Below are 139,125 nucleotides of genomic sequence, written 5' to 3'. Positions count from 1 at the left end.
TCATTTCAAAAGCTTTCACTGTACAAGGTACAAACACTAATAGAGAGAGAGAGAGAGAGAGATTCAGAGGAGGGAGAGCTCCTGGAATTGTAAGGAAAACCAAGGCTTTGAGAGGTAATTTGCTTTACTATCTCACTTCCTCTTCCAATTCTGCTTTCTGGGTCTTTCAAGCTCCTCTTTTTAGTGTTTCTCTTATCTTAAAGCACTGGACTTTATCCATTTGCAGAGACATAATAGATTAACAGTGAGCTAAAGCTTAGTTTCATTTCAAGCTTTAAAAAGAGCATGAAGGGCCATGAACCAAAGGTGATTTTGACTACACCTTTGATTTTTATGTATTTGTTTTCACTCCAGTTCTCATTTGTTGATTTGTATTTTGTTTATTCAATGAAAATAGTGTACTTAAGTCCATGCACGTGTAATCTTAATCCTTCATTATACTGCTTATGTAATCTGATAATGATTCTTGCTTTTTTAGTGGGTTTAGGTCCTTCTTGTTGCTTTTGATCAATAAAATAACTTCTTTTATAGAAAAAAGAAGAAAAATAAATATTTTTCATTGCAAAGTGTTTGTGAGAATGTGAAAGAAAAGGGCTGTACAGTGTGTATTGATCCTTGAATTGGATTTACTGCAACGTAATGTGTTTTATTTTTTTAAATTTTTTTGGGGGTCTTAAATTGACAGATGCCAAGAATGGAGGACATTCTTAGTCTTCCAGTACAAGATCCTCCTTGTGCAGAGTTTTCTGCTGCTCATATAAAGTGGGTGAAAGTAGAAGGTGGTCGACAAGGTGGCGATGATATTGCCCTAATCCCTTTTGCTAGAGTGGATGATTTTGTAAAAGGAGAATCTTCAAATGCAGAATGTCCTGCTAGCTTTCGAATTGAGTCTAGAAGGAAGAGATCTGAAGGGAGCATCAGCAAACCAAGGGTCGATGGCTATCTTGAATATACACTGTATGTTCATAAATTCGTGCAGTGCTATACAAGGCACCTTCTTCTTTTTTGGGTTTTATGACGAATGAATTAAGAACGCCAGTGTGTAAATGATTGTTCTTGATTTTTGTTCTCTGAAATGTGCTCTCTGCCAAGAGCTCCTTAAAGGATGGCTCTTTTTGTCTGTTTTAAAGGTGAATGTTTTGCAAAATGAATGTTTATTTACCACTAAATGGACAAACATTCAAAGAGAATATTTTAAATGATAAAAGTTAATTATGTCACCGGGAATTGATGCATGTCTTGAAGATCCCTTGTAGTTCAATCCAAGTAATGCATTATGAAAGTTATCTTTCAGATATTGGTGTTCATATGGTCCTGAAGATTATCGAGATAGTGAGTCCACTATGGGGGATGGTTCTCACACCAAACCTGCGACTGGGAAGGGAAGCAGACCCGGGAGGCGTCACATGATGAGAGGTTGCCTTTGCCATTTCACTGTAAAACGCTTATACACTCGCCCCTTCCTTGCTCTTATCATATATAATCAGAGAAAACATGTAGATAAAACAGGGGCCCCGTGTCATGGGATACTTGATGTGGATGCTGCGGGGACAAGAGCTATGTATGCTCCAAGGATTTCAGAAGAATTGCGCCAGAAAGTGATGTCTTTGCTATATATTGGAATATCTTTGGACAATATAATCCAGCATCATGCAGAGGTGGTGCAGGGGCATGGTGGCCCCCTCAACCGAGATGATTTGCTCACTCGGAATGATGTTCGCAACATGGAGAGGATTGCTCGTAATTCATCTTACAAATTGCATGCAGATGATGAATTCAGTGTAAAGATGTGGGTGCAGCGCCACCAGAAGCATGTTTTTTTCTTCCAAGATATGTCAAGCACAGAACCTTTTATTCTGGGGATACAGACAGATTGGCAGCTGCAGCAGATGATCCGTTATGGACATAGTGGTTCGGTAGCTTCTCATTCTACATTTGGCTTGAAGAAACTTAAGGTAATTTGTTCATTTAAGAACTCTTTGATTCTTCATGGTCATGTGTGAAGCCACTGGCATGCAAAAATTTCAAGGATTCAGAAATTTTCTTCGTAAATATTGGTGGTTGACACATTTTAGTATCAAATATCTTATGATTGCAAAAATTTGAATCATTCTAGGCTTGGGCTTGCAACCAAAATCCAGTCTTGAGAGCAGCAATTTTATGTAAAAATCCTAAAGCTCCAAGTCTCCAAATTCTTCCTTCCTAGACCACAATTCAAGGAACACAATTGTTCAAGGGCCTTTATTTTATACTTTTGACCTTCAAATTCATCAATATAGTGTGCATTAGATCATTTAAATGGACCAAACATCATGATTAGAAATTATTTGGGCTAAACATTGAGGAAGAATTGAATTGCTATACTGTGGAATATGAAAAGGTGTTATAGGTATTAATTCAATAGCAATTCAATGGTAATTTTCTCCATTGCAGTATCCCCTGTGTACTTTACTGGTTTTTGACTCATCTCAAAATGCAATTCCGGTTGCTTGGATCGTTGCCTCCTCATTTGTTACTCAAGATATCCACAAATGGATTGGCTCTTTGGCTGAAAGAATCCGAAGCAAGGACCCGAGATGGAGGCCTAATGCCTTTTTAGTGGATGATCCTTCTTTTGATATTTCTTTCATAAGGTAATTTTTTTTGGCAGGGACTGTCAATTTCTTCTACTTGACCCTAACTTTCAATGGGGAATCTAAATTCCTTCGTGGTTTTTAATTGCAGAGAGGCTTTCCAATGCCGGTTCCTATTATGTGCCTGGCATGTTCGCCGTGCTTGGATGAGAAGTCTTTTAAAGAAATGCTGCAACATTGATGTCCAGCGAGAGATGTTTAAGCACTTGGGTTGGATTTTGTATTCTACAAGAAGTGGGCCAAATGCTGATAATGCAGTTGAAGAGTTCATGCAAGTATATGTTGACCAATGTATCTTTATGGATTATTTCAAGAGGAGATGGTTGCCATATATAGGTATATGTTTCTCTTATGCATTATTCTACTTGTCTGAGAATAAAAGCCTTCTCCTTGTTTCTTGGAGGAATCTTTATAACGTAATTTTTTTTGTCATATTATATTTCAACCATCTAATTTCACATATAAACATGCATTGTTGAAATAGGATATTATTTATTCCCAGCTTTGATCCCATAATAATTTCTGTAATGAAATAGGGATTTTCTTTATTTATTCATTTGGTGCTAAAAAATGGTAGGCAGTTACATGTAGAAAAAAGGAATATTGGAAAGAAAGATTTTTAACCATGATTGAAATAACAGCTGCATATTGAAGAACAACACAGAACATTGTTCTTATGTAAGTCTTCCAAATGTAACACATTATTCATATGACATCTTATGATGTAGTTATTAATAAATTCTAACTTGGTTCACAAATGATAGCTAGTTTGACTAAATTATTAATTATGTATAAGTGGGGATATAATAGAAGAAAAAAGTGGAAGATTTAGAAATAACATGTATTAGCAAACAGCTAGTATACAATGACCTTGATGTAAAACATCAGCTATTAAAATATGCAAATAACGGAGAAGTGATAACTTCTGCAGTGATATCAGCGTCATGTTCATTGTCATTCAGCCCCTCCATATAGCTACTGAAGATCAAATTAAAAGCCTGTATTATCCATTCAAAATAATTCGTAGCTGTAACTTTTAATATTAGATGCTTGTTTTAACCTGCCTTCTTGTGTTACAGAGTTGTGGATTAATAGCATAAGGTCTCTCCCTGTAGCCAGTACAGAGCCCCTGGCTGCAATTGAATCCTACCACTTAAGGTTGAAATCCAAGCTTTTCGATCAGCAATATGCTAATTCCTATACAAGAATTGACTGGTTGATCCACACTTTGACAACTGAATTCCACTCCTTATATTGGTTAGATCAATACAGTGCAGAGACTGGGTATTTCACAAATGTAAGGGACAAGGCTTTCTTAACTAATGCTTGGTATCAGGCCCTGCACATCCCTGATGTCGATGTGATATTGGATGAACAAAATCTACAGCTTGTGAAAGTGATCTCCCAGACCGATAGAAGTCTGGCATATACAATTTGGAACCCTGGTTCTGAGTTTGCCCTCTGTGACTGTCCCTGGTCAAGACAGGGAAATCTCTGTAAGCATGTCATCAAGGTGGCAATTTTATGTAAAAATCGACAGGTTGCAAGGCCATTATTGGCATCTCAAGTTTATCGCCAGGCCTTGCTTACCCTTCTGCAGAACCCCCCCGATGATCCTCTGGTTCTTGAGCATGCGATTTTGCGTGTTAGCCGCTTGCAACAGGATATCAAAGGTTTGGAAGACTTGTCTAATAATGGGTTACTCCAGCCATCACCACCTGAAATGAACTCTCAAGTAGGAGATAGTCTTCTGCTTTTCCCACACCTTCATTGATTGAGCTACTGGAAAGGTGATAGAGCACCTTTTTTTTTCTTTTTTTCCAGCTTGAAGGCTTTTCCATTTGGCCAAGGTTTTGAAAGAGAACATGAAGTTATGTCCTTTGATCTGCTGGCAAGCTAACTTCAGAACACGTCAGAACTTGCACCAGCTTGCTTTGACAAGTTCAAAACTTGCATTCATGAAACACAGGGTTTTTGCCTGTGAAGGTACATTTTATTTCCTTAAATACTAATCATTGAACATTCTTAGTATACTACTTTGATAGCCAGGGAAGAAAAAAAGAAACCGAAACCAATAGGAAAAGAGAAATAGTTATGTTAATTCAGATTTTGTTGAGTTCAGCTGTTGAACCTGTTCATTGTTCTGTCTTGATAAGTTTGGCCCCTGAATAATTCTTTGTTTATGAACTTGTTTGTTTTTCCGTCAAGCTAACATTTTTTGTCTCTCTGATTTAGGGAATGTATTACGTGGGATCTATGGTTGCCTGGTTTTAGTGTTGGATATTTACCTGTGAGTTGGCAGAAGGTAATAGCTCTACAGGCATGTTCATATGATGCATGATTTCTTAGTTTTCTGTCTTGATAACATTTTTTTGTCTCCCGTCGTTTCTAACTGCATTTGTCTCACAGATGGCCTATGTTGACGCCCTGTTTCATGGTTTGATATAAGCAAATCTTGCCAGAAAACAAGCAAAATAAAGTGGAGTCATCTTTAGCTAGTAAGTTCTATGTGTGTGCGATTGTAGAGTAATTTTTCCTTTTTATTCTGCATAATCGATAGGTTCCAGAAGAAGGAAAATCAAGGGAGATACAAATTCTTCAATAATTAATAGATTGGGTGTTTCTCCCCCTTTTCATTTTCATACAAAAAAAAAATGAACAGGAAAAGCTGAACCCCAAGAGACAAATATGGACAAAAGTTTTTAATGTGGATGCCGTTACCAAAGATGTTTAGAAAAAAATTATGATATCTGGTAGAAATTGCTTTTCAAAATATTTTTTGTTTTAAAATATATTAAAATAATTTTTTTTAAAAAACTATTTTTAATATCAGCATGTTAAAATAATACAAAAAATAATAATAATTTGAAACTGAAAAAAAAAATCAAAATTTTTCAAAAGCACGGTCCAATTACGATCCTAATCACCCTTTTAATCTTGAAAACAAATCTAAGGGCTTTCTTAAAGTGAGAAGGTGCAGGATTTTAGTTGGTCCTCTATCATCTGGCTTGCACTATGTTTTGGGTCTAATTAATTTTTTTTTGAATATAAAAAAAAAATGTAGACATTGCTAATGTTTTTTCTAGTTGAAAACAAAAAAAAACTAAATAGTGTGAGAATTGATTCAATGTGACTTGATCACTTTGATGAGTCTAAAGACAACCCAAATGATAGATAAAAACGTAGTTTGATTCAAAATAAATATTTAAGATGATATTTTTTAATAAACAATGAGATGACAACTTATTGGATTTATTCGGATTAATTCGGGTCACCTTGTCAAATTTCATATCAAATTATGAAATCATGATAATCCTATAAAAAAAAATTAAAACAAATTACAAAGCTTAATTTTTAATAAACTCAATGTTAAATGATGAAATTGAAAAAAAAAAATTTAAAAAATTCCAAAAAAATATTCCAAGTCAACCTGAGTTATCCTGTCAAATTTGTGATCTAAGTAATGAGATTGGGATAACTCAATAGAAAGTAAATTAAAACAAATTATGAATCTCAATTCTTAATCAACCCATTTGAAAAAAAAAATCGATTAGAAAAACATACAAAAGATAACTCGAGTCAACCAAGATTAACCTGAGTTATGAGATAGAGATAACCTCATAGAAAAAAACTGAAATAGATCGCGAAGTTTAATTTTCAATTAATTTAATGTTTGAAGAATGAAATTGAGAACAAAAAAAAAATCAATTAGAAAAAAGAAAAAAATATTCGAGTCAACCGAATTAACCTGTCAAACCTATAGTTCAAGCTATAAATTTAAGATAATCTTATAAAAGTAGATTGAAAAAAGTACAAAGCCCTATCCCCAATAAATTTATTGTTGAAGAATGGAATTGAAATTTTAAAAAGAAAACATATATTAAAAATAAAAGTTATAAAAAAACTATTCCGGTTAATAATGTGATGTGAGGAGGAGCATGGTAAAACACCCTCCTCCTTTAGTTTTTTGTCAATGGGATTAATTTTGGGAGAAGCACATTCTACTCGTCAAAAAAAGGGGTAAGAGTCATGGTATTGTTTTCATGACTGGGCAACTAGGGAACAAGATTTTCTGTTGGTGTAATGCATTAAAATCTTAAATGGTTCTTCAAGTGTAATAAGATGGACACAGATGAAGTTGCCAGTCATAAGGATCTTATTTCAATATTTCTTAGTATGGATCATTTATTCTTTCAGTCTTTCCTGCTTCAGATTCAGACCCAGATATGAAAAGACATAATTTTGTTTCTCCAGGAGGTGTTACCCCCAGGATCATGTGCTGATGTGGATAAGAAGTCTAATCTTAGGTAATATCCTTAATTAACTGTTAGTTCAACTGTATATTTTCTCGTGACATGTTGCTTTTTAGGAAGACCACATGTACTACAAATCTAGTGTACACTTTATTCTCTCTTCAAATTGATCCTTGTAATTTCTAGATTCCTTGAAACAACAAGGTACTTGCAAAAAAGTAACGACAGAATGCAAGTCAGGTTTTTGCAAGGACTTCCTTTGTAATTTCTCTTTTTCACTGCACAAATTATCGTTGGAGCAGAACTGTTATCTTATCTGGCAACCGTGTCATTATTTGAAAAACTGCTTCATGTTGGTGCCATGGAGATTTAAAGGTGGTCTAAGATGTTGTGGCTGTAAAGTAAGTCAGGTTAATTCTAGGACCATCAATTTAGTTTCTCTGTTTCACAGCACAAATTATCGTTGTAGCATAAGTGGTACCTTGTCTGGCAACCATGTCATTACTTGAAAAACTGCTTCATGTTGATGTCATGGAAATTTAAGCTGGTCTAAAATGTTGTGGCTAAAGCTTGCTCAACCTTTCAAAGACCCCACTTTAGATCATGATTTGTAAATGCGAACAGCAACAACTCTGGACAGTTATTAGATTAGGGCCATTGCTTCTTGTGTTTATTACCCGGGCAGGTGTTTCATTAATTGTCTTGCTATAACATGGTAAGCATGGAAGACCAGTAGGCAGATTAGAGAGTGAGTTTTTAAAGTTCCCGTGATGAATGTGTTGGCCACGAACGATAGAGACCTTTCTCATCTTTCCAGATTTTCATATGAAGGGTCTCACATGTATATCTTGTGATAATTAGATGAAAGGATCTTATCGTGGGTAGCTCGATGAGTTATTGGCATGATGTCCACACCGTTAAGCGTTTTAAGCCACGAGCCACCAAAAACCAAAGGCAACGGCAACTTTTGGGAAAGGTGGGATAGAAGATACAATTGTAAAACAGAGAATGCCATGCGCATCATCGAAGGGGAACATCTCCTAGGTTGATGGAGAAGATATGACTGGAGCTATTGAGAAATGTATATACAGTAGGACCAAATCTGAGAAGATTTTAGTCTACCCACAGAAATCTTCCTTGGTGTCATTCTTGTCGTGTTATGGTAGCTTATCATGGTTTTGCTCTCATCTTAGCTAACACAACTCATGTATTATATCTAAATTTTATGTGAAAATGTGCTACTATAGCTAGAAACCCAAACCGCAACTTGCAAGTGATATAGCGGTGAAAATGGAAGACTCTGAGGAAGCTTTGATTATCATTGGATTAGTTTTTACGTTTCAAAGAGTGAACCTGAAATCTATTGCACTCATTTGACTAGCCAAATTAGCATGAAAAGATATTTTTATGTATTATTTGACTGGAACTGAACCTGAAACTAAAAGGTGGCGACTGGCAAGGTTTTTCTTGCTCCCTTCACCATATGGTGAATCATGAAGGAGTTCAGAAGTAGAGGGAAGCAGAAACCCCGGGGAGATGAGGCTGCTGTGTACTGAAAACGTAGGTGACCAGAAGCTGGAAATATAAGAACAGAATAAACAATGACATTGAAGTAGACATCAGATCTTTCCATTGGAAAGTACATATATATAGCTAAGATGAATCTCATACATGTAATTACAATCCCTGCAAACCTACTGTTTCTCTCTACATTCATCTTATTAACCACTCAAAAACAAGCATGGCAATTCAATTATAAAAATATAAGGAAACTTAATCTTCTTGCACACTTCTTTTCATTCTGTTCTTTTCTATCTCCAAATGTCTTTTAAACTTGAATTCTGCTACATGCCATTATGTGAAACAATTCTTGGATGATTGCTATAAAATGGGTCCGGTCCCATCCCCTTGTTACCAAGAATACAAGGCAAGCAATTGTGATCTTTCAGGGCTGGTTAAAGGAGAAATCTCTAAAAAGAATCATCAATTTAGTAGAGCGGTGGAGGTGGTGGAGATGCGTAAGGTATGCCACTAATCGGTGGCAATGGACCATTATACACTGGAGCTGGTGGAGGCGGTGAATTATAAACTGGAGGTGGAGGCGGCAAGTATTGAACTGGAGGTGATGGTGGAGGCAGTTGCTCATGGCATGGCGGAGGTGATGGAGGTGGAGGGTGTTCTGCACATGAGGGAGGTGGTGGTGGAGGGGGTGATTGATAAATAGGAGGTGGCGGGGGTGGTGGAGATGGGTTTGGCGGGGGTGGTGGGAAGTAGACGGGGGGAGGTGGATTTATTGGGGGTGGCGGCGGCATTGATGATGGAGGGGGTGTTGAGGGTAATGCTGATGGAGGAGCTGGTGAAGGTGGGGGTGGGGGTGGTGGTGATTGTGGCGGGGGTGGTGGGGGTGAAGTAACCGGTGGGGGCCGTGGAGAAGGATCGAACTTGTGACATTTAAAAGCCTCACACTTAACTGGCCTAGACAAGAACACTTTACATTGCAATGTTGATCTCTGTTTGGGCCTGTTCCTCAAACAATTCCTGCCATCATCAAAATTTTCCAAATCCAAACACGCTGGTGGTTCACCAGTGAAGAAGTTATAAGCATAACTAAAGTTCTTCAGATGTGGAAGCATACACACGCTACCAGGGATATTTCCTGACAGCATATTATGTGCCACATTTAGCAGTTCTAGACTCTCCATTTCTCCGATGTTGTCAGGCAAAGAACCGAAGAGTTTGTTATTACTCACATCAAAAACTGTCACCTTCTTAAGCAATCCTATCTCCCTAGGTAAACACGAGCGCAAGCCATTGTTCATGAGAATCACTTCATTTAGGGTCTTAGACATGTTAACCAAACTTGTCGGAAAACACCCGTGGAATTTATTATTCGCAAGAACAATAACAGAAACCGGTGAGTTACCAAAATTATCAGGTAATTCAAGAGCAAACCTGTTGTGGTTTATGAATATTGCGTCGAGATCCTTGTCAAACAGTTCTTTCGGCAAATCACCTTCAAACTCATTAAATCGAAGATCAAGATACTTGAGCTTTGGAAGATCAAGAACAACGTAAGGAAACCTGCCCGCAAAACGATTGTTGCTTAGATCCAGCTCGTAGAGTAGTTTTAGTTTCTTGAAAGATTTTGGTACTTTCCCGCAGAATCTGTTGGAGTTAACGTGAAACAAGGCAATGTCCGTCAGGAGTCCGAGCTCTTCAACCAAGTGCCCTGCCATGTCGCCATGATTTAGATCAATCCCAGCAACGGTTTGAATCGACGAATTGTCGAGAGATGTGGCACAGAAGACACCAGTGTAGTTGCAGACGTCGGATCCATCCCAGTTGGATGTGAGGTTCAATGGGTCCGAGATGATGGCTAGTTTCCATGCTTGGAGTGCAATGTAGGCACTTCTGAGTCTAGGGTTGTCGAATTTGAGGCAAGCTGGTAACATCAGATACTCATCTTCTATATCAAGTTCCTCTCTGTAGTGTAAAAGCTGTCTATGGCTTTGCTTAATATGTATTGTTTGCGAGTCTCTAGGGCCAGCATTGCTAGAAAAAGAGTGGTGTTGGGCAGTGGTCAGGCAAATGAGAGTGAGAGTGGCAAAGAATGGAAGAATGTGAGTCTTTGCCTTCATCAGACACCAGTGAACATGTATGGATCTTTTTCTTTAATATAAAACGGGATCCTCTCTCTGTCTCTGCTAGGTTTTTCTTTGATTTCTTCAAGATTTAGAGAGACAAAGGGCAAGAGAGGTGGCAATGGAGGAAGAGGTTTTGAAGGGGGAGGTTTTGCATAGATTTGAGAGTGCTTTTGAAGGCAACGGGAACAATAAATAGTAAAGACTACTAGCTAGTCACAAGAGAAAGGCCAGTGTGAGGTATGAATGAATGAACAAGCTTCCTTCCTAGTTTTAATAACAAATTTCTTGGTGCTTCTTTCTCACGATGACTTGGCTCTATTTTCTGGCCATGACTAAAAACCCCACGAAAACTAACAGCCTAACAGGTTGGTGCTCTTACAGGTAATGGATGGCTCTGAGGAGGTTCTTTTCTTGAAATTTGCGAGTATGATATTTAGCTGTCGGTTGTCAAATATTAAGGATTCGAGGCCCACCGTAGTAAATGTCTCGCCTTGAAACAGTCGTCCCAAATTAAACACTGTTTTTGGGAATTAATTTTAATATTTGTAGATTAATTTTGTCTTCGATCCACTTATTAAAAGGATGGATGATTTTACTGTATTTCTTCACCTAAACAATATTTTAGTTCTGTTTCTGCGGTTTAACTTGTGTTTTAAAGTTTTTTTAATTGAAACAAATATTAAATTTACTTTTTTATATGGTTTTCCAAAGTTTTAATAATGTTAACAATAAAATAATATATAAAAAATTTATTATTTTAATATATTTTTTATTACAAAATATTTTTATAAAAATACATTACACCGTATTACCAAGCACACAACACACACTTAATAGTGTTGCTAATAATATTGTCCGGCCTGCTTTTCAAGATGTTTTACATCTCAAAGGATATAAAAATAATATTTTTTAGGTATTTTTAATAATTATGATATATCAACATTACAAATTAAAAAAAATATATTATTTTAATATATTTTTAAATAAAAATATATTTTTCATTTAATATAATACATTAACAAACACACATTAATCACTAACCCCACAATAGAACTTCAAAAAAGCATCACATTTTTCCTTCACCTAAACATTATCCTATCCACATATGAACTTAGTTTCGAGCCCTAAAATTGGATTTCAAACAATCATCACATTTGTGAACAAATTTTAATTTTTACCTTATATATATATATATATATATATATATATATATAAAATGTTTCCTTTCAAGAGGGGCCAAATTTAGGAGTGGGGCTGTAGGCCCTACTATGTGTAGGCTCTTGAATTAGAGGAGTAGGTATATGAATTGATAGAAGCAAGCAAGTCTTCTAGTATTTGTAAGGCTACAATTTCTCGGTCAGACGAGTCAGTTAGTACAGCAGCATTTGCCGGACACCTTCTTTTATGGGCAGTTGCCGCTTCTTCCTCCCCTCAGCTACCAGTTCAACCCCTTGTTTAACCCTCTCTTTCTGTGTTAAGCTGTTGATTAGATATAGGAGTGCCGTTTTGACGAGAAAAATGTGTCAGAATTTGTAGCTCATTTCATTTATTTTATTTATTTATTGGGTTTTGAATCTTTTGATACGCACCCGAAACTCAAAATCAATCTCTTTTTATTATATTTATTTCTGAATTTATCGGCATGCGAGTAAAATAACATAATATAAGATAAATTTTGGGTAACAGAATTTTTATTAATCAAAACTAGATATAGTTGGATTTAAACAAAAAAAAAAAAATTTCATTTAATATTTCATCAGATAAAATAGATATTTAGAGCATTGAATTTTGATAGCCTGAATTGGATTGTTACACCATTAATAATATAAAATAAAGAGTCTTTCACATGAAAAGGAAATTGTTTAAAATTAAAATAAATCAAGAGTTAATCTGAAAAGTTGAAGAAAACAGAAGAGAATTAAAAAATAACTACTATTCAATTTTATTCCAACATTACATTATGAATAATAACTTTTAATATTATAAATATATGTATAATAATATTAAGAAGTTTAACAGTGAAGCTCATTTATTATAATTTCACATAATTTATTATATAATAAAAACTCATATTTATAGATAATTAGAAAAATAAAAAAACGCTTCTTTCAAAATGGAACAAAAACCTTATACTTCTTTATACAAGTGTTTGATAATATGATTGTGGTTGCTTTTTAAAATACTTTTTGTGTTAAAATGCATCAAAATAATATGTTTTTTATTTTTAAAATTAGCGTATCAAAACGATATAAAATATACAATAAAAAATTATTTTTTAACAAAGAATAGTTTTTTTTTAAAACACAAGTACAACCATGTTTTTAAACATTACACTAACATTAAATTGGATTTATGATAGCAAAACATGAAAAGAAAAGGAAAAAACTTATATCCATGAGTGAACCTGTTTCAATCAAAATTCAAACCATTCTATAAAGTCTTGTGTAAGAATTTTAGTTGGATCATACCTCTTAAATCATAAAGCCAATCCCTAAGTGACATTTTTAAAGGTCAAAACATTATTTCCTGGTAACAAATCATTGCAACAATTTTTTTTTTTTTAAAAAAGGATGTTAACCGTAATAACGAATCGTGAGCTCATCAGGCTCCTGTACAACGCAAGGGGCACCGGCTAACTTGCAGGCCTGAGCCATACCCCACCTGAGAAAAATATCGGTGACGTAACATTTGAAGGGATAGCAGTGGTGGGGTTCCAAGAAAATGACAAAGTATGCGAGCGACATAGACATGTGAGGTGTGGACCCAAAAGCTTTGACGTCTCTCATGGCTGAACCGTCGGCGCCTGTCCTATGTATAGGCAGAGCGGCACAGGGGGGGCAGCCCGGCAAGGGACACCCCCCATTCTGCTCCTGGTTCACCGCATCGCTCGTGACCATCCAATCAATTTTCTTCCTCTCGGTCGTGGGCTCAGTGAATCCGTTATAGTTTTGGGCTTTGGGATATCGCATATTTGTGTGAGTAAGGCCATGAGCCTAGCGAATTGTGTTCGTGGCCCAATAAGTGGCTACAATACGTCGTCGACTTGGACTTGTCTTCACCATAATTTGGGCTGGGCCTGTATGCTATTAAGTATAAGATGAGGAGCCCATTTGTCTTCATTAGATTCAGATTTTGGTTGAGTTTATGATTAAGGATGGAATAATTGGTATATGCAATAGAAGAATTGAGGTGGAGGTTTAAGTCAGTCTTTAAAAATGACGAGTCTTTAAAAATAGCTTTGTATCGCTATTTAATATATCATTTTAATTTCATTTTATTTCAATTTTAAATTTATACAAATTCATTATCACTTTGTACTTAATTTTATTAGATAAAAAAAAAAATTCAAGTTCCAACTACTAATAACTTTATCATTATAACTCATAATTACAAGACTTAGCTCGTTTCATGACCTAACCTAAAACCCAAATTGATAGATGGGTATATCAACTCACAAATTAATGAGTGGACTCAAGCATGTTAATGTTTTTTAAGGAAACGATATTATTTTAATTTTTTTTCATATTAAAAATAATATTGTTTTAATAAAAAAAATAACTAGACAATTTTCATTTTAAACATCTTCTTGAGAGGTTTAGGAGCAAACTCAGCTTCGGCCATACTTCAGACTAACAGGGTATAAAGTTTACTTGATAAGCTAGACTAGATTTAAAAACTATATTAAAGCTATAAAATATCATCCAATATCAAAATTTTAAATTATTGGAATGAATTGCAAGATATTTTGACATTAAAACAAATAAAGGCTTAAATTAAATACTTTAGTTAACATGTTTGTTTTTAAGCTAATTCGAATTTAAAAACATGGAAGCCAATATATGAATATTTTTAGACACAAAAATATTTTTTAAAGTTAAAAAAAATGAAATTTTTATATAAATTGTGATCACAACTAAAATTGATCTAAAAATACATTGCAAAGGGTTAAATTAGTGTCCGGGAGACAGTTATGGGTCGTAATTATCGATGCAGAGGACAAAGTCTTACACAAGTGATCGAGTTAAAGACATTGGTTCACGGGCAACACATGGGGTGGCCACTCCTCCGCCGGCCGGTCTCCTCTCTGTCAAATTGACAGGTGAACTGCTATAACTCTTCGTCTTCAAATTGAATGCTCATCCTGCACGAGATTAATATTTATTACTTGCCTCGTGCCTCTGAAGAAGAAGAAACTTTTGAGATGAATAAAAAAATGGGAAAGCTCGAGTGAAAATTAAAAGGAAGTTCAAAACAAAACAAAAACTTCTGCAGGAGCAATAACAAGTGATAATTGGTTTAGAGACAATTCGGAAGCGTGATTAGACTGATTTTTCTAAATTTTTTAAAGTTTTAAATTTATATTTTTAGTATTATTTATTCATTTTAATATCTTAAATAAAAAAATATTTTAATAATTTTTAAATAAAAAATACTTTAAAAAAAATTATGCATCACAATCTCAAACAATACTTTAACTGGTATTTTTTAACTTAAATTTCCAACAGCCACGTGTTCAATTATTAGAGGTTTTAGTATTATATAACCCGTATTAATGTTGGTGACTTTTTTAATATCATTGAAATTGTTCTATCAAAATTATTTTTATTTGTACTGATGATACTGTAATCGGGTCCTGGTATGCTTTCGATGTTTTTTTTTTTCCTCAACCCCCTCCTCGCATATTACAAGGATGATATATTCTTGGATTGCAAAAATATCTTTTGAGCTCTCAATCGATATATGATGAAAAATTTTATAGTGGTAAAACTATAACTAATAGGTACTTGTAATATAAGAGAAAAAATATATATATTTAGTTTCATAAAAAAATAAAATAATTCTCTTTTTATTGACTTTTTTTAATTTTTTATCATTTTATTGCTATAAATATTCAATAATTACATCTTTATCCCCGTAAATTTTTTTTGCACAAAACAACATTGTAGCATGCACCCGAAACTAATTCGTGCATTGAACGTGATCAATTAATTGCTCGTGATTAAGGTTAACGTTTTCTCGACAACAGGCATGGTGCCACGTACCATTGCATAATTACGGGTCAAGGCTAGTGTTGAAGGTTTCGATGATGACATCTAATGCCACGTATCATTTACTCCCGTGTTCAAAAACTTGAATGGTCGAGGAGAGTGATTAGCTTAATAATTAACACTGATTTTTGTGCAATAATTGAGACTGATGTATCAAGCTTTCCGTCACACATTTGCCACGTACACAAATTTAAAAGAAAACAATGTCATTATCTCCGGGCGCGCTGGTTTTCGAGACGGTAAACACTTGAATGCCCTTCAAAAACATTATATTAGTTGTAATACCAGGCTAACACGATAGATTGACTTGTAATCAGCTGATTGGATACCTGATTGATTAACATGGTTGATCTGATTTGACTATACTTTTAATTTATTTTTTTTAAAAAAAAATATTATCATTTTATTTTTTTAAAAAAATCTTATATTAGTTAGTTTGTTTTTATATATACAATCACCGTATTAAATACCGTTTTGTTTCTTTCTATAAAATTTTCAATTCATTGACCACATGTAACCAGCATATATTGCAGTTTGAAAAGTCTTAAACCTTTATCTAATCTAATTACATGGTTTAAATTAATAGCTATTATAATAATAAAAACTATAGCCTATCTATCTAAGAACTACATAGTATATTTTTTCACTGGTTTATATGCATCAGGAAGAAGTCTCTCTTTTCACGGGCGAACAAATTTATATAAAAAAACCTAAAAAATCACAAACTTTAATTTTTAAAAAACAACAACGACATGAATGAGCCGTTGATTCAAATAATTTAGTCTTAATAATTTTCTTTTTTCAAATTATGGATTGAACAGAATCAAAATGAAATAATATTTGATTAATTGATTTAGTTTTATATTTGTTAAAATTAAATAAGTCAAGAAGATTTTTTTTTACCTTTATCATTAAAGTTTTGATTATTTTTTAGATAAAAAATGAGTTATTTGATTCAATTTGATTATAAATAGTCTCTGTTTTTAATTTGTTTTCTCAACTTAATTTGTTGGTTTTAAATACTATTTTTTAAAATATAATTGATTTTTAAAAATTCATTTTAAATCAGTTTTAACGAATATCTTAGATATTTTAGTTATTTTTCTCACCAGCCATGAAAATACTATACAATGTACTTAAATATTACTACAAAATACGTTGAGTATCCTGCCATTATCACGTGACTGACATTTCCACGTATGTTCAATCCTCTTTGGCTTGGATTTACTAGATCTTACCCTCCACATCATGTACTCATAGTCTGTATAAATTTTTCAGGCACGAAAATCTATCCTTTAATATTCAAGGATCCCTATCAAATTCATTTTATTTTATATTTTTTAGGGATAAGCATGAAGCCATTCTCTCCAATTTTGCAATTTACGTGACTGATTGCAAAGATATTTTTTTAATACCAGTCTAATCTACCACGTCATCCTAGCCTAAATCCTGATCCAGTCTGCCCGCCGACCGCACACGTGTCAAGCATAAAAGGTTTAAGACAAACTCGGTGACAGGAGATGGGCTTTGACTCCCAATGAGAGAGAGCTATGATCACATCACGCTAAAGGTCTATCGTTGTCTCACACGCCGACCGTTGATTTAACTTTAACGAGATGATCATACCTTTCTCTTCTCCGAAAAGGACCTATTTTCCATGTGACCGCCTTATCTGTTCGGAGAAAACTTCCATGGAGCATGCTCACTGTAAGTACCGTAGCCTTCTTCATTTAGAGCTGGTTTAATATCGCTGTTGATTTTTAAAATATTTTTAATTTGAAAATATATTAAAATAATTTATTTTTTATTTTAAAAAATTTATTTTTAATATTAATATATTAAAATAATTTAAAATCACAAAAAACCAGGCTTTTAATAATCGTGTAACAATGACTGGCATGTTTTTGAAAATAGTATGAGGGTTCGTTATTGAAATCCAGTCTTATATTTACTAATACATGAACTAACAACTCACAAACCATTAATTTGTTGCCATCTCACAGAATCCACAATCATTATTAGCAATGAATGACATTTAAACGAAGGTCTTTTTCCTAATAATTCAAATAAACTATTAAAAAGATTCATCATAATTACGTAATTGTAAGTTATAACCACAAAATAAACTCAATATCCTTTTGTTCTTTTAAAATAATGACTCAACAATTTTATTTATCTATATATCTGTACTCTTAAAAAATATTTTTCATTTTAAAATATATTAAAATATTTTATTTTATTTATGACATTGATATATTAAAACCTTAAAAAAAATAATATAAAAAATATATTTTTAAAATGCACCAAGATAAAAAGCTAACGCCCTCCCAGCAAAATAATGCTATTAAAGAAATCCCTTGATGATGATTTACTCATTTATTAAGTTCTTTTGTTATCACAATATAATTGTGTTTTTGAATTTACTCTGTTTTAAATTAAATTTTTAATATGTTTTGATTGTTTTGATATTAAAATTAAAATAAAATTTTTTAAAATTAAAAAAATATTATTTTAATATTTTTTTTTATGATTTTCCATACAGCCCTAAATATCAAATCCAAATGTCCATAAACATATTTTTTTTCTTAATTTTTTATCAGCACAGGTCAATAATGATTACTGATGATCCCATAGATAAAGTCAGTAATGATCAAGGCGAGCAAGGAGCAAGCAGTATATTTCCGTAGATGCAGTTGTACCATAACCCAGCCGCTTTATCAGATCAAAAAATGCAAGATATTTTTGCTTATGAAGGGTTGTTTACGTAATTTTGTGCCCTTACCTGTCAACAGACAATAAAAGAAGAACCAGAGGGACACAGCTTTCACTTTCAAAAAATTTCGAACTCTCTCGAATCTCTCGTCTCTCATAACCCGAATTTCTCGCCCAATAAAAACCAGACTCCGATTCAAATCTTTCTCATATTTTCTCCCCATCGCGCACACTCTCTAAGAAATAACACGAGATTTAAGGAGTTTTTTGAACGGAGCTCCGAGAACAACAATCGGATCTTACCTTTAAAACCACCGAAACTTCGGATCGGCGGTGAAAGTTCGTTTTCTGATTAAAAATTTCACTCAATTTGATAATATTCTCTTTTAATTCTGTTTGTTTATATCGTAGCTTAATTTTTGTGAGGTACGTGCTGAAATAATCATATAGACGTAATTTAAGTTCTGTCTGGTTTCTAAGAAAATTGAGTGCATGAAACGGAAAATGTGATTACGTTTAATGTTTGAGGTTACCGGGAAACGTGAGGTTTTAATGTTAGAATTTGTTTTTCATTTTTTTTTGTCTGTGTATTGTGACGTGTCCTTATGTGATCTTAATCGCGTAATCACGTAGAAATTTTTTGTGATTTTATTGCTTGTCTATTATTTTGCTTAATTGATGCATAGTGATTTTTGTTGTTTGTCTTTTTTATGTGAAATGTATTTTTTGCTTGAGGATGTTGGTGCTTAGATAGGCGTAGTTGTCTATTGAATTTTGAGAAAGGAAGTGCTTGTGGAATTTTATGTTATTTTCGTTAGGGAGACCTTGAATCCACAGAAGTGGATGTTAAAAATCGGCGGAAATTTATTGTTTTTCCGTGGATTATTCGTCAACTGTTCTGCGGATTTCAGAGCTCCCTTTGAATTAACGTGAAATGAACTTTCCGATGAGCTGTTTGTGATTACTAATGTTACACGTACAAAACTAAAGATTCTTAAGGTGGAAGTCCCGGGGAGAGTTTCTAACTTAGAGAGGTTCTGTATGGGGTATGTGGCATTCTTATTTAACTGTTTTTAAGGTAGTTTAGGTCTATAGTTTGGTGGTAGATTGAGGTTCCCGTGAACTGATTCAAATTTTGATGGAAAAGAAAAGAAATGGATTTTTCATATCATGTTCTCCCTTTTTTGGAAGATATCTAACTAAACATAGGACTAACTTTCCAAGATTTTGTTGGAGGGATGTAGCTTAGAACAGTATTGGCTCTTTTGTAATTTCTGCTATTTTTTAGCATTTTGTTCCTCGGGAGTTTTACAGGAATGATGTGAGTGGAGTTCAGAAATCTTGTGAGTGGAGAAGTCGGTGTAGTTAGGTCCGTTCTGTAATCCTGAAGTTGTGCAGGGAAAGGTTGGGGTAGCATTATATTTAGGGATTTTCTGCAGGATATGCCCTAAATTGCAGGTGTTCATGTGCTCAAGTTTGGTAGGTGCCTGCATAAAGTTAGGTCTTTTTATACTCTGTTCTTCGAGGACAATGCCATCTTGACCAGCGTTGGGGGTGTAAGCTAAGCACAAAGAGCTACTTGTTTGTTTCTCGTGTTTCTAAACATAAACATGCAATGAAGCAGGGGGTTGAAACACCTAATAACTGAAATAATGATTATGGCTTCACCAGTGAATCTTCCTTCCACAGTTAGAGCTAGGTCTGTCATATCATCCTTTCACCAGCCACCATGCTCAGAACTTCCACATCTACTCTCTTTTCATCCAACAGAATTCGAGATTGTTTACAGAAGAAGTTAGTGATTGTTTCCCTGTGTCATTTATCATCGATGGAAACATGGGCAATAGGAATTGATAGTTTGTTTCTCCTTTTTTTCAACCTTGTTTATACCTTGAACCTGGGAGTGTCAGTGTCCTTAATCTGGAGAAAGTGTGCTATTTTGTCTGGGGAAATTGGTAATTAGAGGAGCAAGTTTCCTTCATGGTTTGTCCCATAAAGTTATAATTCTCCTGGTCATGATTTAGATAGAGAGGGAGCAGCTGAGATTCAAATGGGCTTTCTTTGACAAGAGGGAAACCTCTGATGTGCTGATGATAGAATTTCTTTTTAAGTTTTGGTAAGTTCAATTCTCAGAGGAGACTGGGTTTCAGAGTTGCTATTTGAGGTAGGCCTGTCCTTGATGGACAATCAAAATAACCCATTTCTTCACTCTCTCACTGTTTCCCCATCTTTTTTTTCTTTTCAGAACACGTTTGATTGTGTGATGTATTGCTTTTACCATAGGTTGCCATGTCCAGAGTAACTGGACTTTGGTTCTGGGACTTCTTCAAGGAATCGAGTGACCATGCAATGCTATTCTTACTAATGGCTGAAGGCTCTGGAGTTCCTGAATGCTGCATTGTAGTTGTACTTATATATCTTCTTGTTTTGATGATTCTTCTCTTGGAGTATTGGTGATCGGACTTTGGAGCTGTTCAGCGTTAGTTGGATTATGTTGTTGCTGATTTCAATTGATCTGCAGACGTGTACAAGAAAGCTCATGGGGTGTTTGGTGGCTTGATCGGGTGCTAAATATGCCTTCTGAAGTTTTAGAATCTTTTCTAAATTTGTTTCAATGCGCAGGTGTTCCAGGTTTATTTGCCAACTTCTCAATAGTTGTTATTATTGCCTGAAGATATTGCCATGGCAGAAGTAGATATGAAGAGTTTTGATCCTCAAGAATTCAGACTATTTCAACAAATAGGCTCATGCTCACAGCATTTTAATGAAGATTTCATCTTCTCAGAAGAATCAATGAATGTGGAAACTCCTCAAATACTAGATAAAGGATTAATGGAATATGGGTATGGGTCTGTTCCTGTTTGCCTAGCAAAGTTCAATAGTTTTTTGCCATTATACTTGCTTAATATGACATGCTCTGTCATCAGATGCCTGCACTATCGGAGAAGGTGCCACATCAGAGCACCTTGCTGTAACGAAGTATTTGATTGCCGTCATTGTCATAACGAGGTGAAGGTGAGTTTTTTTATTTAAAATTGCTAATGTATTTGATCATGTTGCTCGAGCTGATAATTTGCTCAATATGTTTTGGTGATTTTGAATACGTGCTGATCTGTTATATTTGGTGGGCAGAACAATATCAATGTTGATCAGAAGCATAGACATGACATGCCACGCCATGAAGTCAAACAGGTAGCCATGTTTCTTTCTCTTCGATCATGCCTTTGTGACTTCTTGCAGTAAATCTTCGTTGTTATATTACCATTTAATCTGCTAAAGCGCTCCTTTTGTGTTTTTTCAGGTGATATGCTCGCTTTGTGGCACTGAACAAGAGGTGAGTTGAGCTTTTGTATTATTGTTGTTGCATCAAGTTTTTCTCATTAGCAGACCAATTCTGACCTCTGATCCCAAGCTTGCAACTTGTAAATGTCACTGTTAAATTGAGAACATCTAGGAATAGGAACAAAGGCTGATGATAGGAAACCTTAGAAGTCAAAATTGGATATTCATGCTTCATGTTATTGCTATATTAGTTAAGAGAAATTTTTTTTCCCTAAACCTGAAGTTAAGGCAGTTCTTTTTATTCTATTTTTTCATCATGTGCTATTAATTAGCATTTGGCTGCTCAACTCATGTTTCACTTGTTTTCTGTGATGGCTAGGTTCAACAAGTTTGCATCAACTGTGGTGTGTGCATGGGAAAGTACTTCTGTGAGACTTGCAAGCTGTTTGATGATGATGTAAGTGGTTAACGTCACATCCTTAGTAGCTTGGTTAACCCTGAAATGAAGGGATTAATTTGGCAGTATCCAGCTTTCAGTATAGTGTGCTATAATGAGATTGTGCTTGTTATAGGATTCTGCATATCTTTTCTGTCTCGTAAGTTGTTGAGATGAACTTCCTAACTCAAATCAAATTTGTTTACTTCTGTTGCAGACATCTAAGAAACAGTATCATTGTGATGGCTGTGGGATTTGCAGGTATACTTGTTTATGCTGTTTGGTTTTCCTTTTGAACATATTGATGAGATAATAATGCTGGGAGCTTCTGACCAAGTTATTTCACTAAACTATTGATTAAATTATTGAACTTCATTGAGGACTTCCCTTGATAATAAAAGGAAAAGGTCCATGTCACCTGAAAGCTCACAGTAATTTTCAGATAGTCATATCCTTCACTCATCTTTTCACTCTTTCACTAACCTCACTTATGTAACTATGCTTCTCTGCTTGTGCATTTTTGCCTCTCTCTCTAGCTCATGTAATTAACTAATTATGTTTATCTGACTGGCATGTACTGTGTGCTTTGGCAGAATTGGAGGACCTGAGAATTTCTTCCATTGTTACAAATGTGGTAAGCTACAATTCTCCTGTCATTACTAGTTCTAGTTTTAGTTTGGAATTGTATGGGTGCTTACAACTTAACTAACTTGATGACGTTTTCCTGTATCCTTGTTGTACTATCAACCATGAAGGCTGCTGCTACTCGAATCTTCTGAAGAATAGCCACCCCTGTGTAGAGGGCGCGATGCATCATGACTGCCCTGTCTGCTTTGAGGTTTGGATATAGATTATAACTTTTATTCTGTGTTATGGTTTGTTCCTTACGATTGAGAATAATTTTTTTTTGGTCTATAGTGACTGGGGCCTAACTGATGTTGTATTTCAAATGGTTTGCAGTTTTTATTTGAGTCGAGATCTGATGTGACTGTCTTGCCATGTGGACACACCATTCACGAGAGCTGCTTAAAGGAAATGAGGGATCATTATCAGTGAGTTTCCTTCCAGCAGCCTTTTCCAGTGGTTTGTTTCTTTAACCGTTTGGAAATTCACAGTTTTTTTACTTGTTATTGTTACAGATATGCTTGCCCTCTTTGCTCGAAGTCAGTTTGTGATATGTCTAAGGTATGGGAGAAAATCGACATGGAAATTGCAGCTACACCAATGCCAGAACCTTACCTTAATAAAATGGTTAGTAGAACCCATTAAAATCACGTGCTGAGATCTGAGGCTTTGATTGTCAGATTTTCCTAAGGTGACTCCCCGGCTTGCTGTTTGCTAACTAATACTGGTGATATTACTGTTCTGCAGGTTTGGATCCTTTGCAATGATTGTGGAAAGTCCTCAGAAGTTCAATTCCATGTAGTAGCTCAGAAATGCTTGAACTGCAAGTCCTATAATACTCGTCAAACAAGAAGCTGAGAAGTGGCTGCAAGGACAACGCAGCTAGAAAAACAAACGACGGTGGTGGTGGTGATGAAGACTTCTGTGCTGAAAGCAATAAAATTGCATCTCGATCCACATATATACACACACACACACACACATATATATACATCCATGGATGTGGAAGGATCTGAGATCCTGTGGAGGGCGTGTGTTTTCGCTTTTCTTTCCCCGTTTTGTGGAGGGCTTGTGTTTTCGCTTTTCTTTCCCCGTTCGCTTTCCTGATCATTTTGTCTTCCTTGTACCCCCCCCCCCCAATTGAATGACGTACTCAAGAAACCACCAGTCGAGGTGGTGGTCATGCGAATAAAGTGTCCTCTTCCTTGTATTTTGTTAGCAGACGTTTGTTGGGAAAATGCAAGGGTCGCAGGCAGTTATGTCGTGTCGGAAGGTGCTGTAGATCATCATGGTTCGGCGTGTACGTACAGCTGAAATAGGTTCCAGTGATCATCTTCTGCTGCCAGCTTGCATGAAAATGGAAAGCGGTTTGCCTGTGATTTTCATTGCCATTTTCACTGAGATATTTTATGTGGTATCCTGTAAAGTACTGTTTTGTTTCATTAACTAACATGCCACGTCATCGCGCTATATCATCGCCTCATAGCGCATGTTCGGAAGTATTTTCTTAAAAAATTGGGAGATTCCATGAATCAAAGAGAGACAAAATAAAATTAGTGATTTCTTCTTATAGTTGTTTAAATGGAGGGTAGAATGATGGTATAATTGGCATGATATATTAATTAATAAAATCTAGCTATAATTTACAGGATGTCACGGGTTATCTCTTGAATATAATAAGATTTTTTCCATTTATTTATTCATGCAGTCTTGGAAATTAAAAATAATAGATCCTGTCTCAAAATCACATAATGTTAAAGATACCACTTTATAAAATAATAATAATAATAACAACAACAAATTAAACGTTATATCCCAGCGTAATTATGAGAGAGCCCGGACCTAATGTTATGGCCTTGGTGCTCTTCGCTTCACACTTAAATGGGCCGTAACTGTAAATTCAATAGCACAATCCAATCTCATCAATATCGTTAAGAAAAAGGAGGGAAGCAACGGCTATCATCCAACCATGGCCACACTAACTTTTCCAAATACCTTCTTCTCATCTCCCTCTCCCTCTAAACACAAGCCACCAACGCAAAATCCGAAAACATCCCACTCAGTTTTAAGACCACATTGGATCATAAATTTGTTAAAATCTTGTTCAAATATTAGAGAATTTTCACCAATTCATGCCCATTTGATCACCGCAAATCTCATACATGACCCTGAAATAACAAGTCAAGTTCTTGCCTTTTTACTCTCTGTCAATAATATTGATTGTGCCCATCAGATTTTAAGCTATTCCCATGAACCAGAATCCATAATTTGGAATACCCTTTTAGAAAACAAGCTTAAAGAAGGTTCTCCACAAGAAGTTTTGGTGGGTTATTATCGCATGGTAACTCAAGGTGTGTTGTTAGATATTTCCACTTTTCACTTCTTGATTCATGCTTGTTGTAAGAATTTCGATGTTAAATTGGGAAGTGAAGTTCATGGGAGAATTTTGAAATGTGGGTTTGGAAGAAATAAGTCTTTGAACAACAATTTGATGGGTTTGTACTCAAAGTGTGGGAAATTGAAGGAAGTATGCCAGCTGTTTGAGAAAATGATCCACAGAGATGTTATTAGTTGGAATACCTTGATTTCTTGTTGTGTTTTGAAGGGAATGTATAGGGAAGCGTTGGATTTATTTGATGAAATGTTGGTTAGTGGGGTTTTACCAGATGAGATAACAATGGTTAGCTTGGTTTCAACATGTGCTAAATTGAAGGATTTGGAAATGGGAAAAAGATTGCATCTTTACATTGTTGATAATAAGCTAAGGACTAGAGGGAGTTTGTTGAATTGTTTAGTAGACATGTATTCTAAGTGTGGGAAAATGGACAAAGCGAATGGTCTTTTGAGTAGATGTGATGAATCCGAGGTTGATGTTGTTCTGTGGACTACTTTGGTTAGTGGTTATGTGAAGTCTAATAAGATAGATAAGGCTAGGCAACTGTTTGACAAGATGAATGAGAGAAGCTTGGTATCGTGGACCACGATGATGTCTGGTTATGTTCAAGGTGGGTATTATTGTGAAAGTTTACAATTGTTTCAACAAATGAGGTTTGAAAATGTGATCCCGGATGAGGTTGCTCTTGTGACATTACTTTCAGCATGTGTTCATTTAGAAGACTTTGACTTGGGAAGATCTATCCATGCCTTTATCGTGACATATGGAATGATTGTGGATGGGTTTCTTGGGAATGCCCTGTTGGACTTGTATGCAAAATGTGGGAAACTTGATGAAGCTCTCAGAACATTTGAGCAGTTGCCTTGTAAAAGTGCAGCATCATGGAATTCAATGTTGGATGGCTTTTGCCGAAGTGGAGGTGTTGATAAGGCAAGAGACTTCTTCAATAAGATTCCAGAGAAGGATATAGTTTCTTGGAACACTATGGTCAATTCTTATGTAAAACATGATCTGTTTAATGAATCATTTGAGATTTTCTGCAAGATGCAGAGTTCAAATGTAAAACCTGACAAGACAACTTTGATCATTTTGCTTTCATCTTGTGCTAAAGTTGGAGCCCTGAATCATGGCATCTGGGTTAATGTGTACATAGAGAAGAATGAAATTGGTATAGATGCTATGTTGGGAACTGCCTTGATTGACATGTATGGGAAATGTGGGTGTGTTGAAATGGCCTATGAGATCTTTACTCGAATAATTGAGAAGAACGTATTTGTGTGGACTGCAATGATGGCAGCATATGCCATGGAGGGGCAAGCCCTGGAAGCAATAGATCTATACTTGGAAATGGAGGAAAGAGGAGTAAAACCAGATCATGTCACTTTCATAGCTCTTCTAGCTGCTTGTAGCCATGGAGGTTTAGTTGATGAAGGCTACAGATATTTCAACAAATTGAGAAGTTTCTATAATATCACCCCAACGATTCATCATTATGGCTGTATGGTTGATCTCCTGGGTCGAGTTGGACACTTGGAAGAGACAGTCAAGTTCATTGAAAGAATGCCAATAGAACCAGATGTCTCTATATGGAGTTCCTTAATGAGAGCATGCAGAAGTCACCACAATGTGGAATTAGCAGAGCATGCATTTAAACAGCTCATAGAGATAGACCCTACAAATGATGGTGCTCATGTACTTCTTTCGAATATATATGCAGATGCAGGCAGATGGGATGATGTGAGCAAGGTGAGAACAAAGCTACATGAGACGGGAGTACCGAAGCAACCAGGTTTCGCTATCATAGAACAAAATGGAGTTGTTCATGAATTTGTCGCCTCAAACCTTGTATCTGCAGACGTTCGCTGCATGTTACAAGACATAGAGAGAAGATTACTCTTGAAACAGGAACTATCAGATACCACATCTCAACATAGCGAAAGATTGGCCGTCGCATTTGGTCTTATAAACAACCAAGAAAACTCTCCAATCCGGGTTGTGAATAGTGTTCGAATGTGTAGAGATTGTCACTCAGTTATGAAACTCATATCCCAGGCCTATGATAGAGAAATAGTTATTAGGGATAATTATAGATTTCATAGATTCACGGATGGACATTGCTCCTGTAAAGATTACTGGTGACAGGAAATCTGTGATCTATTGTAAATTGTAAACACAAATTGCACACTTGTAATTTCAGAAAGATCTAGAATTGAATTATACTTTGTTACCAAAAAAAGAGTGGATTGAAGCATGCTCGGTAGTTAAAAATGACAGGTTTGAGGTAGAGAGAGACTCTGTTTGCTCGCAATTCAACTGAATCAAAATTGACAAGAGACGGGGGAATTTAAGAGAAGTTGCTTTTCTAAAGCTCAAAAAAGTAGAGACCGCCTGGGTAGGAGCCGTGCCATTATCGAGTTCAGACGCTTTATTGTACTTTCTGATACCATAATACATCGGAGGCATTAGAGAAAAGACATGTCTTTTTATCTCTGATAAGGTGGTAAGGTTCATGCAAAATAATTCTAACTCTACTAAATGTCTACATCATGGAGTTCATGAGTTTGCCAAAGAATTCCTAAAACCTTGAACTCGGAGAAGACAAGGCATTGCCCGATGAAGCAGAGGACTTGATCATACATGGTAAAGATTACTTATCGTTTGTAGGGAATTTGCTAGTTTCAGTGATCGTGCAGCATTTGCAGAAAGCTCTATATCAGAATGTAGCTCCCTTCTTCCCCAAGTATAACAAGACCCGCAGCCACGTGACTGCGTTCAAAGTTACATAGAAGTAGGAAAAAATAATAAATGAAGCGTTGGGAGCTGCCCGACTCGACATTGTATGGAAAGTGAGGAATCGCCGAAAGGAAATCCTGTAGATTGTCTTCTGTAGTTGTCTTGGTGGGCCACAGTAATAGCAGCACATGGAAGTTAGGGCTTCCTCATAGAACATTTAATCTTTTTACTATGTCACTGTCAGCTCTATTCTCCCCTCTTTTGCAGCAATGAAGGGTTAGGTGATGGAGCTTACACTGTCCACAATTCCAGCACCATTGCATTTGGATGCCTGGAATTGTTTTTTTGTTTGTTAGAAAGTTTTTTTACTATTTTATCAATATTTTGCATTTGGATACCATAGAAAAAAAAATTATTATCAATATTCAATAAAAATCAAAAACTGTTGACAAAAATAAAAATTTTACTATTTTAAAAAAGTAAATAACTTAATATTATTATTTTTCAACTTATTTTTTTATATATATCCAAAAACTAGAAAATGATTTCAAACTCATTTTTCATTAAACATTGAAAAACAATCTATTTTCACAAAAAATTATTTTCCATAAAACTATCAAATATTGAAAAAAAAAAAAAACCATTTTTTATGGAAACTATTTTCCAAAAAATATATTTATATTTTCCAATAAATAATCAAAGCAAGTCAAGGTCACCAAAAGCAACACGCTCAACTGGATTTCTCACGTCAGGATGCGAGCGAGAAATGAAAAGATTGTAATCTTAAACATGGAGAGTAGACAGCAACCAGCTTACAGTAGTAATACATGAATTTAGAGTAAGTTCCAAAGGGTGTTTAATTAAATTTTAATTTTTTTATTTTAAAATTAATTTTTTTATTTTATGTATATTAATATTAAAAATATTTTTTCAAAACATATATTATTATAATATATTTTATAAAAATCTCTTTAAAAGACAAACACTACTACCCATAACCCACTCAAACCTCTCGATCGTCTCCAACCTTCAATTTCAAGATAAAATTCCAAGCTAAATAAAACCATGGGAGCCCAACAGGAATCACGAGAAACACCTCGTAACAGTGAGAGGTCCCCCCATTGCTTTTGGACATAACTAGTAGCCAAGCAAGAACTATTCAAAAAATGATCTTCAGATTTGTGGAGAACGTCAAATCACGGAGCCATGAGAGCTTACATCAGAAGCCTGGGAAACTTTTGTAATATGGGATCACAACAGATCTAGTACCCATCTTTTCCAAGGTGGGCACTCCTCTTGTGAAGAGTACTGGCGAATCTTGATGCGCACTTCCACGGTGCAATTGGCATTAGTGTCCTCCCATCAAAAGATCTGAGATGAAGCCTCCTTCATAACCAAAGAGCAGTAATGCTAAATAGTCTCTGCAATCGACTATGGAAATAATATGCATTATATAACACGTAGAATCTTATATATTCAATCAAAAACTTGTTGAGCTTGCAGGCTTAGACGATAACTTGTGCTGCGATGGAGGTTAAAGAACGAAGAATCAAATCGAGCAGCTATAATAATCAGCTGCAAAAGTTTTACATGGATTTGTAAGGCAATACAAGCCTGGATTATGGAAAGCAACAACTAGCCACATGCGAGCCATTGGTTATGGCCATGAATGGTGAAACACAAACATCGAAGGGAACAATGTACAAAACGATCATCCATGGCTGCTAAGAGATGCACATAAACAGCTCTTTGAAAACAGATGATCAGGGGCGTCTACCTCCGCATTAGTTTCACTGATCATGGGCATCATGGAGCATCAATGATGCCAGTTTCGAAAAGTCCCTCCCCTTCGCCTGACATGGGAACACACTCGGAAGATTTATGGGTGGTATTCTCCAACTCTTCATCAATCATGATCTCCTCTGAACGGCAACTCAAACTGCAGAATGCTTTCTCACCTCTGCATCAAATTAATTCGACCCAGTCAACATCCTTCAGTGATTAGAAATGACAGAATAAAAAAGGCTTACAGATAACTGGCACAAACCTGTATATGTAAATATCTTTTCCCTCATCCAATTTCTTGTTGCAATAGTAACAGAAGCTCAAGAAAACTTTAGAGGGAAATGAACCTGGGATTTTTGAGCAAGTAACAGCCTGGGGCAATCCAATCTCCTTTGCTTCGTTCTTGCCAAAATTACTCAAGTCGTTAGATTGACACTCCAAAATGCAGTCACCGTAAATATGAGTTGTTTTGGGGTTGGGGCCATGTGAAATCACACATGTATAATCCTCAGAAAGCTCAATCTCACTTGCAGAGAGAGAACCGATAAATCCGTTGCCAGAGGTAGCCGACATTGGGGTAAAAGTCAAATTTGTGTTTGAAAAGTTGTTTGAACTTGGGCTTCCTCCTAATAATTGAGGACATTCGCCTCGGGTAGTTATGTTATCCAAGCAAAAATTCCCAGAACTTGCTTTCGAGTTCTGGCCAGCCAACCGAGACAGGGATGAAAATGACCTGCAAGAGTCCAATGAACATGACCGGATCTTTCCAAAGGGCTCTGAATCTGATGGATCTTCTCCAATTTCAAAAAGAACATCAGAGCTGCCCTTTAGAAGGGGAGATTTGGTAAGGGTACGAGGGAAAATTGCAAAATTTCTTGGCAAAGACTTCGGTGCTTGAAAAGAATCAGTACGGGATTGAAAGTTAGGGGTTTTACTTCGTACTCGGGGTCCAAAAAGAATGTTCTTACTCTCCGATGATCGGAGGATCTTGCCGGATCCTTTCCCATCATCATCAAGTGAATCTACAATGCTTAAACCTACTTTATTACAATCCCAGCTCTTCCGTTGCCCGCCATGAGATGACTTGGGGGACTTGCTGGGATTTCCTATATTCGAAAACATCCTAAAATCTAGAGGAGATGTTGGACTCCTGACAGAATCACAATCTGATAAACCCTTAAGACTTGACCCAACAAACAGGCCAGGGACAGTGAAAAGGGAGTTGGCTTTGTGATTGTTCCCCATGTTATCAGACTGGAAATGTGACTCGGAACCAGAATCAGACATTGTCAACTGACCCATTTGTTGATCTTTCTGGAGCGACCTGGTTCTCTTCCTCAACATCACCACAAAACCCTTCTTGGAAACACCGAAATCCCCACTTTATCTGCACCAAGAAAAACAGATTTCAAGCAATTACGACTATATTCACAACCAAATTACAATCAACATGAAATTTATTAAGTAATTGAATCATCAAGAAATCATTTAATAAGCTGCATTGAGGGTGGAAAGGAAAAAAAAAAAAAAAAAAACTTCCATTGACATCAAAAGGAAAGATCTTTCTAGTAAATGAAACCTCAAAAATCCCAAAATAACCACATCAACAGTTGCCAAAACAGAAGACTAAGAATAACAAAATCCCACATTGAAGATTATACAGCATATTCTAAGCAAAACTCTGCTCCCACGATCAAAATCACTCAAAAAATGGGAACCCAGATGGAAAAAAACCTCTTTAACGCGTTAAAAAACTCCCAGCAGTGCATAAGGACATGATCAAGAAATCAACTTTGTCCAAATGAACATTAAAACCTAAGCAAGAAAAAGAAAACACAACGCGTCATCATCATGTTCAAAGCCCTGAAGAGAAAGCACACCTAAGCTCTCGTTTTCTTCCTCTATAAACCACAGACAGGTGATGTTTTAAAGAAAAGAAACAGAGCGGTGAACAGAAAAATATGGGTTTTTGTCAATTTCTAGGGCTGTTCATTTGTATACTATTGAAACTTGCACAACACTCCTTTATCTCTCTCTCTCCCTCTCCCTCTCCCTCTCTCTCTCTCTCTCTCAGGCCTCAAAATCAGCAAAGCTGAGTGAGCTTCTAAAAGACTCCATTCCACTTATTTATGCAGTGTTTTTTCCGTTACAACCGTGTTTTTTTAGAAAAAAAATATTTTAAATTAATTTTTTATATTTTAATACATTGATATTAAAAAAATAAAAAATAATTTAAAAAAACAATCTCTATCCTCCAATCAAATACTTTCATACACAATTACATTCCCTCTAAAAAAACAAATATATATATATATATATATATATATATATATATATTATTTTCTCTCTCTTTCAAATGTATGCAAATACTGCATTAGCCCCCAGATTTCTTTCTCTCTGCCTTCCTCTGGCTCTCCTACCCTACCAACTGCTTTTGCAGTTCGTAGTTACACACTTTTTTTTGTTTTTTTACCTGTCATATTTTGCCACTTCTAGACCATTTTGACCCCATTTTGTTTCCTTCTTTCGTGTCCCTATGAATGCCTCGTTGAATAAATTCATACCTTTTTCTCATTGTAATGATGCCATGAATTGATTTCTGATTAAGCTTTTGACAGTCTTTGACTTTAAAAAAGTAGGAGTAATTAGTGTAGCGAACGGGCATTCGTATCGGTTCTGGTAAATGATTCAAAAACTTTCATGTAAGGTTCCTAAAACCCAGATTGATACGCTAATCTCTTGTTCAGAACTTAATTATACAAGTTTTTAATAAGTTTAAGTTGAAAAGAATAGGTTTATTGAGTTAAAAATAAATCTAGGTTAATATGTTAACTTGAATAATAGCATATTTTATAGATATAGTTATAGTTATTTTTTAAAGTATTTTTTATTATAAAAATATATTAAAATAATATTTTTTATTTTAAAATAATTATTTTTAATATCAGCATATTAAATAACCTAAAAACACAAAAAATATATTAATTTAAAACAAATAAAAAATAAAAAAAAATTAATTTTTTTTTAAGTTTAAAACATACAAATAAAGATGTTCCAATTAGAGTCATCTAGCTCTTGATTCATTGTTTTCTTTATTATTAAAATAATAATTTTATAATATTTTTTTATAAAAAAAAAAAAAATTAAGTTCACGACATAGTCATGTTTTACAACCATTAACTATTCTTGCCTTTATGTAAAGATGGATCACACACTTCTAGTTCCTTGATTTAAATTTGGGATTGAATCCAATACGTATATATATTAATTCACATCTTACCTTTTCTTTTCAAGGAAAGAAAGCACGCAAGCATATGACAACGTGAAAAAATAATTCGATGAAATATATTTTAGATAATTATATTTTTTTATAAATATAATATATTCATGTTTGATTAACTTGTTTATAAAAAGTATTTTAAATTTTGTTGTCGCTGATTCTATAAATATATACAGGATAAAATATATAATATTTTATATTAAGTATATATAAATTATATTATGTATTTAAAAAAAAAACACATGTAAGCTTTTAGAAAAAGAAATTGATTGAAGTGAGGCAGGAAATATAAATAAGGAAAGGTGATGGTTAAATGTTTTTTTTACTGTGGTGATCAGGTGTGGGTAGATCATGAGGGTGCCCCGAGTATCGTTGGAAGTAAGCTATTGGAGGGAATATATGCTGAAGTCAGAACAAGAAGGAGACAGTGTAAAGGAAAATAGTTCAGTTACATGTTTACCCTTCCTGGGCACCTCGTCACTAGACGACAAGGCTGACTTGTTATCTTTATGAAAACTGACAGACGGTAACGGCAATTAACTGCGGTTAGTGGGCTGAGTTAACTAGGCTGTATAGGTTTGGAAATGGTACAATAGTTGAAATCTCGTGACTGATCTACCCTGGAGTGTTGTTGCCATGGAAGAAATAAAGGATTATTTATTTTAAAATATATTAAAATAATATTTTTTAATTTTTAAAAAATCATTTTAATATTAGCATATCAAAATGATAAAAAAAAAATTAATTTGAAACAAAGAAAAATATTTTTAAAAAAAATTAATTTTTTAAAAAAATATTTTTTAAAACACAGAAATAAAGAGTGAACTATGTATATTTTGAATAATGAAATGATAATAATTAAGTTTTGGTCACATCAACTCAAAATTGGCACCTTTGTTGCTTAATTTAAATTGTCTTTTCTCTTCCTGGGATTTTTATCGAAATTATTGTATTTATTTTATTAAGATATGTTTGTGACAAGATTTATGAACTGCAAACTTATACTTTTTTCAATGAAAAATGTGATTTTACATTGGAAATTAAGAGGTGTTGTTCCTTGTGCAACAACCTAGCATTTTGAGAATAATAGAATTTATTTATTCCTCAATTTATGTATAGTGTGAATAAATTATATCACATTAATTCATGTTGTTGTAAAATCTTGACTAATTTTACATAATTTATTATCACGTCGTGTCAAGTATGATACATGTTTTAAAACTCTAATCATAGCTTGTCTAATTTAAACCGTTGTTATATATTGTTTTCACATATTAAAAGAAAAAAGGTAAAACATGTGAAAAAAACATTGAATATATGCTTTGATTAACCGTGAATTGTAATAATGAATTGACGATTTTGCTTCAAAAAATCATAATAAATTGTTTTTTAAAAGAGTAAAATGATATTTTCACTTGGTTTATTTGTTATTATATAATTGTTTATGATCATATCAGTCTTTTCATTATTATTTTGCATGGTGAAATCACTTTATTACCCTTGAAAACAAAAAAAAAAAACAATTATGGTCTAGGAGTTTTTTGATATTTCATGTTTTTTAATTCATTATAATGACTCTCTTACCGATATAATTATTTTTTAAAAGCTTGATCAAAGGGGCACATTTGTCATTCTACAATGGTTTTTTCATCATAATCTTTTGATTATGGGGGCAATGTGGTATTTTTACAAATAAAAAATAAAAAATCTTTCAAACAATACATGCAACTAACCTCAATGGTCAAAACTATCATTCCACTATGTCATTTATTTATTTTTTGTCCTCCTCTTCCTCCCGCGTGGCGCATGTGATTGACAGATGTGTGGTGTTGATGGCCTTTTATTCCCTCTCCCTTATTTTTTTCCCTTTTGTCCTGGAAATTCATGTATGAGCCTCCGAATTTAAAGATCATTCATTTAAGTTATTTTTCTTTTTATTTCATCCCGCTTTTTTTAACTTGTTAGTTTTTGTTTTAGTCAATTTCTCGTGTTTAATTTTATTATCTTTTAATTTTTCAATGTATCGGATTTAATCTCTATTATTTTAATTTTAATTTTTTATTTAAGATAGTTTTTAAATTTGTTTTATTTTTCAATTCAACCCCTTCATTTTTTTTATATTTCATGTTTTATGCTAGTCTTTTTATTGCTGTATTTTTTTTCTTGGTAAATTTTTTTAACTTGGGATTTTTTTTCTTTTAATTTTATCATTTGACATTAAATTAGTTGAGAATTAAACTCTTTAATTTAACCAGGGTCCGCAATTTCATAAGTTAAAATTTTGAAATTTTAACTGAAATTCAGAAAATTCACTCATATCAATTATCATGGATTGAAATAGTAAATTTATTATTTTATTTTCTACAAAAACTTTTATACATGCCATCATTCAATTGATGTGGATTAACTATTTTTTAATTGATGGAGGCTATTGCTATCTTTTTATGTATTTTTAAAAGTTAATTACTATAATGCCCTTAAAAGTAAAACAACACTTAATTTGGATATGTGTTTTTTTTTTTATTCAACTCTTAAAGCTTGACTTTAAGTATAATATCCCACATTGGCGGCTGAAGACTTGGGGGAGGGTCTTACATGAGCATACTCATTTTGACTAGTATGATGCGTTTTTGAGTCATGCATGGCTGCTAAGAACAAATTCGCGAGGGCCGTGGGTCAAAACAAACAATATTTTACTAGTGGGGTGGTGTGTTACATTTAGTACCAGAGCCCAGATTATTGGTTGTCTGATGATGTCGACGGGGTTGTCGGACTCCTTAAGGGGGGTGAATTATAATATATCATATCGACGAGTGATGGCTTGGGAGAGCGCTTTATACAAGCATGCTCACCTTAAATAGTAAGACGCGTTTTGGGGCCATGCGTGGCTGCCAGGAACAAATCCGTAAGCCCTGTGGGCTAAAGCGGACAATATCTTGCTTGTGTAGTGGGATGTTACATTAAGGGCTCGATTGTTATCCCGCATTAATTTTTTTTTAATTAATATTGATAATAATTTAAGAAATTATTTTATTTTAATTTGTTTAATTTAACTATTTAATATTAGATTGATTAAGAGATAAACTTCATAAGTTATTTTTATGCTTCATAAGTTAATTTGTTTTATACATGCCATCATTCAATTGATGTGGATTAACTATTTTTTAATTGATAGAGGCTATTGCTATCTTTTTATGTATTTTTAAAAATTAATTACTATAATGCCCTTGAAAGTAAAACAAGTAAACAACACTTAATTTGGATATGTGTTTTTTTTTATTCAACTCTTAAAGCTTGACTTTAAGTATAATATCCCACATTGGCGGCTGAAGACTTGGGGGAGGGTCTTATATGAGCATACTCACCTTGACTAGTAAGATGCGTTTTGGAGTCATGCATGGCTGCCAAGAACAAATCCGCGAGGGCTGTGAGTCAAAGCGGACAATATTTTGCTAGTGGGGTGGTGTGTTATATTTGGTACCAGAGCCCAGCTTATTGGTTGTCTGATGATGTCGACAGGGTCGTCGGGCTCCTTAAGGGGGGTGGATTATAATATATCATATCGACGAGTGGTGACTTGGGAGAGCGCTTTATATAAGCAAACTCACCTTAACTAGCAAGACGCGTTTTGGGGCCATGCGTGGCTGCCAAGAACAAATCCGTGAGTCCTGTGGGCTAAAGCGGACAATATCTTGCTTGTGGGGTGGGGTGTTACATTAAGGGCTCGATTGTTATCCCGTATTAATTTTTTTTAATTAATATTGATAATAATTTAAGAAATTATTTTATTTTAATTTGTTTAATTTAACTATTTAATATTAGATTGATTAAGAGATAAACTTCATAAGTTATTTTTTATGCTTTGTATAAGGTAATCACAATTTTGAATAAACATTTATTTATGCTCAAAATCGTGAGCATTATTTTTTTTTTTTATCATGTTGTTAAATAGAAATTGTTTTTTAAAAAAGGTTAATCAACCCAATTGATTTCACGAACCGAGTCACAGGATAACAAAGGCTATCCAACATGTCTTTGTCTCAATAGCTAAAAAAAAAATATCCATCTTGGTGTTTTTTTTATAAGCCAAGTCATGCTCTTATTAGCCGTCCAAGTTGTTTTTAAATTCGTGAAGTTAACTGATTCATATTGATTAGCTATAACATGATCTAATTAGAAACTCGATCAAAGCAAGTGGTTGAGCCAAATGATTTTAAAATGTACATACTTTTCGGTGTTTAATTAAACTATTAAATAATTATAACATTTTTAATATTATTTTTTTATATCTAGAAAAATTGGATTAAATCCACGACGTAGCGTAAACCAATTAACTAGTTCATTAACTATTTAAATTCTTGTATAAAACAGGTAGATATGAACTGTTTGTTTGCACCAAATGATATTTTTTTCTTATTCTGTAAATAATCTTGATTTCTTATCAAGTCTTTTCGAGATAGTATGCTTTGTTCACCAACCATCACAAACTATTATATATTGAAATTAAAAAACGATTACCAAGCTATAGAATTTACGTTTCTAACATTCAAAATCAAATTATTAATAAATCGTTTTACAGGATCCAATATTTTAAAAAAAAAAATCACCGAAGAGTCAACGATGCTAGAACTCTATCAAGAAAAGATCTAATTGGTGATATGTGTTAAATGATTGGTACGTGTTTTCGTTGACCTGTACAAATACTGAATTTCTGTCAATTAAGTCTTGTTCATTAATCACTATTAAATTGAGAAACTACATTTCATACTCCACAACACATCCATAAATTAATAATCTATAAAAAACAATGCGACAAGAATTAGATGCAACCAATTTAGTTCGTTTTCCATCACTCTCCTCTAATTTTTTTATCCAACAAAAGTCCATGACTTGTCTATCAATAATTAGCATTTATAGCACCGAAAGGTAGACATCAATGCAGGGCAATATAGTCAACTGGGTTTAACAGACGGACAAGAAGCGTTCCGCTCGCCGAGCAAAACAATCCGCTAGACCTCGTAACATTTCAAACCAGAACGCTGGACAGTTAACGCCGTCAACTAGCTGCAACAACATAATTGGCTGGTCCCTTTCGAGTGCCACGTCATCAAACTTGACTAACTTAACCAGAGTTAAAACATATATAAGTAGTCACTGTTTAGGAAAGTGCTGCAAATCATATTTCCTAAAAATTTTATTTTTTTACTAAAAAATATTATTTTTATGGTTGTTTTAGATTTGATTTTAAAATTAATTTAAAAAAATAAAAAAAATATATTATTTTAATATATTTCAATATAAAAAAATATTTTAAAATACAATTATAACCAAACTTTCCAATAAACTTGTAGCGTAAGTCATCAAACCCGCCGTCCAGCAAGCAAATTCTAATTTCATCGAAAATGATTGCTTGATTATTCAGCTAGAGAACAATACCAAAATTATTCCTTGAAATATCTGGTACATGTGATATGTGTTGACGACTCAGCCCGATTTATTACCTGATTCAAGTCATATGATATGATATTATTTACAAAATCATATATAATTATAATTTAAACTGGTATTCATTTAAATTGGACCGATCTTTAGAGTCTATTGGATTTAATTAGATTAATTTTCAATTTAGTTTGGTATAAAACTTGATATGGACTCATGAATCACTAAACATAGATTAATTAAACTTATTTATAAAACTTTTTATTTAGACGATAATCAAGTATTCAAAATAATGGTGAATTAGTTATGTTGTCCAAAAATGGTGCGTGCAAATATTTTACCATTTATCAATATTAAAAATCAGGGAGAGCTATTTTTTAATAAAACTAGAATTACTCATTTCTCGTTTCTTATTTTTAAAAACAAAGGTTACTGTCAATTCCATCAAGTAGAGATTGGTAATTTTACTTTCTGTTTTTTTTTTTACTGTTAGTCATGGGTGATGGTCGCCGAGTCCATTTTGGACCGTGAGCATGAGCGCAGAGGAGCCTGGTATGGTATCTTCCCTGCCACACCATCAAGATTAGTTAACCTAACCAGAGTTAAAATCTAACTAGAAGTTATCATTTGATGCATTTCCCTTAACCCTTTTAAACTTTTAGGCACTGTCCTTTTTTGTCGTATTCCGTGACTCAGCTTTTCATGATTCTGGGGGTGCGCGGAGATTAACTGGCACGTGTGTGTCTCGCTCTCGCATCCCGGTAAAATCCAACGGGTGTTAGCTGAAGATTCCCTTGAAATGGACCGGTCATCGACGGTATGCTTTACCTTTCTCCGTGCTAGGAAATTGCTCCTCTCTCTTTTTTCGTGGTGATGCCACCAAATGTCTTTGGACCTACGTGGCTTACACTGGCTGGTCAGGGGGTAAGAAAATGGTGTTGCAACTTGCATTCTAGTTCAATTCCTGAGGGTTTGTTCGAGGCTGCGATACGGTGTTGTTCGAACTGTTTTTAGACTGGTTATTACTTTAAATAATTTTTTATTGTTTAAATTTATTTTTAAAATTTAGATTTGATAAATAACTATAACTTATATTTAAAAAAAAAAATTTAACCATGTAACCATAAAAAATACCATAATACTTGTATATATAATTATATAAAACACTAATATAAGCATAATAAATAATTTAGATTATGTGTTTTTAGTGATATAATAATTTAGTCTATCTACCTCGTATATGTTACTAATTTTTTAAAAAAAACTATGTTCTTTTTTTAAAAAAATGAATCTAAAGCATTGATTAAATTCAGACCGATCCTTGATTTTCTATTTTGATTTCTCAAATCATCAAATTAAAGTGACGCACCACTTTTGTTATTTATTTTTTATTTTTTTAAAAGTAATAAATAAAAACACGTGAAAGCATATTATTTGCAGATAAAATATATGTTTTTCTTCAAATTTTCAACACAAACAACGTGTTATTTTGACCGGGATGGAAATTACCTTCTAAAAAGTAAAAACAATTAATTCACATGCTGTCAACACAATCCAATTGACGATACGTCATCGCATTTACTACTCTGTGTGAAATGACTAGTACATGAACAAGAATTATGAGCCCGTGGGTGAAAAGAGACAGGTGGGATATGGTAGCTTAGCTAGCCCTCAAATTTGTATTGAAAACACTGTTCAGTCCGAACTGTTACACATCTACCCGACACTGTATAAATGATAGCATCAATTCAATTATTACGTGAGAGATACTCTTTTTTTAAATAAATAAATAAATTCAATAAAAAGAAAGAAAAAATGCTTCCACTTTTAAAAAAACCACACGTGCTAGTAGGTACCTCCACAGCCACAGTTACCAAAAAATTCTCTCAGCATAGAGAATCAAGAGGCATGATTTGTTTACTATTTTTTATTTTTTTTATATTTTTAATTCTTGTCCGCGGTTGTCTCCTCGATAACATGTTGATGCTTAGGCTAAACGATGCTTAATTGTTGGATTAAGAACAAGATTTGCCATCCAATTCTTATATATAAGGATATTGGGCATTAACCATGTAGGTGTAGCTAATAATAAAAAATTTAAATTAAAAGATTTGTTTTTTTATGTGGTTTTTTGTTCGAGTTTTATGATTGTTAATATAATGGTCATTAAAAATTTATATAGTTATTAATTTTAAAATTTATGAAATTATTTGAAATACATACAAATTAATTTGGATATTCATATTAATAATTTTTTTTTAAAAATAAAAAACATTGGCATTGGTCTTTTAAAGTCTCGGGAGGGGATAAAAAGAGAGAGGCAGGACTCGGTGGTTAATTTGTACTATTGGGCTGGCATGGGGTGCTACTACTGGTATATTGGATTCTAGGCTGTACATGGGCCTGGGCTATTTCATTCTCTCGTGCTTTAATTAGCCCCGAAGAATAAAATATTGCTTATGACAAAAAGTAAAAGTTGCGGGTGAGCCACCTGCCGTGTTTGAGAAAGCACGTGTGGCGGTCATTATTAGTGATGTTTTCTATGCTGTTAGATTCGTTTTATTAAGATTTGTATTTACGGTACGGAGGTGTTGTCATTGGATTTTTTTTGTGTGGTTCATGATCATGATCATATTCATTTCTTCTCTCTCTCTCTTTGTTTTTTTTGTTATTCTCTTCATTGGAATTTATGCCAACCAATTTTCACTGTTTTTTTTTTTTAAATGCAGCACTTTTTACCGTGATTTTTATCAAACCATGTTATGTTTTTTTTTTTCCCGAAGCTAGTTTTCCGAGCAACGTTGGAAAGGAAAAACACCCCTTGGTTTAGGCTCCGTTTGTTTGCAGGAAAGTGGTTTCCTTTTGGAAAGTGAATTCCGGGGAAAATGAATTCCTGGAAAGTGAATTCCGGGAAAGTATTTTCCGATGTTTGGTAGTGTTATGGAAAATGAACTGGAAAAACACTTTCCAGTGTTTGGTTGTGTTATGGAAAATGAGCTGGAAAATAATTTATTAATGAATTAAATTTTTTTTCAAATTTATCTAATATATATATAATATTTAATATAAAATATTTAATCACTTACAATTGTCATAACCCAATTTTGATCTTTTTATTTTTATTATTTAAAAAAAAAAGATGATGAAAAATAAAAATAAAAATAAATGAAGGATGAATTAAAATTTGGGTTAAGGGCAACATGATTGGAAGTTTAAAAGTTTAATTAAACTCTTGACTAGTTTAATTAATTAAATCAAGGGTTTAATTGGAGAATTGATTTAATTAAAATTTAGATTATTTTAATTAATAAAATCAAAAAGTTTAATTGAAAAGTTAATTAAACTTTGATTTAATAAAAAAACTCATTACTTAAATAAAATAAACCAACTCTTTGCATTTTAATTCGCTGCTACTGTAGCAGTGAATTAAAATGCGATGATACTGTAGTTGTGAATTAAAATTCACTAACAGGCGTGCGGAAAGTGTTTTCCTTTCTTTAACCGAAGGAAAACACTTTCCTTTCTCAAGTAACGATTTTACGTTGACCGGAATTAAGTTTCCGTTGACTTACTGTTTAACATTTGTTCCCAAACATGGGAAAGTCAGGAAAACGAATTCCAGGAATTCGTTTTCCTTGAAACAAACAGAGCATTAGTCACTAGTTTTTTCCCCCACACCGTGAAGGGGTTAAATAACTTTTTTCCAAACTTACAAAAAAAATATAGATGTTATGAAGTCCAAAACTTGGTGTGTATTGGACAATTTTTTTAAAAAAATATTGAAATGTTTAAAAGACATGTTATTCTTTTTTAAAAATATTTTAGACGATGATATATTATACAAACCGGGATTAATCATAGTTAAATAGCGAGATTTGTGATACAGAACACAAGAACATGATAACCCCATGGAACCTATACCAGAACAAACCAAGAAGGTCCATCGTTATGAACCAAATATCGATGGTCAAAAATAGAAAAAAAATATCAAATCTGAAAAAATAATCCAAAAAAAGCAACTCAACTAAATCTAGATTGCCGGCAGACATTAAGAAAAAAATTAATCCCACATTAAAAATTAGTCAAGTTTATGTAAGTGTTTCTAGAAATTGTTTAATTTAATAATATGATAAAAAACAATATTTATTTAATAATCTAAAAAACCAAGTAAACCAAGACAAATCTTCCAATCATGAATCAATCTCCCAAATTCAAAGCCCATTAAATTTTAGACATGGGTTCAATAAAAAAGCCTAACTCTCAATAACATTGAATGATGAAATCGTAAAAAATTATAAACTCAAGTAATTGAGTTAACAAGTTAAATAAACTTGGTTATTTTAATGAATGAAAAAAAAGTAACTCTAATTTAATAATATGCAAAATCAGACAAACCTTTTACACATAATTAATCTTCTAAATTTGTAATTGTGAAACATATACCAAGTTCAATAAAAAAACCTAATTCCTAATAAATTGAATATTAAACAATAAAGTTGTAAAAATAATATATATTTCATAAATCTTGTCAAAGCAAAGAAAATAATAATAAAAATGAGGATTAAACTTGACAGGGGAATACATTATGGAGAATGAAACTGCAACAAAAAAAAATCAACTTGGTATATTTTAAAATTATTTTTTTTATATTTTTTGATTATTTTGATACGATGATGTAAAAAATAAATTTAATAAATAAAAAATATATTTTTAAATAAAAATATACTTTAAAAATTATCACTATCATGCACTCAAACAACTTAATAAATTGAAATCATAATTCAATAATTTTAAAAAAATGTATAACAATAATATTCCCTTTGATTTCTACGCCCTTGTCAAAATTCAGTGGAGGGTGTTTTTTGACATTTCAGCTCCTGCAGAAATTTTAAAAATCCCGCTCTATACGATCCTTCCATTTCACGCTCCCTCTGATTCCATAACAAACAATCTATCTCTCAAAAAGAAGCTATATCTTCAATGGCGACTACCGCACCAAGCGAGCTCGATCCAAACCTTCTTCTTCCCGCTGAACCATCAGAATCCGAATCCGAATCTCTGCTCTCTTCTCTCGTTTACGGTTCGTCCCTCTCTCTGCCTCGAGTTCATTTCTCTCCGTTATTGTTTTTTAAATTTCGTATTTCACATCTTCAATTTTGTATATTATGCACTCATTACGCTTCGAATAATATCAATTTAGGTTAGTTTTTGTTTTGGTGTTGCTGTTATTATTATTATATGATTTTGTTATTATAATCAAATCTTAAACTATCATTTTCAAGCGTTTTATTTATTAATTGAATTTTGCTAAAGCATTCAGTTATCTGTTCTAATTAGATTTAGATATCAAATGATTTTACGCTGTTGATTTTCTTTTTAATTCAGATCGTACAAATTTTGTTAGTGTCTTCTAGAATTTCCGTGGTTGATTTAGGTTAAGCTAAATAGTTTGAGGGAAAAAAAATAATTTCATAATAATTAGATAAGGCTGTTTGTTAATGATAATGTTTTACATATTGATCTCTGTTTGGTTGCGATTACTATGCATATTTTGCTTTTTTGGTTAAAAAAGGGTCTTCTCAGGACTCTTGAAACGTGGAATTTTGAATAATTGTGGAAAATTTTAACTAATATTAGCGACATATAATCCTTATTAGATTATCTGTTATGATTCTTACTCAAGAAACTGAAATGAAGCTCTTGATTTTATTAACGATGGTAACAAAAACGATGTTTTATGTTGATTTTTAGTCATTTTATTCTTATTTTTGTGTACAGATACGTCACAGCAGTTTCAGATGGCAAAGGGCAACATGCTTAAGATGATAACGTGAGTTAATTATCAGCTTTAAGATAAGAAATTTCTTTAAAATTTCTATTACTGTTTTAAATTTTTGAAAAAAGAAGGTATATTTTCTCTCTCTTTTTTCTTGAAGTTTTTTAACTTATATTCTGTGAATTTGTTTGATGCTTGATGAACTCTGTGCAGTGAAATTGATCAAACCACGGGTGGGATAATGGAAGAGATAGGGAAATGCAAAGATACAGCTTTTGAGAGGAAGAAAGACTTGGAGGAAGAGAAGGAAAGGTTTCAGAAAGCTGCTTATGCTGTGCTAGGCATGCTCAATGACACATAATAGGAACGGTAAGCTCAAAGGTCTCGTGTTATTATCTTCTATGTTTTTATCAGAGGCTTGGCATTCAGATTGCAGTTATCGTTTTCTTTTCACGTTAGGATTAGGGTATGCCTGTGGCTACTGGATTATAACATAGTATGCCTACATAAATGCAAGTGTATAAAGACATAGACCCATGAACACTCACAATTGCGCATATGTACACCCGCAAAAATCAGCATATATTACGTATCTTGAACTTTTACCATGTTTTTTACAAAATTGAAACTCAAAAGGCGCTGAACATGTAGGCTGATGATGGGGTATTGGTTTTATTCTCTTAACATTAAAAAATAAACAAGTGATCATTCTCCCTTAAAGCATCCAATTCCTCTACTTCTGAGCCATCCTCCATAAGAATTTTGTTTTCATGCTTGCCAAACTTCTTTTCTGCATCCATCAAATTTAGCAGCTTTGAAGTTCAATTGGTATGCAAACAATGAATGGATTCATGGAATAATTCACATGGGACAGTGTATGTGAACGTGTTAGGCTCTTCATGGAACTCATGGACTGTCTAAGAATGATTTTTTTTGCTCCTTGATAACTCAAATTTATTCCAATTAGTGTTTGGAGAACTGTATTTGTGTTTCTTATTTAGTTTTGGCTCCTTGTGTCTTGTTATTGATTGTTAAAACTGATACCAGTATCCGAGGAAAGATATGCATTTCCATACACTATATACCTGCTATGTCGAATAGATTTCTGTTGAGTCAGGCAAATGTATGAGTTTCCCCATTGTATCTATGTTTCGTTTGGATGATGCCCATGGATTATCACTCTTTTGGGAAATGTGCTTGGCGATGGAGTAGAATTTTCTTGTATTCCTGAAAAAATTATGGGATGGATCTTTCAAATAACTAAAATAAATCTTAACTGTTTCATCAATTAAAGTGAACAAACCCCACCTCACCATCCACCAAAAAACAAAACACTAATGAGATGTAGGTACACCAATCTTTATTTTCTGCCCATTTCCCAGTCTGGGCACCCTATTGAGTATGAGCACTACTAGTTTTTTACCTTCTACACTTGTTTCTCTTTGAGAATTTAGTGCCTCAGAACTTTGTAACCCCACATTTGACGTTGCTTTCTGCAAGGATTAGATAATGACCATTATGTAGAGTATACACAGATAGTCATCAGAATTATTGTCAGAGACATTTTATATTGAACAATACAAGCTTGTATGCACTGTTTTGGGGAGATATACACAGCCCCGTCAACAAACTGCTGTAGCCTCTAGGTATGGGTTGATGCTGGCCTGTGCCAGCCATTCTTCTGACTGGTAACAGGCTTGCTCATTTTACCAGAAATACTGTAACATTCACTACAAATCCAATACTCCTTTTGGTGCGAGTTTGATGATGAATGTATGAGAGCCATTATTTGATAAATCACAAATCTGAATAGTGAACTAGAAAGGTCCCCTACGGTACCCACAATTTTAAAGAAATCTGAAATATAGATTCAAATGGTTATGGTAACTTGAATTACAACTGAAATGGACTGTACTCTTATATCATTGTTCTCTTATTCATAATTACAGCTTAATGATATTGGAAAATGCACTGTTCTCTTCCATCATTTAAAAGTTATTTTAAAATTCCAAGGTCAATTAATTTGTGCATACTTTAATACAAGCCTTGTGTTTACTGCCAGATAGGTTTATTAAGGTATTGCTATTAGTTGAGTATTGATTTACACTAGCTAAATTGGCTGAAGATAGAAATATACCTCCACAGCTGTGTCTTCCAGCAATTCCCTGAGAAAGGGTATTTCTTCTTGCATCTCTCGTTTCAAATCCTTTAGTTACTGAAATCAAAGAGTCAGCATAAATAGTTACCTCAGCTTCAGAGTAAGTTGTAATTCTAATACACGTGCTAGTCCGTGCACAACTGATTATAGTTGGTCATGCAATGAGACAAACAAGTGTTTCAACCTGGATGAAGTTGGAGATAATTTTTTTTCCATCTTCGCTATGGGGCTGCACCATTTGTTTGAGAGTATGATGACGGAGCCGGATGACCTGGGAAAGTCTCCTGGTCCTCACTGTAAAAGGCTGTGGGATGTTGAATACAACCCCAATTTCCCCTGCCATGTCTGAAGATACTAGTTTTGACAAAACCTGAAGAAACTCTCATGAACATAGATTTTTGGGACATTGAAGAGCTGGTTATATGTTATTATTAGCATGGATTTCATTTGGGTTTCATTATCATTTCCCTAGAGATTGCTTACACTAGTTTGCCTATGTTATCCTATTTCTTTAAATTCAAGAAACCTGTAATACTAGAATAGATGAGGTGCAGAGATAACTGAAGAAGCAGTATCTTTCTTTTCTTGTGGCCATAAACATCATTATGCTTTTATTATATTTGCTTCGCCATGTTTTTTTGTCTTTCTCGTATTATTTCCCAGCTCAAGTAGGACTGAATTTTTTTTTTCTGATATTGAGTCTTGGACTTTATTTATAGGGATTTCTTGAACGTTTTTGTTGATTTGCTGCCACAGGATACGAGACACGATTGAGGCATTATCTTTCAGGGATTTGCATCCTTGGCTGCTGCTCACCGGAAAAAGTGAAGTTTTACATTAAACCATACGCGTGATTCTATGTCATGAGTTCTTTGTTAAATACATCTGTGTCAGAAAAGTTCCTGAATCTTATCCAACTAATTTTTCAAATACAAAGAATAGAACCTAACTGACTATGATAATTAGTGTGACGTAGATGCATAATAAAAGCGTACTTGCTGATTCTTTGGCTACGTATGTGCATGATGAATCCTCTTTATAATCATCTGTAATAACTTTCCTCTTTCATCTCTATCACCAGAATGGCCTAACTAGTTGTCCTTGTATGCACTAATTCCTTTATAGAGAAAAACCTTTTATGTAGAATATGCATCATGCTTGGGATGTCCTTGCTGTACTGGTCATTCAATCAATTACATATCTTAGCTATATAATTATCAGCAAATTTATTTCTTGAGTATTTGGTATTAGAAAATCAAATTTATTTCAGGATTGATGTTTTGATGCATGTATTTGGAAGTACCCGCTTTGTTCCATTCCTGTACACCAGCACGTCCTGCAGTTTGAGACATAATTAAGGTTTTACATCTTACACTGAGAGAGAGATGGGAGGGGTAGCATACCACTGCTCCAGTTACTAAGACGTAAAACTCTGTCGGAATCTCGTTCTGTAAAATAATTTCAACCTTAGGAGGAAAATATTCTGCTTTCATTTCTGATACCTGGAAGAAGTAAGCACAAGTGGGTTCAGAGTTAGCATTTTGGTTGTCGGTGTCAATCATAATTACCATTCTGATCATAATCTCCCTTTTGTCTTAATACCACAATAATGATATCCTGCCGAAATAGTGTAACCTGTCATGGATTCACTCGAGTCAAGTAATGGTGTGGTGCAGGGCATAAGAACTAGGAAGCATGGTTATAAGACTTGACCCATGAGTTGATCCAGCACAAGGTCTAGATCCTGGGTAAGATAATAAACCAAATTAAATTTGCCAGCTCAAATCTCGAGCTAGCTACAGCTAGTCTCGTGCTGCTGCTGCTTGGCAGTACTTGAAATCCATAGGGAATTCTGGATTTCTGCCACTTATATTATTGGTGTACGTTCTCCTCATCAACAAAATTAAATAACATTTTGTTCCTCAACTCCTCTATTTCTTTAGGCAACACGTTTTTCCCGCTTCTATAAAATCGATGTAGCCATTTCTATTAATTTCCATTTAAAATGAAATGTAATAGAAAAGCAATTATGAAGAAGAAACAAATGGTTAGGTGGTTCGCCCTTGCTCTATTGATGAAGATAGAGGAACCGATCAATCCCATACCCAGCTCTGCTTGCGCAAATACAAAATCCCAGTCTCTTGTAGCAATAATTTTGCCTGCATGCTTGGAAGGCGAAAACATCAAATGTTGCTTGCACATTCATACCTACAATTTTTTTTGTCAGCTCAGAGAAGTCAGGCAGCATTTTGCTTTTGTCCCACCAATGGTATTATAGCGCTTCCTAATATTATCTTCGAATGCTTGAACTCGTGGTGACCACAAAATAAGCTACAAAATAAGCCACAAAATATAACAAGCACAGAGAAACGTCAAGGAGCAGACGCCCACGAAATTATTCCAAAAGGAAAACAGAAAACCTGCTATCTCTTTCTTTCTTTCTGTTGTTTTCATTCCTAGTTATCTAACCACAGAAATTACAGCTGCGAAAATGAACAAATTTGAAGTCGAAGAAGTTTCAGTGCTATACATCTTTTTATACCCACAAATTCCTGTATAATGACACCAATGAGCTAGATCTGCCCCCTCACTTAGCAGTCGTTGCACTGTTATGTCATGTATCCAAAAGGTTCCAAAATTAAAATCTCTAGTATCCAAAAGTATTCCAGTTGATTATCTTGTTTGAGTGTCTGGGCAGAATGCCGATGAGCTCCTGTGAAATATCTGACTAGCCTTGTGGTGTAGTTTTCTCTACATGTCCTCGAGACTTGGCAACCCATCAAACACCATGCACGCTGTGTTCAATAGTAGGGATTGTAAGAGCAGCTGGAAGCTAAAAAACATAGGAACAGACCTCGAATGCCGACGCTCTGAGAGTTCATAAAGTGCAGGTTTTGAAGGAAACTGTGTTCATCTCAGCATCCTAGAGTGGTGCTCGGAATTACTTCTATCGTTACAACCAATCATATTGGCCTAGAGTAAAACTGCACTTCTCATGAGCTACAAATTACATGTATTGTGCCAACCACTGTTTGCACATATCAAGTACTGGCAGTGCATTTGCATGTAATGCCTGCAGTATGGTAACAAAAGGATATGAGAATTTTTCTTACAAGCAAGTGGGAAGAAAAAAGACAGTAAAAGAACAAAAACCAAGATATTCAGAAATGATCAAAATATAAATGACGGAGCAATGATGCTATGGCTTGAAATGTGATTTTCATAATGTTACTGATACAGCAACCAGAGCAGTCCAAGCACAGTAACTGGATCCTAAGGTCATGTATAGTCCTATGAAAGATAGTCGCGCTAGAATCATAACTCTTCGAGCATATACTTAAACAGAAAATCCACTCAACCAAAACAATAGACCACTGGATTTCACACTGGTTTCAGCATGAGTTTCCAAATAGCACCATGCCAAAAAAAGGAAGCCGAACTGAGTTTTCAAGCCAATTAGGTCTAAGGGAAAATATGTTAGGCACAGGTAGTTTGGACCTTGGGTCAGGAAGACCAATGATAGAGCCTCTCTCAAGCACAATTTTGCAGCAATTCTTAAAAGACAACTACTTTCATCCGAGAACAAAACCAAAAAACCAGCAAGAGCATACTTGGCATCATAATTAACTGACTACACAGTACAGAAAGTCATGTGCATATGCAATCCTATTTTCCTTTAAATATGAATCTGTATTTAAACCATGAGTCAATTCAATGCATCTGAGGTTATGATGACACAAATTCCCTCGGTGAAATCTACGTTGATAGAAAGAATAACCTGATGAGCAACATATTGAACATCAGCCACACTTCCACTTCGAGATGCAATTTGAAATGCACTCTTTAGACGACCACAGACAACACAAGCCAGCACCTTCCTGCACAGACAAAAAAATACAGAGCCTTTATTTAAATCACATAATAATTTTAAACTAATTAGTAAACAGCGAACAGAAGTAATATATCAAGATACACAGGCTGTTTCCAAGTACATGTTTCAGGCTGCCAATTACATCTGTTACAATCAAGTCCAGAGCTCACCACAAACTTAATGGCCAGAATATAGGAAGTTACAAAAACATCTAAATCAACCTCTGTGATCCTCCTTGAAGAAGGCATTGTTTAATCACACTTGTTTTCTGATAAATCTTCCTTATGAAGTTTCTCCAAAATGAACTAAAATTAATAAAAGCGTGTAAAATTATATACAAAAAATTACCTGTGACTGCTGGTTAACATGCCGATGAGACGGTCAGGACGTTCTTTATGTTTATTAGCATATATGTTTATTGCAGCTCCCAAGACCTATATTTAAATGTGATCATAAGAACATATGCTTACTGTAAATAGAAGCACAGATATTATGGATTTAGAAAACTTGGGAAGAAAGGAAGGTGAGGAGTAAATAAAAAGAAGTAATTCAAGAATCAATAATTAGGGGGGGAATTAGGATGACGTATTTGATACTAAGAAAAAAGCAGGAGTATGTGATAAGTTACCAGCTTTGTTCATATTTTCTTGACGTCTTAATTAGACATTTGCATTTCGTTTTATTTTCAATCAAAACATCCATCATGAACACATCATTTTGTTCTCTATCCTTTATTATCAAAGGAAGGATGATCATCATAATGATGTTTCTTGATATTAACATGTGAGTAGATAAAGCAATGGGTTCACCAAAAGTAGTCCCCAGAATGTGCCAATTTTCCATTTCCTCTGTAGAATACCATTGAGAGAGGAAAAAGGAAGAATAGCAGATGATATGGCTTTATCATTGCCATTTATTACTTGATCATACTCAAGAAACTCTTGTAAATTTATTATATCAATCTAAGTGATAGTAGCATGGCATCACAAAAATATGTTGCAAACAAATATGTAGCCACTTGAATGGAATTCATATGATGCAACTCTAAAATTCAGGGTGACACACTCCTGCTCCAATCCATTCAATTCAATTCTATTGAAGATAATATTTATCACTTTCCCATTTCAACTCTAACTAACCAAAACATACTCTTCAAAGGATATTAAAGGATGCTTTCAACATTCCCAATTGTCATAAATGTGATATCATTACCTGATCCCAATCATCATCATCAATAGTCCCTTTAATATTTCTAAAAAATTCGGTCAACTGGCTGCCTCTTTTTCTCTCAGCAAGTGATGCAGCAACACCAGCATATATATCAACAGCTGCAAGATGAGAAAAGACTTAAAGAACCATAAAACTAGTACAGCCAACTCTAAAGCTATACCAAGGAGAGACACACTGAAGCTATACTAAATTGTGATAAAATTTTAGATGAAGATAAAGCAACAATTTAATGGATACCTGGAAGATTAAATTCATAGATTATTTGGAAAGCCAAATCGAAGTTCTTTTCGACGAGTGTTTCTGCAATCTCACACCTTCTCCTGTGGATCGATGACCATTGTCAGACAAATCTCTCTCATCATTATATTATATCGGTCCAACCAACAACAGAAAACATTAAATATTAAAAGAATAAATCAGATATTTAATGCCATCCCATCATCTGGATATAAGATATGACATTCTTAGGATTTTTTAGATCCAATTCCAACCTAATGAGATATAGGATAAGAATGGAAAAGAATTCTCAGCTTCCCAAACTTATGATTCACATTTTTTCCCACCAGAACAATCTGCCAATATCCCAATTGTGTCCCACAAAGACATCTTGTCCATATTTTCTCTAGCTATTTGTTTTATTATTTTTTGGATGGATATCAGTTCTTACTTTTATTTTCTCTTCTAGTTAAAGAAACAGAACATACATCCTTCCAAGCATTAGGGCTAAACCCATTTGAGCTCTTAATGAGTCTTTTACTAACTATCAAATGGGAAAGAAACTAAGTGTAATTAATAAAAACTGAAGAACTATAGCTTATAAAATAGATAGCACTTCGCTGAATAGTTTTTTTTTACATGCTACATGATCTTTAGCAAGCAACCTGTTAAGCAAGATAGTTTTACTTATTTTTTGATAGTTGATTTTACATATAAGAGGTGCTATTAATACTGACCTAAAGGTTTCTGGATCATTTGGGTTTCCAAATAGAGAATGTTTCCACTGAGGCCCATCTGAATCGTTAGAGGATTTCACAACTTCCACCTACAAATGAAATCCACTGATAGAGTCAACAAAATTAAAAATACAGGCAACTTTAACATAATTGTGATCTTTGCCCATATTAAGTGTACCAAGGCAGTGTTTGTTTGTGCAGCTGGACCATGATTTTCAAATTTTTTGATTTTTTTTACCTTAAAATTAATTGTTTTCCGGTGTTTTTGGATCATTTTAATGTATTGGTGTAAAAAATAAAAACAAAATGAAAAAACCATTATTTTGATGCATTTCCAAGGGAAAAACACTTTAAAAACAACCTCTATCACATTCTCAAACACGCTCTAATTGTTTGAAACCACGAAGAAAACATGATCATTTAAGATACTAATGATTTTGTCTGTTTGTCATGAAATACCTTATTGTTCTTTTCTTGTTATAGAGACAGCTTAAACATTGATGCATCAACAAATTGCATGTATCCAACATGTTCGCAAACTTACTGTCTTTGTTTTTGACTGGTACTTTAGTACCACAGATCTGTACTTTGAAAGTTCATAAATAGTAAAATCTAGAAGAAAAACCACTGAAAGACTCAAGTGCAAACAAAGCTAAATGCTACAAACAACCAAAAATGTGCCCTTAATGGCCTCTAATGAAATGCTTGAGTTCTTATTAGTTGGAAGATTAAGTTAAATGGTGGTTTTAGCACATGGGATGGGATGAAATCTTCACAATTCCAATGGTAACATAAACGTGCAAACATAATCCATAATACACTTACTCAATTACTACTTTAGCGACACAGAACTAAAACTATAATCTAGAAACGAAAAAATAAAAAGGATGTGTCTGGAGTATACTATATCTGAAATCATAATTGAAAGAGCCTCACATGTGAAAATAACCACCAAGTATTAACCTTCAAAATCCAGGAGACATCTTTTCTGTGTAGTAGGACCTAATTACCTGGATTGAAACCCTAGCAGAAAACTTAACAAGTCCTTCTTCTGTGAGCTTCTCAGAGGCACTTTTTCCTCGAACACCCTTTGTGACAACTTTTGTAGAGTCTCCACCTTTGTATCGAGCTGATAATCCTTCATCAAAATGCATCTATACCAAGAAGAAAAATTGATAAAAACAGGATCAATATAGACAAGGGTAATAACAACTTGAAAATGGTGCTAAGAGAACATTTAGTAAGAATATAATTTTCCTATGATCACTGCATTGCCATGGTTCTCATAAGAAGCAGCACATGCTGGCTGTGATTGAGCATGAGCTTAAAACCAAGACTTTTAGTTAGTCAACCAAAGATGGTTGAAGACTGCCATAATTGTCAGTTAATTGACCCATTTATTCTGAATGTTCCTATTCACCGCATATGTTGCAACTGATTCAAATACGTTAGCTTCACTGATTTCAAGTTTGGCGATAACTACCTTTCACATTATAATTCAAGTGCTTAGGATCATAAAGATCATAATCATTACAATGTTTTTATTAATTTCTTTTGAACTACTCATCTATACTTGCTAAATTATTGTGCACAATTACTCATCTATACTTGATAAATTCCTATGCATGTACAATTTCTGTTATGTGATCATTCGGAATTGTCGTTAATTTCAAGGATTGCTCCAAGAAACATAGCCATAGTGTAATTTTGGTGATCTGGTCTAAATGAACTCTTTTGAATCATGACAGAGACCTCTAGAAGCATACCAGTTGTTAAATATATTTCATAACATATTTAGATTAAAATACTGTAAATGATGCACTTATGAGAGAGAGAAAAAAAATTTCATAAGTTTCATCTCTCATAACAGCAGTCAAGAAATGTTTGTTGTTAAGTTCCTTTAGAAGAGTTCTTTTCATTAGTATGCTTTTGAGCACACACATACATATATCGGAAAGTTTACTTCCTCAAATTGGAAATCACCTCTACTAATGTCACTTTCCTCAATAGTTACCATTAGATATTGCCTCTGTAGATCTCTCAGTCTATGGAATTTTTCTTGCACAAACACAAGCCAGTTTCTACTCAGCAATGTAACAAAGGGGCTGTGACGAGAGAAAAATCAAGTAGTTACCTTTGCATTCTCCAAGTGTTTAACAGCTTCCTCTTGTGAAAAAGAATTCATAAATAACTGAATACAACATAGTCCAGCAGCAACATGATCTTTCTTGATTACCTGAACCAATGAGTGAATTTAAGTGAACCACAGATGAGCCCTGCTTTAAAGTTTTTTTTTTTTTCCTCTTATAAATTCATAATGACACAAATACAATCCTACTGAAGGTGATTGAATCAAAATTACAAAGTCAATCATAATTCCCCAAAACCTTGGAATAGCCCAAAGCTATGACATAGTGTTGGCTTGAATTTCTCCCATGCTCACCATCCGCTAATGCAAAGTGAACAATATAGCAAAGAGAGGGTTTCTACCATTGAAAGGAGCAATGCATACTTTTGTCTCCCCATCTGTCCCACCACTTTTTTTTTCATATGTTCTGTTTTCAGATGCTACATATCACTTTCTGAAAGTACTTTATGCCTGGTTTAGGTCACCTCATTTTATCATAGTGAGCAAATATTTTTGTGTCAACAATAATGAGAAAAAAAAAACTGACAGCATGAACAGAACACACTGAAATGTAGAATCAGGTTGAAAACAAAGATTCGCATCCACCCAACCAGATAGTTACTCAGAAGTGTTGAGTGGAAAGAATAGAGCATATTTCATACACTGGAAAGGTAACTGTGGTAAAAGATCATCCCTTCCAGATAGAAAGAAAAAAGAAGTGAACAGGGAAAAGGGAGTTCCATTTACCTGAAACTGGTAGAGATAATTGAAATGCCTATGAGTTTCACAATAGGTGCAAATACGTGCAAGGACTGCAGCAGTATGCTGGTTTACATCCTGTTGTTTTGCAGATGCTATTCTTGTCGATATCACTTCTTCAAGAACATTCATGGCACCATAACCAATACACAAGTCACACAAATCATCAATATTCCCATAATCAGTTGCTAATGGGTCTAATCTTTGTGGCGATGAAGATGAAGTTGCTACTCCCATGGCTGAAGGTTGAGGAGGTGGTGGAACAGCATTTTGTGGAAAGAACAACATGCAGGCATCAGTGTAGTGGCCATGTCTGAACATAAATCCAAGCAAATGCTGACGAGCATACTGCAGAGTCCAAAGAGAGAAGGAAAATAAGTATAACAGACCTGACCACCAAGAAGAGATAATAGAAATAATTGTGTTATCACATGACCAAGGAGCACTAGAGGTGCAACCATGCAGCACGCAAACTAATCAACAGTTTACAATGTGCACATAGGATTCAAGACACTAGGCAACAAAATATAACACAACCATACAACAAAATATGCTCATGAAGGATCTTTCATTTTTTTTCCTAAGAGGTCTGGTGTATGGAAATTTGTGTTACTACACTACACCACTTGCATCCTGTGTACCATGACAAAGCTATGCTGATTTTGCTTTTATTTATTAGATGAAAAAATGACTAGAGAAATAAATTCCATAAGCTTATTTGGAATAAAGTGGAAGACACTAAGTAATGCATATTATTTTCTTAATAAACATAAATTGTTGACTTGTCCGTAATCATGAATAATTTGTGCCTTTATATTCACTATCTTACATAAAGCCAATTGCTTTATATTTATATCAGTTGAATGGGATGAGATTAGTCTCCTAATTACTAAGCAGAAGTAAGGTGAAAAAATAATTCAAAGAAAGAAAAACAGAAATTAAATTACTATGCTAAAAAAGATGACTTATTTAATTTCTTAGTTCGCAAGCATATCCAATAATCAATTTTTTGAGAACAATGTTAAAGAAAAAGTTGTCATGTGAGAACTTTATTGATTGCTATTAAACTAACTAGTTAAAAAGTAACATTCTTAGCAAGACATTATGATTTACAGATAATTCTAGTCTTCTTTAATGCATGCATGTAAAATGTAAGTGCCTTTTCTCAAATAAATTGTAAAATTACTTAATTATAGTAATTATTCCGTAACCAATCAGGAAAGTCAAGTTTTATTTCAGAAGCAAGATCAATTTCCTTGAGATTTTAGTTTATTTCATATTTGGAGGGGCCATTGTTATGATTTTAAAATATACTCCACACAATATACATAACATTACAAAATCTTGCAGTATCTTTTGAGGAAGGAAAGAGGAGGTGTATACATGCCGCCCTAGTTAATCATTTGGTTGTGCCCACATATGAGTGTTTGAAAATAATAATATATTCACCACAACCTGACAAAGTCAAAGCTGCCAAAAAGAATGTCCATAAAAAACTAAAGGATATGCTTAAGATGGAAAGGCAGTTCAACTTACTTCTTGTAAATAATTAACACACTCAACATAACGAACACTATCCAAATTGCTGTGAGGTCCATCTTCAAACTCAGAGCTGTAAGCTGAGTTATTATTTGCAGATTCTTGATAACGCCTAGATCTCTCTGAACGTGGAAATGTAGATGGCATGTTCAGAACATTGAGATATGAATCAGCGGAAAGAGAATCATCCAAGATGGTTGGTGCACTTCTGGCCAAATGTTCATACCTGCAGTATCAGTCCTATTAGAACGATTTTACGAGGGAATCATTTGGAAAGTATATCCTTCTTATTCTTTTACTACATTTTCTACATATGAAAAAAAAAATCCTTCTCAAATTATGCATGCCAAAAAAACAGTATTAGTTCCTCTAAAATAAAACCACACCAGTTATACTAGAGTTGCAACATTTAACAATAAGATACTAAAAGACTTCCTAGCCAACACATCACAGCAAGAAACACCACACTATCTCTCCAAATGGAAAGACATTATTGTGAAAACAGAAACTGCTCCAGGCCTGAGTCTTTATACAACATTGGCTCAACTTCTAATCATTAGAAGCCCTACAAAGAATTTTATGCACAAAGATACTCATATTCATAATCATTAGAAGCATATATAAGAACTTGCATGCCATCTTACATAGAACGAACAGCTGACACATCCACTGGTGGACCTCCTTCAATTGTATTGATAATTTCTTGAATGATGGCAGTAGGGTCACCCTTGTGCAATTGAAGAGCTTGCCTGAAACCATCAAAGGAAGAATAAAAAGTGAGGTCACGGTCACCATGGACGAGAGAGAAAGCAAGATCATACTTGTGAACAAAAAAAGGCAGCAGAGATAACTTACTTGAATTTCACTCGAGCTTGCGCATAGTGTTCCATCCGAATCAAAGCATGTCCCCAAGCATTCCACACAGGGAAAACATCAATCTGACAGAATCCCCAAAAACTTAGGAGCTCAACATGAGCAATATAGAGTGGTAGCATATATTTAGAATCTCAAGATATGAAATTTACCTTACACTTCCGGCAAGTATATACAGCCATGCTGTACTGTTCATCAACAATCAATCTGTCACGGAGACGAGCAGATGACTCTTTATCAGCAATATCCTCAAGAGAAGCAGCAATTCCTGATCCCAGAAGGCTTTGGAGCAACTCAGCACGTCCTAGCCAAATGTCTGCCTGTGACAAGATTTCAGATTGCTCATCTGTGGACTGACTGCCTACACTAGAGTTACCAGCATCTGAAGAGGCATCATCAGCATCCCTACTTCTTTCAGAATTACTTGACAAGTCACTCCCCCCAACAAGCTTCCTCAGCAAGGATTTAGTATAAAGTAGCCCCTGCAAGTGCAACATGAGAATCAATGTCACTATCCACTTCACAGAATATATTGCAGCTGGTGGCAACTGAACTGAGGTAATATCTTGGGTAGCAATGCACAACCACATGTTGCCCTAGTTGATGTGGCATTTTTTACCATCTTAATGGAGGACAGTTGTACCCATTCTGTACAAACTGGGCTAGGCAAAGACCAATACCTGAACAAATGTCTCTGTCGCATGATATGCTCTACCAATTGTTTCTGTCGATGCATTCTCCGATAACTGTCTTGCACTCAAAACATTCTTCATCTGATTCATACATAAATCCAGAGCACTTTTGGCGGCCATCAATTCATCAGAACACAATGATAGCAGCGCCTAGAAACAGAAGACAAATCTTCAGCGGATCAACAGCATAGTCAACAATAAAATCAGACAAAGCAGGAAAGGCCATCATCTTCTAAAATTCAGGATCATTGCATGAATAAGAAATGTGCTTTATTAAAGCTGAAATTATTTGATTCAAGCAAAGCAATTGATCATTAATTTTTCACATCGCAGGAACAGGAAATATACTAAAAATTACCTGTGACAGCAATCTGCTTAAGTTCAAAGTACAAGAAGACTCAATTTTTTACAGTGCTGCGTTTTGAAATTGGTAGTAAATCTCATAAATATCAGGCATGAACACAAAGTCAAAGCATAGATTCACTTATTAATAAATTATGATATAGATAATAGAATTTCAATAACCAAACTATCACAAGCATACCTTAAAAAGTATAATGTCAGGGGCACTTTCATATCGGTGTGATGTGCGAACAGCTTCATCCTTAATAGCTTCACCAGTAAGCATCCATTCCTCAGAAATTGAAACCGATGGGAGCCGTTCCTGCCCATCTGCAGAATATGATGATGCATGATCCTCTTGAATTCCAGTCATTGCCTCCCATGCCACTCTTTCAGTTGGTGGCAAACCAGAACTCTTTCTTTTGCGATAAGAATCTTTTGTAGCATTCTTATCTCCATTATTTCGTGGGGCCCAAGAAAAGGCTCTGCGAGCCTCTTTTTGAAAGTTATTTAAACTGCTAGTAAAAGATGACCTTGCAGGCACACCTGTTCTCGTTTTAGGTTTTGGTCTTGTTCCAGATACAGTGATCCGTGGTTCTCTGGCGGGAGAGTTAATAATAACAGCAATTGCTTTAGCAGCATATGAAACAACTACAATGTTGTCTCTCAGAGAAGGAAATTCTTTAAGGATCTGCTCACAAATATTTTCCAAAATCTCAATCAGGATGGCAATAAGGGAAGTGTGAAAAAACTTTCACAGGAAACACGAGGCATGATCTTGGATATAATTGCATCCAAGGAAATACAAGCATCAGGATTTTTATGCAGTGACATATAATCATGAAAGTGGTATTTGTGATAAATTAGCAGCTCCAAAATCCAAAAGGTAATGAACAAAAATGAAGACATTTGAGTAATATCAGTCATTTTATAATACCAGAGCAGCAGACTGCAGCTGTTTCCTCATCAGAAGAACCTCCAGTATCAAATGTGGGTGCTCATGCAGGGAAGAACACCTTTGCTGCCATGGCAATGGCAAGGCAGCAAGAACACGAAGGCCCAAAGCCCATGAGTTAAGCCGGGCAACCTCGACATCTGACAGATTCCCATCTCTTCGTTTAAGGAAAAAGTGTACCTTCAAGAACAAACAAATGGAAAGAAAAAACTCAAGTTCTAGAGAGATATGATCACTTAAAACATATTTTCAGAAAAAATTAATTACAAGAAGTTGCTTTGAACGCAGGTTGGGTAATAGCTGCATTGCACCCATTGCAACTGGCAAAGCATCATCCGAATCACGCAGCGAAGAAAGAAAGCGAGAAGCTTCTGCAGGACCCCCTCCATTGAGTGGGTCTGCAGTAAGAAGTTTCACAAGTTGCCGACCCTTGAGTTCTCTCCTCAAGTCTGTTGACAGTCCTGCACTCTCAGCCACTTCTAGGGCAGCAGAAACAGCTCCTTTCCCAGCTAATCTGAGTGCCAAGCCTTCAGGATCTTCCTTACACTCTTCCTCAACCTGACAGCTCCAGTAAAAGCATAAAGCAAAATAGAAGGTAACAATAATCAGAAAAACATTTAAAAATGAAAAAAGAAATCCTAGTTAATTAGGACTTCATTTTTTTAAAAAAAAACATTGACTTTCCCTATTCCAATGAAAAAGAAGAGAGTTATGACCTCTTGCCAGCTGCTATAATGATCATCTGCAGTTAATATATGGTTGTACCTTTGCAAAGCCTTTCTCCTTTGCAAGACCTATGACCCAAAGAATAATGTCATTGCTGGGCAAATATGATAGTGAAAAACAAATCATATTGCTTGAAATATCAAACTTCATCAATGAACCAATAATTTAAATTCTGGAATTTAAGAGCAGAAACCAGACATTGTGTATAAAAACCAGTACCTCATTCCTGGCTGGATCACTCTCAGGTAGGTGGCAGCTGCACATGGTGAGTACATCGAGAGCAGCATCAAGTTCCCATCTGTGCATATACCTGGAAGAGAGCTTCTGATTTGAGAAAAGGGTAATTTGCATTATTTATCTTGATTGTGAAAACAGATCCTATGAGTTCACATACTTGAGGGCAAGTCTAGCTGCCAGTTGCTTATCCTTCAATCGCAAGCAATACTGCCAGCTATTGCTCCAGATTCGATGCCCCCCATAACCTTGAGGCCCAGAGAATGGATGGTCTTCTTCTCTGCGTTCAATGAGTAATTGAAGTAACTCGTTCGAGGCTCCATCACGTAAAAAGCGATCCGAAAGTGCAAGAGCATCCATTAATTTTCCTTCACCGACCAATCTGCGAGAAAGAGTAAAATAAGTCAAAATAAATACATAAATTAGAATATTTTTTTTTAAAATGGCAATAAGTTTGATTCGTTACTTCAATTTTCAGTCTAAAGAAAAATACAACTGCCAGTACTTAAGGTTTTCAGCCCTAAAACAAGCCTCCAAAATATATGGAGAAGAAAATGTTGGAGAATTAGATGGGATTGGAATGGGCATGTATTACACTTACAACTAAGAAAGGGGATAGCTTTCTCTTTACCAAACTAGACTCACATAACCAGAAACGTTTTCCATAACATAAATTCTTAGAAACTGCAAACAAGCCTTTTGAGAGCTTATGGAGTGTGGACAGCTTTCCAATTGTATTCTCACCCTAAGAAAACTGGTTGGTTTTGTTTTTTAATTCTTTAATAGTACCAATAGAAACAAACAGGAATGTTCGCATGCAACAGCCACATAAAGAAAAGGCAAGGCAACTGCATGACAGATAAGACAAGGGAAGTGAGGGGAGGGGGGGTGGATGTACAAAAAAAAAGTGTTAAAAGGTAATACCTCTCCACTGCTTTCTCATAAGGTTCTTCATTTTCCCAATCCAGGGAGAGAAAAGCTGTAGTGTCCAGTTCAACTGCGTCAGATTTTGAGGAATCCTCTTGTGGTTCAGGAGCTGAACCACCTTGACTGCCAAGGTCTGGCAAAGTAGTTGAAATAGTACTGCTACCAAAAGTGTCATCAACTTCTGACTCAGTATCACTATCTCGCTCACGAAATCTCTTAATAGCAACCCTTGTGTCGGCTTTAACCTCACCAGCATCAGCTTTTCGTCCAGATGTTACAGCAAACTCTGAAACTCGATGGAGGTTCGTTTGCATTTGTATCCACCGGTTTAAAGTGGGGAATCTGTTAACATTTACCAATTAAACTAGGGATTTAAGTAACATTACGCAATCATAATGTAAACGAGTTATACCAGTTCAATTGTCAAGCAATGGATATTACCTCTCAGATTGATCAAGAGCAAATTCATAAAATAGTCTGTCATTGTCAGGTTCCTGCAATGAACCATCATCCATGGAGCCAGACATAGAAGAGTCACTGCCACTGTATAATATACTCCTCCCAAAAACACATGCTAGCACAGCCCTCACTGGGGATATTTTAACAAGATGTTTTACAATATCCAACTGGAGGGGGTACAAAGGAATTCCAGGAGTTGCTGAGAAACTGCTGTAGCAATTAGGCTTAGCTTCTTTGCAGGCTGGAGACAACACTTTATTCTCCGCATAACTCTTATGGAAGGTAGCAGCGACAGGAATGCAAGCCCATGCATGACCAGACCGAGGTGGATAAACAGGAGGTACACATGCTGTAATAACTTCATGGACAAAATCAGCACACATAATGTCAGCAACCTTTCCAGCTGCGTCAGTGCTGCCTCGGTCAAAGACTAAACGAGTTAGAAGCTGCAAAATAAAATAGTTAGGCATAAGCATATATGACATAAGTGCAGTTGAAATTGCATGCTCAGGTTCAAATCAACTCTCAACAGCAGAATTTTAAGAAAAATGACAACTGGTTTCAATGCCAATCTATGCATTCAACAGATATTGTAGGCTTACAGCACCTAAAAATCAAAGAGTAAGGAAATTCTTTTCACGTAGAGAAAAACATGTAACAAATCTCAATAACAGTAAATCAGATCAAAATATTGGCTCATTCCTAAAAAAATTACATCACATAATGCTGCATAGTGGGGTTCCCTACAACTAATACAGCCAAGCTTAGTGTTCACTAGAAGGCCTTTTCCACTTTTTCCAAACAACCTCTTCTTATTCAATTACCATCGTTGATGGATCAATGGTACCCAACAACTTTGCATGTCCTCGAATTCAAATTTACTATGTGCTCAACTATTTTTCAGTACAAATGAATACATAAAAAGAACAAAAAAGGTGGCACAATTCACCTCTCAGAACATATGTTATGGAGGTCAGCCAGATGGGAATAAATTGAACGATTTGCGTGGTGAATTCTAGTCTCCACTAAAATTTATAGTAAATGTTCCCATGAGGTGCTCATGAACAAATCTACCAGGTTCAGAATTTGTGTGATGTATGAATGTCTATTGGCCTGAAAAAACAGTCACCACATAGTACTAACCTCACATATTGTAAGAGTTCTTCCTAATGTTCAAAACACTTGAATGTTGCAAACTTAATAATATTTCATAAGGATTTCACAAAACTACTCCACCTGTCAACCAATCAAAACTCGACTGAAATTTTTATTTTTATAAGCACTACATGCAAGCCAAAGATCAAAATAAATGCATTGACAGAAATAAAATTATATCAGATGAAGATGATCAACAGCTTACATCTTTAGGCCACTCATAAACCAGTGAGAAAAAGTTGAAATCATGAGTTGTATCAGTGCCATCAACTATGTCACCAATTGCAGCAATATGGAGAATAAATTGTGAAAGATATGTTGTAGGCTTAGCACTCAAAGGACCAAACAATCTCTTCCCTGTATCTTTTATATCATAACCAACAGGCTGCATGCTAGTTTCTCCACCAGCAGAACTTTTGGGTGTCTGTTTTGCAACTTTTAACCCAAGTCCAAGAACCCCTTCCTTGTCAAAGTGAGACAAGAGTTTACGCTCCGCATATGGGTTGTCAACTTTTACTATATTTACCTCTGTTTCTTCATCAGCAATAGCTCTTGCAAGATTATGAAGCTTACCTAAGATTTTATGTGAAAATGATTATCAGAATCACATTGAAAATCTTCCCAGTATGATAAAAGCAAAAACGCATAAATCCTCCTCCCACAAAATGTCATAAAGAATAGGATACCACTCAGAAACTGTCGCTTCCCCCTGTGAGCATCTTCAATCATCTGATGCAAAATAGCAAGAGTACGTTCTCTTTGCCCCTGCCGGAGCAACTCCTTTGATGACGATATAATAATCTCCCCAGCCAGAAATGCCTGGAGGCCAGGACCATCACCCTAGAACAATATATCAAATCATGGGATCAAAACATTAAATCAGAATATCATATACTAGCGATCCTGATGAAGAGAAGGAGGATAATAAAGCAGCTGCATCGACCCTTTTTCACATCTCAAGCATTGAATAAGTGAAGCAACTAGTCAATAAAAGTAACTTTAAGGGTAAAATTAGTTCAACAATTTCCCACTATTTTCCCTCCCTCAAAGAACTTAAAAATTTTGATTTTAAAAGTACAATTTGCTCAACCATTTTCCGTCCCTTAAAGATCTCTCACACTTTACCTTCTCACGGTCAGAAGTATCAAAATAACAAGTTGGTTTCATATACTAGAAGTCAAGAATAGGTTTTCTATGAGAAAAAGCTCCATAGAAAGCATTTCTTTCATTTTCTTTTGCATTGAAATAGGGCATCTTTAGAAAGCATTTTATTCTCATCAGCAGTGATGGCTGAAAATTGCTAAACAAAAGAACAACTAGACGGTGGTCCGTCTAGACTTCCCTGTCTTAGCAGGAGCATTTTAATCTTTTATAAATGGACTGAAGGAAAATTTACGAGGGAAGGCATGAAAGCTAAAACAAAAAATGAAGAAAAACTTCCTCCTGAAAACACTCCATGTTATAATGGTCCACATACAAGTTTTCAGCTTTAGCTAGCATTTGGTTCATTTGCAGAGAGAAGATAAAATAATTTTGAAAGAAAAGAAAAGATGAAAGAGTAAAACAATGGATACATTAATTTCCAGATCTTATTGTGGGCAAGCGCTATAAAAATGAGAATCAATCAAGTATGATCAACACACATCTTGGTTGTGATAACTGTTGATCTAGTAAGTGAACTTACTTGTTCCAAGAATTCATGTAGACGCTTGAGAACGCGTCGTGATACAGAAATAATTCCCACTTCAAGAATCTGATCCCAGTAAGTCGAGCCTATCTTAGGAGATGCTCCTGGATATATCTCAGATAACATAACTTGAGCCTGCAACATGGCCAACGTAAGAACAAAACTAAGCCATTATTCTTGGTACATGAACTGGGGCCAAAATGCCCAAAGAGAGAAAATTTTAGAGAACAATATGCATGCAGCAAAATTAGAGAGATAAGATGCATTTCAGTGGTTGGACATCCCCAAAAACAACGCTTTCATGGGTGCTTGCTACCATGACTTAAGTTGTGGTAATATCAGTTTCAGTTACATAAAAGGGGGTGTAATTACCAATTTGTAAGTAACATATTATACTTTAGTACTGTAAAACATGTAAAATTATCTTACTCAATTTTTTAAATTTTGTTTAGGATTATGTAGCGAAGTCACCATAATTGTGGTATGTGAAATGATTATATGATTCACCTTTTTAATGCATATTCTTGAAAAAGAACATATAAACCCTGTGACAAAACCAACCATGTTGACAGTAAAGATAAGGATGGAAAAGCTTTGATGGAACTCAAGGCCGAAAAAGAACATATAAGCCCTGTGACAAAACCAACCATGTTGACAGTAAAGATAAGGATGGAAAAGCTTTGATGGAACTCAAGGCCTCTTGCTTGGCTTCGACAGATGCATCATTTTCCTCCTAAAAGCCCTAACAGCCCGGAGAACACAAAAAGGCCAGGAAGCATCAGTCAGATCCCTAAAATTTCTACTCCTAGCAGAAGAGCCTTCTTCTATAGGGGCGCTAGCGCTTTACTAATAGACTATCATATCAAGTAAAGGGGTCTAAAAAACATTAGATAAGAGGCTGATACTCTAGGCTTGCTTCACTTCTTAAAGTTCCGCCCCTTATCCCACAGTATAACAAGGATTCATAGGCAACTGGTTTCATCCTTACTAATGCTCCAAAGAAAATTGAAAAAATAATGATTTCTGTTTAGGCCAGACCAGCTACAAATTTGAGAAGTTAATGAAGTTAAATCACAAGTGTGGTGAGAGGAAAGGGGGATCTCAATACCATGGGTGCGCAACTAAGACATTGCAAATGTTGCTCAAAACCAGAAAGAGAGAAGTGCAGAACATAGGGTTAAAATAGCAGGAATTACAAACTTCAAGTTCATACGTATGTAAGTACTACCTGATCCAGGAGTTGTTGAGACATATGTGCCGACCTTGCAGAAGTTGCAGCAACATCAATGCATAAAAGAATCTGAAAGCACACAGTAACATCCCTGCCTCAAATAGCCCTCTTACTTGAATTGAGAAACATGGAGTGCAAGTTTTACAATTAGAAGTGCTTACTGCAGCCAAAGAACCCAACTGGGATCGTAAAGAAGAAAAATCTAGGTCTTGCACTGCTGAAGTCCCATCCACAGCACGAGACACTGCATCTTCTACCTGGTAAAAAGAAATGACACATAAATTTAGTTGAGATCGACTGTGGTGTGAAAGTTACAAAAACTCTGATAACCTGAAATTTGAATGTAAAGTTCCTTGTCAACAGAAATAGCTAGGTTGAATACATGATCAGATTAAACAACAGGTAGATGGGAAAAATTCAATGTTTACAGATACTGTAATCATTTATTAAAACATAAAAGCAAATGGTAATGGACTGACCAATCTGGATTCAGACGCTCTTCTAACAGCACCGTCAACCCATTCAGCCAATTCAAGGGTAGCTCTATCTTCTGCTGATAAAGAAAATCGATGAACTGCCTCTTCACCAATGTCATACTTCGCTCTTTGCATGCAACTGCAATATAAAATGCCATCAATGACAACACACTCGCATCAATTCAAATTGAAGGAATAAAGGTTCCTGTAACAAAATAAATGGCATATCCTCGGTCATGTTGATATAATATACACAATCTCTCCATTACATATGATCTACTATTACATGACATCTGATTAGGGCAGCGATGACTTAGTCCAGCCCTTGTCAGCGGTCAAAACATTAGCTGTCACAAAATGGAAGGTGCAAAAAACAAATCATTCCCCTGCCATAGTGCAGTAAGTCATCATACTTCAACATTGCACAGCAAACATGTTGCAGATAAACCACAAGTGTGAACTAGTTGGTATTTGCATACTAGAATGAATTGTCAGAAAAAGGATATATCAAACTTACAGGTTAAGCAGCTTGGATGGGGCTGCACGTAGGACAGTCAGCGCCTCCTTCCATCCCCATTGGCGCTCAGATAATGGTAGAAGACGTTGCAAAACTGACAACCGCCACTGCCAATCCTCAATGAAATGTCTAGCTATTGATATTCTCCACTCTAAGGCCTGTCTTCCATCTATACTCATACCATCATTTGTTGTATGCTCTTCAATCAAGCCTGGTGGAAGACTGCGATGTAGAATATCAAGTAGCAATCCTGTGAAAGAAATAACCATTTCTTTCCCTCCTTCACAAAAAGTGACATCAGTATGGTCCCAAGCACATGTGGAGGATGATTCAGAATTGCTCCCTGGTGAGGCACAATGCGTCAAATTGAGAGAGATATCATCCATATGTAAAAGTGAAATTATAACATTCACCATCAATATCTGCATCATTGAATAAAATCAATGTTATGTAAATGTTCCAAAATAAACAGTACGGGGGAAAGAACTAAATTTAGAAATCTGACACCATTGCCTAATAAGTACATGATTGGATAAAAAGGTAGCAAGGCAAACTTAAAGGGGTGACACAAAATAAGTTCTGTTAAATTGTTGCCAGCTTTCTAGGGAAACACTCAGATCAATTCATAATCTAAAAAAAATTTGCAGGTAAGAATAATCTAAGATTTTCTGTTATATCAAACCCAGCACAAACTGCAAGCAGATAACCTTGCGTGGAATATTGGTAATAGCCTCCAAGTGGTTCCTCAAGTCTTTCAAGTGGCAAAGAGCCACTTGATGATGACTCTGTCTTTCATCAGTCGTACACCTCTCCATCACTCCCAGTGCAAGAACAGTTGATTCCAGAGCATAACGCATGTGCATTAGTTCAATATCTTGCATTCTATCAAAAACACACAGACAAAAGAAAAATGGAATCAGCATATTGAAAATAAGAAATCCTAATTTGACAAGAAGAATATGCTAGGACAAAGAAGTAATTGTAACAAGGAATTGGGAACATATCACATGCAGGCTTGGGCCTTCCAAGTGCCCATATAGCAAATAATTACCATATGTAATGTTAAGGTCCCCAAGTTTTGAAGCTAATGACAATCATAGACAATCATCGAAATTTACAATGCCCAAAGACCATGAAGAAATCAAACCAGCCTATCAAGGAGTAGTATAATTATTTTAAAAGAATTATAAAGGTCCAGCTAAAGTACCAAGAGGTTCTGTCTGATAGACTGGGTGAGTGAATATTGAACACTAGAACCACCAATCACAAAGCAAATTCTAAGCATACAGCAGCCTAGCAAGTCAACTAAAATGCCATGTATAGTGAAAACAACCATCCACACAGCACTCCTCAGCATAACAGATAAGTTTCCATGCGTTTCCAAACTTGCATAACCTAAAGTAGGAAAGATACAGAATAAAATGGGCACACACACCTTTTCCAGGCTGCTATGTCAGAACAAATTGGCTGCATGCTAATTAATTCAATAGCATCCTGAAACTTCATGGTTGGAACAACATCAAACAATACCTGCAAAAAGGCAACAAAAAGAGTAAAAAAAAATCCTTACATTTATATAGGAAACTCTACTTGAATGCCACTAACAGCTGAAATTTTTCCACCTTCACAATAATCACTCAAAAGAAAAGAAGGCAAGGTTCGACTTTTGTTACAATTCCCAAAATATAACATTTCATCAAAGCATGTATAAATCAAGAAAACTATCTATATAACCAATAAAACAGGCAAAAACGAACATGATTGTGTAAACGCGGACTCCTTCCTGAAAGATGACACTATGACACCATTCACTATCAAAGCAGTTACCACAAACTCCTCTTCTTTGAGCACAAATTTCAGTGTGAAAAATTAATAATTGTATTGACAAATTCTATAACCAAACATATCCATGAATTTTGCAAAGGACACCTTATTTGAACGCAGCCATATAAGTGCAGGAGACTTACGCGAAGAGGGCTTTGAACAGAAAGTCTTTCCAGCACAAAGTTTTCAACAAAATGTTCTGAATGATTATCTTCGCTTGCAGAAATTATTTGTTGGTTTCCAGACAACAACAGTGATGACTTTGAATTCCATGATTGACCAGAATTGACACAAGAAACAAAAGAGGCAAGATCAAGCTGATAACATAATGAATCACATAGATGCTCCACGCAAGACATCTGTCAAAACAATGAGAACAAAAAAGAGGGACTTACATATTCAACTCTTCCTTTGGACAAACAAAACCATTATGTAAAAGATTTGGAAACAGAAGAAGAAATTACCTCATCCAATTGATTACCATATGTTGCAGACTCTTCTAGTCGAAGTATTTGCAACTTCCTGCTTGTCCAGAGAAGTTGCATTAATTTCCTCCGAGCAGTTGTTTTACCTGCCAACAGATCCCAACCCATGGCAGCTACTAGGGGCCTAAGCCGTGGAAACAGCATGAGAAACTGCAACATGAATGAAAAAGATGAGATTTTCTAACAACATTTTCACCTTGTGTAATAATGAAATGTCATTTTCAATTTGAGTAATAACGAAATTTCAAACTCGCATGTTCAATTTAGATGCAAAAGAGACACATACATAGCTAGCTTCTTGAAGCTGCTCCCTCTTGACAGCCGAGAGGGCTGTCTCCATGAAGCATTCAAGTACATGTACTTCTGAAACACGAGCATAGTGGTACATCTCTCTCATGCAAATACTGACAGCCCTACTCAAGGAAAAAGATGGGTCATTTGAATCTTCATCCAGTTTCATTTCCATAAGATACCCCTGAAAATGCTCTAAAGGGAGTGGAATTTGTTTGTCAGCATGTGCTCGAGACATCTCAATCTCTTGACGGAGCAAGTCATCCTGGATAACCTGCACAAAACCACATTGGACAATCAACACACCTGATCACAGAGCATTCCATAATAATATTAGAGAAGTTCGAATTTCATGAAATCAAACAACATATTCCCTTACAAGGACAGTAGATGATAAGCATTAATCTTTTCTATTGAAAAAATTGAGCCATGTAATTTCTTAGCAAAATCAAGTGCATCCTTTACAGCTTCTATTGGTGTAACTAATATTATAAAATCCAAACTACCTAAGGGACCCTTCGAGACTATTTTTTTTTGTCATATGGAATCCCGCACAGACTTTGCCTAAGTTTGGACTTTTGAAAGGAAATGTTTCAGTAGAGAGTGGAAGCTCCAAAGTTTTTACAAGACAACTGAGATTAGAAATTGCATTCAATTCATTAACCAGGTTTTATGGTTTCCCCTGCAAACCACCAACAATTAAGCAATCCCAAAATCGTTAAGCAAAAGTGTTTTGAGCATTGCCTGAATCATTTCAACAAGATGTCTACAATTCGATGAAAGAGCCTCTTCATAGATCCGAAGCAATTTTTCTTGCATGACATGCCATGAGGTTCCATATCCTTTCCTTGTTGACAAAACCCTCAGAAGGAGATCTTGCAGCACAATACTATAAAGAAATACAAAAAGGAAGGCAATAATTATTCAGAAGAGAAAATGCATACAGCATACAACACCTTTTATTTGATTCCCTCAAGCTCAAAAAGTTAAAGAAGAATATCAGAAATTTATGGTAGCAATAACTCATCAGAATGAGTTTGTATAAGAATTTGGGTGCATGATACCAGAATACATCAAGAAAAAAAAGGTGAAAGCAGTCGCAGCAAGACAAGTTCATTGCTGTCCTTCAACAAATGAAAGGCAGTAGAGCAGGCATAAAAGAGAGGCAATCCTGTGAGCAATGGTAGAGACTGGGCACAGGCAAGGTGGCCCCAACTCACAGAAGTTTCAGGGACGCTAAATATAATATCTAATACCACCCTCTTCTTCCTCATCCCCAAAATTTAATCACAGACCTCTTCCCTTTCTTAGGCACTGTTTGAAATACAAAATTCCCACAACTGCCTATGGGGAGGAAGAAAACCTCAAGCTAAAATTTAAATTTAGAAGGAACTTCAAGGAAACAAAGAAAAAACAATCACACTTAAAGCATCTTTGATAGCCCTGACTTTAGATTTATATAGCTATTCCGTCCCTGCAATGCCCTTAATATTAAGCTCCAACACAAAACAAGGAGGGAATGCTTTCCAAGCCATCTCAAGTAGACAGCCCCATAACTACTAAAAATATGCTACTTTTGCACTGGCAACATACATGTATCTTACATACAAAAGTAGCTGATGTAACCCATGTTGGTATAATACTTCGATTACTTTTCAACTCATGCAAATGACTACTGAAAACATGTAAGACCCCGATTTGGAAGGAGACAATTAAAAACATGCATAAGGAATCCTAGAGAATAATATTGAAGGTGTTTCCTTCCCTTGAACAAGCTATTCCAAAAGCTTAACCATATTAATAACAGCTTTACGCATTAAACAACTTATTCCAAAACCAGCAGTAACCAGTCGAAAACCCAACAACACTCACCTATCACTACCACAACGTTTCATTTCAAATAACAGAAACCCAAAAATGCACATACCGATACTCACTCTCCTCCAGGCCACGATCGAGATGAAGAAAACGGATATGTGAAAATACTCCTTCATCTCCCTCTTTTGAACACTCCTTCATTGCATCCAAATGCGCCAACTGCACACACTTTCTAATCAAATCAAACAACTCCACACCTTCCTCCTCCACTTTCTCACTCTCCTCCCCCCTCACCGTTATCTCCATACCTGAATTCTCATTCTCAACCTTCATCCCCTTCATTTGGCTCTCTACATTCCAACACAACGCATCAAAAACATCCGCATTATCCAAAATCACCTTCCTCAAACACATCATCTCCCCTTCCTCAATTGCCACAACACCACCAGAACTGGAACCCTCCCCTCTCCCACTCCCTCCCACTTCGTTCCCATCCAAATCCACATCTCCCTTCAATCTCTTCACACCAAACTCCAAAACCTTATCCAAAACCTCTAACTCACCACTCCCATCCTTCAAAACCTCAAAATTATCTAAAAAACCCTCCTCCTCCTCCTCCTCCTCCCCCTCCCCCCTTCCTCCAGAACTCTCTCCCACACCAATCTCCCCCTCCTCTTTCTCAAACCTATCGAGATCGACATTCTTGCGCAAACTCTCCGTCACGCGATCAATCAAAAGTTGAATCAACAACAAAAACTCTACACGCAACCGAAGCGTAACGGAATCGAAGCGCCATGTATGCGAAGTCGGATTGTTAAGTTGTAAGAGCTCTAGGGTTGATAAAAATGTGAGGAGTGATGGATTAGGGCAAGATTGGGACCAGAGAATGTTATCGAACCTGCCAGAATTGGATACTATGGTTTGGAGAATTGCGAAAGCGAGGTCAGGGTTTTTGGTGCGGAGAGATGTGAGGATGGCTCGTAATGGCTCGAATTGAGCTAGGTGGAGATGGTTCGCTGCAAGGCGAGAGAGAAGGTCGGTTTCTTTGTCCATTTCAATGGAGGTTATTGTTGTTTTCTGTTAGTTATGGATTTTGATTATTCATTTTTTACTCTTTTTTTTTTTCGAGGTTTTTGAGTAGGAGAATTCGGGGTGTTGCCGGTGGAGATTTCAATTTTTCTCTTTATTTTTTTAATTTGTTGCGAGGTGTTTCTGGTTTCTCGGATGCGTGAAGTGCAACGCAGTGCAGACACAAAGCGGAACTACGGGGTAACAGGGATAAAAAGTGAGGGTAAAGGTCATATAAGTCACTGGACTGTGGATTCTCGACAATAGACAAATATACTTTATTTTTATTTTATTTTTATTTTTGGAAATTTTTATCCATGAATTATGAGGCATTGTTTTGCGCAGCAATTAAAACATCATTTTGTCCATTTAAAAAAAAAATCAATTATTTTTATTTTTAAATTATTTTAATATATTGATATTAAAAATAAATTTTAAAAATATACTTTAATACATTTCTAATAAAAAATACTTTAAAAGTAACATTTATTACTATATTAGTCACCCCCATAAAATTATTGCATGTTTAGGGTCGTACTACGCCTTAGTCAATTAAATATCTAAAATATCATTTTCTAGACAAATATCATCTCTCCATTCCATGTGGGTTTGATTCGTTGCTAGGAATACGTTTGATAACATGATAAGGTATGATTTAAACTAAATTTTGTGCTGGCTATAATTTTAAGAGTTTTTATTAATTAATACATACCATAGTTCTACATTAATTTTACTAAAACCTTTTCTATTAAAATTTTAATTAAAAAACTATGATTAATAAAAAAAATTGATTTATTTTTTAAAATTGATAAAAATTATCTATTTAACAACCAGTGGTTTACTCTGTTTATTTTTTTATTTCAAAAATATTTTGAAAATTTTATTTATTATTTATTTTTTTTACTTCAAATTAATATTTTTTTTGTTTTTTAAATCATTTTGATGTGCTAATATCAAAATTAATTTTAAAAAAATAAAAATATATATTATTTTTATATATTTCTATATAAAAAATACTTTAAAAAAGAATTATAACTGTACTTGTAAATAAGCTTAGATCACTAATCAAAACATCATAAATTATCGTCGTGTTCTAGTATTGTGTATTGAATATATTAATTAAAAAAATCAATTTATTTTAAAAATTAATTTAAAATTTCTTGATTGATAAGTTTTTAAATATTTCTTATTATTAAAAAAAACCATGAAAGATAAAATTAAAAAAAAAACATTTGTGTGATTTCAGGATGTTTTCTAGATGAATTCATAGCACCTGACCCAGCTTAAACGATGTTAGTTTTGTGAGATAGTCTATGCAAATATTTGAGAGCTAACAATACGAAACTCTTACGATAATTACCGAGGCCAATTATTTCACTTGCTCAATTAAAATGCATGCGAACTATAAATTATATGATGAATATTTATGTAACAACTACTTATGTATGAAAAGGATAACGTCCAACGTTATTTTTAAAAAGAAAATAGCTATTATTTTTATACATTTTAGACGAGAAAGAGGGGAAACAAACTCATGTAGACATGAGAGGGTTGCTTGTTTTGGCCGTGGACATGTTTTTCAAAAAAATTAATCTTCATTTTATTTTAAATTAAATTTTACCATGTTATTGAATATTTTAATGTTAAAAATAAATTTAAAAATATTATTTTGATATGTTTTTAAATTAAAAATACTTTTAAAAATAACCGCTTTTATAATAACAAATACTATGAAAAACTTTACTAGTTGAAAATTATTGAACTTGGATTTGTTTGTTTGTTATCTAAACATTATATTGTTGAATCAACAGATAGATTGAGTGTATATTTAATATTGTAATATATTATGCCTTTTAAAAATATTTTTTATTCTAAACTATATTTTGATAAAAAAATTTTTTTTTTCAATACCATCATGTCAAAACCATAAAAAAATATATTAGAAAAATATCAATTTCATATTTTTTAAAACCAAATACATTTAAAAAGCACAGACTACTGCACTCACAAGCATGTTCTAAATGGTAGATTGAAGGCTCCAAAGACTACCGTCATCCTGTGCAAGAAAAAGCTAAAACAATTAGTTTCAAGTAAAAAAAAAAATTATTTAAAAATACTTTTAGGACACAAGAAGATTAGATTTTAACATAATAAAATAGACCGATCTCTTCATTCTTATCCGTTTTACTGTGTTGTCTTGTTTGTTTATCTCACGTGTTCTCAGGTGATCTGGGCAATTAATATAGAAAGTAAAAAGAATAGAAGAATCAACAGAGCATATTACCATGCTACACCTACTCTTCCCTCAGGACATTGTTCTTAAACAGTATTAAAATTTTTATTTTTATTTTTTTTATTTTTTAATTATCATACATTTGATATTAAAATAACAATCCTAATAACAAATCATTTATGGAAATTCAATTCAAATTATACTTTTGTTTTTAAATTTTTTAAATAGATTATAAGTATGATTTTATCTTCAAATCACATATAAAATATTTTTTTTTAACTTGCATGGACAATTATAAACAGTTTTTTAAAATAAAAACAAAAATTAGGGTAAAAAAACCTTGAGTGTGCTAAAATGAACTGGAAATATTGATAATTTTTTTTCCTTTACTTACTTTTTATTGAGAAGAATAAAAAACTGACAGCCACTGTCGCAGTTTTTGAAAACCACTCCCTTCGATTCTGAAAAAGTTTAATGACTGTCGCTAGCTTCTTGTGTTTTTTAAGTTAAAAACAAAAAACTTGTCAAGTCTGCTGTCATATCACATGTAAAATTTAATTTAACTTCACGTAACTTGTTATAATTTTTACATGTGAAATAAAATATTAAATTATATAATTAAATTCAATTACTTGGGATACATGTAAAATTAAATTAAATTAATAATTTTAACTATTTTATCTTTAATTTATAATATTTTTTAGGGTATATTTAAGATAACAGTTTAACTGTGTTTCTAAAAAATTTTAATTTTTTTTATTTTTAAATAATATTTTAATATTTTTAAATCGTTTGAATATATTAATAACAAAAATAAATTTAAAAAAATAAATTTTTAATATATTAAAAAAAATACTTTAAAAAATAATATTTTATCGCACTATCAAACAAGTCATTAATACTTTTTTATGTTGACTTATATGATAGTGTTTAGTATTATGGTAACGGCTATTTTTCAAAATATTTTTTTAAAAAAATATATTAAAAAAATATTTTTTATTTTAAAAATTTATTTTTAATTTCAGCACATTAAAAAAAATTATATAAAAAAAATAATTTCAAATAAAAAACAAAGGAAAATAACTTTATAAATACAAAATAAATACACCGGTGGTAATTGTGGGCAATGCCTAAATAGTCCTCCAGCTGTGTTTGGTATTGTGGTAGTTTTTGTGGCTGTGGCTTGAAAAAAATTATATTATAAAATGTATTTTTGATTGACGTTAGTTTGGTAATTATATATATGTTTGGTTAAAACTATGATATTGAGTTTGAACAAAAAAATAGTTTAATGTGTCTAATTAAAATAATGATTTTCAAATTGAGGTTATAAAATAATATATATGTATGTTTAATATTGATCTTTTTAATTTAAATATTGTAGATTTAACTACTAATATTACATTATGAAATAAACAATACTTGTATCAAATATTTTTTATTGTTCCATTTAATGATCTATAATTTCATCATGTACGAAATCCATTTGGCAAGAAATACAATTTTCTTGGTTTTTTAAGCGTGCAATAACATCATGTAAAATATCATCAAGAATAAAATTGGAATTGTGATCAAATTCTGTAAATGCTATGTTATCAAGTAATCTTCTTCTAGTTTTTTGAATAAAACATAAATAAAAATAAAAATAAAAATTGATTTTTTAAAATTGAATCAACCTGATTCAGCTACTTTCCACAAACCCCTAATTTAAATAAATTTTATATGGATTCCACGTGTATAATAAACTATATTTTAACATCACCCAACATTAATAAACTGTGTCTTAACATTACCAAACATTCAGCATGCGTGGTTGTTTTAAAAGGAAAAGCTACAAGTAAACAAACGGTCGGCGATGTTCCTCTACACTGAATACAAGAAATGCCGGCCACTCTCCTTTCCTTTCTGGGTAACAAAGAAAAGGCATCATTGTGTGGTGCCGGGAACCTGGAGTTATTTCCCCCTGAAAGTACACACTGAGAATATTGTTACTCCTCACAGTTCGTTCATTTTATTATGGAAATGACACGTGCTGCTCTTCTTTCACTTTGGTTTTGTGTTTGTTGCCCTGCCATGCTTCCTGTTTCCGCACCGTGAAGCATGCTCCCCTGGTTTTGATCCAACGACCTCGTTTTATAGTTTAAAGATTCTGACAGTGTCACAGTCCAATTATCACGCAGAAGCAATTTTCTGTGAAACGGGGATTGAAATGCACGCATTCTCGTCCTCTGCCTATTTTCCCAGCGACCCTTTATTGGGAGCGTCTACTGTTACGGAGGATGGGTGGCCTGTTGCAGAAAAGAAACGGTATTTTTGTAATAATATTTTCATATTAATATTTAAATAAATATTCTTAAAATAATTTCAAAAACAAAATTGATTTGAAGTCTTGAAAATAATTTTAATTTCAAAGATTCCAATCGCGAAAACAAAAATATAACGAAATATCTTTCAATAGTTATTGCAATTTGGAGGACAAAATCCAACAAAATTGATTTTTTTTTTAATTTTGAACCAAATCAAAATTAAATCAAAGAATTAAAATGGAACTGAATCAATTTAAAAAATTAAATTAATGGGTTTGGTTATTGTTAAAACCCAAGCCAAAAACCTCTCATTAAAATTTGATTTTTTTTTAAAAAAATAGCTGTTTGATTATATATATGATCTTGATTTTTCTAGTTTAATTTTTCAGTTTTGTTTCCAAAATATAAAATAAAAATCGAATTAAACCAATCTTTTTTTTTTTAATTTTCTTACCGGTTTTTTTGTTTGAGATCCAAAATTGTTATTTTAATTAATTTTAGATCATTTTTTATAGATATTGTGCTCCCTGCTTTGTTGGAAAAAGTACTGGCCAAAACGATGGCGTCTAGCTATTGAAACAACAAAAATGCAGCGCTTTACGAACAAGAAGAGAAAAAAATAAAAAGTGGGAGTGAAGGTGTCCTGTGCTGTCCTCCCCTCCTATTCCAAAATGATAGCCTAAAATTAATTAACTAATTAACCCTAGAAAAGGTAAAGTAACCTCAACCTTAACATTAATCCAACCACGATCCTTACTCAGGTCAGTCAAATTCATTTAGGCGGGAAACAAGTCCCCTAAATTTTTACCGCTCCCCCTCCCTCTTCCTTCTCCATTCAATCTCTCACTCCACCTTCTCTCTCCGCAAAATGACAGACGACGAGAAGGAAAAAGGCGTCGTCGTTTTGGACGACGACTCTTATTTGAAATCGGAAATCGAGAAGATTCGTGGACGATGGGAACTCGCTACGGTTCTTAATTTTTTGAGCGTAAAAGAAACAAACTGCCCTCTCTCTCTCTCTCTCTGTTTTTTTTCTTAATAAATATTTCGTGTAAAAAGCTGGAGGCTGCTTTTTTACAGGTTTTTGAGCCGGTCATTGGGGTTGATTTAAAGTTAACGGCAGAGGAGATTGAGAGTGCTCTTGTTGAGCCTAATAAATCACTTGCTCAGCTTCACATTAAGCTATTAAAGGTTTTTTATTTTTATTTTTTATTTATGCTTGCTTTGATTATTATTATAAATAAAATAAAATTAGCGAAGTTATTATCCGGTGTTATACATTTTTAATTAATTAACGAAACAATGTTTTTGATTATCATGATGTTTGCAATCAATTGATTCTATCACGATGTATAATTTATGATCTGGGTGAAAAATCATGGCACGAATCACGACATAAGATAATCACAGGTCTTGCTTACTGGGCTCGCGAATTCAATGGTTATGATTCTTTTTTGTTCCTGTGCCGAAAATATGTTTTTGTAATATCTGGTGTAAATGATTCGAACAAAGGGAATGCGTATTTCGGCTATGAGGGCATTGCATGCTTATCGTGTATTTGTTTGTGTGTTTTCCTTTACATTGATGCTGATTTTTAGCATTGAAAATCATGCGTGTGGATGTTATGATAGATAATTGATTCATATAATATGCCATAAAAAGCAAAAGGATAACGCTATAATTCCGCATGAAAGGGCAAATCAAATGGCTATGGACCTTTTGTGTAGTGATCGATGTCATTAGTTTTGTGTATGTAACACTTTGCAAAGTGAGAAGGATTGGCTTTGCCTTCACGTGGTTGGCATTGCGTGCTCTCTAACTTGGAATTTTTTCCATGCGGATAATATCTTTGTAAGTTTTTTATAAATATGGATTTTTCAACAGGGGATACCGCCTATGAGTAAAACATTGAATGCATCTGATGCGTGGGTGACCGAGCTTTGGAAGAAACTAGCCATGTGGTGGCCACGGGTATGCGGCTTTTCAACTTTTGAACTGTGTAGTTAGGATTTTCATACGGTTTTGAATTTGCACTTATTAGTTGTGTTCTCCTATTACAGGTCGCGGAAGGCGAGTTACCACTGAAGGCAGCCAAAGGGTATCAAACTACTGAATATTTGTCTCATATCATTTCCTAAAAGATAGGTTTTCAATTTTTTATTTAGACTTGCTCGGGTCATGATGGTTTCTTGCTGTTGTGGCTTGTGCAGAGATGAGATGTCTGGATACAAGGAACTAGATCCAGCTAATAGATTGCTGATTTTGAAAGCACTCTGTGAACTCAGAGCTAAAGTAATATGCCTTGCCTTTCTGATTAAACATATGTTGGAAGTTGTTATTTGTATTTTTTTGACTTGATGATCTTCTAAATGTTTATATTTCTGATTTCTACTTTTGCATTCGGTAGGCTTTTAGGGTATTTTATTTTGCGCAATCTTGGCTTTTTGAAACCATTGTGTGCAGTGGATAATCAAGTTCTCTATATAGGTGGATACATTTAAGATGAATGCGCTGTGCAGCTTTTTTCTAGGTTTCCTTGTTAAATCTGTTGTAAGCCATTCTTTCTGTTTACAGCAAAATGACATTGCATCATATGTTAACGATTCTTTGAAAGATGGAACTGAAATTTCTTATTTCCGGAAAGATAAGATTGGGGGAGATGGAACTGTAACTTCTTACTGGTAATTCTTGAGCATGTTCTGACTTTTATATAATTTGCTGTGCAAAGTGTTGAAAATACTAACTGTGCTCTCAGGTATGATGGAAGTTCTGTCATTGGCCATAGACTGTACAAGCAAGTAAACAAGACTGGGGCAAATAGTAGAATGAGGGGTAAAGCATCAAAAAATCAGCCAGCTACCTGTTTCCAATGGGAAATACTTGCAACCAATCTTGAGGAATTTCAGAAAGTTGTGGTAAGTTTAGTATTCCCCTGCTTCAACAACTGGAAATTTTAGTTTAATTTGTTTCTTGTTGGTAATGGCAGAATGAACTCTCTTCTAGCAAAGTTGCTGCACAAGTTGCAGCTGGCAAGACCATTGAAACTGATGTCCTGCCTATTATACAGAAATTTCAGAAGGTAAGCTTATGGATTTCTCTTATAATTGTTTCTTAGTAGTGTGGGTGTAGTCACAGTTTTCTTATGCACAAGTTTATTTATCTTTCACATTGATGGTAAGTAATCTGTCACTGTCATTGTATTCAATAGAAGAAAGATAGGGCCCTCAAACAAAAAGAAAGGCAAGAAAAGCTCCTGAACAGTTTTAGACCCTGCACTGCTGGGGTTGCTCGTTCCTGCCGCAGTCGGAGACCTATCAGTTATACATTTGGTATGATGTTATCTTGTCTGTATTCGTTTTCATGATCTGGTTTTGGCATAATCATCTTTTGTTTGTCTTTTGCTTCTATTTCACTGTCTTGCTGAACTACATCAAATATCTAATAATCATATAGAGCCAATTGAACATTTTTAGAATTATGTAACTGCCTCCCTGTTGTCAAGTGCGTTACTGAGCTTCTATGGGATCTCAAATCATGGATGAGATGGAGAAAATAGCCACAAACTGAATGATAATTTTCATGGTTATTTGGGTTTCAGTTCACTTTAGTTTCTTGTTTGATTCAAACATATATTTTTTTATCTGAGAAACTTGATTGTACTTGTGAATTATATTTATAATTAACCTCTTGATTTGCGATCCAATATGCAGATGACTATGATCGTGCTATTGATGAGGCTATAAAAATAACAAAGTAAGACTTGATGAAATTACTGTCATCACGGCATTTCTATATTTCAAACATGCAACATTCTTTGCTAAACTTGTTCTTAAATTCTTCAACATCTTTGTTTTATGCATTTTGTCCCTCATATTGAGAACGAGAATTCATGATCTTTTCCATTGCTGACTTCAATTTATGATCCAGGAAAAGGAAAACAACTGAAGAGCAGAGCAACAATGGCAAACATGTCAAGCAGGAAAAAAATGCTTCTAATGGGGGATCAAATATGGGCACAAATTCAAAAGAAAGTCATGGTGAAATAGGTGATTCAGGCATTGGTGCAGACTCCAAAGATAATATCGAGAAGGGAAGCTTCTCAGAGAGTGAAAATGAAAGTGACAAGCTTCATGAAGCGGATGATGATGATGATGATGATTATGATAGCAAAAGGGATCATGATAATGGGAGTGGATCCGACAAATCTGACAAAGAAAATAAAATTTTTGGTGAGAAGAACATTGCTCGGAAGTTTGGTTCTCGTTGGAGTTCAAGACTGGCTGGAGTTGCAAGCCATCCTGCCCTGGAAGCTGGAAACTTGGGTAAAAAGAGTAGGTTGAGACAAAGACCCACTCGTAACTCTGCCCTTGACTCTAATAATGTGCTTGATTCAGATGATGAAACTTTGTCAGAACGTACAAACAGAGAGATATCTGGACATGAAGACTCGCCTCCAGTTTCTAATTCAGATGTGGTCTGTGACAGTTAAAGCTATCAAGTGGAATCAACATGCAAGTGATTTTCCTTGAAATTTTTGTTGAGCGAGCAGAAAGATATCTTGAGAGTTTTGAAAATGTGCTAATCCCTGTATTCCATATTGGAATCCAAACTCTAGTTTGCAGCCTGTGCCTTTTGTTAGAATTTCTTGAGAGGAAGATGCCACGCACAGAGTTTTAAAGCTACCACTAAGTTGGCATTGGCAGATTTCGTAACCTATGTAAGTTAATTTCTCTGCTTAAATGCAATCGGTTCTCTGTTTAACCGAGGTTGTATATAATCCTTTGATGTTCCCTCTCTAGTATCCAGGATAGCTTATTTATAATTAGCTTCCTAATGGCTTGTGAAAAATAAAAGGTAGTAAGATAATTGGAAACATGGGATTTCTCTAATTTTAGGACTTTCAGATAGATACAATCACCGTGTAGCTTTAGAATAATGGGCAAATTTACTTTTTTGACAGGCTCCCAAACACCCTAATCTTTTTCTGAACACCCTAATCTTTTTCTGAATAGTTAGCAGGGTTCAGAACATCACTTGAAAGCAGCACTCACTCTCCTCCAAATCGAGACAGCATTGCTTTTTTAACAGTGCTGAAGGTTGAAAGTTACTTCCATTATATAGCCAAAAGGTTAAGCTGACCTTCAAAATGAACCCCAAAAAAGGGCCTAGTTGTAAAGAACAAAATGAAAACGATGGATTAGAGAGATGATTCAATGTATCAAGGACAGATGCAGTGGTTTGATACAAAACTCAATAATAGATTGGAGAAAAGGTGCCAATTTGCTCGTAGCTCAACTGGTATTACTTATATAAAAAAATCTTGAACTAAAAGCAATTATCTTCTCTTCCCAGCATTCTGCACACACGACTGAGCCTGACCCTGCACAGCTTCTATCTTCACGTTTTTCAAATCCTGGCCGACGCCTGTCAGATTAAAGCTCCTAGAATTCAAGCCCAGCAAATTTAGCAGCTGCAAAAACAGAGCAAAAAAGAGCATGTTAAAGAGATGAACAGCTGAAATGTGTGTTTCGACGTGGAGAAAAGAGAAATGGATTTAGAGTGCTCTCAGTAAGACTTGCATTTGGATCAGAAAGTTCATGGGATATCTGTTCACATCTTATTATTAGTCTCCTAAGATTAGGCAATCCCCTGAGGAAGGAGGCAATGGTTGGGATTTGGTCTGCAAATGAACCATTGGTTAGTAGAACCAAGTTCTGTAGCTTCTTGAAAACTATCGGAGAATCATTCTGCATAAAGAAAATCTGCAACATCAAAAAAGCCTATGCTCATCAGTCCTCTGAAAAAAGAAAACAAAAGAGGTAATGCTATGTGAAGAAAAACAGGAACAGGAACAGAAAGTATAAGGAAGTACCTCAATAGGCCACGTATTTATACTCAAGAATCTGGCTTCACTTAAACATTGAAGGAACTTGGCAGCACAGTAAATTAAACTCTTTGAATGCTTGCACCGACGATCAGATTCCTCACTTCTATGCCGACAAGTAGGCTTAATATGAATTCTTGCGTTCAATAGCGACACCATGCCCTGGTTCAAATAACTAAAATCTACGGGATCTCCAGTCCACCGTAAATCCTTGAGTTTAGGAGCAGAAATTGACAAAGGAAATTCATATGAATAAGCGTCTGATGAGCTTACAGTCAATGTCTCAAGGTTTTCAGCCTTCATAATAATGCGTCGGCAGGGACCGGCACCTACTTTGATCTCTTTTTTTGGCTTGGAGTATTGGGAACCAATTTCTGGGGAGCTAAATTTGCACTCGGATAGAGTTAAACCTCCAAGGGAAGAGCTTTTGATGTTCAGAAAGCAAACATTTGCAAACCTGCAGCTGCTAATCATGGCATGGATAAGAGATGGACAATCAACCAGGAGTTGGCATGCTTCAAGGAAATTAGACCCACAGACTTCAAGAGTTTCAAGAGACTCACAATCTATCTTGCAAACAAAAAATCTGCCAAACTCAGAGTCCTGGACTGTCATATTTTTCAGCGATTGACAATCAAGGTTAACATGCCACAAGGCTTTAAATTGGCACCTGGATATTGTCAAGACCTTGAGAGATGAACAAGATATGTTAAATTTCCCATCAAAGAAACTATTTGGAAATCTGCAATCACTTATTTCCAGATCTTCAAGAGATGAGCTTGTCATAGTGAGATCACTGATACCATCAACATTCTCAAGAGTTAACCTTTTAAGACATTTACACCGATCCGAAATTCTTTGTCCAAAATTTTTATCCCCTATTGTTACTGAATCTAGCCATAAGTCTTTGAGCCAGTCAAACCCTAGTATTTGAAAACTGAACCTTCCCATCTGCAAATTCAATTTCAAAGCCCTCAAAGATTCACATTTATAAACACAATCCGGCAAAGAATAGCCTCTTAATGAGTCTACATGGACTAGCATGTCAAGTTCCTCAACACCACACTTTGTAGCAACAGTAACCCATGAAGTAACAACACTCCCTCCAATATCAAACCTTCTTTGCTTGCAAAACCAATGAACAAGCAAACGTACTAACCCTTCTCCAGTCTTTTCGCGCGATCGCAGAACTTTATCGACATAAGAACAGAAATCAGCATACCTTGTTCTTAAACAGCTATGATCAGAACCAGAATCAAAATCCGCAACAAAATTCAAGTAAGGGCTAGAGGAGCATAGTTTTTTAAACCTTTTCGATACTAAACCAAGACGTGCAGTATCATTAGCTCCAAGGAAGGAGAATATATGATAAATAACTTGGTCTGGAAGACCACTCAATCTATCATGCGTACAAGCAAGGATACGAGTGTCTTGATCAGAGCTCATTGCCATCGACTTAAATGGACTTTCCATGCACCTCAGTGGATAGAATCGACAAAAACAACAGCACCCACTGAATTAAAATAAACGCGAATCCTAACATCAGTAAAGAATCAAGATTATAAAGAACAAGATACAAGAAAACAATCAAGTTCTACATACACACGCATAAAAGAGATAGTGCTATAATTTCATGAGAAAAAGAAGAGAAGCACCTGAAGCTGCTGTTGTAGACCTTGTTCGAGCGAGCTAAATTTCTAAGATAGTGATCTTTGTTCGAAAGTTTTTAGCGCAACCCATATACCTCTGTAAGGTTTTTTTATTTTTATTTTTGGTTGCATTGGAATATTCTTTGGGTAGAGGAGGAGGCAAGGGAAGTCACCTTGAGGTTTCTAGGATTTTATTGTATACGACAGGTGACTTGACCACGAAACCCAAAAGAAAGGGGAGTGCGTTCAATTCTTGAGTGGGGCTTATAAGGATGTGGTAAATTTTTTTTTCCAAGGAGATGATGAAGATGAAAAGAAATATGTTTGTTTTTTTTTTTTTTTTTTAAATATACAAATTTATTTTATTTTTTCAAGGAGGGAAAGGGAATTAGTAGGGCTGAGCTTTAAAAAAACTTTAATAACTTTTTTGTGAATAATTTAAAATTTTAAGGTAAAAATTAGTAAAATTTAATTTTTTTACCCTTTATATATATTTTTTAATTTGTCATGTTTGAAAAGTGTGGTTATAATAACTTTTCAAATTGTTTTTTACTTGAAAATATATTAAAATAATATTTTTTTATTTTAAAATATTTTTATATCAGTACATCAAAATGATCTAAAAACACTAAAAAAAAATATTAATTTGAAATAAAGAAAAAAATAAAATAAAATTTAATTTTTAAAAAAAACTTTTAAAACAAAAAACAAAAAAGTTAATAAGACATTTTTGAAACTCTACCCTTATGTTTTTTTCTTCAACAAAATATGCTTTTTTTATTTTTTATGTTTATTTTTTTTGTCATATACATTAACCAAACGCTATTACGGATATGAAATTTAAAATATCTTAGCAAAACATTAATTCATCTAAATTTAATAATTTGTTCTGTCTGTTATTTTTTTTTCCTAATAATAAAGTGTTCGCCCTAAAGGCTATTATATTTACCTTAAACCCACCTACAGGCTAATAATTAAAGAGTGCAAAAATATACTTACAATAATTTGAGGCATCACCAGCCCCAATGTTGACTGTATCTGAACGTGTTTATATTTTGTATTTATCTATTTTGAGAATGTAAACGTCTTTGCTAAGATCTAAAATATTTTAGAACACTAATTTTAAGGTTCGGTGCATGAGTTTAAAAAATCATGATTTTATTTTACTAGAAATTAATAATTATGATTCATGAACTCCTCTTCAATGCCTGCTCAACAACCATGAACTCACTGAATAATTTAATTCATACCTACCGAGGTAAATTAGTTGATATCAAAGGGCAAAATGAAGTTTTTTTTTATATATTAATTACCTCTCTAAATTTAATATAAATGGACATAATTAAGTCATCATGCAATGGTAATTTTCTTGGATGAAATATATTCGAATTCCAATAAGTATAATCTATTGAATAATTATATAATAAAGGAGAATTACCTTTGTTGCATGGCACAAGTAGTGTGTTATGATATTATGGTATATAATATTTTTTAAAAATATTTTTTATTTATAAATATATTAAAATAATTTTATTTTTCATGTTAAAATCATCAAAAATACTAAAAAATTTATTAATTTAATATTTTTGAAAATAAAACCAATTTGAAAATACATCGAAAAACAAAAATCACCGCACTCTCGAGCAGACAAAACCCAAAAAAAAAAATCTTGAAATCCAGGATCCTTCATGAAGAAGGAAACCATATTATACTGTTAAAAGGGTTCAATAGCCACGACAAAGAAAAAGCTTCAATACAAAAAAAAAGGGAAAAGAATTCAAACTATACGCCTTTTGCACTACGTTAAAGCATCCAGCTCATTTCAGTACTCATCTGTCTCCCTTTTCTCCCATCCATTGAATAGATTGCTTTCATGTTGTGTTGACATGGGACGCTTATTACTCTGTGACTTTACTTTAAAAGAAGTCAGATGAGTTTTTGGAGAAAAAAAAAACATAATTCTTTATTTGAGTCTGTTTTTTTTATTTCTAAAATCTTTATTAGCGATGCAGCCTTTCGATATAATGATGTTGAAATCCGAAGGCTGTTTGCACAAAAACCATTTGACCAGGCGATGGATAATTTAAATTTGTCAAGAGTCTCACACCAGAAAAATAATACTGATACATTTCTGCTGGCAGAGAAGTGGTTCGCTCGATGTTTTTAGAGCAACTTGCATATTAATATTATTCCCCTTCTCTGCAATCCGTCAAGCTGATTGCAGCCCAAAAAAAAAAAAAAAAAAAAGGGAAAGAAGATTAGATTGTCAAGGCATGTATTTATGCTGGATTAGCCAGCTATTAATCAACACCGACATCACTTTTTATGTAGTTGTTATCGATATTTTTCCAATTAACATGACTATTTCCATGTCAATATTCTTATACAGAATAATATACTAGATTGGTTGTGTCGTAAAATTTATGGCCAAACACATGAGATTGTGATCAATCCATAGAAGGATGGTATGGGCAAAAATCATTTGTAAGAAAGTGCTTGAAGAAAAAAAAGAAGATTTAAACCAAATTGGCCCAATTTTTTAAATTCATGACTTTAAAGATTAACAAAATCTCGATCAATAAAATGTTAAAGGGTTGAAAAAGAAAGTTTCGATAAGAAAGGATTAAAAAAAAATAGCAATTAAAAAAAAAAAACCAAATATGAGATAAAATAAAATTAACTTAAATATTAAGAGATGCAATTGAAAAGAAAAATTAAATTAAGAGAAATGATATAAAATAATGGGGGATGCAATTGAAAATTATCCAATTAAGAGAATGATATAAAATGTTTTGGGATGCAATTGAAAAAATAATTTAATTAAAATAGTAATAATAAAAATAACGAGAACCAAATCTGAGAGGTGAAAAAAATAAAGAAAAATTTAATTGTAAAGAATTTTAAATCTATGAATAATCTAAAATAAAACAAATAGTAATAAAATAATAAAACTATAACTAAAATAAAAAATAAATAGAAGGTTTGCTAAAAACATGCAGGGGCTTGCTTTCAAACCAAGAAAAAAAGAGGAAAGAAGGAAGAAAAAAAAAGAAACGATCATCAGTACAAAACTCAATATATTTGTGGCCATTTAGACGATGTTGTGAGGATTAAAATGCCATTGTGGAGGCTGGAGTTTGGTCGTCGCACACTCCGTATTTGTAAACCACAGGAGAACCCATTCTCGTCCACGTCATTGCTATGCGCAATTATTTTTTTTTCAAATGAAATAATATATATTAATATTTTATTTATGTAATAAATTAAATTACCTCTGATCAAACTGGATTACTACAAAAAAAAAAAAAAAAAACCTAAATAAAAAGACAAGAACACTCATTGACACAAGCCAAAGCCGATTATGACTTAAGGGTATCGTGGTAATTTTAATATGCAACTAAAATGCAAAAAGTCAAAAGTGCCCCTACCAGTCAATGTTTATTTATTTTTCCTTCAAGGGCATATCAACAATAAAAAAACTATTATACCCCCCTCTTTCAAAACCATTTGTGTTATGTCTTCATTTTGCTATTACAATCCACAATAATAATGAGTTTATAACTAAAATAAAAAATTACACAATAAATGTTCTATCCTTTTAGTTTCTTTTAGCTAATTGACCTAGTCGTGTTATGTTATGACTTAAATTAAAAATACTTTAAATATAAAAAAATATCTAGATAATATGAAAATTATTTTTTTAAAAATAATATTATATATGTTTTTAAATTTTTAACATTAAATTGATTGAGTTTAAATCGAGTTTGATTATAAATTAACATTATCCAATAATTGTTTTTATTTAAATTAAAAATTATATAAAATTAATTTTTATTAATGAAATATTGGTCTAATAGTTAAAAATATCGATATATTTTCACAAGAATAAAAACATATATTTAATATCTGAAAAACATATTTATTAAGAAAGACAATCAAAAACTAAAACCTCATTCAGGACTTTAAAAAAGATGCAGGGTCAACGACAAAAAAAAAAAAATTGAAGTCAATCTCTTAGTCAATAATTTCGTATGCCAACCCATCAAGTCAGATTTATAGAGATTAACAATTTTCTTTTTAGATTTTTAAAACAAAAATCACAAGATTTTCATAGCACGAAAGCTTAAGTTCGCAGGCCCAATACAAGAAAGTTTACTTGATTCGACCCAATTCAATTAAAAAAATGAAAATAAAATAAAGGCAAGCATTATTACCGAAAAAGCACGACGAATGGCATCCACTCCTGGAGAATCAAGAAGGAGAAAGAACGTTGATTGAGGATCTGACCGACTAGCTCTCATCACCTGTCAGATCCATGCCCTCCCACCCGGTAAATCCATCTCAACCGTTGAATTCCCAGGACCCGCCTCTTCATCTCTCCAATAAAATCACCGGTACGGTACCCCTACTCTCTCTCACCTTCTCATGTTAGTTTATAGGGGTTTTGAGACCCTACAAGAACTGTAAGGCTGTGTTTGTTTTTTATGTTTTCATTATAGGCAGATAATGACGCGGCCCTATTTCTGAGCGGCCCAAACAAGTCATTGCGCATCTTTCCTCTTCTGAAAGAGGAGAGGTGGTGTGGCTAAAAGAAAATGTCTTTACCATGTAAAGTCACCATGCTTTCTTATCCATGGCTTGCATGTTTTTGTTAGCATTTTCGTTTGTTGAGGGGTGGAGGTATTTGAGGCGATCTATGGCTTGGATGTTTTTGATGGCATTTTCGTTTGTTGAGGGGTGCTGGTACTTGAGGCCATCTATGGCTTGCATGCTTTTTATAGCATTTTCGTTTGCTGAGGGTGGAGGTATTTGAGGCAATCTAGCATATTCTGCTGATAGAAAAGATGATCATGAACTGACCACCATTGCTGCCGGACATGGTGGGAGCACTGTTAAACCATCTTCACGCGAATTTAACACAGCTGCGGAAGCATCAGTAGCTTCCTCTGCGGAAACAAGCAGTAAAGTAGAGTCATCTTTGGCCAAACTATGTAGGTCTACTTCAGGAACAGAGCAAAACTTAAAACCACAACGATGGATTAGTAGTTCTGTGACTCCAAATCAAATAACCTCTGCCATTGCAGCATCAGAGAAATCCCGTCTTCGTTGTTCTGTAGTTGTGGCCCTTGCGGCTGTCTTATCGCATCTAGGATTTCCTCTGCTGGGCAGCAACTTGATAAGTAGCGTTATTAATTTCAGGCCTCTTTATCTAGTTCTGCTAACCAATGTAACGCTTGTTTCTCTTCAATAATCAAAGTGCTTTTAAAGGGGCTGTAGAAGCAGAGAACAAGATCCCTTCAACTGGTGGAACTGATTGAACTGAACAAGCAAGTGAAGCTATGAAGGTAGCTTGGTGATTCATGCGTATGCCTGCGTAAGAGTGTTGTAATGTTATTTTTTGAAGTGTTTATTATTAAAAAATATATTTTAATATTAGTAAATTAAAATATGAAAATATAAAAAAATATTAATTTAAAGTAAAAAAAAATAAGAAATTTTAATTTTTTTTAAATAATTTAAAAATGCAAAAACAAAGATTGTCCGGAAGGAAACTGATGCAGTATTGTACTGTGCATGCCGTAATGGTCATTTGCTGCCTTTCCTTGGTCTTTTAATTTAGCTAATTGATTCTATATGTTATTTATTTTGACATGCATCAGTTCATTCTCTCTGGAACAATCTTTGGCTTCCGAATAAATTTACGATGTTTGTATTTGCGTGCTTACCACTTGCTTCATTCTTTCAAACACTGCAATTGCTGCGCGAGCTTTCCCCTGATTTGCGATTTTTTTTATAAAAAAAAACAGCACGCTTTAAAAACAAAATTTGGCAAAGACAATTTTTTTATATATAGAAAATAGCATAGTTTAGCTGTGATTTTAAAAAAAATTGCAGTCGGAGAAGAGCGATCTCTTGAGCATAAATTTCACCGAGAAGAGAAGAGGTGCTCTGGGCCGCGTAAACGACTCACTTTGGTATTGTTGGTGATATTTTCTATAATTGTTTTAATTTTTTCCTCTATATTTAAAATTTGTGTCAGTTTATTTTAATAATTTATTTAAAATGTGCACTTTCCACGATTCTTATCAAACTGTGCTATTTATTAAAAAAAATAAAAATTGATCGGAGATAATTTGCCAAATTCTTCTCCTAACCACGTTAGAAAGTAAAAACACCCTTTGTGAATTTTTCTGATGATGGCACTCCAAGAAATCACACCCCTCCTGTACATTTGATCGAAAGATTGGCAAGCTTGACCAATGCAGCCACATTTTGCGTACATTTCAATATGAGCATTACATAGAGAAGTCTTATAAGGGATTGAATCAAACGAAGCTCTCGCCTTTCTCATATGACCCAATCTAGCATTCCCGGAAAAGATACCATTCCATGAAATCGAATCTCTTTCAATCATTCCATCAAACACCTCGAGTGCATGTAATAAATTATAACACCTCGAGTTCATTCTCTAATCTCTATGGTAAATTAGACTTCTCAAACTTGCATAAATGGGCATGGGCTTGCTTACCCTGATGATAACAAACAAGCCCTGAACTGGATCATAACAAGTAGTCTTCACTTTGTGGGTTTCTTTTTTATTTAAAAATATATTAAAATGTTTTTTTATACAAACATATTAAAACAATAAAAAAAAAATTAAAAGTATGATGCACCGCCTTAGTTTTAGCATTTCCTTATAAAAGGTGATGGCTCCCCTGTACACTTCATTGTGTGCGTAGGCTCTTATCATTGCATTGTATAAATACTCATTTGATTCCTTCACTTGCTTAGACAGCAAGGTTGCGTAACCAAGATTCTCACTTTTACCACACACATCTACCATTTTTGTCACCAAGAAGTTGCTCTGTGAAAGTTAGTACTCGATAACGTGAGCATGGATACTCTTCAACTCTACAATGTCTTTTCAGTTCTGCAAAATGTGCACAAATAAATTCTCTAGTTCTCTGATTTTCAAGCCACCAATTCTTGTTGCCATTGCTTTCGGTGTTCTTGGTAATCAATGAATAGGGGGTTGTTTTCAGTGTTAAATGAGAGGCAGAAATTTGCAAACTTTTTGCGGTTTTGTTCAAAAAGTTTGTTACTTGATCAAGGAATGCAAGTACATGGAGCTTTAGTGAAAATGGGGTTTGGTTTTGACTTGATGTTAAGCAATGATCTAATAGTTATGTATGGAAAATGCGGTAGACTAGGTGTTGCTTGTGATGTGTTTGATAGAATGCTCAAAAGAAATGTGGTTTCTTGGACGGCTCTTATGTGCGGGCACATACAAAATGGGAACCCGCCAGAGTCATTATTACTATTCTCCAAAATGGGCTTATCGGGTGTGAAACCGAATGATTTCACCTTTTCAACGAATCTTAAAGCCTGTGGTTTGTTGAATGGCCTAGATATTGGGAGACAAATTCATGATATTTGTGTGAAAACTGGATTTGATATGGTGAATGTGGTAGGGAATTCTATCATTGACATGTACTCAAAATGTGGAAGAATCAATGAAGCTGCCTGTATGTTTGAAGTTATGCCTGTAAGGAACCTTATAAGTTGGAATGCTATGATAGCAGGATATACTGTTGCAGGATTCTGTGAGAAAGCTCTAGTTTTGTTTCAGAAAATGCAAGAAGTTGGGGGATTCCTCGATGAATTCACGTTTACAAGCACGTTGAAAGCTTGCAGTGATCTTGGTGCAATCAAAGAAGGAAACCAAATTCATGCTTTCTTGATTACTGGTGGTTTCTTGTATTCTGTTAGTACTGCTGTTGCTGGTGCTCTCATTGATTTATATGTGAAATGTGGGAAGTTGTTCATGGCGAGAAGAGTGTTTAGTCATATTGAAGAGAAACATGTGATATCATGGACGGCACTTATTCTTGGTTACGCTCAAGAAGGAAACTTAGCAGAGTCAATGGGCTTGTTTAGGCAGCTTAGAGAGAGCAGCATTCAAGTTGATGGGTTTATTCTGTCAAGTATGATGGGCGTGTTCGCTGATTTTGCACTTGTTCAGCAAGGCAAGCAAATGCATGCATTTGCAATTAAAGTCCCCTCTGGTGTAGACACCTCAGTATGCAACTCAATTTTGGATATGTATCTGAAGTGTGGAATGATAAATGAGGCAGAGAGACTTTTCAGTGAAATGCCTGCTAGAAATGTGATTTCTTGGACAGTTATGATCACTGGTTATGGAAAGCATGGTCTCGGCAAAGAGGCAATTCGTCTCTTTGATGAAATGCAATTAGATAGTACTGAGCCTGATGATGTGACTTACTTGGCAGTGCTCTTAGGCTGTAGCCATTCGGGACTAGTAGAGAAAGGTCAAGAATACTTCTCAAGGTTATGCAGCTACCATGGGATCAAAGCTAGAGTAGAGCATTATGCATGCATGGTTGATCTCCTTGGCCGAGCTGGGCGCTTAAAAGAAGCTAAGAACCTCGTCGACAGCATGCCTCTAGAGGCAAATGTAGGGATATGGCAGACATTGCTAAGTGCTTGCAGAGTACATGGAGACTTGGAATTGGGGAAAGAAGTAGGTGGCATTCTTTTGAGGTTAGACAGTGAAAATCCTGTTAATTATGTGATGATGTCCAACATTTATGCTGATGCAGGCTATTGGAAAGAATGTGAGAGCATAAGAGAATTGGTGAAGTCAAAGAAGTTAAAGAAAGAGGCAGGACGTAGTTGGGTAGAGATTGACAAGGAGGTTCACTTTTTCTATGGCGGAGATGATACGCATCCCCTCACAGAGAAAATACATGAAATCTTGAAAGAAATGGAGAGGAGGATGAAAGAAGAGTTAGGTTATGTTTACGGGGTTAAATATGCATTACACGATGTGGAAGAAGAGTCAAAGATGGAGAACTTACGAGTTCATAGTGAGAAGTTGGCAATAGGGTTGGCATTGGTTTGTGGGGGTTCAGAAGAGGGGAGAAAGGTGATTCGTGTATTCAAAAACTTGAGAGTTTGTGGGGATTGTCATGAGTTCATAAAAGGTTTATCGAAGATCTTGAGAGTAGTATTTGTGGTGAGAGATGCAAATAGATTTCACAGGTTTGAGGATGGTTTGTGCTCTTGCAGAGATTACTGGTGATTTTGTATTACAGTCATCTTACCCTCCTGAGATTTCATACCATTTTGGGCTTGGAAATCCCACTTAAGAGGCCTCCTTTAATGCTGCTGTAAAATTAGCTTCTGGCAGCCAGGAAAGAGAGGGAGGATATGATACAAATTACATTATGGAAAAAACATGTAATTGACTTAATGGAGAGATGAGCAAGCATACAATTTGGAAGCAAGGGATCTTCAGGCGTAGCTTCTCCCCCTTTCACTGTTGAGCAAGGAGTCTCCTGGCGTGCGAGCAACAGCACTGTTATTTGTTGAAGACTTCGGTGCTTTAAAATGTTGAAAAAAGCTTTTGAAGGTTCTTCATCTCCATTTTTATCAAGGTAACGAATAAGTTGAGTTGGAGGCTCGAGCTCATTACAGCTATTATTGTACACCTTCTGTCCAAGTCATTACCACCAAATGCAACTGAAATTCTTTTGCCTAAACCTCAGCTAAAAAGTCTTGACTTTGACAAATCATCCTTCTTTGTACAATGAACAAGATAAAATCTTGAAAAAACCAACCGCCTCGCCAAATCTTCTTTAGTTATTAGCTTTATGCTCGGTACCATGCAATGCCATGTTATCCAAAATCAGGGTTCTATTCAACTGAGAGAAGACTCGAAAGAAAAAAGGGATTTCCATTGATTTAAATTGTACATGTACAAGGAGATACAATAACTCATGGTCAAAGGCAGCCATTCACGTCAAAACCAGCACAACCATAGATTTGCTTTGAAGTGCAGTAGCTTAAGTTGGACACTTGAAGAACGGATGATTAAGAGCTTGCCAAGCTGTAAGACGTTCAGATGGATCGTATTTTAACAAACCATGCAGCAGGTCAATGAGTGAAGATCTTGAGCTGTCTATGTTTTGAGATATCATAAGCTGTGTTGTTCATCAATAAAATCCAATATCAAGATCATCAATAATCAATATCCAAGGTCTCAAAATGAAATCCAAAACAGAAAAAATGGAAATCACCTTTAGTCGATCAAGCTTCTTCACAGCTCTGATACTTTCCCTAGAAACTGCTCCTTCAGGCCAATTCAACCTAGATCCTCTCCGAAAATATTTCTCAGCTCCACGACTGCATGTAACAAAAGTGGATGGAATTTCAGTGAAATTGGAAGAGAATTCTATATTCATTAATGGTTGCTCAAACATTATGGGAGTAATGCATAGGGAAGACATGGATCATGAGAAAAAAGAATTGGGAAAACAATAGAAATTATCCCAAAAACTGGACTAAATCAATTTAATCCACTCAAACAGGTTTCTCCCTCAAATATTAGAAAGGAACTTACTTAGCCTTAAGAATCATGTGCTCTGGCAGAGGTCCCAATACCCTCTCCATCATAGCTAGATGTTCCAAGTTCTCGTGTGTCTGGAATAGAGCTTCGCCCTGCATAAATTTTTCCATTTAAGATAAGAAATTCAGAATCAAAGCAAAGTTCTCATACAACAAGAGACAGGCAGCACTAACCGAGCATAACTCAACTAGTATACAACCAATGCTCCACAAGTCACATGGATAAGACCAACCTAGACCTGCAATAATGTATGCAGCAAGTTAGGAAATAAGATTTAATTATAGAATAGTGCAATCCGCAGGCAGTTAAATTTCAGAGAAATCTTCATCACAAAAGCACATTTAGGTAGGAAGAACAAACAAAACAAAAATACATTAATCAAGCACAAATGATTTCACACTCATGAGCTAATTTTGAGATATAAGAGACAAGCAAAGGTATCACTTGAAGTTTGTAATAGAACCATATAGGCTTGAATTTCCCAGGTGGTGATTCCACAATGAAATCCTTTGTGCCTGTTTATGTATATATTAGTTTCTTGTTTTTTTTGTATATTTAACTATTCAAAGGAAATTTATCATACATCAATCAAAAACTTCCAAATTAAGTATAAGCATTTTGGTGGGAGGAATTGCAAGAGAATTGAAAAGAATAGAAAACCTGCACTTTGACAACTATGGTTTATTAGTCTCTCTAAAAGAGAAAAAAAGAAACAAGGGAATGGTAAACATGGGATATAAGAAGGCCATGCAGAGATAATGAAAAAACAAATCCAGAAGTGCCATGGAAAACACATCTATTACAAATTCAACCTTTAAATTTCTCTAAAACTATGCACATCAGTAGAATCTGTAATAAATTTTCCCACTACAGATGTCTGGGGGGAAACATAACACATTGAATGTATCATCAGATAAACAGTCCTCTACACAAACAAGTTGAAACAGATGATGCAAGGTTCTAGAAAGAAATGAAAAAAGAAACTATTAATGTCAATCTAAGAATTATTTTTTTTAATGAATTGAGTGTCTGATCTGAAAAGAACATTTCTGTGACCTCTTGTCCAGATTCTCAACCCATTTCTGAAACATCTAAGCAAATTCCTACACCCATATCCCTCTACCAACCACCATGTTTTTTTTGTACCTTCCATGAGAAGTCGACACATGTAGAAGCAACCAAAGAGGGAAACACATTCTCATTTGCCAACATAGTAACTCGTTACCTAGAATGACCTCAGGGGCTCTGTAATGTCTCGTTGAAACAATGGAGCTATGGTTCTGATTATCAAATGCAGTACTACCAAAATCAATCAGCTTAATGGAACTTGACTTTGGCAAGCACCTGAAGTGCATTTCATCTGAAGAACTCCTCTGTACCATTTCAATCATTTTTAAGGTTATAACCAAGCCTAAACCCAAATCTTAAATGGTATTATTTTTCAATTGTGAAAGGCCAAATACCTTGGAGCCTGGAAGCTTTATATATTCAGAAGACACAAGAAGTATATTTTCTGGCTTCAGGTCAGTGTGAATTAAGCGTAAATCATGCATATCTGCCAAATATGACAAGTCATGGAAAACAAAAACATTACACAAGGGGTAAAAAAGAATCAGAGATCCCTTGCTAGCCCTGAATAAACAAAACAGGCCAAGAAACAGATCCAGGTGATTGGTTAAGAAATATAAGGAAAGTAACAAAACAAGAGCCAAGAACAATCCACACACATGCTACAGCTTCCAAAAGCTGACGTCCAAATTCCCGAACAAGATCCACAGGGAATGGGCTGTATTTATTTCTCTTTAGAAAATCAAACAAACTTGGTCCAAGCTTCTCAAATACCTGGTAACACCATTAAAAATCCATTCAAAGGAAGTTTTCTGTTTAGTTCCCACTTTCATGAATGAAGTCCATGCAGACAAATTGATACTAAACCATCATAATTGACTGAAGATAAGTTACATGTTCTGAATATATATCAGTGATAAATTGGTCAAATTTTGAACACCAAAAAGTTCAAAGGATTCACATTTGGACATAAGCAACATAAAAAAATGCACAGAAAATGAGACAAATAAATCTAAGGCTTAGTTTCCAGCCACTTCTTTCATCATTTGAAAGGATGGTTTGCCAGTGAATCCAACACCATCTTCCTATAAAATACAGTACGAGAAAAGGAATAACTTATAACAGAGATTTAATTGGAACACTTACAATACAAATGTGATTGCGGTAATCAAACCAGTTCCGAATCTGAACACATCTGCATAGAGGAATCAACAAGCAGGAGCATGAGAACATGTCGCGTGATGGGTGAAGACTGAAGACATGCAAGCAACTTTTCTCTCAGCAGAAACTCATAAAACATATACCGTGAGCTGGCTTTTTCATTCTTGGCAACACGCTGAAGTATATCGACTTCAATCATTGCTGCATCACGATACTTGTGAATGCTACGTACTACCTTGATTGCCACATACTCTCGTGTTTGGCGATCCCAACATTCCAAAACTCGCCCAAAAGTGCCTACAATACTAGCAATTTGCTGAATGGCACAAGCAGAATCACAAAAATTTAACATCTTGTAGATAGCAAGACGCTTGACAGCTAACCTTCACCCATTTTGCTCAGTATTTTATCTGTCAAACAGTGCAAGAAGTTCCTGATCAGAGATTGGGCCAATGTTTTGCACAAAGAACGCAATTAAAACATTGCATGACTCTTAACTAACAAAACACTTCACATAAGCTGTTATAAAAACTTAGTACATATAATTTATGAATTTCAAATGTTTTTCCCCACTGGATCTGTTCCAAAAAAAAGTTCAGTTTCAGTTCCCTTTTTTTTTTTTTTTTTTCTTCTCGATCTCTTATTGAGATTCCCTTTTCGTTTCCTTAAAACAGGATGATATTATTAAAAAATTCCAAATTTTGAGATTTCCCAATCAGATTTTAAAATCGCAAATAATAAATTAGAAGAAAAGCTTACATCTTGGAGTCAAATTCTCGCCGAGATTAAACATATAATGTCCTTCACGATCATCCTCCCTTCTCGGCGGGGACACATACCTAGCCGCCATCCCCTCATTTCGAGCCACCACTGGAGCCCGTTCCTACAAATAACAAAAACCAACACCAATTTTAACCCCAAGTCAATCTCCCTGTACCAGGCGTGATTTGCAAGATCTCCCATTATCCCAATCCCCCAGATCTCCGGGAAAAAAATAAACCTCTGGTTGTGCGGGGCCTACGTCCCACGCGAATCTTGGCCGTTTTCTGACACGCTGCTGCTTCTCCATCCTTTCGATATCGACAACTGCTGCTACCATTCGAGCAATCAAGATTTCCCTCTGCAACACAAAAAAATCCTGAATTCCAGGAAAGTTAGGGAATTTGACTTTACAGTGGCAGCTTATGAAATCTAATTAGGCTTTGCTTGTGATGATCGTGGGAAAGATGTACGAATACGATGTAAGAAGTGTACGGGTGGGAAAGAGGGGGTTGTTAGGGTTAGGGCTCGGTTAAATTACAAGATGGCTTTGCGCTAATTTATTTATTTGGTCATGTCGTCCTCAGCTGCCGGGTGTGTTTCTTCCACGGTTCATTAATGATTTCCTTAGATATTTGGGCTTGGGTTGTTGGACCCTAGTTTTAATCTTTCAATTCAATTGGATCTAAATTGGGCCACATCAGTAGAATTTACTAAAATTAAAAAATAAACTAAAAGAGAACGGGAAGTTATTATATATTTCCACACAAAATATTATTTTTAAAAATAATATTTTCTTTTATTTTTTATTTTTAATATATATTTTTTAAAATTTTTAAAAATTATATTTATTAAGGATTAAGCTTTTATATATATATATATATGCATGCATGCCATGTATATAATTATGTTTATTGTAGTCATTCTAGGTTCATGGTCTATATCGAAAATTTGATCGGTCAGTTCAATTTTTTTTTATATATATATTTTTAATTGATTTTTTTTAACTTTATCTTTCAATATTAATTTATTTAAAATTAAGTTTAATAATTTATTTTTTATTGGGTTATTGTAATCTTATAACTCGATATGTAGATTAACAAGTTAACTAAATAAATCCGAATTAATATGATATATTATCATCTCAATTATATAAAAAAATATCATTTTAAATATTTATTTTGAATTAAACTATATTTTCATTGATTATTTTATTGTTTTTAGACTAATCAAGAAGAATAAGTCATATCCTATATAATTTTTTTTATTATTATTATAAAATATATCAGCAACACGTAGATAAATTTTTTTATAATTAAAAAAATTTATCCAATATGTAGCATAATACATTTCAATAATTTAATCTTTATATGTAAGGGGAAAAAAAGAGAGGAGTATATGGTATCCAATCAGGTATTTTTCTGTAAAGCTCCATCAGAAATTTTTTTTTACCTTTCCTTGAAACACGTGTAGAATTGTATCTTGCTTCTTCTTCTTCTTCTTCTATTTTTTTTTAATGATATGTGATTACATAACGTCAAAGCTTAAAAAAATGCGATGTGTTGCTTAGAGTTGGGACAAAAACTATTGAAATGTACGTAATGCAGAAACAAAGACGTCTCTGCCTCACATGTTAATATAAAATAAATATATCTTTAAAAAAATACTAAAAAAATGCATTTTAAATTTTAAAATGTAAGAGATATGTTGTATTTATTTTTATTATAAATATATCCAAACACTGTTTAAATCTCTCGATCTTTATATTTAGTTACATTTCAATAAAAGAGATAATTTTTAATCTCTTACACTTTTTCGTAAAAACCAACTTACAAGAGATGTCCACGTAATTTTTTTTTATAACTATTAAGTAAAATATATGGATCGTAAAATAAATAAATTATTCTACAAGTATTAAACAAAATCAACAAATATAATCATCAACAAAACTATATATAAATTGTTTTAAATGTATATTAAGAATATTAATAAACTATCGATATAAATAAATGTAGTAGATATAGGTTGCATTTGTGTACCGGCAGCTCTTGTTTTTGCAGTGGAAAAAAAAATAATAAGGTGTTTGACAATATAGTAAAATGTGTTTTTTATCATGGAGTCCATTAAAAAATTAAGTTTGAAACATAGCTTTTAAGAAGCAGTTTTTACATGTTTTTGTAACTGAGTTTCGTAAAACTCTGTTTGTTTTTGCGTTTCAAAGTATTTTTTTTAAAAAAATTATTTTTTTATTTTAAAATTATTTTTTTTAATTTTTTTCAAATCATTTTGATGCGTTAATATCAAAAATAATTTTTAAAAAAATAAAAAAATTATTTTGATATATTTTTAAATAAAAAACACTTTAAAAAACAATCGTAACGACATAATTATCAAACATTTTATAAATTTTTTTGCTGTACATAAACCTCAACTATAATTTTTACCAAATAAAAATACAAATTTAACTAATCATATTTTTTAAAAACTTATATTTTTAAAATCATAGCCACAAAAATTACTTTAAAAACAAACACTCGGTGCTCTATCCAACTATGAACAAATAAAATATTTTTACCTAATTTCACTTTCATTTCATAAAAAAAAAAATTCCTTCGTATTCATCCTCATTCAATTCAAGTAAATAAAAGCAGATATCCATAGAATCGGATATAATTATCATCTAATAAAAAATAATAATAATAATACAAAATGTCAACAATATAACACCACCGTGACACCATTTGGTCAATCGTCACCATGGTCCCAATCCAATTTCAAAACAAGGGGAAGAAGAATCATCCTCCCATAGTTTTTCATCCTTCCCACTCTCCCATCCAACCAAAAATCGCCACATGTCCAATTGCCTTCTTCTCCAAATAAAAATGAGCGTCGAAACCACGCGACGGCCACAAGCCGGCTCCTATATACATATGAAGTACAATCCTCGCAAGCATCAAAAACCAGAAACCAGACTCCATAAATCAACTCAGTTAAACGGGAGCAATGCAGTCATTGCAAGAGAAAGCCTCCGAGTGGAGTGGAGTTGACTCTGCTGACGCGTTTGCTATTGACAACACTAACTTGTTTCAAAAGCTTGGCCTTCAAACTTTCATCAACCTCTCCACAATTTTTTATAACAGGTGAGTATTTTTTGTTGGATTAAAGGGGTTTTTGTGTTTTTTGGTTAATGGGTTTTTGTTTTTAGGGTTTATGATGACGAAGAAGAGTGGTTTAGATCCATATTTGTGAATTCCAAGAAAGAAGAAGCCATTCAGAATCAGTATGAGTTTTTTGTGCAGAGAATGGGAGGGCCTCCTTTGTATTCTCAAAGGAAAGGTATGTTTTTTCAAGTATATAAGATTTTTGGTTTTTGTGGCAGCAATTTTTGTATGATAAATTGCTGTTTTTTTTTTTTTTATTTGAAGAATTTATGCTTGTGATGTATGGTTTTAAAAGGGTTAATTTCTGGTAATTATTAGCAATTAAAAGATAATGTTGGAGGAATCCTCAGGATTTTGTCTTTAATATAGATTCAAGGTTAGGATTCAATACGATGAAGATTAATCCACTGGACTAATCAATTTCTTTACGTGATGATAGAAATGAGCTTGTTCTCTGTATGTTTTAGTTGATTGCTCTCTAGTTCAATAATTAATGAAATAATGCGTTCACTGAAACTGTTGTGGAGTAAAACCTGGTGGAGTTGGTATGTTGTGTTGCTAAGCGCAAGTTAAGAGCATAAGTTGGCCTCCTTGCTGTTAATTCAAAGAGGTTCGAACTATCAGCGTGGGCTATTCTGTGCCAGGTTTGCTAAGGAAGTTCATATAGATCAGTTTCAAAGTTATTCCATCTGGTTTGAGGTCGTCGGGGGATGCGTTCACATTTATAAACCGTTGGAGAGGATTGTTTCTATGAGGATACTGAGAGTTTATGGTTGTCAGTTTGCTTTTCCTTCAAGGCTTAGAAAGAAGAAAACATTATGTTAAGTTGCTTTGGTGTGGATGATTTGATATTACTTTTGTTCATGCAGAATAACATGTAACAACCTTGTCTAATAACCATCTTTCCCTTTTGACTTTGGCAGGTCATCCTGCTCTAATTGGACGCCATCGACCATTTCCTGTCACACACCAAGCTGCAGAGAGGTGGTTGCATCACATGGAGAAGGCAGTGGACAGCACCTCAGATATCGACGGCGACTCAAAAATCAAAATGATGAACTTTTTCAGGCATGAATTCCACCAAATTACTTCTTTGCCAATTCTAATTAAACCCATCTCAAATAGCATTAGAGTTCTCGTCATTTATTTTCCTTCATGGTGATGAGAGATTGTGTGCATTCTTCTGCTCTTCAGGCACACCGCATTCTTTCTCGTGGCTGGAGATGAATTGAAGAATCAAAATGGGCGTGTTCCTTGTAAGCATGGTGCCAGCAAATGACCTGCTGTGTAAAGAAAGGATTCATCGTGACAAAACAATGGAGATACCAATTCTTTTCAAAGATCTTAACGATATCACAGCTGTCCAAAGGCAAAACTTTCCTACAGTATTTATCAATAAATTTTGGCATTTGCAGTTATATTTATTCGTGTTCTGATGCAAATGCAAAACTTTAGTGAACTTCATGTAGTTTTTTCATTAGCTTAGCTTTAATAGAAGAGTTAAGACTGTAACCTAGACTCTCTGAAACTCGGAACAGACGGAACTCAGAACTCGGAACTCGGGATGCAAAGGGAACCAAGTTTCGATTGTTGTATTAGAAAATCTTCTAATTCCCTAAATTCCTCTCTATGTGGTGGTTTAATTTGTTTTGGTACGTGGATAACTGAAGAACTAATAATTTAGTAATTTGTAAGATTCTGTTCATAATCCACTCCTTCCCAGTTGATCTGAATTCTAAAGAATTGGTTATTTTTTTTAACAATTAACGTTAAGGCATGCATGTTAGATTAGATATTGTACAAATGCAGGAAGAAAGTAGGATTGATTTGTTACTTGGAGGATCCTTGAAATGAACATGAAAATCTGAATTGCGATGTCAAGGTTTTGGTGGTGAGGGATGAAATATATGAAAACTTATAAAACAGGATAAACATTCCGGGTTGCCACAATTCTTATCTCAGTTCTCAACCTTCAAATCTAACCTTGGGCATGAATTACGAGATTAAAAAGGATGATTAGGAGTGTGATAATAGGTTTTTTTAAGGTTTGGAAATGTATTAAAATAATATTTTATTTCATTTTTTAATATTTATTTTTGTTATTAATATATTAAAACAATTTTAAAAATATTAAAAAATATTTTAAAGCAAATATTTTAAATTTTTTTAAGAACGAACAGATTAAAACTCAATCACAAACTCTATTAAACTTTTTATATTTTGGAACTCAATTGATATCGTAGAAGATTCCACTAATTAAGTATTCATTGTAGATCATCTTTCCTTTAAAAATGAAATAATATTCTTAAAGAATATATATAAATTTATAAAATTATCATGTAAGCCTATGTTTTTGTGGTGTAAAAGTATTTTTGAAAAAAATTAAATGATTTTTTTTAGTTTAAATTAAAATTTTTAGTGTTTTTAGATTATTATTTTAAAAATAAAAAAATATTATTTTAATATATTTTTAAATAAAAAATATTTTAAAAAATAACTGTAATAACCAAATTGCTGAATAAAATAAAATGTTTGTATTTGAGAGTTATTTTCTCAATTTCCAACTCTCATTTGCTCAAGTAAAGTGAAGAGGAATGATTAGTCCATGTTAGGAGATCATTGTGAAATTTCATATAATGCGAGGAGAATCTCTGCTGAGTAATAATCTGCACTCATAATTAAGCCTCGAAGGGGGAAACAATAGGTAATAATTCCAGCAACTTTCTGCTCTGGCCCAGAGCATAGATTTAAACGGGAAAAAGATGAAACCATGGAATAACCCATCCATCATCAGAGCAAAACCCCTTAAACTGTGATTTTGTTTAAACGTTCTCTGCAATGGTGCTGTTATCTTCCCTTTGCTGATCAGGACTACAACAAAAACAAAAACCCTAATGGATCTAGCAAGATAAAATCCTGTGATTTTAGGCTGTGGGTGGTTGAGGAGCGTATCTTGCATTTTAATACATTTAACTCTGTGAGGTAAGCCACTTGTTAGCTCATCCCAGATGTGTTCATACTTGTTCAAAACCAAAAACCTTTGTCTGTAGTATTTATGATCCTATCCTGGATGTCAGGATTTATGCCTTAAATAATACACAGACCACTTTGTTAATAGATTTGAACTTTTAGGATATGCATCATCAAAATCTATGCTTTTAGAATAGTGGGAAAATCCAGCTAGTAAGAAATGGGAACTTGCCTTTAACAATTAATGCCTAGAATTTGAAGAAAACAAGCAGTGAGGCTGCAAGATTCTCTCTGCATCCATCACGCTGTCTACCACATGAGAACAGTAAAAAGTTGAAAATCTAGAGCTGCCGTCAGAAAGGAATCTTGATCTACTTGGGAATAAAGTGAGTAGGGAAAAGAAACTTTCAATCCTTTGCTTTTGTCTTGTGCTATTGCCTTGTTTTGAGACCACAACCTAGGCTCACCTAATTGCCGAAAGCAAGATAAAAGAGTAGGAAGAACATGGACATGAATCATGAGACACACATGGAAACAGAGACATCATTGTTTGTCTATTTCTATACAGAAACTTCCCTTATGCTTATGGATCATGTTTCCATGAAGAAGTGCTACCAGTCATCATTCATCAGTCATATGCCTTCACAGTGAACCCAAAAACAGGGCTTCGGCCTTGTGATTGAGAAACATTCCAAGAACAGAGTCAAAAACCAGGAAGAGGAAAACATTAAGAAGGTGAATTTGGTTTCAGAGATAAAAAAAGGCACTGGAAAAAAGATGTACACATCAAGCTTGCTTGAATTATCTAACAGTTCTACTCTTTTGCAAGATTCTTGAAGGGTCAGCATATCTAGCAGAAAAGGACCTTGAAAGAATTTCTGGCTCAGCCCAATCTGTTCCTTGATCAAAATTCTGCGAGTATTCATCCAGATCATAAGAAGCCTGCGATGTAACGGGAGACACGTTGAATATTTTCTTCTTGCCTCTATTTATTTTTCTCCAAAACACTTGCCACCTTGGTTTTGGACCTTCCTTCACACCTGGAGTCCTACCCAGATAGATAGTCTCTCTGCCAGAGCCACCCCATTTCTTGAATAGTGCCATTTCCCTATAAAGATTGAGAACCAAAAGAAGGGTCAAGTTTAAACTGCAAGCACGTCTGGTTTTTGTTGAGAGTATATATATACAAGATCATGTAACATGGAGCTTAATGATGTAGATGGCACTTACTAATTAATTAAACAAAAGGATAAGTTAAGTAGTGAAAATGGCTTGGCTCTCATTGGCAACTGGCTCTAGAACAACCAAACTTGGCTTTGAAAATGCTATATTGAATATTTAAATCCATGCCCTTATCACCTAAAAATACATAAAAAAGTTGACTTTATTCTTGAGAAAATTGAAACACCAGAAATGGTTTGAAGGTTATGTGCATACATTGAATCAGAATATCATTGCCAAAATGTGTCATTTTACTTGTGGATTCTGGGGTTAAGAGTCAAGGCCGTCGAGTTAAAAAGACGTGTGCATCAAATATTTCAAGGATAAACGAAGAGTTCTTGGTTTAAAATCATAGAATTGTCATGATTCACATCAGCTCTAGACGAGTCTGTGGTTGGTTTTGTTCTGCTTGGCAATAATTTCACAAAGGTATGAGGTAATGGTGAAGAAAAATTTCATTTTACTAGCCAGCAAGACTCAAACTCTTTTTTGAATTTTGATGCCACAAGTATTAAATGAGAAAATATGCAATAATAAATGGCTGACGGCTGAAACGGGTTTGGCCATATAAATAAAAAAAATACAAGTCTAATTTCATGGGTTTGTAGTTTTAATTGGTTAAATTTTGGATTTTTTCCACGTTTATAGGTTACTAATTTGAGTTTTAAAAAATTCAGATTAATTAAAATTGATATAATTATTAATTTTAAAATTTATAAAATTAATTAAGTTATACATAAACTAATCCAAACACTACTTATATTAATAATAATAATAATAATAAAAAAAAGTACAAGTCTAAGAGGAGAGAGCCCATGCCAGCAAACTTTAGCAAGTAGGAGTTAATACTAAATTTTTTAGAGGTCAAAGTAAGAGCAAGGCCGCCGAAAGAGTCTAATTCTGCTAGCCGCGTGCCTGCCCTAATCTAGTTGGTGGCGTGTCCTTGGCTGCTCTTTGTTTATCAAGTTCTACCTTACATTAACAGAAATAAAATATTAACAACGTGATTATAATTATTCATTCCAGTTTTATTTTGAAAAAGGTATTATATTAATATTTTATAATAATTTTATCGTGTTGGTAGCAATATAAAAAAATGTTTATATACGTGTAGTAAAATAATGTTTCTCACTCGGGGAGAAAAGCTAGTATATGTGGTGGACTTTTTTACAAGTATTAAAATTTTGGAGGGTAGATTTTTCTGGTATCAATCTCAGAGTTTTCAAGAAGTTTCAATCTAACGATTCTAACCCTATGTTTCAAGATAGTTAACAAGCAAAGGACCACATTGAAACTCTTGATAAACTATGAGGTTGGTATTGGAAAAAAATTTAATCGCAAGGGACATAAATGGAACATTGCTGAATCAATAGAAATTAAAAATAGTTCATCTAATTTTTTCCTCATCTCCACCCAACTAGATGGCATGTATCCTGTTGAATATTCCAAGGCTCTCTTGTCATTGCTTGGCCATCCTGCTAAGATAGCAGAAATATTGGACTTCCAAAATCCCGTTTTATGAGAATATTAGATACGAGATATTATTTATGTAATTGGATAATCATAGATGATAAAAAATAGCTTAAATTATTGAGATATCTGATTTTAGCTTATTTTTTTTATTTAATTTATATAAATTTTTAGATGAAATTTTTTAATTAGACTTATTTTTTGATCTTGATTTAGCTACTATTAGATATTTTATTTATTGAATTAAAAACTCAATTGTTTGTTTTAATTAGTGTTTTAGTATTTATATTTTATTTTTCTAATTATTAGAGTTGTTAATAAATTAAATAAAAATTACAAACTCTTTCGACACCCATCTTCCTCTTCTTTATGATCGCCCTAATCCTAAATCCTTGCTGCCTTGTAGAGAAACAAAAGTTTGACCAAAAGATGATAATTCTTTCATCTTGCAATTAGTAGAAAGTCAAAAGAAGTAAATGTCTTCAAGTTAATTACAATATCATCATTATTCCCTAAAACCTCCAACTAGGCTAACCATACGTCCTTCGAATAAACCACCAGATACAAATAAACAAGAAATAACCAGCGATCTTATGCAGGATCACCCCTTCCTCGGTGCATGGAAGCATGAATTTGGAGGAATATAAAACCAATTTTTCTTCACAAAAGTTGCAAAATAACAGTAGCCAATCACAACAAGACCTGACTGTCTCGTAGAAAATGTACATCTGGCTAAGGATTAACTTAAAATAGTAATTTTACTAACTAAAGGAAGCTTACATCATTATGCGTGACTGTGATTTGAATTCTGCGAGTGTGTGATGGACTTTAGTTTCTCATAAGAATCAGAACAGGCACGAGCATAGTCTGACATGGCGCGGAACAGTTCAGGCAAGCGAAGTTTGAGACTTCCAACTGATTTCTCTCTTACCTGAAGGCAATGTTTCTGGTGAGCTTCTAGTTCCTCCTTCAGCCTAATATTTAAACTCTCTACTGCCAACTGCCTCTCGGAGACAGGATTGGGGTTTGTGTCTTCACCTCTATCAGCATCTGTTCCGTCAGGGGTTCTCCGCTGCATGTATTTTTGGTGCCATTCCTCAAATGCCTGGTTCTTGCGCAAAAGTTCCTTCCTGGTTTCCTCACACTTCTCCTTTAGCTTCATCTCTTCTTCCTGATGGTGTACTATGGTTTCTATCACAGCTGCAAATGATAAGATTGCAGATTTGGCAAGATCATCTGGAAGCTTTTCCAGATTGTCATGCCATGAATGGAGAAGGGCTTGGATAGGGGGGTTCTGGGCTCTCGGTGGAGATGATGTTCTCTCTTTTAAGCTGCTTTCAATGGGGATCAGATTTAGCTTTAACCAACTAGTGAGAGTGTGAATGTATTGCTTCTGGTGGGTCACAAGCTTTTCGAATTGTGAATGCCATCCTTGGACAACTTTCCAAAGTTGGATTGTGCGCTCATGATGGTGTTTGGATGTTTCCTTGATAGCATGGTTGACATCAAGGGATTTAAGGTCTGTAACAATATTCAGTTGGCTGTCATGATGCATGCACATACTTGCCCACATTTTCGCCATCCTGCGGCATTGCATTCAAAGTTTAACAAGTATGCAAGAGGAGAAATAATATGATATCATTCTTGAAATTATGGTATTACTTAACAGTTTTTGTTGGGTGCGGTGCTCCATGAAATCAATCTCCCATGATTAAAAAAGGAGAAAATTACCCTGATCATTTTATAGTTTAGATGTTTCTACACTTATCCTCCGTGTTTAAAAAAAGTGCAGTTTACAGTGAGTGTAAAATAAACTAAACTATATGATGATTTAGATTCAAACTGTTACGCGCGTAATAAAGTTTAGGATGTAAACTGTAATTTTTCAAAACACAAAGGTTAAGTGTAAAATTGACTAAACTATAGGATGGTCATGCTAATTTTCCCTTAAAAATACTAATTTTCAGACAGCTAAGGGAAACTGAGACTTAATGTTATTGCTGTAACAACATAAGAAATGAAAAAAGCAAAGAATACCCAAAGATTGCGATAATTACCCATGGCATACTGGGGGGAAAATAAAAGGAAGAAGCTGCATGTAGCCAATGTGATGGTTAATCTAATTTTTCTTCAGAAACACAGACAATACAAATCAAATGGGCATGCGCCACCTATTGTTGCCTACTTTTGACATTAGATTGCGCTATAGAACGACAACTCAATGGGCAAATTCATGTGTGGTTCAGCATTTAACATCTATATTTCAGCATGGGATAAATCCAACCCCAATCCTAATGATTAAAAGGAACATATTCAAATCCAGATTTTGATCTAGTTCACCAAACAGTTTGTAAGTGTCAAACTTTCACTCCACTCCATACAACACTCTTGTTGGGAGAACAAAGCATAGAGCGAGCAAAAGTTTATTTTAAAACTTCCAATCTTTTCCAAAAAATACTTACCCGTCAACAAGATAAACAAGTTTTGGATACAGCTGCTGATCACGTATTTGATTCACTTCTGCCACAGTTGAGTCCATGGATTGCATGTCAACTATATATCTTGTATGCAAATGACTCACAGCTGCTTTTGTTTTCTCCAAGGATTCAGAACTAGCACCACGTTTCTTCTGCTTATTTAGCAAAGCAACCTTCTTCCTGTACTCAAGCTTCATAAGCTCCCCTTGCTAATCAACATTGAGCAACAAACTTAATTAAGACCCAGTGCATGAAAAAGGCAAAATGACTTGAGCATTTCCCCAGAAAAAAATGGAAACAAAAGAAAGAAAGATCCGGCTTCACACCATTGCTAAGATTTACAAGAACGTGTCAAGCATCTATAAAAGTCTGTTTAGAAACTGTAAGCTTTTAATCTAATCATAGAAGGAAAGTGAACATTTTCTGATAAGATAAGCAGAATAACCAATAGCTGGGATGCCAAACTCAACATGGAACGCAAACAGCCAAAATCAATTGATGCAATCTACCTTCACTTCATCATAGAGTTTCTTTTCCCATGCCAACAACTTATCCAAAACAGTTGCGTGAGTTTCATAATCTTCAGTATCAAGTTCATCCTTTCCACCTTCAGCCCTAGGCTCACCTTTGAATGACCTATTCCAGGTGATAACACGCATAACCCTAGCAGAATGATCAATATGTCCTGCAAATGTTAATACCATATCAGCAAACAATATCAACAAAAACAAAACATCTACCACAGGCAAGCTAAAATATCAAGAAAATATCTTAGCAGAATAATCTTATGATTACAACTTCTAAAGAAGAACAACAGATCTTTCTAGGTACAGCACATCAGGATTGCATAATTTTCCTGTTAACATTTTTTGTTTTTGCTTTTGATAAGAGAGAACCAATAAAAGCAATAAGAAATCTGAGGTTCTCAAAAGAAGCTTCCACAACAGATGAAGATGGCATAACAAAGTCCAATTAGGGTAAAAAGCAGATACTGTCATTCAGAATATCAAATTCAAAATGAAATCCTGAAGGGTATAGCTCAATTGATCAAGTCCTAAGTTTGCTCCTTAAAAATTACTTATTCGAGTGCCACAAATCTCATGTAAGACTTACATGATTATTATCTTCAAAGTCTCAGGGGATTAGTTGACATTCACATAAGTTAGCTCAAACACCCGTTATTAACCAAAAAAAAAAAAAAACCAAAATGATTACAAATTTTATATCATTAAATAAAAGCACAAATGCTTTCAGCTTCAATTTTCCACACACAACAAGCATACACATTTTAGAAACTTTCATTATAAAAAAGATTGCAAATTTGATGGCCCCCAACAAGCAACTTCAACCTCAAGCATGCAAGAAATTACAATTAAAAACATAAAGAGCCAAAACACAACATTTAGTAAACAAAAAATTCAAACACAAGCAACCAAGGGAAGGCAATTATACCTCGATTGTCGGCAAAATTAGAATGGTAATGCAAGCGAGTGGCCTCAAGCATCTTACAAACATCTTGTGCACTCTCCGATGCTTTTAAGAAATGATCATCAATTTTGTTCAAAACCTGCATCAAATTCACACTAGGAACAGACCCCCCTTTTCTCCCCGTCAAATTCAACGCACTAAACTCTGGTGGTGCCGTTTTTGAATGCTCCATTTGCTTCCTTTCCTTCTTCTCCACAATCCCTTCCTCCACCTCTTCCAACACAGGATCCATCTTCTCCCCCGCCTTCTCCGGCGTCTTTGGCTCCACCTCATCAATCTCACCACCACCACCACCACCCTCTATCCCACCCCTCAAATCCCCAACCCCAGCAAACCCAACACCGGCATTCTCAGCATTCCCAAAATTACCCCCATTCCTACTCACATCCTCCTCAGGATCCAAGGACGAACCCGGCATATTATCCGTCATAAAGAAATAATCCCAGGCCATGTTCTTCGCCTCCGGCATCGGCGGCATCACCGAGGAATGACTCTCCACCGTCCTTGGTGGGGTCCTCGGACGCGTATCCTCCTCCCCTGGCCCCACACCCCCATTATTCTGTTGGCCCCGCTGCGAAACCTTCTCACTATTTTCATAATCCTTATTCTTTCTACTCAAACTCCTATTCCGCAACTCCTGCACCTCCTCCTCCTCCTCTTCCTCCTCCTCCGCAATCACATCAGAATCACCCATCTGCTTCCCGTTCATCACTATATCAGGCATACTCATAGCCCTCTTAATCGGACTGGGAGAAAAGTTAGGAAGCGGTGGCGGAGGTGGGGGAAGATTGTCCATCGACGACGGAGGCGGCGGAGGGGGAGGAGGGGGGGGAGGCGGCGGTTGGGAAGAAGGCTGTTCAAACGGAGAATCATGATTAGCTTCTCCATGGCCATAATCACTCAAAGCAGCACCAGTATTCTTTAAATAAATAGCATAGCCTGAATGACCAGCAGCAAAAGCATTTCTTGCTGCCACCGCTTCTTTCATCAAGATTTTCCGCTCTTTGCATCTTGAAACTGATTCTTCGTTATCCACCTTTGACTGTGCACACCCCATCACAGTTCAAGCAGGATTCAATAACAGATGAGGTTAAAAGGAAGTAAAAAGTTAAGGGTTCTTGATGATAGTGGAGGAGAGCATGTTAAGACAGCCAGACAGAGGGAGATATCGATACTGACAAGGATGAACAGAGAGAGGTAAGTGTGAAGTGCGAATGGTGTGCGGAGAAGAGACGAGAGTTTTTCTTTCTTGTTGTGTGTTTTTGGGCACTCGGGAGAGTAGGGAAAAGGGGTGTACTCGCTGGGTTTGGAGGAGCAGGTGCGCTTGTTTTGTATTTAAACTAACGGTCACATTTTTTAAGGTGGAAACTATGTCGTTTTGCGAGGATTAGATGATGTGCAGACAGAGAATGCTCGCCGGACCATATGATTTATGAGCAATCTCTCTCACCCCTAAAGCAAACAATCTAGCCCAGAGATGGAAACCTGCAAAATCCTTGTGCCGAGAATTGCGTTTTTCGAACTGTATCCATGTAGAATCGGTGACTTTTATGTTGTTCAATTTGAAAAATATTAATTGCCTGGTCAAGAGTCTAATTTGAAAAATATTATTCAAGGCCTTCTTCTATTAACATCCATGCCTAATCAAACTACTCAATAAAAACTCAAAAAGATTCAGCTTCTGGAAATGATGGCAATGGATGGACTGATACAATTCTTTTTTTAAATTAAAAAAAAAAAGAACAAAAACCCCTTCAAATTCACGTTTTCTGTTCAAGGTGAAAACGACAGCCTCAAGCTTTCGGCCACAGGGTAGCTGATGCATAATTGAAATGTCTGCTCTTGAAGAAACAAGGGTCTAATAGACCGCAAGGGCACAAGTTTTAGCTTGATTGGTCGTACAAAGGTCAACATCAATTAAACCGCGACCAATAAAATGTTTTTTCACCCAGCCACCGAGAGTGGAGACGTTAAGAGTAATGCTGCCTAAACCTAAACCATCTCCACTGAATTTTCTACAGTAACTCTTAAAAGAAACAGTAAAGAACAGCTCCCTCGCTTCTGTTCCACAATGGCATCGAATCGAAACCTTAGCAATCTATGCCTAGTCATCCATCCAGGCTGACGAATTTTTTTAACATGAACCAGATCTGTTGACAGACCAATATAATTTTAATTTATTGTACGGATGGTTGGCCACGTTCGCCGGGCCAGGACCATGTGATAATCCCTCACAGACCAACATGCTATTGTTCTTCCCGGGAAAATCTAGCAATTTAGAGTAATGAACCAGTGAAAAAAATAGAAAAAGAACAGCGAATTTCAAGATGCCAATTAGTTTAGCTCATGAAGTCGCTTGGTAATGTACTGAGTGACCTCAGATAAAATCATGCATGATATGCTAGTGGACGGAAGACTTACATTAGCTCATGAAGTCACTTGCTAATGAACTGAGTCATAGGTGTTAAATTCACGAGTTGACTCATAAGATCATATGATTTTACAAGTCAAAATAAATATATTAAGTGAAATCAGATAGAAAATTCAAAAACTAGCAAATTTGATCAAAATTAATCAAACTCAGTAAACTCGGCAAATTCAGACTGAGTTTACTGAGTTTAATAAAATTAACAAAAAACTATTAAGTGACTCTTCTCAACCCTCTCCATCTCCATCTGTTCGTCTCACTCGCCCCCCACTCTCTTTCTTTCTCTAAAAAAAATCATCCCCTCAGCAAGAGCATGACCCAACATCTCGCCCTTCTCTCTACCATCTTAGCTCACAGGAATTCCAATACAGAAAGTTGTGCTCAGCTACTGGAAAGAGCAAGTCATTCACCAACAATTTGCATTGATGACGGATAGGTCATTCATTTTGTAGGGGAGTGATGAGAGGCTTTGAACATGACAATCACAAGCATGCCCCCTTCAGCTGCAATTTGTTTGATCGGTGAGATTAGGTGAAAATCCCTTCAGTTAGTGCTGTGCTAGCTACCGAGTTTGTTTGATCAATGCTAAGATTAGATTTCTTTCTTTTCTTTTGCAATGCTTGATGCTGTTTTGGCTTCTGATATTCTCATTAACCTACATGATGCGTGCGTGTTTAATCGCTGTAGTAGCGATAGAAATTAAGGTAAGAGAAGGTGAAACTGAAAGTAAAGGTAGCGATGGCGTCGATCGACGACATCATTAAAGGAAGTAATAAAAATGGCGATAATTAAAACAATTAAATGATATTGCAAAAATATTGTTATTTATAAAACATTTTGCAAAATTAGATGCTTAAATAATATATTTTAAAATGCTTAAATCATATATAAATTTTTATTTAAATTATATATTTTAAAATACTTGAACTATACATCAATTTTTTTTCTTTTTCTTAAAATGAGTGACCTGCACCCAGCATGAAAGTGGAAAGAAGACTTACATTGGGTTGAAACTGTTTTTTTTTTTTTTTTTTTATTGTTATTTTATAGTTTTAGTATTTTTAAATTATTTTAATATATTAATATTAAAAATAAAATTTTAAAAATAAAAAAATATTATTTTAATACATTTTTAAATAAAAAAATACTTTAAAAATCAACTTTTATCACCTTCTCAAACACGACTTTACCACCGTGAAATCCAGCCGCCAGAGAAAAAACGGCAGGAGAAACTTACAAAACTCCTGGCTGGTAAAGGTAACTAATCGAATGGATTATATTTACATCAGCCATACGTAGTCCAACCAGATGAATCAGCCAGCCAAGTAGATGTGAAAAGGACCTGATCTCCAAGTTCTAACGACGCCCGCCCAAAATCTGATCCACCTGACGTATATACTGCCGCCCAACAAAAATAGTGTCTTGTTATCTAATCAGTGGAGCTCCGGCTTTCTACATATACATTCCTTCTATTCTGAAAATAGATCACCAAGAAAAGCATTTCAGAATTCAATAATCACCCTTGTCAAATGCAATGATCAATAACATACAGGAACTAAAGAAAAGAGCTTGGGGGGGGGGGATTTTTCAATGTTTTTCCTGCTACAAACTTGCATATTTGTGGACATGCAATTGAATAAGACTTGAGCTATGACTGTGGAGGTGGGCAAGGAAGCGAGTCCAACACATACAGAAGTTGATGAAAGGAAGTGCCACCAAACTCATTAATAGAGACAAACCCAGACAGCACAAGCTCTCCCCTTTGACTTCTGATGATTGACGGAATTTAAGTCCATCTAGGGACTCGCCTCTAAAAGAGTATATATTTTTTTAATTTTTTTTTGAAAATGGAAAATTAAAAATTCATGAGCAAGGTCTGAAAACTTACAAATGGTCCTATATATTCACATGAACTAAAAGGATAGCTGGAAGGCACAATGTTTCTGTGTTGGAAGTGCTTACCCAAAAGGAGCAATTCTTTTAGCCTGCCCTTTTCTCCAAAAAGTGTCCAGAAGAGCTACTACACTGAGAACAGTACAGTTCATTTACACTTCAAAGTAACCCAAAGTTTTCTCAACTCTTGCCTTTGTTGCTGGAAAAAGAATCAACATACCCAATTCAACAAAGAAAACAAAAAACAATACTAAACAGAAATAAAAAAATGACAGCATTCTAGCTGATATTAAAAACCCAGAGATTATCAAATCAAGAGCATTAGTTGAATTAATTATAGAGACCTGGCGTAGCTTTCTCAAAGCTAGATCTGATCTTTCTTGTAGTAGGCACCAATCCATTGCCATTTCATACTCAAGTGTATTGGGCTGAGAACAATGTGAAGTAGATACTGCTTCTTTCTGAGCAGAAAACATAATTTAATCACAACAGGCGGGGGAGCAACAAAACAAAAGTTTATCCACCTGAGTATTGTCTGCAGTGTGTGCAAGCATGGTTAAAGCATGAATAAAATGTACCATCTCACGCTGCTTGTGGGTTCTAAGTTTATTGATAACAAGATGACCAAAAAAGGTTGACTGCTTTCCTGGGAAACAAGGAGCAGCGATGCTGCCAACCACAGGCCTGCAAAAATGAATATGAATAGAAGGATAAGCAGCAGCATTATCTACCAGCTGATCATCTTTACCCATGTGGAACAGTGCAAACTGAGCAGCAACACATTGATGCAGTACAATGCCATACTGTAAAACAAGGTTAGCCAGGCAAAAGGGCTACAATCTCAACATGAGAAAGGGAAAACAATAGATGACTGGGGGGGAAAGTATAGAGGCCACGAGGGAGATGCTCTATTGTCCCAAGTACTAACATGCAAGATAGTTTGGGGCTTGACTTCATAATTTTTCAGTTGAGGGGGGCAATAATATTGATAAAACTGGAAGGCTTTGGCCGGAATTTCTACTGGTAAAGTATAACCTCTGAGCAGGAAATATTTAATTGATGTGCACCGGTGCTAAAATAGGGTGAAACCATACCTCCCATTTGATAGCATTAAACAACCTTCATCTAATTTTGCAACTGCCATCTCTGCTACTTCCCTTTTTTGGAATATAACAAAAGCCTGACCTGTAGCATAAACAACTCAAAAAATCAAAGTCCAGTAATAGGTAATTCTTTTTACAACAGAAGGGACCATGTACAGAACAACACCCCTCCCCCAACACACACACATATGAACACAAAAGAAAACTGTGCTTGCTTAACAAATTTATGATATTTAACGAGTGATTGGCCACTTTCATTTGTACCAGAGTGAGGGCTGGCAAGTGCAGTCCTTTGAATCATCTTCACAGTGCAACTTTGCTTGAAGGCATGCCAAATGATATCCTGATCCATAGCAATTAAATTATGAGCCTCAACACAATCTAAGGAACAGTACCGGGCAGCAACCACTACATGGAACATGAAAGAAAATAATGATAGCAAGCATATACTGTAGGAAAACTACACAGGAAGTGTTTTACTACAATGCAGTTGTGATGTGAAGCACAAATGAATGAAGAACATAAAACTAGTAAAGAAAATGTATTCTAGAATTAGAATCACCTCTACTTCTGCTGAAGTATAAGACGGATCCAGATTCTGTAGCAGGACAAGAGTTTCTTGCTCGTGAGCAGTTAGCATTCTTTCTTCCCATGGCTGGTAGGAATATACAAGGCAATTCAAAAATTAGTCTAATGGGTCCCATTTTCACTTGTTTCTAATGACATCAACATTCTGCGACAGTGCCTGCGTTAAAAATCACTCTTTGTTTTTATGATGGGTCTTTGGCCCAACTAGCCCATCCCCAGGGCTAGAGCCTCCCTATATGGGACAGCCCATATGACTCCAGGATGAGCATGCGGCCAACATCAGATTTTGTGGCCAATGGGCATTGAATCCTACATCTTTAAAGAGTATCGGCAAATGTTGATTAAACAACATTGTTTCATTGGTCCTTTAGAGTTTTTGAAAGCAAAATGTCAACAATAAATACTTAGTTAATTGAGATTAATAAATCACTTGAAATCAGGAAACACAGCAAGATTGAGAAAGAATACTTACAAGTCCCCTAAACCACTTGCTTCTATCCTGTCAACATATCAATATCAAAGATGCAAGTATTAAATATCATTTTCACCAAAAGTTTCTCATCAACAACAACAAAACAAGCACTATAAGAGATCAATGAGCACAATAAAAAGCAGGGAGTATAAGACATCGATGAGCTAAAAATGAAGGAATTCAGGAAATCAATGAGGCTTGAACACATCATTCCTGTTGCTGTAATCCAAATCACAAACATATATAGTTTATAATTTGTCTAAAAACCACCCTTTTTTCATCTTCCATCTTTTCTTCGTTCAACATTAGTACTCTTACCCTCTCCTATCCTTCCAGTCCTTCACTTTTGTGTTAATTTTTCTTAATAGAAAGTATTGCTGCTAAGTAAATGGTAGTGCAACACAAAGGCTATTCAACAAAAGACATTAATAAATAAAGGTAAAAAAAGACTCCTGGCAATGCAACTTACAGCTTCTGGCCTGCGAGTGACTTCCCGTATTTGGCAGTTAGTTTTACTGCCCTCCTCTGAAGGCTGTCTTAGAGATGCTTCAGGAAACTTGCCATTAGCAAGTCTAGTAAGCTTCTCATCAGGCTTTGGCCTCTTGGAAAGGCCGCTGTTGTTTTCATGATGATCTTTAGTGGGATTAGATTTTGATTTATATTCAGAAGCAGGGGTTGTTTGGGCTACAGACTTGGAGTTGCTGCCATTGGAATCATGACTTACTTTCTGCACACCTGTCACCTTGTTATCATAAGATGCTTTTGCCAAATCATCAAGCTTTGCTTTCTTAGATGGTCGGTCATCTAAGTCACCAGAGTCTTTGGCAACTTTTACTTTCTCTTCAACTAGAACCTGATAAGCAAAGACTTTATCAACTTTACTTTCACTCCAGCCAACATAATCTTTAGAACTTGAAGCGATGATGTCACTTGGTATGCCTTCCTTTTTATTATCTTTAGTCATTTCACCTAACCCTAAATTAGATGCAGAATTTTCTCCTGGTGAAGATTTCTGGTTGGCCAATGAAGGTTTTATGTCTGAAATTTGCTCAACTTTAGAGCTTGAACTTGCCATCTCACCAGAATTATCTACCAGCCGATCATTTAATTTAGTCACTTCATTAAACTCTACACGTGAACTAGAAGTAGCCTTCTCTCCAAGATAAGATTCTGTCCTGGTCAAAATCCTCGTGTCATTAGTAGCCACAATATTTCCACTTACTTTCTTGTTTGAATCAAGTTTTGGAACACCACTGGAACTCTGATTACCCACTCTGTTCAATAAGAACTTCACTGCAGCAATTGAAGACACAGCAAACATACAGAATTCAATGAGCATCCAGCAACTGATCAGATAAGAGTACAGGAGAATTGAAGGCAAAAAAGCACATACCTTCAATCCCAGCAATTTTGTCATCTATCTTATCCAAGATCCTACAGTTCCCAACATCAAATGTACGATAAAAAACAAAGTCAGCCTCTTGAAGTTCTTCATCTGATGGTTGCCGATTCCTACTATCCTTTGAACTGCATACCACATTGCATTTTCCAGCAATTGCTTCCTGGTTTGATGCATGAGAAATTAAGATGACTACTAGTACCTCAAAAGCACCAGCTATGTTTCCATTTCAAAAAACAATAAGAAGTTGAAGTCCAGCAAGAAGATTTCTAAATTTCAGTAAAAAAAATCAAATCAATGTTTCAAGGCACTAAGAAATAACAATGTTTCATTTCTTTTCAAAAGCATTAAAGTTTATATGCATGATTGTCAGTGGACCACATAACATACTAGAAGGACCTCTTGAAGATTTGACTATGAATTAAGAATAAAACAGAAGTAATTAAAAGTGTAAGTATTGAAAACAATACAATTTTTTTAAGAACACATTGGGTTATTTTCCTTGAAAAGGCCCAAAGAACCTAAGTAATACAATCCAAACAAAAAACAGAGGACTGCTGTATGTCCAACATAATCAAAGAAACCTAAAGTTAAAAAAATAACTGATGGTGCCTTTTCTCTCTCTCCCCCTCATGGTGAGAGCAGGCAAGGCCCCTCAAAGATGTCATGCCTGAAGTTTTTCACAAGTCCAATACAGATAATCGACCAGTGTGTGTTTTATGTTATGTTGACACTGATACCACCAAGGTAAATGATGAATCCGAGCAACAAAGGGTCCAGAAAATTTAAAGAAAATTAAAAGCATGCCTGGCTGCTACTTTTGCTAACTTATGGCACCCTATTTTTTCTCTCTTTGCAAATATACAGCCCTCTGGTTTTCAGTTTTTATTTTGCGCTATGAGACCCATTCAGCTTAGTTTAGCACTTGTGAGGTTACCAGATGAGTATGCTGTTATGAAAGCACTCCTTGTACAACTTTAACACACAGCACATATTTATATGTGTTCGTTCTAATGTATTAAACATAATGTTATTCCAATATCAATTGTATTGCAAAATTTACACTAGGCTTCCCCACTCCCCCAGCAAGAACTATATGTCATCCAAACAATGTCATTAAAGTCATAATAAGTCACTACCAACAAGCCAAAAGTTATATTAAAGGAAGTTATAGTTTAAAATTAATTACCAAACAATATGTCATTAAAGTCATATAATAAGTCACTAACAACAAGCCAAGAGTTATATTAAAGGAAGTTATAATTTAAAATTAATTACCAAAGGATTAACATTTGTGCTGCCTACACCTTCACCAGATGCCAAAAACAATTCATTCTCAGGAGTCTTCTCATCTCCAAGATAATTGGAAATCTCACGAGGACAGAAAAACCATAGAACCTTCACTTTCTTTGTCTTGTCAGCATTCTCCCATATCTTCATGAGCTTCGCAATATAAGGCTCTGTCTCACCTTCCTCGTACATGTAAACAGAATCATATAGAGCATACTCCACATGATCATAGGAGAAAGATTCATAAAATTTTACATCTTTCTTTTTCCCACCAACTCCTCTCTGTTTACCCCACTTAAATTCAATGTTCTCAACTTTTTTTGCTTCTACCATACTCAAATAACAGGATATTCCAGATTTTTGAATTCAGTAAAACGTGTAGAACCAAGCTGGAAAAAAAAAAAAAAAAGCAGAAAAGGGGAAAAACATTTCAGAAATAAGCAAGAAAGTTAGAGCAACATCAGAAGATAGCTAAAGTAATTTAAATAGATCGTCATGAGGACAATAGGAGGTAAAAACACTTGAATTATTTCTAAACCAAACCTTACTAAGGTGGAACCAGTAAATAGCTAGTCCTATACGTAAATACCAATCAAGTGACATCTATAAACACACGCATAATGTATTAGCATTCACAATCCACAGGTAGTTTATTCATCAAGATTAATCATGCAGAGTTAGTTAGCCCCGTGATGATGCATAAATTGGTTTATTAGCTTATCTAACTAAAAATCTAAGCATTCTGAAGACACAAAAACTTTGACAGAGATTATAACACATAATTGCAATTTTACGGGTAAATAACATTTCACTTTCAACTGTAAGCTATCAGCAACTTAACTATCTACTCATGAATGCCGCAACCCTCCCTTTTTTTTCTTTTTTTTTTTCCAAAATCAATCTTAGGGTTTTGCCCCCTTCTTTTGATGAAATGAAATGCTGTTATGGTATAAAAAACAGCAGCATTGTAAAATACCTAAGTGTTCTGTGATTTTTTACATTATCAAAACAAAAATTAACCCTAGAAACCCTAAATTTATAATGGCATACTAATGCCACAGTAACACTCTGTATTTATGTATAATTAAACAAGCTTGGCACCAAAACAAGAGCAAAAGTATGCAAAATAACACTATATTCATGTATATGAACAGAAAATAAAGTAAAAAAAAAAAACTCCTTCCACATACATAAAATAAAAATCGTCGACTAAATTCATGTGAAACAAAATGATATCGACAAAAAACGAACCATGTGCTTTTCTCGAACTCCAGATTACGTGATCATCGAAAGATTTTCAAAAGGAAACGGAACCTGAAGTCCAACTGTGTATTGTATGTTCCAGGGAAAGCAAGTGGTGCTGTTTAGCACACGAAGTAAGGCGTCTTCTCGCTCAAAAGCGCAGTGATGGTGACAAATCAGACAAGGAATTCGCCGGGAAAAAAACTTGAAGAAGAAGAAGGAGACTGGGAGAGAGAGAGTGGTTTTCGTTTCTCTGTGAAAACTGAAAACCCTAGCGAAAACGCGCTTGATTTTATTTTCGATTTTTCTCTGTTTTATTTTCTTTTTTTATTCTAGTTTGGTGGTTTGATTTGATGCAGGCGCCAGAACATGAACGGGCTCCTGCCTGGTGCCTCACAGCTAGTAATTGAAAGAGCTACGTGATTTATACTTTAGTCCCTATACGTTTGGTAATATTTCACTTAGATTTTCATGATTTAAATTTTTTGATATTGACACTATAATGCTGAGTTGTTAAATCCACAGGAGTTTTTTTTTTTAAAAAAATAAAATTCAAAGCAATGTTATTTAAAAAATAAAAAAGTCAAATTGAATTTGACCGGCTCAATTAGATCTAATCAAATATTTTTAACTTGATCTAGGCCAGAGTCTTGGTTCACTAGATCTCAAGTTGAAATAATTAAAAAAAATAATACCAATTTTTTTTTTCAATTATTTGCTCGCCTTTCCATTTTGAAATCTTCAAAACTATTGTTCATTATCAAAAAAATTAATTATTAATTTCCATTTTTGTATGCTTCATAATTTATTGAAATAAAAAATTATTATGGCTTCGTTTTATTTTTTTTAAAGAGTAAAATTATTAATTTAACTTAGGCTAAAAAAAATATTATTCAAGGGCTTTTTGATATTTTGCTTGATTTAAACATAGTTAAATTATACCATTGCCCTTCAAATTAAAAAAGTTTGCCCTTCGATTTAGAACTTTAATCTTCTAGAATTTATTATTTTGTAATTCTTGAGTTTCATTGGGGATGATAGGGTCATTTGCTAAATAAGATTTTAAAAAAAGAGAGTTAGAGGCGGCGCATGGATAATGGCGGATTTTGGATGGCGTCGTCTTGTGGCTGAGAGTTTAATTCCAAGGCGGCGAAGGAAGAAGCTGGAGGAGAATACGGTTTTTTCATTAGATGCTTTTTAGTTAGTTAACTCATTTTCCCTTTGATAATTGTCAAGGAGACTTCACAGTTTGAACCAACACTCTATTTACACTTGGGGAAATATTTTAAACTCTTAAAGTTCTGATGACATTCGTAAAGTTAACAAACATGCTTGAATTTACTAATTATCTCACCAAGTCCCCAAGCAGAATTAAGAGAAATCATATTCTTACTTAGAGCAACAAAAATGATGCGTAACCTTTTGATTTTCCTATAAACAGTGCACACCCAGCATTCGACGGTAAATCATGTCTTCCAAGCTGCTGATTTGAGATATTTTTTTTTATCATAAAGTAGTTTCTTCTACTGATGAATCTTATTAGTATTATCAGTTGGGTCATAAAAATATACACCATCCTTTTGTTGGAGTGAAGTTGTAACTTTTATGGAGCTTCTTAGCTAGCATTCTAATGCTTGAAAGCAATACAAGTTCAACACATAGGCTTGGTTACTGGTTACTATAGATTTTCACGGTCAATTGATCTTTTCTCTGACTTTTTTAATAATGCTTTAAATATCTCACCTTTTTCTTTTCCAATTTAATGGTATGAAGTCTGTTGGAAATCGAGTTGGAGTTTCAGAAACATTTTTGATGCGGATGGCACATGGAGCACATATGTTCAATTTAATTAAACAGATCAATAGATAATATATACGAAAGGCTTGTGTGCTAGCAAGTATGAAAACCGATCTGGGGTTATCAACAAAAGTGTGACTTCAGATGAACAGACAATTAGGGTGAGCAAAAGATCGATTTCATGTTGCTCTGATCATCTTGTCAAGACTTGTGCAGGTGTTTCATCCTTTTCCTTTCTTTCCTTCAATCTGATTAGCAACACTGACTTAGTGAACCAAGTATAGTCTTCTATATCCACATCTTTTTGAGCTCATCGATCTTTCGTGTTTGTTTCGTGTGCGTTGGCATAAAATACTACGTGTACATTGCATGCATTAAGAATATGCATTCTTGGCTACTTTTTTCATCCAGAAAAAGTATATTTATCCAGTAGTCTGCTTAGTTTTTCTCATGGTTACCTGGATATGATACCTAATATTTCTTTATCATGGGTTGTGGTCGCTTTTGCTTTCTAATACATGCTGTTTCTTCTTCTTCTTCTTTTTTTCCCGTTTCCCTGCTTTGCTGAATAAACATTATTTAAATTCTGGCATAAAGGAAGCACGGTACCCGAGGTTTGTGAAACTTTTAAAGTTGCTAGAGGCATGGTTCAATCCTTAATTACAAGAAAATGCTGGAAGGTTTGCATCTGTGGTTTTGTTAAATACTTGGATGCCATGATCTCGAGGGCCTGGTTGTGAAGTTCCAAAATTGTGTTTCATTTGGAGTGAGCAGAGATTGTGGAGCTGGCTAACATTCCATATGTTAAGGACATTGATTCCTCAACACAAAGTCATAATAGTTACGTGTCATTTTGTTGATGTTTCAAAGTTCCTGGTTAATACTCCAGAGATAACCATTATTTTCATTATTTCATTTGTAAGGTTCTTGAGCAAGGAAACTCTATAAAGCAGGGTTGCGTTCACCTCAAGCTATAGCTGAAGCATCTAATCCCGAAATAGGCAAAGCACTTACTGAATCTTCATCATGGACTGCACAAGGTGAGCTTAGAAATTTTAAATGTCCTAACCAAAGACTTCCCTTAGTGTAAGCTACATGTGATTTCTGCTTTTATCTGAGATAATTTTGTGACTGTTACAGAATTCATTTATCACATATTTTTTTCCTACTTTGAGAGGTTCGATACTTTTTATGTTGGGAAGAAAGAATCACAGTTATATGACCATCATGCCAAGCGACAACAAATTCTAGAAAATTCTTGCATGCTTTAGGCTTATTAATTAATAACTGACGGGTTTCTTAGAGAGGAAAACTGTATGTTTCTTGATGGTGTATAAGAAACAAATTCTTGGTTCAGATTGTGTGAATGTTTGTTTTCAGAGTTTGTGGTTGTATATTCAGCATAGGTTTGTGGGTTTAGGATTTTATGGTTTAACATGTAGTTTTTAGGTTTTGGTGCCTAGAATTTTGGGGGTAGGGTTTCATTCTTAGTCGTTATTCATCCATGGATTTCTGATCTAAAGCTAAGTACCTCATGCTTAATAACATACTTGTAATGGAACTTTTCTGACATGTACCATAATGTGCCTAGTACATGCCTTCTGATAGAGAATTTGTGTGTCCTACTGGCCTGCCTTCTGTAATTGTTGTCTCTGTTGTGTAGCATGCATTTATAGATTCATTTATCAAATATTTGGATTTATTGTGACTTAGACAAGTTGATGAAATGGCTGCAGAGGGTCACAAAGACGCATGCAATAGGGAATTGCAAAGAAAATCAAGAATGGTGCGCACAAAATTGTAATGGACAAAGCAGAAGAGGCAGGGTTTTTGCTTTCGCAGCTTTCAAATCACTCGGATTCAGTGTTCCGCAGTTTTCTCCGCCTTTATTATCCAACGCTCCTGAAAATCTTGTTGAGCAAGGAACTGCAGGTACCTTGTTTGGGGATGATTCCATTATTGTTTTGCATTAGGACCAAAGAGATCACACTTCATATATGCTGTTCATAGAAGGTAGCAAGAATTCTGGTAAAGTTACTCTGGGAACTGGATAACACAAATTAACAAACAGAGTCAGCGTTGGATTGGTAATTGCTGCAGAAGGAAGCTCAAATGGTCTGATTCAATTCAACGCTGGTGCTGAAAATTCTACAGTACCCTGTCCAATTAGGACAGAATGGCGATCATAAGAATAATGCAAAGGCACAATCCTCTCTGTCCAATTAGGTTAGGACAGAATGATGATGGAACTGAGAACAATGACAGGATCATTGATACCAGAGAAAATTGAAGTAGGAATAATATGGACAGTACTTGTGAGAAGGGTCCTATTAATGCAAGCAATATTTCAGGTGGATTTGATTCTTTGTATCTGTAACCAGCATGTGGGGCCACTCCTCCCTTACTTTTATCTGAAATTTGTCTTGATTTTTTATCTTGCAGTCTGGTTGCTGTCTTCATCCAAATGACACTATGTTTGGAATAACTGAAGGCTTTATGTCCCCAAGTAATAAATTCATCATATAAATGAGCTACAAAGTCAACCAACTTTTTTTAAAGTCAACCAACTTCATTGACATGGTGATTGCACAGGTTGTAGGACGAGCTATTAGGTATGGCACACTTTCCAATCCCACGACTTTTTTGCAGCTTATGTTTTTATGCTTATCATCTGTATCTTAAAAGCAAGGTGGCAATTTCGTTCCGTTCGTTTCGCTCTTGAAAAGTCATCGAATCAAATTGAACTTTACTTAATTTCATTAATTAAACCACCCGATTATAAAAAGCTCTTTTTCATTACTATTTTCAATAGCAATGATATTAATAATAATGTTGAAAATTATTATTACTATTTTTATTAAAAATAATATTGATTTTTTAAAATTAGATTTATCACTAATATATATGGTATATATTCATGTTTTTTTTTTTTTTTTATGTTTATACTTTGTAGGAATTTGAGTAAAACAAGGGATGCTTTAGATTCCATTAGCCACTTGATAACATTGACCTAACTTTATATTTAAAATATTTTTGTTAAAACATTTTACTTTCATAATATTTTGATATTTTATTTAAGTTGAATTACTTTAAGTTAAAGATCTATTTAATCTTGACTATTTAGAAATATTTTAAATTTTGAAATTACATTTGTTTGACATTGTGTTTGTATTGCATAATTTATAATTAATTTATCTTGAATTTGAATTATGTTTGTTGAATATATATATATATATATATGAACAGTACAACCACGAAACGGCACGCCAAAACACTCCGAAACTGAAACATACCATTCCAATTGAAAAAGCGAAACACTTACTGGAATGGAATTGACAACCTTGCTTAAAAGTATTGCTTACATGTTCTTAGCTGGTTTGAACAAGAGTTTGGATGAGCTTCGATGGCATATTCCTAACAGGAATCTACTGCTATCTATTTGAGAAGTTTTTTTCTTCTAAAGTCAAGCATGACAAGAAGTGTTGTTTTTAACCCATGGCATATGAAAGAACCGTGATGGACATAAGATCACCATGATATGATCATTTAAAAAAACCATGGACATAGGTAACATGTTGTAAACTTCATGATAAACCAACAAACTAGAAGCCAAAATTCAAACATGAAGGTTGTGATTGCCAAGCCACGAGCCACCTCTTAAGAGATTCAAGAGCTTTGATCAATTTGGATTCAATTCTTTTTACCAACGAAGAACCTGTATAAGATGATTCAATCTCCAAAAATATTATCACAAAAACTGTTCTAGCTAAGAAGTTTCAGTAATTCAAAGAGTTTTTGAAGATTACAAATTAAAAGGAAGTGTTGAATGTAATTTGTAATGATTCAATGTATTTATTCATTATTTGCTTTTACGGCTCTTGTTCTCTTCATAGCCATTTTCCTTATCTTTATGTCAGCAGTTTTTAACAGAATGAATGGAATTTTTACATTTGGTATACTTAAAGAAACAATCTCGAGTTTCATGGCTAGTTCCCTTGCAAATAGAGCAACAGGAATGACTGCCTACTCTTGGTTGAAAATTCGCTCTTCCTCTTCCTTTGCTCCTACTTCTGCCTCTGTTGTGATTTTGACTTTCTCCTGCTCTTCCATATGAGTTTCATGGCTCTCTGTTGTGATAAAAATGCTAGATGAAGAAGCCATAAAAACCAAATAGCTCTGATATTAAATATGTTGAAAATAAAAGCAGAAACAAATAAGAAGGAATTGAAAGGATAAATAGTAGAGCTGCAGCTCAATACTAGAAGCAATTTTAGGGCTTGTTGTTTATTTCTGCATTTCAAAAGCGTTTTTGAAAAAATTTGAAATTTTTTTATTTTTTTATTAACTTCAAATTAATATGTTTTTAGTGTTTTCAAATCATTTTGATGTGTTGATGTCAAAAATTATTTTTAAAAAATTAAAAAACATCTTTGGCATGTATTTTGGTATGAAAAGTTATTTGAAAAGCAACCACAACCATACTGTCAAACAAGCTCAAATTGCTTGTTGTTCTATTCAGCTTTTTATAATACAAGAAAGAGTAAAAAATTATAGCTCTGATACTAAATTTGTTGGAAATAAATACAAAAACAAATAAAAAAGAGGAATTGAAAAGATAAATAATAGAGCTACAGCTAAATACTAAAAACAATTTTATTATTTCTTATTGATCTATTTAGCTTTTTATAATAGAGACAGCTGAATTAATGAAGAAGTAGAAATACTTATACCTCCACAATCCAGGGAAGAACAAGAGCCATAAAAGCTAATAATAAAATACATTGAATCCTACAAATCACATTGAACACATATATAGTGCGTTTTTAGGTACATTATTATTATAAAAACAAATAGATCATAACTTAATAACATTCCAGTTTCAACTATACTGTTGACTGATGAGAAGGAAATGACAGGACTGCAGATTGCAAACTTCTAGTTGGAAACCCACACAACATGATCCTGAGGAAGGAAATGGCAGACTGGTACAGTTCCTGGCTTAACGTTGAGCACCTGGAAAGCCAAATGCTTTGGGTTCCATGCTGACGTATCTGTGTGGCACACTGCTACAGCTTTAGCCTTTGTTCCATCATCACCCTCCAAGGGAACCGTGTAAGCCCTCGTGGTTTGCGTTGCATGGCAGTAGAAGACGGAATATGCATAGTTCTGCTTGTGGCACACTACAGACTTGTCTCCTGCCATCTTCTTTACTCCGGTCTTAATTGTATACTTCTGCATCTTGGTTTGGTTGTCCACTTCTGTGGAGATTGCCAGAACTTTCTTTCCTAATTTGGAAGTGCTGAAGTCAATCATTGACTCTAGTGAGGTCGCGCAGTATTTCTCCTCTCCTTTAATTCCAGGGCTTTCACATTCCTTGATTGTATTCTCCATCTCCGCAGCTTCCATTGATCCAGGTTTCACTGAAAACTCACTGTAGATTTCTGGCAATTTGTCAGATGAAAAGGGTATTGAATCGGCAACTTGACGTGGTAAGAAAGTTGCTGTGTTAGTGTTTTCAGTGAATTGCATGTTCATAATTTTGCCTGGATGCATGTCTTTCTCCAAGAAAAAAAGGGCTACAGTTGGGTCATCATGGAGTTGAGTCTCAGTTGCAGCATAAACGTAGCTGAACGGGCCTGGCCCTGGGCGTACCCCAACAATTACGGGCTTGCCCTTGTGCCCTGCGCGCACAGATACTCCGCCTTTGCCAACACCAGCATCGGTTCTCTTCCCTGGCTTTCCTTTCCCAGCATCAACATTCACACCACCCTTTCCTACATTTACATTGGTTCCTCCAGGCTTTCCTTTCCCTGCATCAACATTCACACCACCCTTTCCTACATTAACAGCAGTGCCCCCTGGCTTCCCTTTTCCTGCATCAACATTTACACCACCCTTCCCTACAGCAACAGAAGTGCTTTTGTCTTCCACCAAGTCTGCAATTTTAGTGACATCAATTAGAAGTGCTTTGCTTTACCTTAGACACAGCAAAAAAAGCTAGCAGAAGTTTCATTCAAGTTATTAAAGAGTGTTGCCAAAAAAAAAAAAACAAGAGTTCGTTAGAGAGTAGTTCTGTTCTTAAATTCTCACCTGGGTGTAGAAGATCTCTGACAGATTTTGGCATAGGAGTGTTAGGCAGCACAGAGTTCCAGTAAAGTTCAGGTGGCAAGGCAGCGTGGCTTGCCACAAGTGCAAACTGCAATAAATAAAGGTAAATACAGACTTTCATTAGATAATAAATAGGAAAGTAAGTGTAGAACTGGAAACAGAGAAAACCATCCGAAACACGAATCTCTAATGTGTTAAAACAAGTGAAGATTCAGAAGCGTACAGAAAGGAAAGCAAGAATGTGTGTAAGATGGAACTCCATTTTTAGTCTCTTAATCGTGCAACAGAAAACTAGGTAGGTATTACAATGAGAGAAAAGAACAGAAAGCTAAGCGCTGATATTGTAGGAGATAGCACGTTGTTTGCAAAATTTATAGAGAGATTTCTGAGGACCAAGGAGGCTGCTTCAGTTTGAAGGAACTCGTCACCTACCTTGGCAGCTAGCCAGCTTAATAACTTGCAACTGCCCCTGGGCCACTCACTTAAATGCAAACGTGACAGATGTAACAAGAACAAGAGGCGATGGACTCTTCGTGTGAGGGTGAAGATTACAAGAAGAAATCAGCGAGTGATAATTGGTTTAGATTTTGCTTTTGGAAATGTAAACTCACTCTCTGCAAACATGGAGACAGAATGGCTCGTCGTGTTTTGGACGTCATTGTCGGTTGATGTTCATTGCATTAAAAAAAAATGATGTGGAGCAGTCTTATTTGCATAGACTTTTAGCTTGATTTTAACAAGCAACCACCATATTAATGGGGGAAGTAGAGGGGTAGAGACTGCCCATCTTCCATGATTATATTATTCAAAATGTTCGTAAGTTCTTCTTTTTGCATCACAACTCGTTTTTCAAATTATTTTTGTTTAAAATAAATTAAATTGATGTTTTTTAAATATTTTTAGATGATTTTAATATATTAATATAAAAAATATATTTTAAATTAAAAAATACTTTTAAAAAACAAATCAATTGACACAACCATACCAATAAATAATGTTCTAGACGCTATCATTTACGTTTTAGTTTCACCTGTCCCAGCTAGTATTAATTAATGTGACTGAATTTTAACTTCAATAACGTGCGGTATTTGCAATATTCTGTCCTTCCATTGACTGAGGAACTCAACAAAATAGTACACCACATCCAGTTACCTGGCTCAATTGAATTGAAAACCCTAACGCCAAACCACCTCCTAATAGTGCGAGCTATTAATTATTGCCAGGAGGAGACATCACCACAAAGTGGCCTGGACTTGGGACCAGGGCGGCTCGTGTTGGACTAGACCAGTATTGGACCTCAAGTTGCTTCACCACCCACCCTTGTTCCTTGCATAATTGCATTTCAATTATTAATCAATAAATATGGTGATGCTATGATCCATATCTTACCTTGATTTATGGTTTTAATGATTTATCTAAGATTAATGCCCTCCCTCCCTCGTTTGTGGGTGAGACCGTGAGAAAATAGTGTAAGAGAGACAGAGATTGATGTCCTTTAAAAGCAAAGTTAATAAACTTCGCACCTTATCTAAGATGTATGTGTTAACCTAGATGAACCTATGCTATTTTAAGGTTTTTTTTTTTAAAAAAGATAAAATTATTTTGTTTTTTTTTAAATTTTGTGTTTAAATAAAATCAAATTAGGTTGTGGTTTGACTAGCTGAGTTAACTAGATTTAACCAAGTCAATTTTATTCTAATTTTAATTAAAAACTTAATTTTTTTTAGGTTTCGGCTGATCAAGTTCGTCAGAGAACTTGAGGCATGAGTGGTCCTATTTATACTACACTTTGGCGGTCTTCAACCTTCAACCATGCAATGAATTTTCTTTGCTCAACTGTGAAATAATTTTAGATAAGGAAAAACCTATAATTACTTATTTTCCTAATATTTTATTAGTTCTATAGAATAATGAGCCGAACAAACCTAAAATTTATTTAAATTTATATTAGATATCAGTGTTATACTGTGTTACGGCTTGAATAAAAAAAATTTAAATATAAAAAATATTTAGGCAATAGAAAATTATTTGATATAGTTATTAAATTTAATCTAATGAGTTAATTTTTCAATTTAACTTCTTTGTCTAGTTTAGGTTTAAAATTAAACTAGTTGAAAGTTGTTTCGACTTAATCTCGTCGACTTGGTAGATGCAAAGATAATTTAAATAGCTGGTAAAAAGCATGGTCTGGTTTTAAAAAGAAAAATTTAGGATGATATTTTTTTTAATATTGAGATGTTGATATATAAGATGTTCGTAATTTTTACTTAAGCAATAAATACTTAAGTACAATCCCTTGTGCAAACAGGTTTTTCCGAAGCAATTTTTACTTAATTATACTATAACAAAAATAAATGTTTGTAAAATTAAGCATAAACCAAGTACAAAACCAAATATCAGGATGTTTGTTTGAAATCGTGATTACCTTATATAAAGCAAATTAAAATAAATTAGCAAGAAAAATTAAAAATTAAACAAATATTGAAACATAAAATTGACAAAACAAAAGATGAAAATGCAATAAAAAAAGAAACAAAAATGCAAAACAAAAACAAAAAAGAGGGAAAATGAAAAAAAAAAAAAAAAAAAAAAAGGAAGAAAGGTTATCTCCTTTATTGTTCATATGAATAGTAATAGACTATAGAAGATGAGTTGACACCTTACTCTTTTAAATGTATTAAATAATTTTTTAATATATTTTTTAATTTAAAGTATTGTTATTTGTATTTCCTTTTGGAAGAGACACAACAGAACTACTCCTAGCTTCTTCTTCTTCTTGTTTTTCATATTTTATTTCTCTTAGTCAATATCAATATTGTAGATAACTAATTGGCTATATACTTTGAGAAAATTTATCTACTAAATTGAGTTTTCAATTAAATATTTTACTATAATTTAAATAAAGAATTCCATTATATTAATTACTCAAAAATAAAAACTTGTTTGGATAAAAATAATAATATTAATGAACCTAAAAACAACATGAGATTTCATATAGTTGTTGAAGTAAATTCAGCTTGATCTAACTCGAAAGGTTAATTAAAAAAAATTTATTATTTGAAGTTTAATTTAAGTCGTGTTATAATTTAAATAAAAAAACATTGATTTGACTAAAATCAATGGACCTTGTCGGTTTTTTAGTGACAGATTAACATTGCCAAGTTAACACCAAAACTTTTTTTTTTTTTTTTCAACATTTGCTTCAGGCGTTGAAAGCATATTTTTAATAATTGAAATGCAATTAACTTTTTTTAAATTATAACTTTTTTTTAATAATATTGCTTTTAATAAGAATACTTAACCGAATAATTCAATAACCTAAACTCTTTTTCCGGATCAGTCTTCCAACGCCTGGCAATTATAGTTTATCCAAAGCAAAATAATCTGAACGTATGTACTCTGGCAAGATGTTCAGGCAATTCCCAACTACTCCGGTGGTGCTCATTTATGTTTCTCTTGAGCAAGGAGGAGCTCAGCCTCCATCAAAGATTGGCTGTTTTTTGGTCCTATTTTGGACCCCAATTTTCCTTCTTGGGCTTCAAGCCTATCTGAACAACATTTTTCGGCTCATAAGATCTTGGGCTTTTCATTACCAATTTCATGTGTGCTAGACATTTGGGCTTCTACAATTTTTACTAAACCATTCAAATCCAGAGTATTTTCTCACATCCCTTAGAACCAAATCAATGCATGCAAGCTTATATATTAATTTGGGGCTGGCCCAGCACAAAAGACATATCAGATTTTATTTTATTTTTGAAAAAAAATTATTTAAAAAAAAATTCAACTAAATTTTACTAGATGACTACCGGTTGAGTTTGATTAGATCAACTCTGAGTTGATTTTTAGGAGTTATCCTTCTCTCTCTCTCTCTAAAAAAAAATCATACCTGGTAGTTAATTTTGAGTTAAAGGTCAAGACTGCCGTGGAATTTCATGTATAATCAATACCGATTCCTTCTCTTTAAAATGTATTAGAATTTGTATGTTCATGAATTTCTTTCTAATTCTGAGTTTAAATTTGACATTTTGTTTTGTATAATTATTTAAAATTCCAACATAATTGAAGCAATTTTCTCCTAGCTTCTGGAACGTGAATCATGAGATTTGGCCTGCTGTCTTGAAGCAAGGTCGAGTGACATGAGCACCTATCAACAACATTTTCAATTGATTTTGCTTCAAGGATTTGATTCTTTACTTTCAATATATATTAAATAACAAAGCTAGCACCAAGAAATAAAGAAAGAAAGCACATTTTCATGCAAGGATGGCTCAAAATGAGGCCAAAAACTAACAAAATGAGGCTGCAAAAGCTGGGGGGTTAAACCCTTTTTTTTTTTTTTTCTCATTTATATATACATGAACTCCTACTATCTTTAAATCCTATCTTTGATGGGCACTATCTTTTTTAATCTTTCTGCTCTCACATGTAAGCCATTTCATCAAGTGTATCTAAAAACAAGCTTTTGTCCACTAATGTGTTCCTTTTGCTAGCCTTTTGTTGTGTTCTTCCTACTAATCTCTTTGGTGGCCACAGTGTCTTCCACTCATTAAAGAGATTTTTTTTTTTTTTCACTTCATATTTTTTTTAACCATAGCTCAACGAGTCAATCCCTTGTGATGGTAGTTTGGCATGGCAACATTGGTGGGGCGGTTTGCAATGCCAAATGCTTTTGTTGTATGGGAATTCAAAAATGGGAGGGAAATGATTGAAGCAACTTAGAACATCTAAATTATGATATCGGTAGCATGCCATGGCTTTACTTGCATTAATTTTTGGACAATTCTCTTGTCTAAGGATTCATGATTTTCCCGAAGACCAATCCTTCCACACACACACACACGAACTCGCATATATGATGGCATTTTATCATGTTCGATTCCAACTTTCAAGAATTTTCTATAGTAAATGTATGTATTTTGAACCCAATGGACTTTGATCGATGCTCCTCTCTTCACTTTGTTCTAGTATTATAGTTTTTTTTATTGGAAAAAGCTCCTCGAACTCAATATGCTCGGTTGTATAGGAGGATCACGACCTAATATCTTTCCAAAAGGGCTGTGATTAAGTTTAGCATGCATGAAGAATCTTATTGGTTTAAACCTTCAATAAAGTCAGGAGCATTCATTGTGCAGTACTGCGTGAAGCCATTCACTATTGATTGATCCGGCTCTCCATATGTATCAAGAAGAAGTTTATATATTGCTAGTGTCCTCAACATTTTGTATAGATTAATTTGATTTTGATTTATACCTTTTGAGCTAGCTAGCTGTAAGGTGTGATGGGTTACAATGACTTAATTATTTTTTAAACAAAGACTCTCTGAAAGGCACAAGAGTAAATTATCCAGAAAACCGTGGTCCAAAAGGAATTAAAGGTGATGCAATACATAGGTCATCATTTGATAATAACCTAGGTCGGCTATTCAAAGATGATTCCCATGTTGTTTACTGGGAAAACCTTTGCAAATACATAAATAAAACAACCATGCAAGCATTCTTTAAAGGAAAATCACAGTGTCTCGCCTCAAAAAGTGAAGAAATGCCCTAAAAAGTCTTGAGTAGTGAAGTATGTCCAATGCATGTGTATATATGCTTGTTATTAATCATGATATCATTAATGTTTTCTTGAAAAGGAAAATAATTAAGGGTCTTGAAATATTATAATTAGGAGAAAGGAATTTGAGAAATATTAATAAAATTGAACACTAAAGTTTGAAATGATATTGATTTGATGTTCCTTTCCAATTTCTCAATGTTTATTGGATGTAATGTGTTTTGTCATTAGGGGTAATGCAAAGCAGCACTCACCAGCTTGGTTTCAATACATGATTGGTTTATGTTATCTTCCTGCCGATCGATCACTGTGTCTTGGGATTAAGAATCTTTCGAGCTATGGAAACGGTTCCTTCAGTAATATATAATATATAATTCATTACAAGGTGTTAATTACATGTTTTCACACTAATTAATGGTGTCAATCAAGCTGCAAATTCATGTGGGTTGCTTACAATCTTCGAATCATAAAAGGGTTTGAGGACAAATGCACTTTAAATCACGGAAAAGTTATGGCCCCACGGCAGTCTAATCAAGCTTTAGCTTGAGTGATTAATTAGAACATAATTAATAATATAATCAATAATTAAAAAAGCTTGAAAGAGTGGAAGTTGTGCCCACAATGATTCTATCATATATATATATATATAGTAGCTGCCCTTTCAAGAGAGTGGAAGAAATGATTCTCATAAAGTAGCATTTTCTCTCTTACATATGTAAAAAAACCGGGACTTGTAGAATGTTTGCTTCTGGCTAGCTTTTGAGAGATTGCTTGGGTTTGATTTTAAAATTTTCTTCCTTCTCCTCTCATATCAACATGTCTTAATCAAATAGATACATCATTTGTGCTCAATGATACTTGATGGAATATAAAGTGTTGTTTTGTTCCATAAAAGTTCTCTTTTGAACTTATTTTAATAGGAGGTTTGCAATCATATGTTAGTGAGAGAAGAATCCACAAAAGCTTTCCATGTAAACAAAGCCCCATATGGATCCCAAGCATCATCAGACACATATATATTACATGTTCGAGCACCTTCACCGTTAGGCATGAGCATAAAATTCCATCAAGTACAATGGAATGAACCTAAATATTGCGTTATTTACCTACAAATATGATCACTCCTAAGATTTTCTTGATTAAAACATCATCAGCCCATGACACAAGTACAAATCCTATCAATTCCTTACGACGTATAAACTTGCCTAAAAAACGGAAAAGGATTGGATGTTCTCTTTGTTTGGTGAGAATGATGAAGACCGGAGAAAGGAGTAACTCTAACCTTCCTTTTTCTCGTGTAATAATTTCTTCCAAGTCTTTTATTTAATTTCTTAATTTCTTCAATTTATTTTTTAAAACAAACATAATAATTTTGTACGTTTTGTGAAAAAACCTCCATTTTTTGCTAAAACAATCTAATAAAAAGGTGGAAGGTTGTAGCTTGTATCCATAATTAACATTCCCAAGCTTGACAGAATATCAAGCTTAGATGACATAAATATGCCCGTTTTCAGGTCTAACATACTTGAACTCATCCATGTGCTAAGTTTAAGCGGACATTTAATTGACAAGCTGCCTGACCCAACATCCTTGGGTCAGCTACAAGCCAAGTCCAAACAAACATGGATCTGTCAAGTTGTCATACCCAATATCTTTGGATCCACCATATACTAGGTTCAAGTGGACACACTACTAGAAAATTGGTAAATACAAATAGAAACACTGACGAAAATTTTCTATCGATATATTATGGTGAGCTTTGCCGATATAATTTTTCATCCATGTATCCATCAGTAAACATAAACGAAATTGCAGTGGGAAATAAGGAATAAAAAAAGCCAAACAGTACGATGACGTGTAAGTTTTATTGACGGTGTTACCAATGAAATTAACTAGATGGTAAAGTACATCTTTAAATATGCTGACGGTAAAAATCCTTTGGTACATACCAATGATATTACAAATGGTATTACAGTGGGATTAAAAAAGAGGCAAATCGTACAATGATGTGGTATTTTTACCGATAGAATGACCAAGAAAGTTATTGACAAAATAATTTTGTTGGTCATTCTATTGATAATATTTAACTTATGACCTGATGATTGTCTCTCCTTTCCCCCATCCTCATTTCTCCTTCTTCTTTATGCATAATTTTATGTAACAAACAACCACCCCCTCCCTTAAATTTCAACTCAATTCAACCTCCCATAACAAATTCAGCCACCACAACACTTCATTTGTCAACATCCATGTTTTGATTAAAAATTTATTAAGGTATTTCCACTTTAAGTAAGTAAATCTATATTTTTCTTTTTTATTTAAACACAACTTTAAAATGTTTATTTTTTTTTATATTTTTTCGTAGTATATGTATTTTGTTTGGGTCTTTACTTGTTTCATAGTTTTTTCACATACATTAGATTTTTTGTATGGATTTATGATTCGTACATGTTAGGATTTATTTTAGATTTTTTTAAAATTGTATTTGTTTGTAAATTGATGAAACTTATATCAAATTTTTGATTCGGTATTTTATGATGAAATAAATAATTGTTTATTTAACGAGTTCATTTTATATTTTTGTTAATTTTTTAAAATTATATTTATTTGTAAATTGATGAAACTTATATCGAATTTTTTACTTTGGTATTTTGTGATAAAATAAATAATGACTTATTTAACAGGTTTTTTTATATTTTTATCAATTTTATTGACGAGTTATAATTTTAGGTAAATGTGTAGAAATTTGATTTTATATAAATAATTGATAATGAATTAAGAGAGCTATTAAAATAGATTGAATAAGTTTAAGCTAAACTAATATTTTTTAAAATTTATTTAGTTAACATAGTTAATTAATACATGTTATCATTATTATTTTATATAAGTATGATATAAGTAATGAATGTATTGAGATACACTTAAAAGGTTGGGAATGATAGATTGTTGTAATGAGATTCAAGGTTTTATTAATTATATATTATCTAATCCTAGAAATATTAGTGGAGACGGTATTAGATGTCCATGCAACAGGTGTAAAAATAAAAAATTTCTCGATCCAGATATTATAACAATGCATCTTCTATAAAAAAGATTCATGGATTGGCTGCGCGTCAAACCCATTTGGTTTGGAGGTTGTTATAAGCTGATGCTAGAGCCATAAGACTCTATTTATTTATTCCTAAGACTTTTAACAGAAAATATTCATGTAAGAGATATTTATCTTTTTACATATATGGGTGTATAAAAATTCTCTCAATGGCCAACCATATTCCCAACTCATTATTGATGTATAAGGGGTATTTGTCCCTTATTAATTTTGTGTAAGAGATATTTATTAATCATTAATGCTATCATAAAAAACATAATTCTCTAGCCTTTCCACTTTATCAAAACAATAAGTTCAGGGATTATAAATACCTTATAATTTAAAGTTTATTATATTATTTATTGGAATCTCTAACTAAAAAGTCACTGACTTTATCATTTAATGGTCTCTAAACCCTAACCAAAATGAACTATTTAGCATGTATTTGGTTTTCTACCACCAACCACCTACTTCATGAGCTCTATAGGATTATAATATTGACTTGAATGTGTGATTAATCATTATCCAAACATCAAGGAACCTCATTTCTGGGTATATTAAATTTTAAAACATCATCACTTAGAATTATACCACAACAAGATAATTAATTCTTTTTTTTTTTTAATAGTTGAGAATATTTATTGATTAAACCATGATACTATTAAGTCTATGGTATATTGGTCATTAAAGAAAAACAGTGATAGGCAGTATTTAGAAATAAAATTTTGAAGAATAATTAATTGATTAATTCTTCTCTAATCCTCTAAAACTATAAACACATAATGATAAATTGCTTTTAATTAGTAATTTGTGGTGAAGGAAATCACCTCTTTAGACATGCAAACTAACTGAAGATGTATCTTAAAAGAATTGTATTTTCCTTAAATAAAAACTCTCAAATCTCAACAAAAAAAACCAAGTATTCAAGTAGAATTTGCAAAAAAAAAAAAGCAAGAAAATTAAGAGGAGCAATAAGATTTCAAGTTTCCTTGGCTAACTCCCTAAATAATTAAATTAAATTAATAAAATGAACAATAAAGTAGCAATATAATGTAGAAGAAGAAGACGACACCCTACTTTGCGTATTAACCATTACTTTATAACCTCCACGCAAGTCAACCAACAAGTGATTAAATATAATTTCCCCTCCCGTAGTTTGCCTGTTAACTTACTCCCACATGAAATATTCCATCTGCTTTCTACTTCTTTCCAAATGCCTCAAAAGATAAAAAGGAGACAAAATTGCTTGCGTTAATTGAAGAAAGAAAGTGCTTTTTAATTTTTTTTTGCCCTAAGTTTTCCTCCTTTCAATTCATGCAGCTTCAAGGAAGTAGTTTAAAAGGGTCCAAACTTCACAATGAAGTCATACTTTCATTTTTCGACTTTTGTTCGCCTTGTCACTCTAGAATCCATAGATGTATAATTAAATTAATCTAACCCCCCCCCC

General features: G+C 34.3%; 15 protein-coding genes, 1 long non-coding RNA gene and 1 pseudogene across 38 annotated transcripts in view; 8 read left to right on the top strand and 9 right to left on the bottom strand.

Moving 5' to 3' along the window:
- LOC118053456 (uncharacterized) overlaps positions 1–7,801 on the top strand; it is a 7,841-nt gene extending 40 nt beyond the window's left edge. Inside the window, exons 1-11 of one of the 9 annotated variants that reach the window (XM_035064710.2) lie at positions 1–114; positions 227–306; positions 686–957; positions 1,295–1,955; positions 2,434–2,633; positions 2,725–2,969; positions 3,713–4,619; positions 4,869–4,938; positions 5,043–5,131; positions 6,888–6,940; positions 7,748–7,801. The exon at positions 1–114 is cut by the window's left edge and continues 40 nt beyond it. In XM_035064710.2, the coding sequence (XP_034920601.1) occupies positions 286–306; positions 686–957; positions 1,295–1,955; positions 2,434–2,633; positions 2,725–2,969; positions 3,713–4,407 (2,094 nt within the window). In that variant the 5' untranslated portion in view covers positions 1–114; positions 227–285 and the 3' untranslated portion in view covers positions 4,408–4,619; positions 4,869–4,938; positions 5,043–5,131; positions 6,888–6,940; positions 7,748–7,801. Of the gene's footprint in view, positions 307–685; positions 1,131–1,294; positions 1,956–2,433; positions 2,634–2,724; positions 2,970–3,712; positions 4,620–4,868; positions 4,939–5,042; positions 5,132–6,830; positions 7,202–7,747 lie in introns of those variants that run through there. The other 8 variants (XM_073409951.1, XM_035064714.2, XM_035064712.2 and 5 more) reach the window with 8 other exon arrangements.
- Positions 7,802–8,468: 667 nt separating this feature from the next.
- LOC118053457 (leucine-rich repeat extensin-like protein 4) lies at positions 8,469–10,899 on the bottom strand. The gene has a single exon (XM_035064717.2). It carries the CDS (start codon positions 10,522–10,524, stop codon positions 8,875–8,877), a length of 1,650 nt encoding a protein of 549 aa, XP_034920608.1. The 5' UTR covers positions 10,525–10,899; the 3' UTR covers positions 8,469–8,874.
- A 7,511-nt stretch (positions 10,900–18,410) lies between these two features.
- On the top strand, positions 18,411–24,102 carry LOC118053458 (probable E3 ubiquitin-protein ligase RZFP34). 2 transcript variants are annotated; one of them, XM_035064720.2, is made up of 12 exons: positions 18,411–18,629; positions 20,913–21,133; positions 21,218–21,305; positions 21,423–21,482; positions 21,592–21,624; positions 21,952–22,029; positions 22,226–22,269; positions 22,602–22,642; positions 22,764–22,846; positions 22,969–23,060; positions 23,148–23,259; positions 23,380–24,102. In XM_035064720.2, exons 2-12 carry the CDS (start codon positions 20,973–20,975, stop codon positions 23,488–23,490), a joined length of 903 nt encoding a protein of 300 aa, XP_034920611.1. In that variant the 5' UTR covers positions 18,411–18,629; positions 20,913–20,972; the 3' UTR covers positions 23,491–24,102. The 2 variants fall into 2 exon arrangements, with proteins under 2 accessions (XP_034920611.1, XP_034920610.1); XM_035064719.2 differs by having other exon boundaries at positions 18,411–20,454; positions 20,574–21,133.
- An 868-nt stretch (positions 24,103–24,970) lies between these two features.
- LOC118053452 (pentatricopeptide repeat-containing protein At3g22690) lies at positions 24,971–27,166 on the top strand. The gene has a single exon (XM_035064703.1). It carries the CDS (start codon positions 24,971–24,973, stop codon positions 27,164–27,166), a length of 2,196 nt encoding a protein of 731 aa, XP_034920594.1.
- A 2,026-nt stretch (positions 27,167–29,192) lies between these two features.
- On the bottom strand, positions 29,193–31,643 carry LOC118053459 (FCS-Like Zinc finger 10). 2 transcript variants are annotated; one of them, XM_035064722.2, is made up of 3 exons: positions 31,280–31,643; positions 29,808–30,932; positions 29,193–29,720 (listed from the first exon to the last, which is right to left on the bottom strand). In XM_035064722.2, exons 2-3 carry the CDS (start codon positions 30,887–30,889, stop codon positions 29,567–29,569), a joined length of 1,236 nt encoding a protein of 411 aa, XP_034920613.1. In that variant the 5' UTR covers positions 30,890–30,932; positions 31,280–31,643; the 3' UTR covers positions 29,193–29,566. The 2 variants fall into 2 exon arrangements, with proteins under 2 accessions (XP_034920613.1, XP_034920612.1); XM_035064721.2 differs by having other exon boundaries at positions 31,426–31,643.
- An 11,538-nt stretch (positions 31,644–43,181) lies between these two features.
- LOC118053462 (uncharacterized) lies at positions 43,182–47,096 on the top strand. The gene is made up of 4 exons (XM_035064724.2): positions 43,182–43,344; positions 44,043–44,094; positions 44,254–44,409; positions 46,955–47,096. Exons 1-3 carry the CDS (start codon positions 43,245–43,247, stop codon positions 44,399–44,401), a joined length of 300 nt encoding a protein of 99 aa, XP_034920615.1. The 5' UTR covers positions 43,182–43,244; the 3' UTR covers positions 44,402–44,409; positions 46,955–47,096.
- On the bottom strand, positions 44,404–47,816 carry LOC118053460 (uncharacterized). 3 transcript variants are annotated; one of them, XR_012170151.1, is made up of 5 exons: positions 47,502–47,816; positions 46,383–46,568; positions 46,178–46,255; positions 45,464–45,533; positions 44,404–45,267 (listed from the first exon to the last, which is right to left on the bottom strand). It is a non-coding gene; the product is annotated as an uncharacterized lncRNA (long non-coding RNA). The 3 variants fall into 3 exon arrangements; XR_012170150.1 differs by lacking the exon at positions 47,502–47,816 and having other exon boundaries at positions 44,404–44,830; positions 45,126–45,267; positions 46,383–46,961; XR_012170149.1 differs by lacking the exon at positions 47,502–47,816 and having other exon boundaries at positions 46,383–46,961.
- A 698-nt stretch (positions 47,817–48,514) lies between these two features.
- Positions 48,515–72,658, bottom strand: LOC118053463 (uncharacterized). Of its 2 annotated transcripts, XM_035064725.2 has the most exons (36): positions 71,480–72,658; positions 70,297–70,441; positions 69,548–69,826; positions 69,241–69,411; positions 68,920–69,135; positions 68,388–68,482; positions 67,660–67,834; positions 66,953–67,374; positions 66,439–66,574; positions 66,121–66,216; positions 65,957–66,028; positions 64,726–64,863; positions 63,728–63,881; positions 63,247–63,614; positions 61,869–62,332; positions 61,425–61,769; positions 60,661–60,882; positions 60,486–60,576; positions 60,257–60,334; positions 59,808–60,098; positions 59,523–59,720; positions 58,788–59,276; positions 58,232–58,393; positions 57,704–58,033; positions 57,534–57,616; positions 57,323–57,427; positions 56,676–56,904; positions 55,128–55,487; positions 54,387–54,488; positions 53,263–53,406; positions 52,253–52,341; positions 51,537–51,619; positions 51,282–51,397; positions 50,418–50,503; positions 49,977–50,076; positions 48,515–49,271 (listed from the first exon to the last, which is right to left on the bottom strand). In XM_035064725.2, the coding sequence occupies exons 1-36, from the start codon at positions 72,421–72,423 to the stop codon at positions 49,206–49,208; spliced, it is 7,644 nt and encodes a 2,547-aa protein (XP_034920616.1). In that variant the 5' UTR covers positions 72,424–72,658; the 3' UTR covers positions 48,515–49,205. The 2 variants fall into 2 exon arrangements, with proteins under 2 accessions (XP_034920616.1, XP_073266065.1); XM_073409964.1 differs by lacking the exon at positions 70,297–70,441 and having other exon boundaries at positions 71,480–71,599.
- Positions 72,659–77,595: 4,937 nt separating this feature from the next.
- Positions 77,596–81,754, top strand: LOC118053465 (DDT domain-containing protein DDR4). 2 transcript variants are annotated; one of them, XM_035064730.2, is made up of 12 exons: positions 77,596–77,738; positions 77,853–77,965; positions 78,058–78,168; positions 78,862–78,948; positions 79,038–79,075; positions 79,188–79,269; positions 79,552–79,658; positions 79,733–79,892; positions 79,964–80,056; positions 80,186–80,306; positions 80,688–80,730; positions 80,905–81,754. In XM_035064730.2, exons 4-12 carry the CDS (start codon positions 78,874–78,876, stop codon positions 81,464–81,466), a joined length of 1,281 nt encoding a protein of 426 aa, XP_034920621.1. In that variant the 5' UTR covers positions 77,596–77,738; positions 77,853–77,965; positions 78,058–78,168; positions 78,862–78,873; the 3' UTR covers positions 81,467–81,754. The 2 variants fall into 2 exon arrangements, with proteins under 2 accessions (XP_034920621.1, XP_034920620.1); XM_035064729.2 differs by having other exon boundaries at positions 77,596–77,965.
- A 392-nt stretch (positions 81,755–82,146) lies between these two features.
- Positions 82,147–84,748, bottom strand: LOC118053464 (uncharacterized). Of its 2 annotated transcripts, XM_035064727.2 has the most exons (4): positions 84,517–84,748; positions 82,850–84,374; positions 82,557–82,739; positions 82,147–82,447 (listed from the first exon to the last, which is right to left on the bottom strand). In XM_035064727.2, exons 2-4 carry the CDS (start codon positions 84,332–84,334, stop codon positions 82,313–82,315), a joined length of 1,803 nt encoding a protein of 600 aa, XP_034920618.1. In that variant the 5' UTR covers positions 84,335–84,374; positions 84,517–84,748; the 3' UTR covers positions 82,147–82,312. The 2 variants fall into 2 exon arrangements, with proteins under 2 accessions (XP_034920618.1, XP_034920619.1); XM_035064728.1 differs by lacking the exon at positions 84,517–84,748 and having other exon boundaries at positions 82,850–84,397.
- Positions 84,749–88,544: 3,796 nt separating this feature from the next.
- On the top strand, positions 88,545–90,890 carry LOC118053505 (uncharacterized; annotated as a pseudogene).
- Positions 90,891–91,155: 265 nt separating this feature from the next.
- Positions 91,156–94,107, top strand: LOC118053466 (putative pentatricopeptide repeat-containing protein At3g15130). Its single transcript, XM_035064731.2, has one exon. It carries the CDS (start codon positions 91,532–91,534, stop codon positions 93,611–93,613), a length of 2,082 nt encoding a protein of 693 aa, XP_034920622.1. The 5' UTR covers positions 91,156–91,531; the 3' UTR covers positions 93,614–94,107.
- A 140-nt stretch (positions 94,108–94,247) lies between these two features.
- LOC118053467 (serine/threonine-protein kinase AFC3) lies at positions 94,248–98,519 on the bottom strand. Of its 4 annotated transcripts, XM_035064732.2 has the most exons (12): positions 98,169–98,519; positions 97,928–98,051; positions 97,552–97,578; positions 97,312–97,465; positions 97,154–97,202; positions 96,667–96,781; positions 96,403–96,494; positions 96,165–96,312; positions 95,113–95,177; positions 94,934–95,031; positions 94,611–94,716; positions 94,248–94,514 (listed from the first exon to the last, which is right to left on the bottom strand). In XM_035064732.2, the coding sequence occupies exons 1-12, from the start codon at positions 98,265–98,267 to the stop codon at positions 94,377–94,379; spliced, it is 1,215 nt and encodes a 404-aa protein (XP_034920623.1). In that variant the 5' UTR covers positions 98,268–98,519; the 3' UTR covers positions 94,248–94,376. The 4 variants fall into 4 exon arrangements, with proteins under 4 accessions (XP_034920623.1, XP_073266082.1, XP_034920624.1 ...); XM_073409981.1 differs by lacking the exon at positions 98,169–98,519 and having other exon boundaries at positions 97,552–97,601; XM_035064733.2 differs by lacking the exons at positions 96,165–96,312; positions 96,403–96,494.
- Positions 98,520–100,697: 2,178 nt separating this feature from the next.
- LOC118053468 (group 2 truncated hemoglobin 3-2) lies at positions 100,698–102,821 on the top strand. The gene is made up of 4 exons (XM_035064734.2): positions 100,698–101,067; positions 101,133–101,263; positions 102,012–102,156; positions 102,283–102,821. The coding sequence occupies exons 1-4, from the start codon at positions 100,931–100,933 to the stop codon at positions 102,365–102,367; spliced, it is 498 nt and encodes a 165-aa protein (XP_034920625.1). The 5' UTR covers positions 100,698–100,930; the 3' UTR covers positions 102,368–102,821.
- Positions 102,822–107,317: 4,496 nt separating this feature from the next.
- LOC118053471 (protein ALTERED PHOSPHATE STARVATION RESPONSE 1) lies at positions 107,318–112,042 on the bottom strand. The gene is made up of 4 exons (XM_035064736.2): positions 110,679–112,042; positions 109,736–109,911; positions 109,212–109,435; positions 107,318–108,332 (listed from the first exon to the last, which is right to left on the bottom strand). Exons 1-4 carry the CDS (start codon positions 111,769–111,771, stop codon positions 107,534–107,536), a joined length of 2,292 nt encoding a protein of 763 aa, XP_034920627.1. The 5' UTR covers positions 111,772–112,042; the 3' UTR covers positions 107,318–107,533.
- A 1,305-nt stretch (positions 112,043–113,347) lies between these two features.
- LOC118053472 (protein ANTI-SILENCING 1) lies at positions 113,348–121,538 on the bottom strand. Of its 4 annotated transcripts, XM_073410118.1 has the most exons (14): positions 121,139–121,537; positions 119,876–120,276; positions 118,592–118,760; positions 118,421–118,491; positions 117,668–118,051; positions 117,199–117,225; positions 116,701–116,793; positions 116,403–116,481; positions 116,130–116,220; positions 115,614–115,719; positions 115,380–115,496; positions 115,105–115,234; positions 114,313–114,616; positions 113,349–113,797 (listed from the first exon to the last, which is right to left on the bottom strand). In XM_073410118.1, exons 2-12 carry the CDS (start codon positions 120,218–120,220, stop codon positions 115,184–115,186), a joined length of 1,533 nt encoding a protein of 510 aa, XP_073266219.1. In that variant the 5' UTR covers positions 120,221–120,276; positions 121,139–121,537; the 3' UTR covers positions 113,349–113,797; positions 114,313–114,616; positions 115,105–115,183. The 4 variants fall into 4 exon arrangements, with proteins under 4 accessions (XP_034920629.1, XP_073266218.1, XP_034920631.1 ...); XM_035064738.2 differs by having other exon boundaries at positions 113,348–113,797; positions 117,668–118,491; positions 121,139–121,538; XM_073410117.1 differs by having other exon boundaries at positions 113,348–113,645; positions 117,668–118,491; positions 121,139–121,538.
- Positions 121,539–127,555: 6,017 nt separating this feature from the next.
- Positions 127,556–129,429, bottom strand: LOC118053473 (BURP domain protein RD22-like). 2 transcript variants are annotated; one of them, XM_073409742.1, is made up of 4 exons: positions 129,258–129,429; positions 129,017–129,122; positions 127,874–128,862; positions 127,556–127,691 (listed from the first exon to the last, which is right to left on the bottom strand). In XM_073409742.1, the coding sequence occupies exons 1-4, from the start codon at positions 129,294–129,296 to the stop codon at positions 127,602–127,604; spliced, it is 1,224 nt and encodes a 407-aa protein (XP_073265843.1). In that variant the 5' UTR covers positions 129,297–129,429; the 3' UTR covers positions 127,556–127,601. The 2 variants fall into 2 exon arrangements, with proteins under 2 accessions (XP_073265843.1, XP_034920633.1); XM_035064742.2 differs by having other exon boundaries at positions 127,688–128,862; positions 129,258–129,424.
- Positions 129,430–139,125: the final 9,696 nt, after the last annotated feature.

Source organism: Populus alba, chromosome 6 (assembly GCF_005239225.2).
Source record: "Populus alba chromosome 6, ASM523922v2, whole genome shotgun sequence".
NCBI classification, from domain to species: Eukaryota; Viridiplantae; Streptophyta; class Magnoliopsida; order Malpighiales; family Salicaceae; genus Populus; species Populus alba.
This window is presented reverse-complemented; position numbering and strand designations above follow the sequence as displayed.

Coding starts and splice junctions, on each gene's coding strand:
- LOC118053457 (XM_035064717.2), bottom strand. CDS start 10,524: ATGAAGGCAAAGACTCACATTCTTCCATTCTTTGCCACTCTCACTCTC.
- LOC118053458 (XM_035064720.2), top strand. CDS start 20,973: ATGGCAGAAGTAGATATGAAGAGTTTTGATCCTCAAGAATTCAGACTA. Junction 21,134..21,217: donor AAAGGATTAATGGAATATGG/GTATGGGTCTGT, acceptor CTCTGTCATCAG/ATGCCTGCACTATCGGAGAA. Junction 22,847..22,968: donor ACTGCCCTGTCTGCTTTGAG/GTTTGGATATAG, acceptor AATGGTTTGCAG/TTTTTATTTGAGTCGAGATC.
- LOC118053452 (XM_035064703.1), top strand. CDS start 24,971: ATGGTAACTCAAGGTGTGTTGTTAGATATTTCCACTTTTCACTTCTTG.
- LOC118053459 (XM_035064722.2), bottom strand. CDS start 30,889: ATGTTGAGGAAGAGAACCAGGTCGCTCCAGAAAGATCAACAAATGGGT. Junction 29,721..29,807: donor AAAGATATTTACATATACAG/GTTTGTGCCAGT, acceptor AATTTGATGCAG/AGGTGAGAAAGCATTCTGCA.
- LOC118053462 (XM_035064724.2), top strand. CDS start 43,245: ATGGCGACTACCGCACCAAGCGAGCTCGATCCAAACCTTCTTCTTCCC. Junction 43,345..44,042: donor GCTCTCTTCTCTCGTTTACG/GTTCGTCCCTCT, acceptor TTTTGTGTACAG/ATACGTCACAGCAGTTTCAG. Junction 44,095..44,253: donor AACATGCTTAAGATGATAAC/GTGAGTTAATTA, acceptor AACTCTGTGCAG/TGAAATTGATCAAACCACGG.
- LOC118053463 (XM_035064725.2), bottom strand. CDS start 72,423: ATGGACAAAGAAACCGACCTTCTCTCTCGCCTTGCAGCGAACCATCTC. Junction 69,412..69,547: donor AGCTTCAAGAAGCTAGCTAT/GTATGTGTCTCT, acceptor TTCATGTTGCAG/TTTCTCATGCTGTTTCCACG. Junction 56,905..57,322: donor GTGTCAGCTGTTCGTTCTAT/GTAAGATGGCAT, acceptor CTGATACTGCAG/GTATGAACATTTGGCCAGAA.
- LOC118053465 (XM_035064729.2), top strand. CDS start 77,846: ATGACAGACGACGAGAAGGAAAAAGGCGTCGTCGTTTTGGACGACGAC. Junction 80,307..80,687: donor ACCTATCAGTTATACATTTG/GTATGATGTTAT, acceptor TCCAATATGCAG/ATGACTATGATCGTGCTATT. Junction 80,731..80,904: donor GAGGCTATAAAAATAACAAA/GTAAGACTTGAT, acceptor TTTATGATCCAG/GAAAAGGAAAACAACTGAAG.
- LOC118053464 (XM_035064727.2), bottom strand. CDS start 84,334: ATGGAAAGTCCATTTAAGTCGATGGCAATGAGCTCTGATCAAGACACT. Junction 82,740..82,849: donor TAAATACGTGGCCTATTGAG/GTACTTCCTTAT, acceptor TTGATGTTGCAG/ATTTTCTTTATGCAGAATGA. Junction 82,448..82,556: donor ATGAACTTTCTGATCCAAAT/GCAAGTCTTACT, acceptor CTGTTTTTGCAG/CTGCTAAATTTGCTGGGCTT.
- LOC118053466 (XM_035064731.2), top strand. CDS start 91,532: ATGAATAGGGGGTTGTTTTCAGTGTTAAATGAGAGGCAGAAATTTGCA.
- LOC118053467 (XM_035064732.2), bottom strand. CDS start 98,267: ATGGTAGCAGCAGTTGTCGATATCGAAAGGATGGAGAAGCAGCAGCGT. Junction 98,052..98,168: donor TAGGCCCCGCACAACCAGAG/GTTTATTTTTTT, acceptor TGTTATTTGTAG/GAACGGGCTCCAGTGGTGGC. Junction 94,515..94,610: donor AGAAGCTTGATCGACTAAAG/GTGATTTCCATT, acceptor TGAACAACACAG/CTTATGATATCTCAAAACAT.
- LOC118053468 (XM_035064734.2), top strand. CDS start 100,931: ATGCAGTCATTGCAAGAGAAAGCCTCCGAGTGGAGTGGAGTTGACTCT. Junction 101,068..101,132: donor TCCACAATTTTTTATAACAG/GTGAGTATTTTT, acceptor TTTTGTTTTTAG/GGTTTATGATGACGAAGAAG. Junction 101,264..102,011: donor TTTGTATTCTCAAAGGAAAG/GTATGTTTTTTC, acceptor TGACTTTGGCAG/GTCATCCTGCTCTAATTGGA.
- LOC118053471 (XM_035064736.2), bottom strand. CDS start 111,771: ATGGGGTGTGCACAGTCAAAGGTGGATAACGAAGAATCAGTTTCAAGA. Junction 109,912..110,678: donor TAATTTTGCCGACAATCGAG/GTATAATTGCCT, acceptor TAACATTTGCAG/GACATATTGATCATTCTGCT. Junction 108,333..109,211: donor CTTGTTTATCTTGTTGACGG/GTAAGTATTTTT, acceptor GCAATGCCGCAG/GATGGCGAAAATGTGGGCAA.
- LOC118053472 (XM_035064738.2), bottom strand. CDS start 120,220: ATGGTAGAAGCAAAAAAAGTTGAGAACATTGAATTTAAGTGGGGTAAA. Junction 116,794..117,198: donor GCAAGTGGTTTAGGGGACTT/GTAAGTATTCTT, acceptor TATTCCTACCAG/CCATGGGAAGAAAGAATGCT. Junction 116,482..116,700: donor ATACTTCAGCAGAAGTAGAG/GTGATTCTAATT, acceptor GCTATGGATCAG/GATATCATTTGGCATGCCTT.
- LOC118053473 (XM_073409742.1), bottom strand. CDS start 129,296: ATGGAGTTCCATCTTACACACATTCTTGCTTTCCTTTCT. Junction 128,863..129,016: donor CAGAGATCTTCTACACCCAG/GTGAGAATTTAA, acceptor CTAAAATTGCAG/ACTTGGTGGAAGACAAAAGC. Junction 127,692..127,873: donor CTCAGGATCATGTTGTGTGG/GTTTCCAACTAG, acceptor TTTTATTATTAG/CTTTTATGGCTCTTGTTCTT.